At 28.1% G+C, this 139217-nt stretch overlaps 7 protein-coding genes, 1 long non-coding RNA gene and 1 pseudogene across 11 annotated transcripts; 5 read left to right on the top strand and 4 right to left on the bottom strand.

The window, feature by feature from the left end:
• Nucleotides 1–40987: 40987 nt before the first annotated feature.
• Nucleotides 40988–45442, bottom strand: LOC132924558 (CCR4-NOT transcription complex subunit 9). Its single transcript, XM_060988936.1, has 5 exons — nt 44823–45442; nt 43567–43882; nt 41946–42140; nt 41794–41885; nt 40988–41341 (listed from the first exon to the last, which is right to left on the bottom strand). The coding sequence occupies exons 1-5, from the start codon at nt 44951–44953 to the stop codon at nt 41164–41166; spliced, it is 912 nt and encodes a 303-aa protein (XP_060844919.1). The 5' UTR covers nt 44954–45442; the 3' UTR covers nt 40988–41163.
• A 940-nt stretch (nt 45443–46382) lies between these two features.
• LOC132924556 (transcription termination factor, mitochondrial) lies at nt 46383–50403 on the top strand. Its single transcript, XM_060988935.1, has 6 exons — nt 46383–47500; nt 47786–47964; nt 49026–49122; nt 49378–49528; nt 49594–49840; nt 49907–50403. Exons 1-6 carry the CDS (start codon nt 47272–47274, stop codon nt 50033–50035), a joined length of 1032 nt encoding a protein of 343 aa, XP_060844918.1. The 5' UTR covers nt 46383–47271; the 3' UTR covers nt 50036–50403.
• A 4358-nt stretch (nt 50404–54761) lies between these two features.
• LOC132924315 (chaoptin-like) lies at nt 54762–63460 on the top strand. Its single transcript, XM_060988545.1, has 14 exons — nt 54762–54940; nt 57119–57401; nt 57529–57698; nt 57784–58139; nt 58227–58473; nt 58583–58837; nt 59037–59651; nt 59751–59934; nt 60804–60904; nt 60978–61173; nt 61377–61634; nt 61734–61962; nt 62871–63036; nt 63117–63460. The coding sequence occupies exons 2-14, from the start codon at nt 57131–57133 to the stop codon at nt 63303–63305; spliced, it is 3237 nt and encodes a 1078-aa protein (XP_060844528.1). The 5' UTR covers nt 54762–54940; nt 57119–57130; the 3' UTR covers nt 63306–63460.
• Nucleotides 63461–68093: 4633 nt separating this feature from the next.
• Nucleotides 68094–71384, bottom strand: LOC132925011 (uncharacterized; annotated as a pseudogene).
• Nucleotides 71385–74731: 3347 nt separating this feature from the next.
• On the top strand, nt 74732–107245 carry LOC132924299 (RB1-inducible coiled-coil protein 1). 2 transcript variants are annotated; one of them, XM_060988526.1, is made up of 21 exons: nt 74732–75175; nt 76551–76797; nt 76869–77077; nt 82499–82660; nt 82754–82880; nt 84967–85174; nt 85249–85419; nt 85509–85693; nt 86665–86851; nt 86963–87142; nt 87221–87528; nt 96406–96472; nt 96542–96736; nt 96845–97144; nt 97473–97637; nt 98391–98530; nt 98838–98883; nt 98946–98995; nt 99090–99226; nt 105385–105452; nt 105606–107245. In XM_060988526.1, the coding sequence occupies exons 2-21, from the start codon at nt 76724–76726 to the stop codon at nt 105738–105740; spliced, it is 3114 nt and encodes a 1037-aa protein (XP_060844509.1). In that variant the 5' UTR covers nt 74732–75175; nt 76551–76723; the 3' UTR covers nt 105741–107245. The 2 variants fall into 2 exon arrangements, with proteins under 2 accessions (XP_060844509.1, XP_060844508.1); XM_060988525.1 differs by having other exon boundaries at nt 97473–97643.
• LOC132924300 (uncharacterized) lies at nt 80279–93480 on the bottom strand. The gene is made up of 3 exons (XR_009661308.1): nt 93291–93480; nt 93127–93200; nt 80279–80513 (listed from the first exon to the last, which is right to left on the bottom strand). It is a non-coding gene; the product is annotated as an uncharacterized LOC132924300 (long non-coding RNA).
• A 2161-nt stretch (nt 107246–109406) lies between the features above and the next one.
• LOC132924540 (DNA excision repair protein ERCC-8-like) lies at nt 109407–114515 on the top strand. The gene is made up of 6 exons (XM_060988912.1): nt 109407–109878; nt 109943–110120; nt 110714–110943; nt 111349–111644; nt 111745–112063; nt 112898–114515. Exons 2-6 carry the CDS (start codon nt 110091–110093, stop codon nt 113211–113213), a joined length of 1191 nt encoding a protein of 396 aa, XP_060844895.1. The 5' UTR covers nt 109407–109878; nt 109943–110090; the 3' UTR covers nt 113214–114515.
• Nucleotides 114516–114829: 314 nt separating this feature from the next.
• LOC132924539 (peroxisomal ATPase PEX6) lies at nt 114830–120256 on the bottom strand. 2 transcript variants are annotated; one of them, XM_060988911.1, is made up of 11 exons: nt 119054–120254; nt 118378–118601; nt 117986–118308; nt 117841–117914; nt 117595–117738; nt 117060–117206; nt 116839–116947; nt 116665–116784; nt 116527–116604; nt 115250–115398; nt 114830–115140 (listed from the first exon to the last, which is right to left on the bottom strand). In XM_060988911.1, the coding sequence occupies exons 1-11, from the start codon at nt 120030–120032 to the stop codon at nt 115055–115057; spliced, it is 2433 nt and encodes an 810-aa protein (XP_060844894.1). In that variant the 5' UTR covers nt 120033–120254; the 3' UTR covers nt 114830–115054. The 2 variants fall into 2 exon arrangements, 1 of the variants encoding a protein (XP_060844894.1); XR_009661337.1 differs by having other exon boundaries at nt 115097–115140; nt 115250–115366; nt 119054–120256.
• Nucleotides 120257–120381: 125 nt separating this feature from the next.
• LOC132923706 (calcineurin-binding protein cabin-1-like) lies at nt 120382–138368 on the top strand. Of its 2 annotated transcripts, XM_060987645.1 has the most exons (34): nt 120382–120912; nt 123513–123626; nt 123702–123836; nt 123908–124009; nt 124842–125050; nt 125133–125367; nt 126720–126843; nt 126904–127051; nt 127133–127294; nt 127362–127553; nt 127617–127790; nt 127882–128053; nt 128913–129025; nt 129089–129275; nt 129331–129496; nt 129555–129696; nt 130018–130113; nt 130187–130358; nt 130419–130596; nt 130668–130804; nt 130869–130982; nt 131209–131373; nt 131954–132052; nt 132116–132325; nt 132825–132958; nt 133119–133176; nt 133460–133582; nt 133648–133711; nt 133788–133987; nt 134044–134207; nt 134300–134537; nt 135216–135314; nt 137092–137560; nt 137633–138368. In XM_060987645.1, the coding sequence occupies exons 1-34, from the start codon at nt 120817–120819 to the stop codon at nt 138145–138147; spliced, it is 5706 nt and encodes a 1901-aa protein (XP_060843628.1). In that variant the 5' UTR covers nt 120382–120816; the 3' UTR covers nt 138148–138368. The 2 variants fall into 2 exon arrangements, with proteins under 2 accessions (XP_060843628.1, XP_060843627.1); XM_060987644.1 differs by having other exon boundaries at nt 120383–120912; nt 137092–138368.
• The last annotated feature ends 849 nt before the right edge of the window (nt 138369–139217 follow it).

Below are 139217 nucleotides of genomic sequence, written 5' to 3'. Positions count from 1 at the left end.
CGTTGGAAAAAAAACTTTCCTGAAAAACGGACCGTCGCCGCAACCGACAGCGGACTCGAATATTATTATTATTATTATTATTATTATTATCATCATCATCATCAGTAGTGGACGTGAACGTCAAGTGGTACACGGTAGTTCCGACGGCTCGTCGCCGTACACCGAACCGTGTACCACATAAAGCGGTCTCGTTGGAAAAAAAACTTTCCTGAAAAAACGGACCGTCGCCGGAGACCGGTGCGAAATATTATTACTTCCCTCTCCTCTCCTCTCCTCTATATATGTATATTATATACATGGACAGAGGACGCCGTCACCCCGACCCGGGAGAGACTCAGTTCTCGACCTAACTACTGGACAGAGTCTGTCGCGCGCGCGAGCCCGCACGAGTATTTATACCGATATCGGTATCCCCACCATTACTATTCGTGATTGTATGTGCGTGTACGCATATAATAAAAGATATCTCTTTTTTTTTGATTTTACGGTTGTTGATTTGAACAATTGAGCCTCGCGTGCGTCAGTTTCATAAACTTTGGTCACGAAACGCTGTTTTATAAAATATAATTATGCACTTTAAAAAAATATTCAGAAAACACAATCGTGTTGTATCCGTTTAATACAAATATATATGCGATGCAACATAACCTACGATCATGTATACGAAACACAAAATATACGATAAATGTATAACGAAAAAAACTACGCTGTGCGTGTTTATGTTTGTGTGTGTTTATGTGTGTGTGTGTGTTTAATGCAAACATAAGTGTAATACAAATAAACGTGATGCGCATGTGGTACACGGTCCGGTGTACGACGACGAACCGTCGGGACCACCATGTACCACTTGATTTTCACGGCTACAGTGGACGTGAACGTTATGTGGTACACGGTGCTTCCGACGGCTCGTCGTCGTATATCGGAACACGTGCCACATAACGCGGTCAGATCGGTCTCGCTGAAAACTTTTTCCTGAAAAACGAACCGTCGACACAGCCGACAGCGGACGCGGATATTATTATTATTATTACGTTTACGGGTACACTGTGTGATATACGACGACTAACCGTCGGAACCACCGTGTACCACATAACGTTCACGGCTACTGTGGACGTGAATATCAACCGGTACACGGTAGTTCCGACGGATCGTCGCCGTACACCGTACCGTGTACCACATAAAGCGGTCTCGTTGGAAAAAAAACTTTCCTGAAAAAACGGACCGTCGCCGCAACCGACAGCGGACTCGAATATTATTATTATTATTATTATTATTATTATTATTATTATTACGTTTACGGGTACACTGTGTGATATACGACGACTAACCGTCGGTACTATACCGTGTACCACATAACATTCACGTCCACTGTAGCCGTGAATATCAAGTGGTACACGGTGGTTCCGCCGTAACGACGACGGATTTCAGACCGTGTACCACATAACGCGGTCTCGCTGAAAACTTTCCTGAAAAAACGGACCGTCGCCGCAACCGACAGCGGACTCGAATATTATTATTATTATTATTATTATTAGTGGACGTGAACGTCAAGTGGTACACGGTAGTTCCGACAGCTCGTCGCCGTACACCGTACCGTGTACCACATAAAGCGGTCTCGTTGGAAAAAAAAACTTTCCTGAAAAAACGGACCGTCGCCGAAGACCGGTGCGAAATATTATTACTTCCCTCTCCTCTCCTCTCCTCTATATATGTATATTATATACATGGACAGAGGACGCCGTCACCCCGACCCGGGAGAGACTCAGTTCTCGACCTAACTACTGGACAGAGTCTGTCGCGCGCGCGAGCCCGCACGAGTATTTATACCGATATCGGCATCCCCACCACTTTTAAAAATCAATGAATTAAAATTTTAGGAATCACGTGTAATATATTAAAATCGATAAATCGATAACATTCCGTCGAAACCACCGTGTACTACATAACGTTCACGGCTACTGTGGACGTGAATATCAACCGGTACACCGGTTAATAACGTCGTAATTCGAATCACGTACGTGTGTGTGTGTCGAACCGTTTGTATATAAAGCAGTCGCGTTCGACGATCCCGCATCAGTGTTTGTTGCGAGTGTTTCTAGAGAACATGTACGCACACACATATATATATGATCCTCGTTCATCAGTCTGTCGAACGTTGTTTGTTACCATGATACGCACGCTCGTGTTTCATGATCACAGAATGTATATTCGTAAAAATTCGCGCACCTCGATACCGTCTTTTGACGGTATATCGAGTGTTGCGCGGATTACGTTCCGCAGAAGTGACTGGACGTGTGTACGTTTGACTTAGTGCGCAGATGGCATGGTTCCAGAGACCCAAGACTGCCTTCGGGCACGTGGGTCCCGTGTTACGGGTGTATCGCTATTAGCTGCCCGTCTCACGTGCCACAACGATGGTCTTACAATACACACGTTCAGATCCGAATCCGATCATGTTCGGTGGCTGCGATGTCGTTGAATGACATACGTTTCTGTTATGAAATCGTGTTACACATGGTGTACTATACAATTGTGCGACGACTGATGCTCACGCAAGGCGATAAAATTACACTAGATGTAAAACACGGATTCCTGTATTCTATATAGAAATTGGTCACAATCGCGAGTGTTTGGTGAAAAAAATTATATATTATACATAAGACATTGCGGCTGTATCTATTATGGCTGTAAAACTAGGTAATTCGATTAAACTCATCAAGAACATTTTATCGAAATTATAATACATTTGATCGTGTATTCGGTTTTCGAAACGCTTTATGAGTTTTTCGTATTCTGAATACGATATGGACTTGGTAAAATTACCATGTTGTTTTATTTGATCGCATAGGAACTGAGCTCGTTCCCGCGCCGTTTCGAACTTACACACCGTGACCAACATGTTGTTTTTGTTATAATTTGTAATTAAATCGGATATCAATTGTTTTGTACACGGGTTGTGTTTCCAATGACTCAATATACGGCTACGGACTATGCAATCTATCATAAAACTTATAATATTAGTATCCACGTACGATAGATAATTACCACGTACCGGTATGCCGTGACTTTCCAACACTAGATATAAAACGCATATATTGATCAATTTCGATGTATAGTTACATACGCGATTCGGTTTAAACAGTAAACTTTCTTTAAATTTTTGCAATATATAATACATCTGGTTGAGGTCGGTTTCGCCCGTCATTTGTTTTACGTACAACCGTTCGTCTTCGTTACGTATTTGTGAATAGAAATGATATCCGTTTACGGGTTGTTCGTACGTGTTTACCAGTAATCCGGTATTTGGATCGGTTTCGTAATGCCTGATCGTGTTGAACGAGATCGTTTCATGCGATATGTCTACAAATATATCGTCTACGTCCAATTGACTTTGGAAATTTCCGAATTCTTGTAACGTCGACTTAGAATTCTTCGTTGCACCACAACACTAACGCCAAAAACAGAATCGGATGGTAGCAGTACGTATACTGCCGAACGGCCGATTGGTCGGCGAATTCCAAATCTTGAATCGTGTACCGCACGCGATCGCCGTTTAAAGTGTTTAAACAACGGTTTCAACTCTTTGAAACACTTGTAGTCTTGAAAATTAAATTTGTTTTTAATTTTACATCGCACACATTGTGATCGCATTAAAAAGAACCGTCATCTATATATTATATACGGCTTTAGTATGTAAAAGAAGTTTTTTATAAAAAACATAATATTTTCTACCGATTTGGGTACGGCTGCAGCGATATAACACGTTTGTTTTTAAAATATTTGTACGTCGTCAACGTTGACGTCATACAATTACGAAACCATAATGTTAGTCATAACAATAACTATATACGCGTAGTACGACGTAAAAAACAGCATGTACACCGTACGGTTACCGGCGACAGTGGCTCGTACAATCAAGAGCGCAAAAAGTCAGACATTGGTGACCACCTAAAGGCTAAGTCCTAAAGTGTACAGTCGATTCTGAAAATTAAGAAACGTTAAATCGCTAAATCGCCCATTTTTAAACCGAACGCTATATGAGCGTAACGTTCATGCTCGACCGTCAACTATAAGCCACTGATTTCGCGATTTTTTCGTAAAACCGATTATTATATTGTAGAGTACAATGTATACTGTCTATTCTGAATTTCGAGTAATGAAATTCGCATGAATGCTCAATTTGAATCGTACTACGCTATATACACATAAGGGGCATGCGCAAACATCATCTATGAACACTTCTGCGATTTCGTGTTTTTACGTTTCACGATAACCGACTGTTCATGGTGTTTAGTGTATACTCAATACTGTCTACTCTGTTACTCGAGTAACGTAAAATCGCATAAATGCACTATTTGAACCATACCTACTACGTTATACACGCAACGGCGTAACGCGCATGCATGAACGTTAAACTATATTATGAACACAAATTATTTTGTGGCTTAACGTTTCACGGAAACTGACTGTTGACGGTGTAAAATTGTACCGTCAACTATGAAAATCGAGAAACGTAAAATCGCCCTTTTTAAAAATTGTACGTTATACGTGCATGCTCGACCGTCAACTATAAACACTACTGAATACTGATTTCGCGATTTTAACGTAAAAACGACCGGTGCAACGTAAAGTGGACCGTCAACTCTGAGAATCGAGAAACGTAAAATCCCGAAATCACCCGCCGTACTACGCTGCACGCGAAACTTGCATGCGCGAACGGCAACTATGAATACTGCTAATCTTGTGATTTTACGTTTTATGAAAACCTACTGCAGTTGACGGTGTAATGTACTAATGTGTAAATGTTTTCGGTATCGTTAGTCGTTACCATTCAACGACGACAATGATAATTTTATTTTGTGAGAAGAGGTTGAATTCACCAACCTTTAGAAAAAAGTTTATATTCAAAACTTTGGGAAAATGTCGACAATTGACTGTTAATACGTTTACACGGTTTATATGCTCTAGTCGTATATCCCGATATTCAAAAAAAAAAATGTTCATTTTTGATACAGTATCGGTGTAAATAGTAAGAGTTAAATAACTTTAAAACGACATATCCTTATTTAAAACGTATAGTCAGTATATGTTTTGCAATCAATCGGAGTAGAGTACATCATCGAAAATCGTTGAATATTAGACTATTGCAGCGGTTACGTTACGCCAGCACTTTAGATCACGAAAACATAATAACTGCTGCAGGTACAAGAGCGATGGATGTCCTTAACGTATACGACGAGAGCAGCGTAGAATCGTTACAGGTTCAATTTAACATGCTCAACTTAAATAATACAGATTCACAAATACAGTTGGCCCCGTCCGGACAGTTAAGGATAACACATGATTGGGTAAGTGACACTACCGAAACACCTATGGAGATTGATGAACCTAATGAAACTACCGAAACACCTATGGACGTTGATGAAGATCAAATACAGCGGTATAGTTTAAAGATCATGATACGTGTTACTTATATACCTACACGCCGACGCGCTGCTCGAATAATTCGTCGTACAAAACGTCACTTTCAACGTTAATGCTAATCTACTGTACATACAACTATTAATATCAAACAAAACGAATAAAACTTATACTTTATTTTTTTGAATTTTTTGTATTCTAGTTTTATAAATATATATTATTCTTATTATTTTTTTTTTATTCAAACTGATTTCTATATTGTGCCATTTTTATTAAAATACAAAAGTTTATACACCTATAATAATTTTTTTTTTGTGTTTTCCAATTCCGTCATACGTCGTTTACATCGATAGTATCAATGATTATGTGGTATAACGTACTTTGCCAAGGAATCAATCTCAGAATATTCCACTGTAACCTGAAGTATTGTGTTTACGCTTTTGCGTATCGCTGGCCTAATGGTAGCCAAATGTACGACGATGTCTCGTAGAATATAATCATTAGACGGTACGCGTGTTTGTAGTCACGGCGTCCGCGCGTTACGGCGCTGATCAAGGTAGAACGTGGTTATGAACTATGGGATTGTATAATACATTTTTACTTTACCGTGTCTCTTCTACACACACCGCGTACTGTCGCAAAATACTCCTATAACAATAATAATATTGTCATCACACTTCTTGTCGTTTGAGATGTATCGACATATTATTAATACATCATCATGTAGTTTATATTATTTATGTACATATAATCGTCGACGGTTACACATTGAATTGCGATATCATTATTTTGTACAAAAATTTAGATACAAAATCATATTAGGTTTTTGATGTTTACACATATACCCATAAAGTCATAATTAAATTAAAAGTAAAATAAATAACCTACACAAAACATTCGACCATAATCACCTGCACTACATATCCTACCCACTGTGTTGGTGATGTGATATTAGTATAGGTAATAGCTTTAGTGTTTGTTTACATATGTTTGTAGTTTGTATTTAATTTACAAATCGCCGCTTCTGTGTGAAGGAGTTTCAATTTTTTCGATAAGTAGTCATTAAAACAATTTGAACTACATATATGATAAAATAATATTATTCCAACAAAGTCTTGTTTTGTAACGAAAAAATCATTCGTTGGTCGCACTTTTATAGATTTTTCTAAATTTACATACTACTCAATCGGCTGAATATGAATGTGGCATAATATACTTTGACTCGATGTCAGATATGTGTCTATATTGTAATATTACGGTAGGCAAACACGAAACTTCGGTTTGGGTGTACTGTGTTTCGTGCTGCCGGTGGTCGACTTTTATGTGTATACCTGATAAAGACCTTGTTTCAAACAATAGTGCTAACAAATATTTACGTGTATGGTTTGTGTCAATTAAAAGAGAGTTGTGAAAAAAAATCTTGACTTTTTAGCAGTGCATAAATGTATGTGTATAATATGACTATATGAGTATATTTTTTTTGTTTACAACAAATCAGTTACAGTTTGTATGTCATTCAACGACGTCACAGCCACCGAACGTAATCGGATACGGGCCGGAGACGCACGCGTTGTAAGACCATCATAGTGGCACGCGAGACGGGCAGCTAATAGCGATACACCCGTAACGCGGGACCCTTGACCGGGGCGCGGTCCGTCGAGTGACAGACGCACGCCGACCGATCGTCGGGTCTCCGGAACCATGCCATCTGCGCACTAAGTCAAACGTACGCGCGTCCCGCCACTTCTGTGGAACGCAACCCGCGCACTTTACACATATTCGGCGTCGTAGACGTCACAAGCAAGACTTGGATGTCGTGGAACGCCGAGGTGCGCGAGTTCTTACGAATATACAACTGTAATGATTGCTGAAGAAAAATACACAACTAAATCAAACAAATACAGAATTTGCATAAACTAAAAAAATCACGATTAATGTTAACTTGTATAAAATAAGAACGTGATGTGCACGCATGAAAAGTTCCGGGTATAATGAATCTGTCCTTGCGTGTGGCATCCTTTTATAGACAATAAGACGATATGCGGAACACCGGTAGTTATTGTTATGACTAACATTATAGTTACGTCGTACTACGAGTATAACGAAAAGCGCTCTTGATTGTACGAGCCACTGTCGCCGGTAACCGTACGGTGTACATGCTGTTTTTTACGTCGTACTACGCGTAAATGTAAAATACTGTAATCGCTTGTGTTTGAACCGTACTACGCTGCACGCATATCACGCATGCGCGAACATACACTGCGAACACTTCTGATTTCGTTATTTTACGTTTCACGAACACCGACTGCTGCGGTGTATGTGTACCGTCAACAGTGAACCGCCAGTCATCGTCGACCATACACGTAAATATTTGTTAGCACTATTGTTTGAAACAAGGACTTTATCAGGTTATCATCGGGTAACATGCTCTATGTTGCCGCGCGACGCGCTCTTTATACCGCGTAACCCAGAGCGCACACCGATCGGTCGGTGGAAAAAACTTTTTCTAAAATTTACTATTACTATTATTTATCACACATTATTATTAATCACACAAGCGATTACAGTATTTTACATTTCTCGATTTTCTGAGTTGACTGTACACCGAACGTCGAGCACTGTTCGATCGCGCGTTCGCGTTGAATCCGACTAGAGTAGAGCCTCATTGACGCGGTGTTTAAACAACTATGAATACACATTTAAGTCTGACACTGGTGACCTCTTAAAGTGTACAGTCAACTCAGAAAATCGAGGAATGTAAAATACTGTAATCGCTTGTGTTTGAACCGTACTACGCTGCACGCATATCACGCATGTTCGAATGTACACTGCGAACACTTCTGATTTCGTTATTTTACGTTTCACGGACACCGACTGCTGCGGTGTATGTGTACCGTCAACAGTGAACCGCCAGTCATCGTCGACGTTTACAAATGATTTTTTTAGTGCGCTCTCCGAATATCCCACTTGTAAGAAAAAAATTTAGTGACCGCGTCGACATCATCGACGAGGTGTGTAAACTTCGACGAATACACATTGAAATTATATATCATTATTCTATTCAATAATATGGATACAATAATAATATGCAACGTACTGGGTGTGGACAACGCACCGGCGCCGGCGACGATGACAGTAACGACGACGATGGCTGCGGTGGCGTCCACATTATAAACGAATTTTCAACACTCGCGGTTTTTACACTCGCCATCAGACAAATTATTATAATTATTTTATACATTATTAAAAAAATATAACACGCCTCCTGTGTATAGGTTCACGGAAAAAAACGACTCGACGCTTCGCTCGATACGACTGTTGTGTTTGTTTGTTTATGATTTTTTTCGACTTTAATACTGATTTTTAAATTTGATATTTTATAAAAAAGCACGTACATTTAAGATAAACATCTTTTATCAATATTTCAATCCATTATTGACAAGAGTAATCTTTATGATACTAGTATGAAAAGTATGTTCTGGATCACCTCCCCCTTAAATTTACATGTAAATTCATACGACTTTTGTATAGGCAACACGCAGTACACAGCACCTCCTAAGCACCATATTATATAACTTGATGCATTCATATTTTGTGTATTTGTGAAAATATATTGCATGCATTTACTTATATAATTATATTACTTTCGTTCATATTTACTGTATATCACATATTAACATATTTACACGACGAGTGTCGATTCTATTTAATTTCTGTTCTGTGAATAAGAGCGCCAACTGATTTGTGTAAAGCGGGCTACGCACGGAGTGGTTTGATCGCGGTGGTTTGTTAGCGGCAGTCTTGTAAAAAACATTTAAAAACCGATTTTAAAACCACTTATGTATGCAAGCAAGCCGCGGAAGCGGTTTCTAATCACCGCGGATCATAATCCGAAAACGCGCGTTGTCAAACCGTTCCGTGTGCAGCCAGCTTAAAAATTGGTTGATGAGTTGCATAGGTCTGTTGGAGACTTTGACTTGTGAATACGTAGAATTAGATGAGAAACAGACTAATTTCAACGATGGTATAATAGTATGTAGTAATATAGTATATAAGTGTGTATAGATCAAGTGGCCTGCGCTTGTCTAAATCGATGCTCGGTACTTCAGATCTTATAAGAGCATCTCATAAATACTAAGATGAACGACCATAAAACAATAGTTGTATTAAATTGGAACGTTAACGGATTAAGAAATAAAACAGATGAATTAAACAAAATTCTAAGAGAGCACAACGTAGATGTTGCATCAATAACTGAAACTCATTTAAAGAATACCCACAATATTGATATACCCGATTACAAAATATATCGCGTAAATCGAGAGACAACATATTCCGTAGACGGTTTTGTCGACGAAATACATCGTGGTGTGGGTGGCGTAGCCTTACTAGTTCGCGAGAATATTATTTCGCAGACGCAAATACCTTTAGACGATCTTTGTTTAGAGTGTCTGGATGTCGTAGCGGTTTCGATTATCATTAATAATAAACCAACATTGATGGTAAGCGCTTATCGACCGCCCAAAAAAATGAATATCGATGACTTCGTTAAACTAATGGGTCGAAACGAATCAGTTATCATTGCCGGAGACCTAAACTCTAAACACCATAATTGGGGCTGTCGTGTCGACAACCCAAGTGGACGCAAACTTAATACTTGGATTGCCGAAAACCGTTACACAATACTTGGACCAAAAGATCCTACTCATATTCCTACGGATAGAAATAGACGACCAGATATCTTAGACGTTGTAGTGACAAAATCGTTTCCGTTTAGTAGAACCAAGCAAGAAACACTTGCAGGGCACAGTTCTGACCACAAGCCAGTAAAAATAACATTTTATTGGTAATTACAATTTACAATCACATGGGCATTTTACCTCAACATATATTATGTTCCTTAATTCAAAACAAACACGATGCTAGACGCATTTGACAAAACCAAAGAAAATCGGAAAAAAAAAAAAATTAGTTAAATTCATTAAAGACGTAAAAACGACATAACAGAACTTCTGGAAATAAATTGAATGACAAGATCTTGAATATAAAATATTATGTCAATATCTTGAACATTATTATTATTTTTTTTTTTTTTTTTTGTGTATGTACTTGTGCATACACGATATATTAAGTAGTCAATAATATGGTTTTCAATTTTTTTTAGTTTTTTTTCTTTTTATAAATGTCGATAAAAATTATTTTTGTTAATAACTATAATTAAGAGTACGTTCTACCCGTACGTGTTGTCTCTGTCATCACATTTTTTGATGTTAGCTTTGATACTAGAGTACATTTGTCTATTAGAAAATTTAATGCTAAGAATATTCTTTAGGAGATGTCATATGATTTTATTGATATTATCATTTTAAAGTGATTTATGAACGTTTAAATGTTGTAATATTTTACATAGCTACAACTCACTTTAAAATGATAATTATTAACGCGTAGTACGACGTAAAAAACAGCATGTACACCGTACGGTTACCGGCGACAGTGGCTCTATGTTGCCGCGCGACGCGCTCTTTATACCGCGTAACCCAGAGCGCACACCGATCGGTCGGTGGAAAAAACTTTTTCTAAAATTTACGATTACTATTATTTATCACACATTATTATTAATCACACAAGCGATTACAGTATTTTACATTTCTCGATTTTCTGAGTTGACTGTACACCGAACGTCGAGCACTGTTCGATCGCGCGTTCGCGTTGAATCCGAGTAGAGTAGAGCCTCATTGACGCGGTGTTTAAACGACTATGAATACACATTTAAGTCTGACACTGGTGACCTCTTAAAGTGTACAGTCAACTCAGAAAATCGAGAAATGTAAAATACTGTAATCGCTTGTGTTTGAACCGTACTACGCTGCACGCATATCACGCATGCGCGAACGTACACTGCGAACACTTATGATTTCGTTATTTTACGTTTCACGGACACCGACTGCTGCGGTGTATGTGTACCGTCAACAGTGAACCGCCAGTCATCGTCGACGTTTACAAATGATTTTTTTAGTGCGCTTTCCGAATATCCCACTTACACACATATTCAGAGTGACGCCGTCACCCTAACCCGGGAGAGACTCAGTTCTCGACCAAACTACTGGACAGAGTCTGTCGCGCGCGCGAGCCCGTACGTGTATTTATACCGTGTATCCCCACTCTTATCGCGGTCGTATCGGAGTGTGGTTATTACGATTGCACATACACGTACACGGGTACATGCTAAAACGACGAACGAAACACGGTAAACCGACCATGTACCACTTGATTTCAACGTCCACTGTAGCCGTGAAACGCATGTGGTACATGGTCGTTTTACGGCAACCTGTATCGTTTTTTAGTATGCATTACTTGTTCCAATGTCCTAAAAGTCCCATATCATCCTTAGTAATTCAGTAGAAATTTAAATAGATATTTAAATCCATTTTTTTACATTTATAAGTATGGACATATTAATTGAATGGCATAACATTCAACTTTTTTTTACAAAAATTTTAAAATTATAAAAAAAAATGTATGTAATTAAGTTTTTTAAATTTTTTACGTAACTATTTTGTTATTTATAAATTATAAATTTATAAATAGAGCATATAACCAGTAACGCGATAATAATAGTAATTAATAATAATAGTAATAGTAAATTTTAGAAAAAGTTTTTTCCGCCGACCGGATCGGATCGCCGTGTTACGCGGTATAAAGAGCGCGTCGCGCGGCGACATAGAGCATGTAACCCGTTTTCGTACCGGGTACACGATATAAAACGCGCGTTACGTCGTAATATAGAACACGTAACCCGTAACGCGATAATAATAATAGTAAATTTTAGAACCGATCGACATGAATATGGGCCCGTATCATAAACCGCACGATGCCGGCAATATAAGCACGTAACTATAAAGTGATAGTAATAGTAATAATAAATAATAATATTAATAATTACGAACTACGGCGGCCGATAAAAGTATGGGTTACACGCTCAATATTGTCGCGTACCCCGCGTTTTATATCGTGTACCCGGTATAATGTTACGGGGTACTGTACCCGGTACGAAAACGGGTTACATGCTCTATGTTGCCGCGCGACGCGCTCTTTATACCGCGTAACCCAGAGCGCACACCGATCGGTCGGTGGAAAAAACTTTTTCTAAAATTTACTATTTCTATTATTTATCACACATTATTATTAATCACACAAGCGATTACAGTATTTTACATTTCTCGATTTTCTGAGTTGACTGTACACCGAACGTCGAGCACTGTTCGATCGCGCGTTCGCGTTAAATCCGAGTAGAGTAGAGCCTCATTGACGCGGTGTTTAAACGACTATGTTTAAACATTTAAGTCTGACACTGGTGATCTCTTAAAGTGTACAGTCAACTCAGAAAATCGAGAAATGTAAAATACTGTAATCGCTTGTGTTTGAACCGTACTACGCTGCACGCATATCACGCATGCGCGAACGTACACTGCGAACACTTCTGATTTCGTTATTTTACGTTTCATGAACACCGACTGCTGCGGTGTATGTGTACGTTAACAGTGAACCGCCAGTCATCGTCGACGTTTACAAATGATTTTTTTAGTGCGCTCTAATAAAACACAATCGTGTTGTATCCGTTTAATACAAATATATATGCGATGCAACATAACCTACGATCATGTATACGAAACACAAAATATACGATAAATGTATAATGAAAAAAACTACGCTGTGCGTGTTTATGTGTGTGTGTGTGTGTTTAATGCAAACATAAGTGTAATACAAATAAACGTGATGCGCATGTGGTACACGGTCCGGTGTACGACGACGAACCGTCGGGACCACCATGTACCACTTGATTTTCACGGCTACAGTGGACGTGAACGTTATGTGGTACACGGTAGTTCCGACGGATCGTCGCCGTACACCGTACCGTGTACCACATAAAGCGGTCTCGTTGGAAAAAAAACTTTCCTGAAAAAACGGACCGTCGCCGCAACCGACAGCGGACTCGAATATTATTATTATTATTATTATTAGTGGACGTGAACGTCAAGTGGTACACGGTAGTTCCGACGGATCGTCGCCGTACACCGTACCGTGTACCACATAAAGCGGTCTCGTTGGAAAAAAAAACTTTCCTGAAAAAACGGACCGTCGCCGGAGACCGGTGCGAAATATTATTACTTCCCTCTCCTCTCCTCTCCTCTATATATGTATATTATATACATGGACAGAGGACGCCGTCACCCCGACCCGGGAGAGACTCAGTTCTCGACCTAACTACTGGACAGAGTCTGTCGCGCGCGCGAGCCCGCACGAGTATTTATACCGATATCGGCATCCCCACCACTTTTAAAAATCAATGAATTAAAATTTTAGGAATCACGTGTAATATATTAAAATCGATAAATCGATAACATTCCGTCGAAACCACCGTGTACTACATAACGTTCACGGCTACTGTGGACGTGAATATCAACCGGTACACCGGTTAATAACGTCGTAATTCGAATCACGTACGTGTGTGTGTGTCGAACCGTTTGTATATAAAGCAGTCGCGTTCGACGATCCCGCATCAGTGTTTGTTGCGAGTGTTTCTAGAGAACATGTACGCACACACATATATATATGATCCTCGTTCATCAGTCTGTCGAACGTTGTTTGTTACCATGATACGCACGCTCGTGTTTCATGATCACAGAATGTATATTCGTAAAAATTCGCGCACCTCGATACCGTCTTTTGACGGTATATCGAGTGTTGCGCGGATTACGTTCCGCAGAAGTGACTGGACGTGTGTACGTTTGACTTAGTGCGCAGATGGCATGGTTCCAGAGACCCAAGACTGCCTTCGGGCACGTGGGTCCCGTGTTACGGGTGTATCGCTATTAGCTGCCCGTCTCACGTGCCACAACGATGGTCTTACAATACACACGTTCAGATCCGAATCCGATCATGTTCGGTGGCTGCGATGTCGTTGAATGACATACGTTTCTGTTATGAAATCGTGTTACACATGGTGTACTATACAATTGTGCGACGACTGATGCTCACGCAAGGCGATAAAATTACACTAGATGTAAAACACGGATTCCTGTATTCTATATAGAAATTGGTCACAATCGCGAGTGTTTGGTGAAAAAAATTATATATTATACATAAGACATTGCGGCTGTATCTATTATGGCTGTAAAACTAGGTAATTCGATTAAACTCATCAAGAACATTTTATCGAAATTATAATACATTTGATCGTGTATTCGGTTTTCGAAACGCTTTATGAGTTTTTCGTATTCTGAATACGATATGGACTTGGTAAAATTACCATGTTGTTTTATTTGATCGCATAGGAACTGAGCTCGTTCCCGCGCCGTTTCGAACTTACACACCGTGACCAACATGTTGTTTTTGTTATAATTTGTAATTAAATCGGATATCAATTGTTTTGTACACGGGTTGTGTTTCCAATGACTCAATATACGGCTACGGACTATGCAATCTATCATAAAACTTATAATATTAGTATCCACGTACGATAGATAATTACCACGTACCGGTATGCCGTGACTTTCCAACACTAGATATAAAACGCATATATTGATCAATTTCGATGTATAGTTACATACGCGATTCGGTTTAAACAGTAAACTTTCTTTAAATTTTTGCAATATATAATACATCTGGTTGAGGTCGGTTTCGCCCGTCATTTGTTTTACGTACAACCGTTCGTCTTCGTTACGTATTTGTGAATAGAAATGATATCCGTTTACGGGTTGTTCGTACGTGTTTACCAGTAATCCGGTATTTGGATCGGTTTCGTAATGCCTGATCGTGTTGAACGAGATCGTTTCATGCGATATGTCTACAAATATATCGTCTACGTCCAATTGACTTTGGAAATTTCCGAATTCTTGTAACGTCGACTTAGAATTCTTCGTTGCACCACAACACTAACGCCAAAAACAGAATCGGATGGTAGCAGTACGTATACTGCCGAACGGCCGATTGGTCGGCGAATTCCAAATCTTGAATCGTGTACCGCACGCGATCGCCGTTTAAAGTGTTTAAACAACGGTTTCAACTCTTTGAAACACTTGTAGTCTTGAAAATTAAATTTGTTTTTAATTTTACATCGCACACATTGTGATCGCATTAAAAAGAACCGTCATCTATATATTATATACGGCTTTAGTATGTAAAAGAAGTTTTTTATAAAAAACATAATATTTTCTACCGATTTGGGTACGGCTGCAGCGATATAACACGTTTGTTTTTAAAATATTTGTACGTCGTCAACGTTGACGTCATACAATTACGTAACCATAATGTTAGTCATAACAATAACTATATACGCGTAGTACGATGTAAAAAACAGCATGTACACCGTACGGTTACCGGCGACAGTGGCTCGTACAATCAAGAGCGCTTTTCGTTATACTCGTAGTACGACGTAACCATAATGTATGATAAGAGTGGGGATACACGGTATAAATACACGTACGGGCTCGCGCGCGCGACAGACTCTGTCCAGTAGTTTGGTCGAGAACTGAGTCTCTCCCGGGTTAGGGTGACGGCGTCACTCTGAATATGTGTGTAAGTGGGATATTCGGAAAGCGCACTAAAAAAATCATTTGTAAACGTCGACGATGACTGGCGGTTCACTGTTGACGGTACACATACACCGCAGCAGTCGGTGTCCGTGAAACGTAAAATAACGAAATCATAAGTGTTCGCAGTGTACGTTCGCGCATGCGTGATATGCGTGCAGCGTAGTACGGTTCAAACACAAGCGATTACAGTATTTTACATTTCTCGATTTTCTGAGTTGACTGTACACTTTAAGAGGTCACCAGTGTCAGACTTAAATGTGTATTCATAGTCGTTTAAACACCGCGTCAATGAGGCTCTACTCTACTCGGATTCAACGCGAACGCGCGATCGAACAGTGCTCGACGTTCGGTGTACAGTCAACTCAGAAAATCGAGAAATGTAAAATACTGTAATCGCTTGTGTGATTAATAATAATGTGTGATAAATAATAGTAATCGTAAATTTTAGAAAAAGTTTTTTCCACCGACCGATCGGTGTGCGCTCTGGGTTACGCGGTATAAAGAGCGCGTCGCGCGGCAACATAGAGCCACTGTCGCCGGTAACCGTACGGTGTACATGCTGTTTTTTACGTCGTACTACGCGTTAATAATTATCATTTAAAAGTGAGTTGTAGCTATGTAAAATATTACAACATTTAAACGTTCATAAATCACTTTAAAATGATAATATCAATAAAATCATATGACATCTCCTAAAGAATATTCTTAGCATTAAATTTTCTAATAGACAAATGTACTCTAGTATCAAAGCTAACATCAAAATACGGCTGCAGCGATATAACACGTTTGTTTTTAAAATATTTGTACGTCGTCAACGTTGACGTCATACAATTACGTAACCATAATGTTAGTCATAACAATAACTATATACGCGTAGTACGATGTAAAAAACAGCATGTACACCGTACGGTTACCGGCGACAGTGGCTCGTACAATCAAGAGCGCTTTTCGTTATACTCGTAGTACGACGTAACCATAATGTATGATAAGAGTGGGGATACACGGTATAAATACACGTACGGGCTCGCGCGCGCGACAGACTCTGTCCAGTAGTTTGGTCGAGAACTGAGTCTCTCCCGGGTTAGGGTGACGGCGTCACTCTGAATATGTATATATATAATATATATACATATAAGAGATGATAATAATAGTAATAGTAATTTTTTAAAAAAGTTTTCATCCGACTGGTCCGCCACCGAGCGTCGTTTACGGGTACACGCTCAAATTCCGTAGGAGCACCGCAAAAACGACCAAGTACCAGTTAAACGAAATAATAATAGTAATAGTAATTTTTTTAAAAAGTTATTTCCGACGGCCGACCGATCAAACTCCGTGTATTACCTTGTGTATTTGTGAAAATATATTGCATGCATTTACTTATATAATTATATTACTTTCGTTCATATTTACTGTATATCACATATTAACATATTTACACGACGAGTGTCGATTCTATTTAATTTCTGTTCTGTGAATAAGAGCGCCAACTGATTTGTGTAAAGCGGGCTACGCACGGAGTGGTTTGATCGCGGTGGTTTGTTAGCGGCAGTCTTGTAAAAAACATTTAAAAACCGATTTTAAAACCACTTATGTATGCAAGCAAGCCGCGGAAGCGGTTTCTAATCACCGCGGATCATAATCCGAAAACGCGCGTTGTCAAACCGTTCCGTGTGCAGCCAGCTTAAAAATTGGTTGATGAGTTGCATAGGTCTGTTGGAGACTTTGACTTGTGAATACGTAGAATTAGATGAGAAACAGACTAATTTCAACGATGGTATAATAGTATGTAGTAATATAGTATATAAGTGTGTATAGATCAAGTGGCCTGCGCTTGTCTAAATCGATGCTCGGTACTTCAGATCTTATAAGAGCATCTCATAAATACTAAGATGAACGACCATAAAACAATAGTTGTATTAAATTGGAACGTTAACGGATTAAGAAATAAAACAGATGAATTAAACAAAATTCTAAGAGAGCACAACGTAGATGTTGCATCAATAACTGAAACTCATTTAAAGAATACCCACAATATTGATATACCCGATTACAAAATATATCGCGTAAATCGAGAGACAACATATTCCGTAGACGGTTTTGTCGACGAAATACATCGTGGTGTGGGTGGCGTAGCCTTACTAGTTCGCGAGAATATTATTTCGCAGACGCAAATACCTTTAGACGATCTTTGTTTAGAGTGTCTGGATGTCGTAGCGGTTTCGATTATCATTAATAATAAACCAACATTGATGGTAAGCGCTTATCGACCGCCCAAAAAAAATGAATATCGATGACTTCGTTAAACTAATGGGTCGAAACGAATCAGTTATCATTGCCGGAGACCTAAACTCTAAACACCATAATTGGGGCTGTCGTGTCGACAACCCAAGTGGACGCAAACTTAATACTTGGATTGCCGAAAACCGTTACACAATACTTGGACCAAAAGATCCTACTCATATTCCTACGGATAGAAATAGACGACCAGATATCTTAGACGTTGTAGTGACAAAATCGTTTCCGTTTAGTAGAACCAAGCAAGAAACACTTGCAGGGCACAGTTCTGACCACAAGCCAGTAAAAATAACATTTTATTGGTAATTACAATTTACAATCACATGGGCATTTTACCTCAACATATATTATGTTCCTTAATTCAAAACAAACACGATGCTAGACGCATTTGACAAAACCAAAGAAAATCGGAAAAAAAAAAAAATTAGTTAAATTCATTAAAGACGTAAAAACGACATAACAGAACTTCTGGAAATAAATTGAATGACAAGATCTTGAATATAAAATATTATGTCAATATCTTGAACATTATTATTATTTTTTTTTTTTTTTTTTGTGTATGTACTTGTGCATACACGATATATTAAGTAGTCAATAATATGGTTTTCAATTTTTTTTAGTTTTTTTTCTTTTTATAAATGTCGATAAAAATTATTTTTGTTAATAACTATAATTAAGAGTACGTTCTACCCGTACGTGTTGTCTCTGTCATCACATTTTTTGATGTTAGCTTTGATACTAGAGTACATTTGTCTATTAGAAAATTTAATGCTAAGAATATTCTTTAGGAGATGTCATATGATTTTATTGATATTATCATTTTAAAGTGATTTATGAACGTTTAAATGTTGTAATATTTTACATAGCTACAACTCACTTTTAAATGATAATTATTAACGCGTAGTACGACGTAAAAAACAGCATGTACACCGTACGGTTACCGGCGACAGTGGCTCTATGTTGCCGCGCGACGCGCTCTTTATACCGCGTAACCCAGAGCGCACACCGATCGGTCGGTGGAAAAAACTTTTTCTAAAATTTACGATTACTATTATTTATCACACATTATTATTAATCACACAAGCGATTACAGTATTTTACATTTCTCGATTTTCTGAGTTGACTGTACACCGAACGTCGAGCACTGTTCGATCGCGCGTTCGCGTTGAATCCGAGTAGAGTAGAGCCTCATTGACGCGGTGTTTAAACGACTATGAATACACATTTAAGTCTGACACTGGTGACCTCTTAAAGTGTACAGTCAACTCAGAAAATCGAGAAATGTAAAATACTGTAATCGCTTGTGTTTGAACCGTACTACGCTGCACGCATATCACGCATGCGCGAACGTACACTGCGAACACTTATGATTTCGTTATTTTACGTATCACGAACACGATTCATTTTATTCATTTTATTGATATTATCATTTTAAAGTGATTTATGAACGTTTAAAAGTTGTAATATTTTACATAGCTACAACTCACTTTAAAATGATAATTATATTTTAAAAATTTAATATTATTTTTATAATGTCTGACTCCGTTGCAATTATCAATTTTTTTCTAAATATTTTATCGATGTATATTGTTTCAAGTTTAATATTTATTTAAATATAACATACATTTTTTAATATTTCAATGTACAATAATTTTGATATAGTGACTACTTCAATGAAAATAATATAAAAATATCGAATTTTGTACGAATATCATTTTTTCGTTTTTTACAGATAATTATTTCTTTACTGATATTTAAGATATTGTACATTCGAAAAATAAGTTGAATCCATTATTGACAAGAGCATTATCTTTATGATACTATTTAATAATAATATAGATGGACACATATATACATTAATACAATATACAAAAAAAAAAAAAAAAGGCCCGCTGCGCTACCAAAACTGTCCACGCAGCGGAATGTCATAATTTAAATATAACAGTATTGACTATATTGTTCAATGGGTTAGAGTCGAGGTGGGAAGGAGGTACAATGATACGTTTATAGCCTCCCGGTTCAATTCTAACGCAGAATATTATATTTTTTTAAATATTTATAAGAAACACTTAATCCGGCACTGAATGTAAGGCGTTAATAGGCGTAACGTGTATGCGCGACTGTCCACAATAAACACCACTGATTTCGCGACTTTACGTAAAACCGACTGTTGACGGTGTAATGTGTACTGTCCACTCTGAATTTCAAGTACCTAATGTAAAATCGTATAAATACCCTATTTGAACCGTACTATAATATGCCATATATGTACACATAACGCGCATGCGCAAACGTAAACTATGAACACTTCTGATTTCGTAATTTTACGTTTCACGAACACCGACTGCTGCGGTGTATGTGTACCGTCAATAGTGAACGGCGCGTCATCGTCGACATTTAAAAATGATTTTTGAGGTGATGCACTCTCCCCGAATATCACGTTTGTAAGAAAAATATTTAGTGACAACGTTGACTTCATCGACGAGGTGTTTAAACGTCGACGAATACACATTTAAGTCAGACATTGGTGACCACCTAAAGGCTAAGTCCTAAAGTGTACAGTCGATTCTGAAAATTAAGAAACGTTAAATCGCTAAATCGCCCATTTTTAAACCGAACGCTATGAGCGTAACGTTCATGCTCGACCGTCAACTATAAGCCACTGATTTCGCGATTTTTTCGTAAAACCGATTATTATATTGTAGAGTACAATGTATACTGTCCATTCTGAATTTCGAGTAATGAAATTCGCATGAATGCTCAATTTGAATCGTACTACGCTATATACACATAAGGGGCATGCGCAAACATCATCTATGAACACTTCTGCGATTTCGTGTTTTTACGTTTCACGATAACCGACTGTTCATGGTGTTTAGTGTATACTCAATACTGTCTACTCTGTTACTCGAGTAACGTAAAATCGCATAAATGCACTATTTGAACCATACCTACTACGTTATACACGTAACGGCGTAACGCGCATGCATGAACGTTAAACTATATTATGAACACAAATTATTTTGTGGCTTAACGTTTCACGGAAACTGACTGTTGACGGTGTAAAATTGTACCGTCAACTATGAAAATCGAGAAACGTAAAATCGCCCTTTTTAAAAATTGTACGTTATACGTGCATGCTCGACCGTCAACTATAAACACTACTGAATACTGATTTCGCGATTTTAACGTAAAAACGATCGGTGCAACGTAAAGTGGACCGTCAACTCTGAGAATCGAGAAACGTAAAATCCCGAAATCACCCGCCGTACTACGCTGCACGCGAAACTTGCATGCGCGAACGGCAACTATGAATACTGCTAATCTTGTGATTTTACGTTTTATGAAAACCTATTGCAGTTGACGGTGTAATATACTAATGTGTAAATGTTTTCGGTATCGTTAGTCGTTACCATTCGACGACGACAATGATAATTTTATTTTGTGAGAAGAGGTTGAATTCACCAACCTTTAGAAAAAAGTTTATATTCAAAACTTTGGGAAAATGTCGACTATTAGACTGTTAATACGTTTACACGGTTTATATGCTCTAGTCGTATATCCCTATATTCAAAAAAAAAAATGTTCATTTTTGATACAGTATCGGTGTAAATAGTAAGAGTTAAATAACTTTAAAACGACATATCCTTATTTAAGACGTATAGTCAGTATATGTTTTGCAATCAATCGGAGTAGAGTACATCATCGAAAATCGTTGAATATTAGACTATTGCAGCGGTTACGTTACGCCAGCACTTTAGATCACGAAAACATAATAACTGCTGCAGGTACAAGAGCGATGGATGTCCTTAACGTATACGACGAGAGCAGCGTAGAATCGTTACAGGTTCAATTTAACATGCTCAACTTAAATAATACAGATTCACAAATACAGTTGGCCCCGTCCGGACAGTTAAGGATAACACATGATTGGGTAAGTGACACTACCGAAACACCTATGGAGATTGATGAACCTAATGAAACTACCGAAACACCTATGGACGTTGATGAAGATCAAATACAGCGGTATAGTTTAAAGATCATGATACGTGTTACTTATATACCTACACGCCGACGCGCTGCTCGAATAATTCGTCGTACAAAACGTCACTTTCAACGTTAATGCTAATCTACTGTACATACAACTATTAATATCAAACAAAACGAATAAAACTTATACTTTATTTTTTTGAATTTTTTGTATTCTAGTTTTATAAATATATATTATTCTTATTATTTTTTTTTTATTCAAACTGATTTCTATATTGTGCCATTTTTATTAAAATACAAAAGTTTATACACCTATAATAATTTTTTTTTTGTGTTTTCCAATTCCGTCATACGTCGTTTACATCGATAGTATCAATGATTATGTGGTATAACGTATTTTGCCAAGGAATCAATCTCAGAATATTCCACTGTAACCTGAAGTATTGTGTTTACGCTTTTGCGTATCGCTGGCCTAATGGTAGCCAAATGTACGACGATGTCTCGTAGAATATAATCATTAGACGGTACGCGTGTTTGTAGTCACGGCGTCCGCGCGTTACGGCGCTGATCAAGGTAGAACGTGGTTAAGAACTATGGGATTGTATAATACATTTTTACTTTACCGTGTCTCTTCTACACACACCGCGTACTGTCGCAAAATACTCCTATAACAATAATAATATTGTCATCACACTTCTTGTAGTTTGAGATGTATCGCCATATTATTAATACATCATCATGTAGTTTATATTATTTATGTACATATAATCGTCGACGGTTACACATTGAAATGCGATATCATTATTTTGTACAAAAATTTAGATACAAAATCATATTAGGTTTTTGATGTTTACACATATACCCATAAAGTCATAATTAAATTAAAAGTAAAATAAATAACCTACACAAAACATTCGACCATAATCACCTGCACTACATATCCTACCCACTGTGTTGGTGATGTGATATTAGTATAGGTAATAGCTTTAGTGTTTGTTTACATATGTTTGTAGTTTGTATTTAATTTACAAATCGCCGCTTCTGTGTGAAGGAGTTTCAATTTTTTCGATAAGTAGTCATTAAAACAATTTGAACTACATATATGATAAAATAATATTATTCCAACAAAGTCTTGTTTTGTAACGAAAAAATCATTCGTTGGTCGCACTTTTATAGATTTTTCTAAATTTACATACTACTCAATCGGCTGAATATGAATGTGGCATAATATACTTTGACTCGATGTCAGATATGTGTCTATATTGTAATATTACGGTAGGCAAACACGAAACTTCGGTTTGGGTGTACTGTGTTTCGTGCTGCCGGTGGTCGACTTTTATGTGTATACCTGATAAAGACCTTGTTTCAAACAATAGTGCTAACAAATATTTACGTGTATGGTTTGTGTCAATTAAAAGAGAGTTGTGAAAAAAAATCTTGACTTTTTAGCAGTGCATAAATGTATGTGTATAATATGACTATATGAGTATATTTTTTTTGTTTACAACAAATCAGTTACAGTTTGTATGTCATTCAACGACGTCACAGCCACCGAACGTAATCGGATACGGGCCGGAGACGCACGCGTTGTAAGACCATCATAGTGGCACGCGAGACGGGCAGCTTTTAGCGATACACCCGTAACGCGGGACCCTTGACCGGGGCGCGGTCCGTCGAGTGACAGACGCACGCCGACCGATCGTCGGGACTCCGGAACCATGCCATCTGCGCACTAAGTCAAACGTACGCGCGTCCCGCCACTTCTGTGGAACGCAACCCGCGCACTTTACACATATTCGGCGTCGTAGACGTCACAAGCAAGACTTGGATGTCGTGGAACGCCGAGGTGCGCGAGTTCTTACGAATATACAACTGTAATGATTGCTGAAGAAAAATACACAACTAAATCAAACAAATACAGAATTTGCATGAATTAAAAAAATCACGATTAATGTTAACTTGTATAAAATAAGAACGTGATGTGCACGCATGAAAAGTTCCGGGTATAATGAATCTGTCCTTGCGTGTGGCATCCTTTTATAGACAATAAGACGATATGCGGAACACCGGTAGTTATTGTTATGACTAACATTATGGTTACGCCGTACTACGAGTATAACGAAAAGCGCTCTTGATTGTACGAGCCACTGTCGCCGGTAACCGTACGGTGTACGTGCTGTTTTTTACGTCGTACTACGCGTAAATGTAAAATACTGTAATCGCTTGTGTTTGAACCGTACTACGCTGCACGCATATCACGCATGCGCGAACGTACACTGCGAACACTTCTGATTTCGTTATTTTACGTTTCACGAACACCGACTGCTGCGGTGTATGTGTACCGTCAACAGTGAACCGCCAGTCATCGTCGACGTTTACAAATGATTTTTTTAGTGCGCTCTCCCAATATCCCACTTGTAAAAAAAAAATTTAGTGACCGCGTCGACATCATCGACGAGGTGTGTAAACTTCGACGAATACACATTGAAATTATATATCATTATTCTATTCAATAATATGGATACAATAATAATATGCAACGTACTGGGTGTGGACAACGCACCGGCGCTGTTGTTGCAGTCGTTGATAGGAGGCTCTACTCTACTCGGATTAAACGCGAACGCGCGGTCGAACAGTGCTCGACGTTCGGTGCGGCGGTGGTCGAAGAACGCGTAGAATTCTTCGTTGCACCACAACACTAACGCCAAAAACTGAATCGGATGGTAGCAGTACGTATACTGCCGAACGGCCGATTGGTCGGCGAATTCCAAATCTTGAATCGTGTACCGCACGCGATCGCCGTTTAAAGTGTTTAAACAACGGTTTCAACTCTTTGAAACACTTGTAGTCTTGAAAATTAAATTTGTTTTTAATTTTACATCGCACACATTGTGATCGCATTAAAAAGAACCGTCATCTATATATTATATACGGCTTTAGTATGTAAAAAAAGTTTTTTATAAAAAACGACGTCATACAATTACGTAACCATAATGTTAGTCATAACAATAACTATATACGCGTAGTACGACGTAAAAAACAGCATGTACACCGTACGGTTACCGGCGACAGTGGCTCTATGCATATATATTTGTATTAAACGGATACAACACGATTGTGTTTTATTAGAGCGCACTAAAAAAATCATTTGTAAACGTCGACGATGACTGGCGGTTCACTGTTAACGTACATACACCGCAGCAGTCGGTGTTCGTGAAACGTAAAATAACGAAATCAGAAGTGTTCGCAGTGTACGTTCGCGCATGCGTGATATGCGTGCAGCGTAGTACGGTTCAAACACAAGCGATTACAGTATTTTACATTTCTCGATTTTCTGAGTTGACTGTACACTTTAAGAGATCACCAGTGTCAGACTTAAATGTTTAAACATAGTCGTTTAAACACCGCGTCAATGAGGCTCTACTCTACTCGGATTTAACGCGAACGCGCGATCGAACAGTGCTCGACGTTCGGTGTACAGTCAACTCAGAAAATCGAGAAATGTAAAATACTGTAATCGCTTGTGTGATTAATAATAATGTGTGATAAATAATAGAAATAGTAAATTTTAGAAAAAGTTTTTTCCACCGACCGATCGGTGTGCGCTCTGGGTTACGCGGTATAAAGAGCGCGTCGCGCGGCAACATAGAGCATGTAACCCGTTTTCGTACCGGGTACAGTACCCCGTAACATTATACCGGGTACACGATATAAAACGCGGGGTACGCGACAATATTGAGCGTGTAACCCATACTTTTATCGGCCGCCGTAGTTCGTAATTATTAATATTATTATTTATTATTACTATTACTATCACGTTATAGTTACGTGCTTATATTGCCGGCATCGTGCGGTTTATGATACGGGCCCATATTCATGTCGATCGGTTCTAAAATTTACTATTATTATTATCGCGTTACGGGTTACGTGTTCTATATTACGACGTAACGCGCGTTTTATATCGTGTACCCGGTACGAAAACGGGTTACATGCTCTATGTCGCCGCGCGACGCGCTCTTTATACCGCGTAACACGGCGATCCGATCCGGTCGGCGGAAAAAACTTTTTCTAAAATTTACTATTACTATTATTATTAATTACTATTATTATCGCGTTACTGGTTATATGCTCTATTTATAAATTTATAATTTATAAATAACAAAATAGTTACGTAAAAAATTTAAAAAACTTAATTACATACATTTTTTTTTATAATTTTAAAATTTTTGTAAAAAAAAGTTGAATGTTATGCCATTCAATTAATATGTCCATACTTATAAATGTAAAAAAATGGATTTAAATATCTATTTAAATTTCTACTGAATTACTAAGGATGATATGGGACTTTTGGGACATTGGAACAAGTAATGCATACTAAAAAACGATACAGGTTGCCGTAAAACGACCATGTACCACATGCGTTTCACGGCTACAGTGGACGTTGAAATCAAGTGGTACATGGTCGGTTTACCGTGTTTCGTTCGTCGTTTTAGCATGTACCCGTGTACGTGTATGTGCAATCGTAATAACCACACTCCGATACGACCGCGATAAGAGTGGGGATACACGGTATAAATACACGTACGGGCTCGCGCGCGCGACAGACTCTGTCCAGTAGTTTGGTCGAGAACTGAGTCTCTCCCGGGTTAGGGTGACGGCGTCACTCTGAATATGTGTGTAAGTGGGATATTCGGAAAGCGCACTAAAAAAATCATTTGTAAACGTCGACGATGACTGGCGGTTCACTGTTGACGGTACACATACACCGCAGCAGTCGGTGTCCGTGAAACGTAAAATAACGAAATCATAAGTGTTCGCAGTGTACGTTCGCGCATGCGTGATATGCGTGCAGCGTAGTACGGTTCAAACACAAGCGATTACAGTATTTTACATTTCTCGATTTTCTGAGTTGACTGTACACTTTAAGAGGTCACCAGTGTCAGACTTAAATGTGTATTCATAGTCGTTTAAACACCGCGTCAATGAGGCTCTACTCTACTCGGATTCAACGCGAACGCGCGATCGAACAGTGCTCGACGTTCGGTGTACAGTCAACTCAGAAAATCGAGAAATGTAAAATACTGTAATCGCTTGTGTGATTAATAATAATGTGTGATAAATAATAGTAATCGTAAATTTTAGAAAAAGTTTTTTCCACCGACCGATCGGTGTGCGCTCTGGGTTACGCGGTATAAAGAGCGCGTCGCGCGGCAACATAGAGCCACTGTCGCCGGTAACCGTACGGTGTACATGCTGTTTTTTACGTCGTACTACGCGTTAATAATTATCATTTTAAAGTGAGTTGTAGCTATGTAAAATATTACAACATTTAAACGTTCATAAATCACTTTAAAATGATAATATCAATAAAATCATATGACATCTCCTAAAGAATATTCTTAGCATTAAATTTTCTAATAGACAAATGTACTCTAGTATCAAAGCTAACATCAAAAAATGTGATGACAGAGACAACACGTACGGGTAGAACGTACTCTTAATTATAGTTATTAACAAAAATAATTTTTATCGACATTTATAAAAAGAAAAAAAACTAAAAAAAATTGAAAACCATATTATTGACTACTTAATATATCGTGTATGCACAAGTACATACACAAAAAAAAAAAAAAAAAAATAATAATAATGTTCAAGATATTGACATAATATTTTATATTCAAGATCTTGTCATTCAATTTATTTCCAGAAGTTCTGTTATGTCGTTTTTACGTCTTTAATGAATTTAACTAATTTTTTTTTTTTTCCGATTTTCTTTGGTTTTGTCAAATGCGTCTAGCATCGTGTTTGTTTTGAATTAAGGAACATAATATATGTTGAGGTAAAATGCCCATGTGATTGTAAATTGTAATTACCAATAAAATGTTATTTTTACTGGCTTGTGGTCAGAACTGTGCCCTGCAAGTGTTTCTTGCTTGGTTCTACTAAACGGAAACGATTTTGTCACTACAACGTCTAAGATATCTGGTCGTCTATTTCTATCCGTAGGAATATGAGTAGGATCTTTTGGTCCAAGTATTGTGTAACGGTTTTCGGCAATCCAAGTATTAAGTTTGCGTCCACTTGGGTTGTCGACACGACAGCCCCAATTATGGTGTTTAGAGTTTAGGTCTCCGGCAATGATAACTGATTCGTTTCGACCCATTAGTTTAACGAAGTCATCGATATTCATTTTTTTGGGCGGTCGATAAGCGCTTACCATCAATGTTGGTTTATTATTAATGATAATCGAAACCGCTACGACATCCAGACACTCTAAACAAAGATCGTCTAAAGGTATTTGCGTCTGCGAAATAATATTCTCGCGAACTAGTAAGGCTACGCCACCCACACCACGATGTATTTCGTCGACAAAACCGTCTACGGAATATGTTGTCTCTCGATTTACGCGATATATTTTGTAATCGGGTATATCAATATTGTGGGTATTCTTTAAATGAGTTTCAGTTATTGATGCAACATCTACGTTGTGCTCTCTTAGAATTTTGTTTAATTCATCTGTTTTATTTCTTAATCCGTTAACGTTCCAATTTAATACAACTATTGTTTTATGGTCGTTCATCTTAGTATTTATGAGATGCTCTTATAAGATCTGAAGTACCGAGCATCGATTTAGACAAGCGCAGGCCACTTGATCTATACACACTTATATACTATATTACTACATACTATTATACCATCGTTGAAATTAGTCTGTTTCTCATCTAATTCTACGTATTCACAAGTCAAAGTCTCCAACAGACCTATGCAACTCATCAACCAATTTTTAAGCTGGCTGCACACGGAACGGTTTGACAACGCGCGTTTTCGGATTATGATCCGCGGTGATTAGAAACCGCTTCCGCGGCTTGCTTGCATACATAAGTGGTTTTAAAATCGGTTTTTAAATGTTTTTTACAAGACTGCCGCTAACAAACCACCGCGATCAAACCACTCCGTGCGTAGCCCGCTTTACACAAATCAGTTGGCGCTCTTATTCACAGAACAGAAATTAAATAGAATCGACACTCGTCGTGTAAATATGTTAATATGTGATATACAGTAAATATGAACGAAAGTAATATAATTATATAAGTAAATGCATGCAATATATTTTCACAAATACACAAAATATGAATGCATCAAGTTATATAATATGGTGCTTAGGAGGTGCTGTGTACTGCGTGTTGCCTATACAAAAGTCGTATGAATTTATATGTAAATTTAAGGGGGAGGTGATCCAGAACATACTTTTCATACTAGTATCATAAAGATTACTCTTGTCAATAATGGATTGAAATATTGATAAAAGATGTTTATCTTAAATGTACGTGCTTTTTTATAAAATATCAAATTTAAAAATCAGTATTAAAGTCGAAAAAAATCATAAACAAACAAACACAACAGTCGTATCGAGCGAAGCGTCGAGTCGTTTTTTTCCGTGAACCTATACACAGGAGGCGTGTTATATTTTTTTAATAATGTATAAAATAATTATAATAATTTGTCTGATGGCGAGTGTAAAAACCGCGAGTGTTGAAAATTCGTTTATAATGTGGACGCCACCGCAGCCATCGTCGTCGTTACTGTCATCGTCGCCGGCGCCGGTGCGTTGTCCACACCCAGTACGTTGCATATTATTATTGTATCCATATTATTGAATAGAATAATGATATATAATTTCAATGTGTATTCGTCGAAGTTTACACACCTCGTCGATGATGTCGACGCGGTCACTAAATTTTTTTCTTACAAGTGGGATATTCGGAGAGCGCACTAAAAAAATCATTTGTAAACGTCGACGATGACTGGCGGTTCACTGTTGACGGTACACATACACCGCAGCAGTCGGTGTCCGTGAAACGTAAAATAACGAAATCAGAAGTGTTCGCAGTGTACATTCGAACATGCGTGATATGCGTGCAGCGTAGTACGGTTCAAACACAAGCGATTACAGTATTTTACATTTCTCGATTTTCTGAGTTGACTGTACACTTTAAGAGGTCACCAGTGTCAGACTTAAATGTGTATTCATAGTTGTTTAAACACCGCGTCAATGAGGCTCTACTCTAGTCGGATTCAACGCGAACGCGCGATCGAACAGTGCTCGACGTTCGGTGTACAGTCAACTCAGAAAATCGAGAAATGTAAAATACTGTAATCGCTTGTGTGATTAATAATAATGTGTGATAAATAATAGTAATAGTAAATTTTAGAAAAAGTTTTTTCCACCGACCGATCGGTGTGCGCTCTGGGTTACGCGGTATAAAGAGCGCGTCGCGCGGCAACATAGAGCATGTTACCCGATGATAACCTGATAAAGTCCTTGTTTCAAACAATAGTGCTAACAAATATTTACGTGTATGGTCGACGATGACTGGCGGTTCACTGTTGACGGTACACATACACCGCAGCAGTCGGTGTTCGTGAAACGTAAAATAACGAAATCAGAAGTGTTCGCAGTGTATGTTCGCGCATGCGTGATATGCGTGCAGCGTAGTACGGTTCAAACACAAGCGATTACAGTATTTTACATTTACGCGTAGTACGACGTAAAAAACAGCACGTACACCGTACGGTTACCGGCGACAGTGGCTCGTACAATCAAGAGCGCTTTTCGTTATACTCGTAGTACGGCGTAACCATAATGTTAGTCATAACAATAACTACCGGTGTTCCGCATATCGTCTTATTGTCTATAAAAGGATGCCACACGCAAGGACAGATTCATTATACCCGGAACTTTTCATGCGTGCACATCACGTTCTTATTTTATACAAGTTAACATTAATCGTGATTTTTTTAATTCATGCAAATTCTGTATTTGTTTGATTTAGTTGTGTATTTTTCTTCAGCAATCATTACAGTTGTATATTCGTAAGAACTCGCGCACCTCGGCGTTCCACGACATCCAAGTCTTGCTTGTGACGTCTACGACGCCGAATATGTGTAAAGTGCGCGGGTTGCGTTCCACAGAAGTGGCGGGACGCGCGTACGTTTGACTTAGTGCGCAGATGGCATGGTTCCGGAGTCCCGACGATCGGTCGGCGTGCGTCTGTCACTCGACGGACCGCGCCCCGGTCAAGGGTCCCGCGTTACGGGTGTATCGCTAAAAGCTGCCCGTCTCGCGTGCCACTATGATGGTCTTACAACGCGTGCGTCTCCGGCCCGTATCCGATTACGTTCGGTGGCTGTGACGTCGTTGAATGACATACAAACTGTAACTGATTTGTTGTAAACAAAAAAAATATACTCATATAGTCATATTATACACATACATTTATGCACTGCTAAAAAGTCAAGATTTTTTTTCACAACTCTCTTTTAATTGACACAAACCATACACGTAAATATTTGTTAGCACTATTGTTTGAAACAAGGTCTTTATCAGGTATACACATAAAAGTCGACCACCGGCAGCACGAAACACAGTACACCCAAACCGAAGTTTCGTGTTTGCCTACCGTAATATTACAATATAGACACATATCTGACATCGAGTCAAAGTATATTATGCCACATTCATATTCAGCCGATTGAGTAGTATGTAAATTTAGAAAAATCTATAAAAGTGCGACCAACGAATGATTTTTTCGTTACAAAACAAGACTTTGTTGGAATAATATTATTTTATCATATATGTAGTTCAAATTGTTTTAATGACTACTTATCGAAAAAATTGAAACTCCTTCACACAGAAGCGGCGATTTGTAAATTAAATACAAACTACAAACATATGTAAACAAACACTAAAGCTATTACCTATACTAATATCACATCACCAACACAGTGGGTAGGATATGTAGTGCAGGTGATTATGGTCGAATGTTTTGTGTAGGTTATTTATTTTACTTTTAATTTAATTATGACTTTATGGGTATATGTGTAAACATCAAAAACCTAATATGATTTTGTATCTAAATTTTTGTACAAAATAATGATATCGCATTTCAATGTGTAACCGTCGACGATTATATGTACATAAATAATATAAACTACATGATGATGTATTAATAATATGGCGATACATCTCAAACTACAAGAAGTGTGATGACAATATTATTATTGTTATAGGAGTATTTTGCGACAGTACGCGGTGTGTGTAGAAGAGACACGGTAAAGTAAAAATGTATTATACAATCCCATAGTTCTTAACCACGTTCTACCTTGATCAGCGCCGTAACGCGCGGACGCCGTGACTACAAACACGCGTACCGTCTAATGATTATATTCTACGAGACATCGTCGTACATTTGGCTACCATTAGGCCAGCGATACGCAAAAGCGTAAACACAATACTTCAGGTTACAGTGGAATATTCTGAGATTGATTCCTTGGCAAAATACGTTATACCACATAATCATTGATACTATCGATGTAAACGACGTATGACGGAATTGGAAAACACAAAAAAAAAATTATTATAGGTGTATAAACTTTTGTATTTTAATAAAAATGGCACAATATAGAAATCAGTTTGAATAAAAAAAAAATAATAAGAATAATATATATTTATAAAACTAGAATACAAAAAATTCAAAAAAATAAAGTATAAGTTTTATTCGTTTTGTTTGATATTAATAGTTGTATGTACAGTAGATTAGCATTAACGTTGAAAGTGACGTTTTGTACGACGAATTATTCGAGCAGCGCGTCGGCGTGTAGGTATATAAGTAACACGTATCATGATCTTTAAACTATACCGCTGTATTTGATCTTCATCAACGTCCATAGGTGTTTCGGTAGTTTCATTAGGTTCATCAATCTCCATAGGTGTTTCGGTAGTGTCACTTACCCAATCATGTGTTATCCTTAACTGTCCGGACGGGGCCAACTGTATTTGTGAATCTGTATTATTTAAGTTGAGCATGTTAAATTGAACCTGTAACGATTCTACGCTGCTCTCGTCGTATACGTTAAGGACATCCATCGCTCTTGTACCTGCAGCAGTTATTATGTTTTCGTGATCTAAAGTGCTGGCGTAACGTAACCGCTGCAATAGTCTAATATTCAACGATTTTCGATGATGTACTCTACTCCGATTGATTGCAAAACATATACTGACTATACGTCTTAAATAAGGATATGTCGTTTTAAAGTTATTTAACTCTTACTATTTACACCGATACTGTATCAAAAATGAACATTTTTTTTTTTGAATATAGGGATATACGACTAGAGCATATAAACCGTGTAAACGTATTAACAGTCTAATAGTCGACATTTTCCCAAAGTTTTGAATATAAACTTTTTTCTAAAGGTTGGTGAATTCAACCTCTTCTCACAAAATAAAATTATCATTGTCGTCGTCGAATGGTAACGACTAACGATACCGAAAACATTTACACATTAGTATATTACACCGTCAACTGCAATAGGTTTTCATAAAACGTAAAATCACAAGATTAGCAGTATTCATAGTTGCCGTTCGCGCATGCAAGTTTCGCGTGCAGCGTAGTACGGCGGGTGATTTCGGGATTTTACGTTTCTCGATTCTCAGAGTTGACGGTCCACTTTACGTTGCACCGATCGTTTTTACGTTAAAATCGCGAAATCAGTATTCAGTAGTGTTTATAGTTGACGGTCGAGCATGCACGTATAACGTACAATTTTTAAAAAGGGCGATTTTACGTTTCTCGATTTTCATAGTTGACGGTACAATTTTACACCGTCAACAGTCAGTTTCCGTGAAACGTTAAGCCACAAAATAATTTGTGTTCATAATATAGTTTAACGTTCATGCATGCGCGTTACGCCGTTACGTGTATAACGTAGTAGGTATGGTTCAAATAGTGCATTTATGCGATTTTACGTTACTCGAGTAACAGAGTAGACAGTATTGAGTATACACTAAACACCATGAACAGTCGGTTATCGTGAAACGTAAAAACACGAAATCGCAGAAGTGTTCATAGATGATGTTTGCGCATGCCCCTTATGTGTATATAGCGTAGTACGATTCAAATTGAGCATTCATGCGAATTTCATTACTCGAAATTCAGAATGGACAGTATACATTGTACTCTACAATATAATAATCGGTTTTACGAAAAAATCGCGAAATCAGTGGCTTATAGTTGACGGTCGAGCATGAACGTTACGCTCATAGCGTTCGGTTTAAAAATGGGCGATTTAGCGATTTAACGTTTCTTAATTTTCAGAATCGACTGTACACTTTAGGACTTAGCCTTTAGGTGGTCACCAATGTCTGACTTAAATGTGTATTCGTCGACGTTTAAACACCTCGTCGATGAAGTCAACGTTGTCACTAAATATTTTTCTTACAAACGTGATATTCGGGGAGAGTGCATCACCTCAAAAATCATTTTTAAATGTCGACGATGACGCGCCGTTCACTATTGACGGTACACATACACCGCAGCAGTCGGTGTTCGTGAAACGTAAAATTACGAAATCAGAAGTGTTCATAGTTTACGTTTGCGCATGCGCGTTATGTGTACATATATGGCATATTATAGTACGGTTCAAATAGGGTATTTATACGATTTTACATTAGGTACTTGAAATTCAGAGTGGACAGTACACATTACACCGTCAACAGTCGGTTTTACGTAAAGTCGCGAAATCAGTGGTGTTTATTGTGGACAGTCGCGCATACACGTTACGCCTATTAACGCCTTACATTCAGTGCCGGATTAAGTGTTTCACGGGCCTTAAGCAAATAAATAAACAGGCCTACTTGGCTATAAGGAGAAAAATAATGGTGCTAACTACAAATTAAAAAAAAATTCATTTTTTAAAATTGTATTTATGAATATAAATAACAATTGTGTCAAACACATTTTTAAACTATAGTTGAATACTAAAATAAATATATATATATATATATATATATATGTATGTATGTATGTATAAAAAAGCGAGAGATACTTACGAATAGTTAAATATTAAGCGAAAAGGTTTTCACAAATTATTTATTTATTTTTTTTATTTGAAATAAACAATCTATACAGAAAATACACAATAAGCATAGTACATACTAACATACATACTAAGGGTGGACGTTGACATGAAGGGTTTGATTAAGCTGCAGTCACTCATTATAGCGACACTTAGCTTGATTAATTTTTTTTCTTTTTTAAATGTGTATATTTTTTATATTTTTGTCTATTTGTTAGGGATATGGGTTTATTTGTAATAGGTCACGACATCATTTTCTTTTTAACCTACGATTAGGATTTCCTGGTAGTGTTTGGATAGATCGTTTATGAGAGAATTTTGATGGTTATGGAGCCGCTTATGGTAGCGCGTATAGAAGAAGCCCATTTAGTAGGAGATATATCTATGGCGGGGCATTATAGAGACGTCGAAGTGCTATATATTCTCATAAATTATAAAAAAAGTAATTTTATTATTACGCGCCAGAGCCGTAGCTAGAAATTTTCTATGTGGAGGGTCCGGTTCCATAGATAGGAATTTTATAACTTACTAGGTGCTTTATTTGCTCATCAGTCAAACTATCATTAACATTGACAAACAACTCAATATCATTATTTACAAGGATCAATAACCTTTTAAAAAGCTTGGATTTTAGGCAATATGCATTGGCAGGCAGGCCCGTGCGCAAGGGGGGGGTTTTGGGGGTTCAAACCCCCCACCCCATGGCCGAAAAAATCGTGTTTTTCATTTTTGATCTATTACGTATATGTCATATTTTCTAATCTTATTTGTAATAAATAATAATGTATAACATAATAGTACAATACTATATAATAATATAATATAATGTTGTCTTCACGTTTGCTGTTTATCGACATTCGTAATCGTTGCCGTTATCGATAAAATATAATGTCAATAAATGTATGAATATAAGTATAGAGCATTAGAGCATACACGTCGCACAATAATATTTTAATAATAATCATAGTTCATACACAACGATTGTAAGCTCACAGTAAGACGTTAGTTATAGTGTTATACAAACACGCCGTTAGAAATAACATCAAAATGGATATTCGAAAGTTTTTCAAAAAGCCACGGCTAGAAAATGATGAGATAGTAAGTACCTTAAAATTAATTATAATTACTATTAATTCGATACTAATAATTCAAATCATTTTTAAAAATTAAATTGGACTACTATTATAGTATAGAGCCATAGAGGTATGTTTATTTTTCGCGTGTGCCTTAGAACATAATATAGTCAATAGTCATCCCGTTCGTGATTTGAAATCTATTGTTAATTTATTAAAAAAATGATTTGTATTTTATAGTAGGTATTGTTAAAAAACACATTTAACATAGCCCATCATAGGTACTTATAAAATTAATAATAAATATAAATATGTTATAATACTATTTGCTGATTATTGATGTATCTATGTTTTACATTTTTTTTAAAAACACCCCCCATTCTAAAATCCTGCGCACGGGCCTGTTGGCAGGCTAAGAAAGTAAACTAATAAGCTTTTAGCTATTATTTAAGAAAATAGAAATGCAATAAAAATGTTGTTTCAGATTTAGATAGATTATACTAAGCTGAATAGTCACTAGAAATAAATATGCAATATATATGCAGTATGCCTAAAAAAAATGTATAAATAAAATAAAGAGATTTTTTTCCACTTAATTTTGAATTGTCACTAATTTATTAGCAAATGCATGATATCAACTTATCATTTTAAAATACTGTTAAATGAATAATAAATGAATAACTAATATTTATACTGTCAAACGGGCCATAACTTGGGTCAGTTTTGAAATTTTATTGTAAATAACTTTAAGATTAATTTATCTAAAGGTATTTTCAATGTAACATTTTTTTTTAGTTAAGGTTTGATTTATTAATTTCTGTTGCATTTATAAACCATACAAATTATTCCTTCTATGTTTTTTTTGTATTTTTCTGCATGTCCCATGTTGTACTGAATTTCGACAACATGAGGCATTCATGTTTTTCTTATGTAAAACCTATTTTATCATTTACTTAAACCAACTTGAGGCACTATTTAAAGTTTTTAAAAAATACTAGATAATTTTCTGAATTTAACAAATATATTTTGTACCTAGTGAGTGTATATTAACATATAAAAAAAATAAAAACATTCTTGATTCAAATGTTTGTATGTTCGACCACCAGTTTTTCTCCGACATTTACCCATCTGTACCTACACAATTAAAAATATAATTATAGGTAGTGTTTAGACCAAATTTTATTAAGATTAGTCTCATTTAAATGTAATCTACTTATTTAAATTTATCCTAGATATAACTTGGTCAAAGGTTGAATAACAGTGACCCAAGTTGGACTAAATAAGTTAAACGTAATTTACAGAAATTTATGCAGGATTATAATAATTTATTATATAGATTATAGACTATAGAGTAGTAAATTTCACATCCGAACATATATTTTGTTATCAATTTGTATGTAAAACGTGTCATTCAATGAGTATTAGTGTAAGTTTTCGGACCTTTTAACCAATTTAAAAAAAAAAATACATCCTATTCTGATAAGGAATTACGTTTTACATTTTATAATTTTCTCTAATAAATAACCTTAAATTTCTTGAAAAACTTTAAAATATGTAGGGGGACTAAGCTCCCCGAAGTCCCCCCCAATTTACTCCTATGTGTATATGTATTCGTATATTTATAGGTATACGATTTATACAATTAACACGTTAATAATACACGTTTAATTTTAGTAGATAACTCAGATTTTTTTTAATTTAGACAAATGCTATTGCGATAGAAACCTCCCCCGTGACTCTTTCGTTTAAAAAAAAAAATCAAGAAGATTCATAATATAATTAATATATTATTAGTTGGATTGAGTAATTTTAGTTTATAATTATTTATAATTTCGGAGTTCATCCCGAGTAAACATTGTGACATATGATTTCTATATATAAGAATATATTATGGATATAGAAGATAGTTTATAGATAGATTGTCGAGTTTTACTTTTCGGAACAATTCATACCTACACGCTGCTGATGAAAACACACAGAAAAGAAAAAAGGTCAGGTTATAGGTATAACTGGAAACCTACTATCGCGGTCGGTCACGGGAATATCCGAAATACACCATGCAAATAAGCATGTAAATTTAAATTTATTATTAAAAAATTAATTCCAAACATTTTCATATTCACTCACTTTTTAAACTTTCTCTGGACTTCCACAAATAATTTAAGACCAAAATTAGTTAAATCGGTCCAGCCGTTCTCGAGTTTTAGCGAGACTAACAAACAGCAATAGTTTTATATATATATATAGATTTATTCAATTTTAAAAAAAATGGTTTAAAAAGTAAATATTTTAAATTTTGGAATATCCAACAATTTTTACATTTTCTACTTTGTCAAAGGCGGGTTGAGCTCCCTTTTCTCCAATAGCTACAGCCCGTAATACGTGCGTAATTCAAATAGGCAAATCAAAAGTGCGGATTTAATACCTGGGTTAATTTCAAGTAGGGCACGGTACAGAACAAACGCAGTATGGTCGCCATCGACCTCTAAACAGTCTAAACACTCTAAACCACAACGTATCAATGTATCTTGCCCAAGAGAGTTCTAGCCTTAACGAATGCTCTACTTAATGCTATAAATATTTTAACGAAAAAAATACATAAATTATAAAGATTTTTTAAGTTAATGATTCGGAGATGAAATTAATTTTTTAGACATTTACACTCATAAAATCAGGGTCAGTAACATAACCAGTAACCAGTTGCCTCATAAGTTAATCTTACACAAACTCAAAAATCTAACAAATACATTTGTACTATTTGTAGAAATGTTCTTATTATTTATATATGTATATAAATAATTTATATTATATATACAGGGTGTCCGATGAAGATTTACCCATTGCGATATTTCTTGAAATAATGGAGATATCATATTTTTCTTTATATGAGACTCGTGGGGACAAGGACTACAAGTATTTTATATTTTAATTTAATTTAATGTTTGGTAATAAGTTAAAAAAATTAATTATTTAAAAATAAATAGAAGATATCCATGTTGTAAAGTTTATTTTTTCTAATTTCGATAAAAATTGTGAATTATTTAATACCATCAGTACTGTATGTGTTATCAAACATGTAGCCTGAAAAAAATATAAAAAAATAGGATTCTAATGAAAATAATTGATTAAAAAATTTTTTTTAACTTTTTTACCAAAACATTAAATTAAATTAAAGTAAGAAATACTTGTAGTCCTTGTCCCCGTGAGTCTTTAAAAAAAAATACAATTATAATATCTCCATTATTTCAGGAAATATCGCAATGGATACTTAAATCCTCACGAATCATGTAACAACGTGTAGGTATACATTAATGTTATTATTAAATATACATGATACAATTTTTAAATATTAAGATTAATTTTAACCAGACATTTTTAGGTTGTTTATTACATAAATTAATTTACAATGTTCTACTATCTACTTTAGAACTATGAAATAATATTAATTGAGACCTACTATATTACAGAAACTTCTCCAGATTTATCTTTTATTTTGACCCATACAATATCATAAAAAAATATATATACTTAAATACCAAAATATAATATATTATAATATTAAATTTTACTTAAGGTATTAGTTTCACATTGTTACAGACTCACAGAATTCATCCTGTACAACTTATTGCTAATATTTTTAGTATAATTTATTTTAAATTATTAAATATAAACTTGCATAACTAAGAACAATTGACTCAATTTATAAATGTTTTTGATCATCTAAAATTAATCTTATTTTATGTATGTTCAAATAATATTAATAAAATTTAGTAGTCACTGTTAAAATATAAGTAAGAACCTCTTAAACAAATACCTTACTCTGTATATGATAATTTAAAATAATATAAAAATTGTATTCAATAAGTTTCTCTGTTTTATAAACTAGGAATCTTTCATATGTAAAATTATAAGTTTAAATTAATCAGTTTAATTCTATTGGAGTGAAATATAGGAATATCTTAAGTCTCACACAGATATATTTTTTTTTTTTGATAATTAAAATTTAAAGCAATTTGATATTTTAAATAACTGAGTAAAATTAATTATTGTTTAGTCTATAGTAATTTTCATTTATAGACCTAAAAGTTTTTAATGAAAAGTTAGTAGTTAATAATATAATGCACTGAAATTTACTCAGATAGGTGAGATTGAGATAGATGAAACAAAAGAATAGACAATTCCAGGTTCCTCAATAAAAATATACTATTATGTTGCATACTTTTAAGTCTTACTCTAGTCTATACTTAAAAAAACTTATAGATAAAAAAAAAAAAATAATAATTTAAGATCTATATCTATATCTATTGAGATCAACATTTTTGAAATAATTCTTAAGCCTTCAGATAAACACAAAATGTTTTCCTAAGAATTTATGCAATATTGTTAAATTATATTAAATTATTGTACTCAAACAATCAAAATTTAATTTCAATTTTAATTTAATTTTATGAATTGAAAACTGACCTATAGGTTTTAACATTTACTTATTTTTATAAATAAAAGTTAACAAACCAGAAAATAATTATACTGATATCTCTTAAAATCCATAAGCAGATCATTAAGACAATTGAGATAGTAATATTTAATAGTATAATAGTATAATTATATAATACTAAATAATAAACATTATTATTATTGTTAGAAAGGTAATTGCTTTAAATGGTTTAACTTAAATAAAAATAAAAAAATAAATAATAAGTCAGACTCAAGTTACTTTATTATTATTATTTAAACCCCTCCCCACCCAAGTAACACATAAAAGTCGAGAGATAAGTACATTGTCATTCGCTACTAATTAATATCAAATTGATATGATATATCAAAAGACATGTGAGTTTTGTTTGAAAATAAACATTTTAAAAGCTATTATATTATGGTTTGACAAGTGATGGAACACCAGGAGATACGTCAATAGGCATAACAGACTCCAAATTATTTTTTAACAATAACAACCAAGCAGCAATCGTCTGGTCTCTGGCAAGACAATCAGAAAATGTCGACATATCTTTTAATTGATCAGGTAAACATTGCCGGAGTGCTTCACGAGCTCTGAAAAAAATATTGATTTTTTTTTTATTAATCAGTTTATTTAATATTTATGTAGTTCATAGTAAGTTTAGTTACAAACACAAACCATTTTACAGACTAAAGAATGAAAATAATTACTCATTTCATCTTTTTTACTGTACAGAACTTTATTATGTATTATAAAATTTAAGTAAATTTTTAATTTAATAGGATATTATTTTTAAGACATGTTTATTATTGGGTAGTAATTTAGTTACTATTTAATGCACACCTACAGAAAAATATTTTTGTGATAAAATAAAGCTAACCTTTTAAGATGAATATATACTAGATGTATAAATTGATTCTTCAAAATAATATGAAAATATAAACTCAAAGAATTTGTGATGTATGTTACTATGTACTCAAGTGATTATTTTTAAAAATTAATCCACATATTTATTATTAAAAAAAATATATAATTATTTTTATACCTTGAGTTTTCCGACAAACGAACATAACATCCCACAACATGTCTCAGTAGTCTAGTAGACGGTTCTCTTTCAAGTGCCAAGACCATTTTCCCCTGAAAATCCAATGAAAAAATAATAAGAATTTTTGTTGATATTATAGAAAAAATACTCACAAGTATGAGAGCAACATGAGAAAACCGATCATATGTTTGACAAATGTAACTTAGACCATTGTCATCCATAAGTATTTTTTGCAGTATAAAAGTTGATAATGTTTTAGTTAACTCAAAACCAGTTTCCATAATACGTAGACACAATGGAATAATTTCAGTTGTTAAAAGGAAAGTAATAACTTCTTGTTCTTCTGTCTGAAAAATGTAAAAGAATATATAAATTAAATTAAACGCTAAAATTAAAAAAAAAAATGTTAACATCTGATTGTAAGTATATTAGCTGGCTAATGTGATCCATACCCATTTGTTAACATATCTGTTGTGTAATATTAACTGTCTAATTTGAGTAATAATTTGTAATTACCTATTATGTAAATTTTATCGAATTATTTATATTATTTATTATAAATATAATGAACAAAATGTCCTTTACCAAATAGTAATTATAACAGAAAATACATAACAGACCAGGGAGAGCCAGATTAAGGTTTTTGCTGCCGATAGACTGAAATAAATTAACCACCTAAAAAAAAGAAGCTATTTTGTTTTGACCGTTAAAATTTGCCACCCTAGGTTTGAGCCTAAACAGCCTAAGCGGTAATACGGCCCTGTAACAGACTATAAAAAAAATAATAATATGACATTAAATAGATTAAGTTAATGATTAAAACATAATGGTAAGTATAATGGCAATCATAATTAGTAAAAATAACTAGAACAGGGGTCGGGGCAAGTAATTTCTATTGGAATTTAGAAGATTAAAATAATAAATAAATAAAGCCTAAACAAAAACAATTTTTTTCAAATCTTTATAATAAATTAATTACAGAAACTAATTAAGATATTTTATAACCCAATTTTTTGCCTTATGCTGTTGAAATGCGACTGTTCAACAGTTTTCAAGCAGGTAATATTTCTAAAATCATTTGTATTTTTATTAATAAAAACAAGGATCTTACATGAGTTTATTAACAATTCTATTCTAGTATAATATAACAGTTCTAAAAAAAGTACTGTTTCATTTTTATAAATTCTGTTTTAGTTTTAATTTTTAAATGGAAAATTTAAGTGATACTGACTACAAGTAATCTAATTTTTATAGGATATAACTAAGTAAAATTTTATTGTACTATAAATTAATTACAAAGTTCATAGGAAAAAAAACTATCTTTGTGACACAAACACAATTCTAATCTGTCTGTTAAACATATTAGCAATACTTAAAATTAGTTAAAATATATTTATAATCAGTAGAAATAAAAATAAAAACATGTAACATACTACTTTCAGTATTTACAATCTTATTAGAAAATCATTGCTTGATCATTTTAAATGTATAAGTAAGACTTGGTTTGTAATTTATAGTGAATTAAAGTAAAATATTTAAGAAAATTAGACCTAACTTAAAAGGAATTACAAATAATCCACCATCTTGTTATAGTAAAATGAAAAAAAAATTTAAAATTTAAAAATGAATATTACACTCAAATAAAGTAGCATCTCGAGTAGCACTTATTATATATAATTTTATATAAATAAAGTAGATTTTTTTTCAAAGTATCTACTATACATTTTTTTAAGAACCTAAATAAACACAGTTATTATGTAATTTATTATTTACCTTCACTAAAGCACCAATCACACCCAAACTTGTAAGTCTTAGATGTTCAAAATTACGACATTTGTTGGCATTATGTAGAAATGGATACATGTAAAGAGGTATCTGGGCCTTAAGGAACTGAGAACGAGTATCAGGGTGAGCACCTACACACTGTAAGAGTGCCAGAGCATTGCAAAGACGTGTCACTTGTTGAAGTGACATTGTTGGAGGGTTAACAAACTGATAAGTAGACACAATTTCAAACAATAATGCTGCTATAGTGCCTGTTGTATGCCAAATCATTGGACCAAGATCATGGATAATATCACGTCTTGAGCTGAAAAATAAATGAAGTAAGTATTATATTTTTGTTTTTGATAAGTAGTTACAATTTTTTTAATTTATACTTTAGGAACAAATGCATTTTACCACCCCATGCAAATTTATTGATTTTTTTTTTTTAACTTACTTATATTAACTATTTAAGTATAATGGTTCAATCAGAATTTGTCAGTCAGACTTAGTTTCAAAGTTATGGCATTTGGAAGTTAGCAATTTTGCGTTATTTAAGCGCTCACTTTAGTTTACAGCGCCTATTACGAATATTGATGTTTTTTTTTGGAAACTTATGAACTTCAACAAGTTAAGAATGGTCGTGCAATCAGAATTTATTGGTCAGGAGAATAAACTTAACTTAACTAAGTTATACACTTAAATTTCACTATGAAATATGAATAATATAAGTATTTATTTTAGTAACTTCTTTCGCTTGCCGGCTCCGGTCGCCAAATTCAAGGGACCTCTTTTTGCCTACCGGCTACGGACACCACTCGGTGGTCAGTTAAAAAGTAACATAAGTATATAGTGGCTTCGGTCAAACAAGACAAAACTCGAGGTCCTCTGGACCTCTCACATTTATCTATTATATTATATTTCAATTTCAAATGAACAATATTAAATTATATTATCAATATAATTTAGTTTTTTCATAGTATTATAAGTAGATATAAATTTAATTTTACAAAATGCTTTTACTGAATTAAAAAATATACTTCATAGTATGAGTAAACTCAATTTTAATGTTGCCCTAGCATACCTATACCTAGCGTTATCAACATAATTTTAAACAACTGAAATTTACCTAACATTTTGCAAACATAATGTTGTTTAAGAAATTTTCAGGCTCAATTACGGGTCTACAATATTGTATAACAGTACAGCAGTGTGTAAGAATTTTATAATGCATACTTATCTTTAATGACAAAAGACTTTGTTACCTGAGCTCGGAAAGTGCATTTTCTCTGGTTTCAGTATTGCCCAATTCAACAATCCATTGAAATACTTTTTCACGATCGTGAGCGGCCTGACTGAGTTGTTGAGGCATCTGAACTGAATCCAATTTGAACATTTCGAACGATTTTGTTTTACAACAAGACAATAAAGAACATAAATCGAAAATACGGAACACGAACACAAATATTTAGTGTTATGATAGGTATTAAAAATGAGAACGAAAAACTTGTAAATTAAAAAAGAAAATTGTGCTAATAACGGTAATACCTTTTACCAAATAATTGTATTGAAATTAATAATGAACAATAATGACAAAAATAATAAGTACGAAGTAGAGAACAGTTGTAAATTAAGTATGTCGACGCAATAATAATATGTTATATCACTTATACCTAATAAAAAAAAAAAATTCTGTTATGCGAGTATTGCGAGCTATACGATTTTTATAATGTAGAAATGTAAAATAAAATTTCCTTTTAAACTCGACCAGCGAACAACAATTTATAGACACAAAAAATGTATTGTAAACAAAGTACGCACACGGATGGCAGATGCTGCTGCTGCTGCTGCTGCTCCCGACGCTTCCCGTCACGCATCACCATGGAGATATTATATAAGGTGGTAGGTGATGAGGCCAAGGGAACATATAAAAAAGTGATAACCGATAGCATACCAAACGGTAGAGGTTTGTTATCGTTTGCACGGTTGAGTCAGTTGACGATATGAACGCAGTATGTGTTAGTATAATAGTGGTATTTGGATACAATAATATTATTATATAGATAATAATACGCCGATGTTCGTAAAGTCTTTTCGTCCCACTAAAATTGTTACAATATTCTGTATGGCTGTTCTAACCATAGACATATGTAGTGATATGTCTATGGTTCTAAACTTCTAACTAAAAAATATATAGCAAAACCCGGGCAGGTGGGTACCGGTCTACGGTACAGTAGTACAGTAGGTCACTGTAGAGGATTTATTAAATTCGATTTCAATGTCATTGTAAAAGTGTATGCCAAAAACGATTCTAAGCGAAAACACTGTCGATATCATAGGTACCTATATTATTACTAGGAAACGGATTTAATTGTAGTAAAAAATTAAATGTATGTACATTGTACATATTATATAACTATATAAGTACCAATTTTTCTCAAAAAATGGAATAAAAATTTCAAAATATGTAAATATTGAATTCAAATTTAACACATCTATTATAGTGATCACTGACCAACTTAATGAAGAAGAACACAGTCACAGTGAATAGTGACACAATAATTGTATCTTATATTTTCAATTATTTCATAGTACCGCGTAGATTCAAAACAATTTGTTATTATTATATTATTATTATATACAATGCATAATACCTACTTCAAGACATAATAAACAAATTAGTTTATGTACATACACAAAGAGAAAGTAGATATACAACAATAATATTATAAACGAGGAAGGAGGCGAAGGAGCTATCCAGCGATATAACCAAATGTTAATTACTAATTACTAATTAGTATAGTCTTACAACCGTCTCATGGCTACTTAGTATATTTTCATTTCTTATAAATAAAAAAATAGTGTAAATGTAAAATGTTTGTTTAATTCTAGACCTTTCAACACTGTTGAAAGATTAACCAATATTATTTATAATAGTTTTTATATAATATATTATAATATGTCACAACACAGAAGACGGCATTTTGTATAGGCAATTTGCCAATTAAGTAACTTCACTTGTTTTATTTTATAATTTCATTTTCATTTTTTTTCGACATAAAATCACAATGAGTAGACAACACACCTAGAGCTTGTATTAATACTTAAATATTACGTGCTTATACGTATTTTTATCTTATATATAATATTTATGTATCTACGTATAAATTATATAATATGTAGAATTAGTCGATAGGATATTCAATTCGTTATTATCTATACCTACCGCAGTGGCGCAGTGTAATCTACAACCGCCGTTTGTTTTTTTTATTAAATAAACTATAAACTCATTAACTCATATGTAAATTATATTTATCTTAGAATCTTAGATCATAATGATCATATATTATGGATGAGGCCCGATAATTTGAAGCACATAATGAGCGCCGAGTCTGACATTGATGTTTAATATGCGCATGAGTGAGGCGTACCGTCGCAAATTTAACTGTTGGTTGTTGTATATAATAATATGATGCTTATATTGTTATCATAATTTTTATGATACGATTACGATAACGAGAGTACAAGCTACAAGCCACTAACTGGGCACTAAGCTGAATTTAATTCATTTGGTTTTGAACTTGGATTTCAATTTTCATGTATCTTTATGTTGTTGTTATATTTTGCACAATTATTTAAGTTTACTTTGTTTCTATTTTTACAATGCTCGAGTTATATTACTTTTAATTTTAGTTATCAATACAGTACAACAAGATGTTTATCTCAAATATGTTTAAACCATTAAAATGTTTAAATGCTAATAAATTAAGAAAATATTTAAGTTCAATGATTGATAAAAAGCAAAAATTTTCTATTCAAGATGAAGTTAAATTTAAAATTAATTGTAATTTAAATGATAAAGAGAAATTCAACGAATGTATTAAACATGGACTTACTTCTAATGCAGTTCTTAGTAATGAATGGATTTTCAAAATTAATTTTAGTAAGTAAAATGATGAAATATTAGCCACCTGAAAAATAATGAATTGTTAGTTTTTTTTCTATCCAAAATTGGAATTATACAATTCAGTTTAATGTTTTTTTTTTTTAAATTATGATTAAGTGGATTTAGAGCAGTGATTTTAATTGTCTTTGTCTAATATACACACAACATAGGATTTTAGATGTGTTTTATTTCCAATACAATTATTCAATATTATTATAATTATTTTAGTTCAATAATATTAAAAAAAAATGCTTATGATGATTTTGATTGTTTTTTTTCTAGATCATTTAAGTGCTGGACTGAAATTGCTTAAAAAATGGAATCCTAATAAAATGGATGATTTGTTTGTACTCCTCCAAATGCCTATGACAAAACTTGTATATCTTACTAAAAAAACTCACTTAGAATCAAAAATTGTGCCATATGGAAACAGAGTCTATTATTTTGCATCTACTTTTGAGGTTTGAATGTATACATTTTATATTGATTGTAAATGATTTTATGCATTATCAATTGGTAAACTGCTAAAATGTTAATTTAATATTATCAATAAGTTAGATGACTCTGTCAGGAATACTTTATAATAAAAAAAAATAAAAATATTGATTGATACATGAATTAATTTATATTACACTACCTATTTTATCAATTTATAAAATAATTTAGTTTTACTTTAAAATACTGAGCTATAAATGTATTCATTTTACAATGATACATATACATTTTTATTTATAGCTGACGATACTTCAAACTTCAAAATGTCAAAAAACATGCTTTAAATTTCAGCTTTTGAAGTGGTTACTGGTAGCAAATTAAAATTAGTTGATACTTTAGGGTTTTAAAAGTATTTCAGTATTTAAAAAAAATAAAAATTAAGAAAAAATAGGGAATTTTACACGGTACCAGTTTTTGTCAAAATAAGTATTGTTATTTTTGGTGTAACTCAAAAATAAATCAATAATTAGTGTAGAAATTTTGAAAAATGTTTATATCATAATTTTATTGACACGATTAAATTTTAATAATACTTTAACTTTTTAAGTAGTATATTATAGACATTTGATACATTTGATTTTTTTTATAATTTTTTGCTCAGTTTGACATTGAAAATTTAATTTAAAGTTTTTCTTAAGTTGTTGATAACTCAATTAAAAATTAGAATTTTTCTAAAATTTGTTGTCAAAATTGAAAATTGAACTTTTTTTTTAAAACTATTTTGTTGTTTAAAATATACAGTTCAAATAGCTTACAATACAGATTCAATGTTTACAGCTAAGGCTTTTAAGGCCCTATAGCCTGATGATTAGGCGATATAATACTACATATTTAATTTGGTAAAATTTAGAAAAATAATGATTTTATTTTTTATTATTTAGTATAAGTTAAAATTTAATTAATAATTTTAAAATTGTACTCAAAAGAATACCTAACCTCTGTTCTGATAACTATATGTGAAAAATAAATAAAATAAGAATTACAACAATAGAAATATCAGTAATGAATAATTAATTTGTATTTTTAGAAAAATCCTCAAGAAGTATGTTACCATTTGATGCATTACAAATTTTTATTTACACGGGACTTTATAACTCTCAACCACATATATCATATTTTAATCGGTAATTAATTAATTTTATTTTATACAAAAATAAAAAATAAATCATGATTTTTAATTTATCAAGTTTTCGTATCATAATTTATTATGTAAAGCTTTATACATTTTGTATTAATATTTTCAATCAAAAATACAAGTACTTAAATATTATAACTCAAAATACATTTTAAAATAATAATTTTCAGGAAGTTATGTATTGAAAGCAATTTTTTTATAATTTGGAATTTAATTTGTGGCTTATATATATTTTTTTTTTAAGAAAATAGTGTCAATAAGAATGATATTTGGAAAGATACTTGGATATTTATGTACAGCATTGATCAAATAAATCACAGAATTTCTCTTACTAAAAGAGCAAATTTACCAATTAAGCCTTGGATGTTACGATGTAAACCTGAAGTATTTGAAAGGTATCAATGAATATTAATTAATATAGAATTTAGTTAATCCAATATATATATATATATATATTTAGGACTATAGAGATAAAACAAGAAAATAGAGTAGTTCTCAATAAAGATTCTACTGCACAATATTTAGCTAAAAGACTTAAAGTACCAGAGAAAACTATACGTTATATTTGTTCAAAATATCCTACAACATTGAGAGTTAGTCCTACTAAATTGAAAGAAATATTAGATTTTCTTCTCAAAGAAGGATTCAGATCTACACATATATTGAGTACTCCGCGTGTATTTACTCACAGTATTTCTACTTTGCAGGTTAGTTTTTAAAACTTATCAAACTGACTTAAGAATAAATAAATTTAATTTATATTTAATTTCCAGGAACGATTAACTGAGTTGAGAGACCTTGGTGCTGAACCTACTTTGACTGCTTTATGTAAAAATAAAACAACTTATCAAGAATTAGTAAATAAACTAATTTTGAAAAACACTAAAGGATATAATATATAAAATGTTTATACTAAGTACTAAGTAATAATGTATGTATACCTTCATGCCTATAATTATTCATGCAATTTACATTGTAACAACAAATAATATTTTAATTAAACACTTTGTTATTACTAACATAATGTTGAATTAATTAACTTTATTCTCTCACATTCAAAACAATTTATACATTAATAAAAGTAATTTGTATAATTGGATTCATTTATTATAACAACAATAAATTATGTTATCAAAAAATATTTAAAAACTGTATGAACTTATGTAAGTAATTCAAAAATAGATCTTATAAAAAAAAAAAATTAAAAATTAAATTTAGGTTAACAAATAAAATTATGGAATATTGTTATTAAATAAGGTATACAAAAATATTTTTTAGAATTTTTTTTTTTTTATCCATTTTTAATACCTATAAATTATATTATTATTATTATATAATATAGAATCAGTGAACCGTTTAAATTTTTTTTTTAAATACTATTTATGGTATTCATAACATAACCATATTTTTTGTGTAAAATGACAACACTAAAATATATTGTAAACAGTGTATTTTATTAAAAAAACATTAATTTTTTTATACAAAAATGACAAGCAAAAACACAGACAAATGTCGTAATAGATTACATTATCCCACTACTTTTTTATATCCTACTACCAAAAGACAATGACCAATACATAATGTGTATTAAATAAATTATAATTATTGCCCTTGCAAAGTCCATGAAACTTTGAAAATAATATGATCTTTCTTATAATTAATAGATAATATCATTGATTATAAATACTAGTATATTATATAGTATTTATAATCAATGACAGTGGCGTATACAAGGGGTGATGTGGGGATCAGATCCACTATTGGCTTTTTATTTTTTTGTTTTTGCTTATGTTATGCAGTATGCACTAAATTATAATTTAATATTTTATGATATTATGATCTATCGAGCTATTGAATTTTGAAAATTTTGTCAATACTAAATACCATTATAATTTTATTTTATTTGAAGAAAAGTAGTGTTTATTTAGTCGAAATGGTCAATGATGTGTTTATGTTTATACTTTATTATAGCTTATCTTATTATTTATAGACATTAGACACAATACTTTATATATAATATTATGTATGTAGGCTCAATTAAAAGGGTTATTTTTCCACTGTGAGCCTGTGATTAAAATGTTATCAGATATTTCTGTTGTTATTAAATTATGAGAAATTACTAATGAGATCATTATTGCTACAAGCTTAATTCACCGCGTATACGTAGTACACTAGCACATAGTACGTACCTACCATTTATTTATCTGAAATCTAAAAAAGACACTCACGGGATTGTTGAAAATGTGTAAAAATGTATTTGTTACAGGAACGGCTAAATGGCCTAACACTTATGCCAGTTTATAGAAATATGTAATTATAGCAGAAATTTTAGACTAACTTTTTTATTTTTATTTTTTTATTAAAATATATATTTACAATCTGTATCATTTATACAATAAGCAAATGTGATAATAGTAGCAAAGACTAACATATTAAATATGACATGACTTACATGAGGAGGGAGACTATCCATTGACAGAACCCTTCAGATTTGATTACTCAATTAATTCAGGAGATCTCTACACCATTGTCTTTTGAGACAGCGTGGAGGGTTGTCGGGTAGCGTGTGTGACGATAGGTGTGAGATGAGTGGATTTGGATGGTGTCGTAGTTGCGCATGAAATTTGGTATAGTAATTTTTGGCTAGTTGGTCAACTGTGTCAATTTTTAGGTCTTTATGTAGTGCTTTATTTGTTATATACCATGGAGCTGAGGCTATAAGTCGGAGAGAGATTGATTGGAAGGCTTGAGTTGATCGAATTTGGGAAGGTTTGGCGCAGCCCCAGATTTGCATGCCGTAAGCCCAGATTGGCCTTAAAAGGGACTTATATAAAATTGATTTTGTGTGAATTGACATTTTTGACTTGAGTATAGGTCGAATTAAGTGAGACGATTATTTAGTGTTTGACGTTTAGATTTTAAGTGAGGGCCCCAGGTTAGGCGTTTGTCGAGTATGAGTCCTAGATATTTTACTTGAGAAGTTTTGGGAATATCAACTCCCTGCAGTTTCAGTGGAGGGGAGTCGTTTCTACGGAGAGTGAATATTACATTGAATGATTTTCATTGAATTGACTAACTAGCAAAAAAAAAAGAGAAAACTAGATTTGTTAATTTATTTATTATTTATTTTATTTATACATTTAATGATGTAGCTTTTTATAATACAGAAGTTTGGACTTTATGGAGTATTGGAGTGAATATTCTTCCATATTGTGTTTAATGTGAATTTTGAATCAATTCAAATTATATTCATTGTTCGTCATTTGTTCCTATATTTTACTACCATAGTAAAAAGTTTTGGGAGGGTGGGGGATTTTTCAATTTTCCCCTCCCATTTAGCTTCTTCTTTTTTTTGATTCCCCCCTTTCAGAAACCATGTCTATGTCACTAATCAATAATAATATGTTTATATTTTCTATCGAATCTATCGTTATTTCAGTCATCATTGGTTATACATATAGGTCAGTCAATAATGGATGTGCTAAATTTTATTTTAATTGAATGATAAATTATTGCACATTAAAAACAATTCTTATTGAAGACGGTGTCAGCTTTTATTTTTAAGGATATTTTATTAGGAATCTACCTAATAGATATTAGAATTTTTTTAATATATGTTGATATTATTGTAATTGTTGGATTAATATTTTACAAAAACATTGCATAGGTATGTTGTTATTTTATTAATCGAGTATTACCTATATTATTATTGTAATATTGTTATTATTAGTAACTTACAAATTAACTTACTACTTGGGCACTATATAAAATAACGTAAAAATGGCTGTGGCTTAATTTTTCTAAAAATGATTATGTAGTACACAGTACGTTTTAGTATAGAACTATAGAAAATAATAATATAAAAGAAGAAAAATCCAAATTGTCCATTTCATGATAAGTTATCCAGTTCATGAAATGGAAACCGTTTTTCCACTCAGTGAAGTAATTAAAAATTTTTTTGAAATTAGTATCCATTTATCAATTTCATATTATGTAATTGTTTTCATCAAATGGTTATTCTCTTGGTAGTTGGTGAAACAAAATATAATTATACTGGTTTTATGAATACCTACACCAGGTGTGGAAACTTGCATAACAATATGGAACACTTGTAACTGTAAAATAACCAATAGGTGCTACTTTTAAGTTGGTGGTTCAACATCAACCTATTGTAACAAAAGATTTTAATGAAAGAGACCAAGTTGATTTGATTAATTTTCAGTCAGTTCCTGATGGAAAATTTAAATTATCAGAAATTAATACTTAATTTGTTTATTTTTGTCAATGTAAACGCATTACTGAAGTAGCGTATCATTTAGGTACTCTCAATTTTTCTAACATTTGGAGCCCTTCAATTTCACCTACAGCAATACAATAATTAATGCATGGTCGTAAAGCAGAAATTAAAATAAATTGATAAAATTACAATGAATAATGGTTGTAATTTATATTTTGTTATACCAAATCAAACAAAATTTTAAATGAATTCGTTTATTTAATATAATATACCTACTTAAAAGTTAAAATATAATATTGATAATAATAATATAATAATATAAATATTGTGAAATATAGTATAATATATATTATTACAACCAATGGCTGAATGGCAGTATAATATTATATTTTGTTTCACTAATAAGTGGATGGCCATTTGATAAAAAAAAATTACACTAAAAATTTTAGTGAAAAGATATCCACTTCATGAAATGTATAAATATTACACCAAGTTGAAAAAACTGTCTCTTTTTATTTCTAAATATAGCTGTAGAAAAACATCTTAGCTTTTTGATAAAAGTTTCTTCATTTGTTATTTTTAGTTAAATGCGTGTTTCAAATTCTAATTTTTGTAAAAGCGAAATCTGCAAATTAACCATTGTGAAGTTAAAAATTCGTAAACATTTTTAATTTAACATTCAAGGTTTTTTTTTTACTGAAAATTAAAAAAAATGTTAACGTAAATAAGCCACAAACATTTTTTGTAAGCAATTTAAATTCATATTTTGACGACATTATTAACACTTACAACGTAAAATAAAGATTTATTCACTATCAGTCTACCTCTTTTGTTATTTCGTTATTATTAAAAAATATATATTATAATTATAAACGTTAGTTCAGTATTGACCTATAAGATACTTACAGGCAACAGCAGCTATAACTATACCGTCTATACCTATTTATCAAAATAATTCAATCTACTGTGTTATTAATATAAAAATATATTACTATATAAGCAATAAATATATATATAATAAAATAAAATATCCTTAAAAACATAGGTAAACCGTCTACACTCAGAATAATTTTTCTTTGTATACAACGATTTATAAGAATTTAATACATCTATTATAAGTACAGTGACGAGTGAGCTCAGAAATTTTTTTTTATTACCCATTAGATATTTATAAAAACTTGTAAATTATTGCAGACATTTTTTGATCTTAATCATGTCAATGATTTTTTTCTTTTATCAGTTAATTCTTATTATTACTATGGTCGGTGTAGTATTTATTATGATTCATAGCACACAGTGAAAGGGAATTGAACGCACTAAATTCTATAGTAGTTTTTTCTCCTTCCGAGGACATTACCCCTACTATGCATATGAGCATCGTGTGAACCACAGTTGAGTAGTAGATACTGCAGTAGTCTATTGCGTTCAAGAAACGAATACATGTAGTGTTTATAATAACTTTCATAGGTGACAATACAAAGCCTCTCTACGGAAAACATGTTATATTGATAATTCTGCACGAACGAAAAAATGACGAATAACGTAGTCGTTGTAAAGTGAAATATTACAGGTAAGTGTTATGAAACATGAATAATTATTATTAAAATGACTATAAGTTATGTCCTATAGTTTTATTATACTATATTTGTATTTATAAATTATACAGAGTTAAGATACTAGTTACGATAAACATGACATAACAACGCCTAGACAAAAGGCGTAAATGGACTCATTATATAGTGTAATATAATATACCTACCTAAATTACATAGGTTCGAGTATACGACATTACGATCTAAATTTGATTATAAATTAAGCAATTTATGTGTTCACTAAGCATCAGATAGGATGGAACAGCTTACTAAATATTCTAAACAATAATAAGTCTATAAGGAAAGTAATGTTAGGTATTCAGTTACCAAATACAAAAATATTAGTTTGGTATATTTTTTCCAAATTATGCTTATTCACTTAAATATCAACTACCTATAATATATTATTACTTTATTAGATTAGGTACGTATTTAAATAATTGTATAATCATACAATAATTATTAACCGTAAATGTCCGTATATGTCCGTATTGGAAGTTGAAGACTTAAAGACTACTTGAAAATATATCCATGGTTATGTATATTGTATAGGCACCTATTATAAATTTTTAATGATTAATAATTAATAACACTAAAAAATAACAATAATATTAGCTTTTAGTAATAACTAATATGTTTTATTTTTATAGTAATAACACTAATAACCTACCTAGCTATTACATAACGGCGGTATAATATATAAATATTAGTCAGCATTTTCATAGTCATATTATGTTCATGTTGTATAAATATTAAATGCAGTCAAACAGATATTTAGGAAATTTTTATTATATTTATAAGTTTCACTTGGTAGCCAAATAAACTTAATAAACGAGGATAAAAAACTATCGCCAGTTTTAACACAAGCGCAAATGTATACTCTAATCAAATTATAGATCATTTGAATTAAATTTTTTAACTTATTTGAGTACCTACAGCCAGTACAGGTACCCCTTTTACTTTAGAATAGCGATAGGTCATTTGAGCATGGGACGTTGAGTTTATATATTTATTGATTTTACAATGTGTCTGTGTATATGTGTTATTTTTTTGTACACACGAATACATAATATAATGCAAAAAAAATGTTCGATCTTCAACTTTGAGGGTGTTTTCTGATAGAAAATTGGATTTTGTAAGTATTTTTGAGAAGTCAATTTTATCAAATCAATATTTTTCAAAACAACCTGGAAAAACGAATAAAAATACGGAAAAAACGAGAATTTTTAGGCATATAATAGATATTATATTTTATTGTGATACATAATGGCATTTTAAAAATATATATAGATTAATTTTAAGCTTATATTTTTGTAGCATATTTTACTATAGTAATATAAACTACTTTATAATATAGGTACTTAGGCTAACAGACAGTACCTATTAGCTCAAATTAATTTTTAATATGTATAATGAGTTATTATTAAAATAATTTTTATTTTACCATGTGTAATGTGTATACATTATACATTTATACATTACTGGAGTGATTTACTTAATGACGAAATATACTGGACACCTACTGCAGGCTACTGTATGTCAGTATAGCAGAGTAAATAGTTATATACTTTTACCCTTTTTTTATTTTTCAATAAAAGTATTAACAAAAGGTTTTATTCACTTATTTAATTTATCGAAGAATTTTACCTGTTACTAAATATTATTTGTTTCACTTCCAATACGAATTTAATAATTATCTAGTAGGTATCTACCGAAGTAATAAACCCAAAGTTATAAAAGTTGTAGGTGGAAACTAAAATTATTCGTTTTGTACTTGATATATCGCTTTTAAGAAGAAAAAAACTTTTGTTGTAATCTTATTATTTTGTAAATTGTAGGTATTTATACATGCCATGTGTATAATATATATCAAATAGATACATGATACATATTATATCTATATAATATATAATATCATATGCTTGAACTCTAAAGACTATAGTCTATAGTAAATATTTATAAATATATTTGTAGTGCAGTAGAATAAAATACCTACATGAAATACCTACCTATTGAAAATTGTACAAAGACTCAGAGTAAATACTCTTACATTTTTGCAACGAATTAAATTTAAAAATATATTATATAGGCACCTACTAATTCACTAGTTTATTCTAAAATCTAAATTAATAATAGTAAAAATTATTGTTTTCTAGTCATTTAAAAATATGGCGAATCGCATATTTCTCGTTTTGATTCTCTACGTTTACTGCATCGATGGCGAATACACTGAACCAGGACCCAAGTATAGGTGTCCGAAAATAGGCAGTTTGCCTGAGCTGGCGTTGCACCCCTGTCGTTGCGTAGCAGAGTCCGACAACGGATTAGCGTTAGACTGTGAGAACAGCAACTTGGCCTCACTATCCGTTGGTTTTTCCAACGTTGCATCACTTGGCGACGTAATCGTAGACAACTTGACTATCTCATCGTGCAATATTGGTAATGCCAATTATTATAGTATACCTATTATATTAAAATTATATATGAATGATTTATTATAATAGATAATATTAGCATATACTATTCTATTGTGTATATTTATGATGTGTATAATATCTTTGTAAAGGTCGTTTATTTGGAGATATATTTTACTCGATTCCTGTAAACAGATTGATCATACAAGATACGCCAATAAGATTACTGGACGATGACTTATTTTTTGGAATTAATCACACGCTTTCTGAATTACACATCGTAAACTCCAAACTGGCTGAATTTCCTTCTGGTCCATTGAAAGTAAGTAAATTATTTTTATTAATACTATAGCCATATATTTTTTCAATGAAACATCATACACATTTCAATTAAACTTGTATTACAGATATTGGGCAATTTAAAAGTACTGAGATTGGACAAACATGCAATATTTAATATACCAACAAACTCGTTTGCTTCTAGTCAATTGCCAACCCGTTTGGAAAAATTATATATAACAAATGGAAAATTAACGGCTCTGTCTCCTGACTCATTAGGTCCCTGTAAAAAGTTAAAATACCTCGATCTTCAAGGCAATGAATTGGGAACGCTTCAAAAAAATCAGTTTAAAGGGTTGAGAGACTTAGAAACATTGGACATTTCTAACAATAATATTTCTAAAATAGAATCGTCCCATTTTGGTGATTTAACGAAGCTTGTGTCAATTAACTTGGCTAATAATTCATTACCATCTGTTACAAGGTTTAATTATAATTTATTTTAGCAATAATTCATATAATTAATTGTATGGTACCTATTTGATTAATAACTGTATATTTATTTTTAAAGGGGATCATTTGCAAGAAATACACTACTACGGGTTTTAAACTTGAGTCACAACAAACTGACAAGATTAGATTCTGAGTTATTTCGTGGTATGCGTTTTCTTCGAAGATTATATCTCAGTGACAATGAAATTGCTCAAGTCGATCGAGGGACATTTGCGTCAATGACAAGAATAGGTACTATAGATTTGGCTAGAAATCGTATGCAGATTATCGACTATCAAATGTTTTCTGGTCAAAATTACGTTGAAGTATGTTTATGAAATGTATATATTACCTATACATAAGTTTATTTTATTTTATTATAGCTGTGTAAATTGTATTTTGAATAAATGTGGGTAATATAATTTAATATTCTAGATCATCGATGTATCTGAAAACCAAATCACCAAAATTGAAAAGCTATCGTTCAAAAATCTTTATTTGGTTCGAATAAATTTGTCAAAAAACAATATATCGGAAATCGATAGCGGAGCATTTGAAAACTGTGCTAACATTACGATGTTAGACATGTCGTACAATTCAATATCAAATATACCAAGCACTGCGTTTGACAATAATACATATGCTACAGTGTGGCAATTGTCTTATAATAACCTTACGGATATGTCTCAGGTAATGTCGAGTCCGTTTAATTCGTTTTATTTGAATTATTAATATGCCAATGATAATTCATAATAAAAGTATTATCTATATAAAATTATATAAAAAATATATTATTTGTGTATTTGTAATCTTTAATATAACTAGACACCTAATACGCGAAATTCGCTTCAATATTAATTGACGATTTAAAAGTATATAATTATTACAGGTACCAGTTACCAACATGGCGGGCATTAAAATCTTGAACGTGACACACAACAACATTAAGGTGATACCTAAAGGTACATTTCCAAAGCTTTACGAACTACATACATTGGACTTCAGCTACAACCGTATAAAATCCATAAGCCCCTCCGTATTCCAGTCGCTTCTCAGTTTACGATCCATCAACCTCAGTCACAACGCACTGGAAGACTTAAAGTCTACGACATTTGGCACTCTACCAACTGTACTCGAACTGTATTTGAATAAGAATTCAATAAAAAAAATTAATGCTGCGACATTTGTTAAAATGTCATCGTTGAGTCACTTGGATTTAAGGCATAATAATATCACTCAAATACCAACCATACCGATATCACTGTCAAGTCTGGCGGTAAGTCATAATATTATTAAAGATATTGGACCTGACCGAGCCTGGCCATCGATGAACGCACTTCTCTCGCTGGATTTAAGTTACAATATGTTAGGCGATAGTTTGAACAGCGGATCGTTTTCAAAACTATTGTCTTTGCAAAGCTTAATTTTGGATTATAATTCTATCACAATACCACCAGCTGAAGCGCTAAGCCAACTGGTTTCAACAAGACATCTGTCATTAAGAGTAATATCATATTGAATGCTATTAGATACCTATTTTGTTTAAATACCTACCAACACTACATACTTATACATAAGTACTTATTTTACACAACCTTTTTAGGGTAACAGTATTACACATCTCAGTACCAAGGCTTTTGGAATATTACCTGTAGTGTTTTATCTGGACCTGTCACAAAATAATATCACTCAAGTCGAAACTCAGGCTTTTGATGGGCTATTGCAGTTACAATTATTAAATCTGACTGAAAACAGTTTAACTGAGATACCCAATGGTGCTTTTAAAGGTCAGTAGGTATTATAATTATGAATTAGTTGGTTATTTAATCCAAAAATAAAATATGATTTCTAGACATTAAATTTAAATTCAAAAAAAAAAATTAATTTAATAAAGGGGGTAAACCAGATAATCATTTTGTTGCAAAATAGGACTAATAGTAGTCACGTGTACCTTAATATCAAGTAAGTCACTGTAATATATGTGTTAAATTTGATTACAGTAAATTTATTATTGCATACAAAAAACGATTATATAAGCAAAAAACCGCCTGTCAGTATATTATATTAGTATATTACTACTTACCTAAGTATATTTTATGACAATTACATTCCTATTTTAAGTAATTTAATTTACGATTAGTAATATACGGTACCTTCCTAATTTAAATTAATTCCCCTTAAATAATAGTTTTGAGTTAAAGCAAGCATTATTGTTTTCTGATTAAATATTTAAATTCATACAAATTTGAACTTAAAATGTCTATAAAAAATTCAAGCATATGGATTTTAAATTTCTAAAAATACTTAAATCTCTAAATTTATGTAGTTAATAGTCATGTAGAATCTTTTTGGTATTACAATTACAAACCACCCTCAAAGTTAAAGGTGTAAACAGACACAAAAATAAAAAATTACACATTATTGTAATAATGTAAAAATGGTATTATGGTATGTATTATGTAAAATTTTTTTTTTAAATAGACCTTAGTCATTGGAATTATTGCATTAGAATATAAAAACATAAATAATTACGTTATAATTCAAATCTACTATTATTTCATAACTAAAAATAATGCTAGCAGATACTTGAATTAACTGATCATAATAAATCATTGTATTTAAAAATGTATATTTTATTTGTTTTTATAATATGTAGGTTTGGTATCATTGACAACTTTGGATGTGTCATACAATCTGTTACATTCTTTGGACAACAAAACGAATAGTTTATTAGATGACTGTCTTTCTCTTAAACATGTAAGTAATTAATACTATTCATTTGAACTACTTATTTAGTGCAGTAATCCTTGATAAATTTAAATATTTACAGTTGAATTTAAGTCATAATCAGTTTTCATTTTTCACCAAAAAATCATTTCCAAACCATATGTACACACCTAGTTACTTAGAATCAATTGACATCAGCTATAATGAAATACCAATTATAACCAATGATATAACAGTTGGAACGCACAAAGTTAAATATCTTAACTTAAGTCATAATTCTATTGATGAAATACGGCCAGGTAATATAATATTATACACATTATAAAATATAAACTTCTAAGCAATAAAATTAACATTTTTATACACATATATGTTAACAACTCATACAATTGAATAAGTACTTATTAATGTTAGTAAATAACTAACTAGTACTTACTTACACCCAGTATGGCAGTATTTATATATATTAATAATTAAAATACAATACATACTTATATTTTAGGCGTACTTGGAAACTTAACATCATTAAACGTATTGGACTTATCATTCAATAATTTGGAATCAATGAAAAAAGTAGGTAATATGCCTAAAAATATGTCTGTATTGATGATGTCCAATAATAAATTAACAAAACTTTCAAAAGAAATCATAAGTTTCGTTCCAAAATTAAAAGATTTCAATGTAGAAAATAACCTATTTAATAATTTTCCGCCTGAATTGGCCAAAATTGTAACTAAAGGAACTTCAATTTCATTTAAAGGTTAGTGATATACCTAGTTGTACATAATATTAATAAAAATCTTTATAATTAAACAAACTGAATACAATTTAATAACTAATAAATTAAATATGTATTTAGGTAACCCTATTGAATGCGATTGTTCATTGATTCCCATCAAAAGAATGCTTAATTCTAAACTAAATCCAGATCCACAATGGGATAATATAACATGTGTGCAGTTATTAACATCAGAAGTGTCTTATGTATCAGATTTAGGCGAGAATGAATTGATTTGTGATATACCTATAGAAGATGAGGATGATACATTTGTTGTAACACCAGATGTAAAATTTAGGCAGATAAAAAGGTAAATATTATTAGCAATGGAATTTTTAAATGGTTATTGCATTTAGTAAAAATCATATTCTTTTCATCTTTTTATTTTTATTAAAATAATATAGGTGCTCATAATAAATCAATAATTAAGGGATGGGTTGCTTCAAAAAATAAAGTCATGATTTTTGTGTTTTATCGATAGATAATTTTGTATTATACTTTAAAGTTTGAACCTTATTTAAAATTTAAATTTATAAAAATAGAAATAAATAAACAATTTAGCACAAATCTGTTATTATTTACTATAAAAATTAAATAAATAAATCTATGATAAACTAGGAATTAATAATTATAAGAAACTAAATTATAGTACATAATTTATTATAATTATTAATCAACAAAATGTTTTGTTTATTTAATATAATAATACTATATTAATCATTAAACATTACAATAACTAAGCAAAAAGAAGAATAAAATTTTAATACCCAGTGCTAATCAATCAATGTTTGAACCAAACTAAAACCAACTCTTACTTATGTATAAAAATATCCTTAATTAAATCTAATTTTTGAAATACCTAATAATTATTATATGACTTGCATTATATAAAGCAGTATTATCTATTTTAACTTATTAACTTAAAATCAAATAATTTGTTACTCTTTGTAGGTATTTAAAAATTGAAATAAGCAAGATAAACTAAATACACTTTAAAATGTTTGAAATGTTTTTATTCAAATAAAACTGTTCTTTTTCAATAATTTATCAACCTATATGGTAACATTTAAAATTATCAAAAATAATGTGGTTTTTTTTTTTAATTTTAATACTGATTTACAATGGTTAAAAAATATATTAGTTCAAGCAGAAATATTGAAATAATACTTATAATAATTTATTGTATTGACTATATATTTTATTTAAATACGATTTCAGGTCTGGAAGTAGTTACATAAAAATTGACTGGTTTGTACTTCAAAATAAAGAAGACATTGCTGATTTTGTTATATTTACTGGTGGTAATAAATTAGAAGAAAGGAGTTCTTCAAGATTAGTTCCTTATAATTTGCGATCTCAAACTATTAAAGCTGCTTTCATTAAAGTAAAGAACTATTTATACATAATGATTAACCATATAGTTTATTTTAACATATTAAAATTAAATTATTTGGATTGTTTTAGGATTCAACAAATTTGTGTATAATACCAAAAGATAGTTTTGGTAATGAGAGACAAATGAAAAAAGGACAGTGTATGGATATTGGGGAATTAGGTCCATTAGCACTAAACAACGCAAATCAGAATTCTAAAAATATATATTTGTTTTATTCAATGTTGATATTATCAATGGTTAAAGGTTTAAAACCATAGCATAATTTTTTTTCTATTGATAGAAAGCAGCACACTAGTCAGTAATCATGTTTGCTAAGTATCAATACTCATTGTTTTCATAATATGTATATCTGTATGGAATTGTTTCCAATACACTAATAAACATAACATCTTTTTATATATTATTATTGAATTTGTTTTACAAAAATAGAAAAATAAGCAACAACACCTACATATTATATGATTAAGCTATTGCGATAAATAACAAATGACAAACTGTAATGTTTGAAATAAAAATGTCAGTGTGGTAAAAATTGATTTAAGTTAAATATGTCTCAAAAAGTATATTGCATATAAAAATGTAAAATATGCCCTGAAAACAAAAATGACTCAAAATATGCATTTATATACAAAATAAAATTTCAAAACTAGCTGTGTGAAAGCATGAAGTGTATTTGTTTCGTACACTGCTATTTTTGTGACTGTGCAAAACAAACATGCAAATGCTACAAGTCCTCTGCCCAACCAATTACCTACTATGTATCATGTAACAACTTATTTAACCCAAATATTATGATTGTAAGCTCTCCTAAAAGGTAAAATAGTTAACTCCTAAAAATACTACTAAATTACAAGTATATGAACTTCCTTAAAATATTTCCTACACAAAATTATTTGTTTTATATTACAAGGATAATATAAAATAGTTTTATATTATTATAAAATGAAGTTTACTTAAATTATGTACTTAATCTATGATTTAGTATTGCAATATTTTTAGTTGAGTTTACAATAAATGATGGTACATTAAAATCAATAGGTTATATATAGAAAGATAGAAGATAGTAAAGTTATCAATTAAAATTCAAATAGACATACTTGTATATCGATAATTTTAATTGATTCTGACCAAAAAAAAAAAATTTCGCCTCATGGTTTTATTAAATTAAAATACCAAATTATATAATTTTGAAGTTTATTTATTGAATCTAACAGAAAAATACAAATTGAACATTGCGCTTAGTTTAAAAAAAAAAATGTTTCATAATAATTATGTGTAATTGAATGTTTTTTGGAATGTTGTTTTAACTAAAAAAAAAAAAAATAAATAATAATAATATTAATTTTATAGAATATAATAGAAAATATTTCATTACCATAAAAAAATTGATGACAATTATTTATCCACTCCTCTTCCTGACGTATCTGACCATTAAGAATGGAAGACCAAAACCGGAGCTAAAGAAAAGTGCTGTGTAAAGAGTAAACTTGTACTTGCTGAACACATCAAATGGCATATTCTAAAACACAAAAATATTTTAGATGTAATGTTATAATTTACAAATATTATAATACAGTATTATTATTTTACAGTAAATAAATAGATCTAAGGTAAATGTATCTTATGTGATTTTATTAATAACATTTTTAGTTCAGAAAAAAATATGTCATAAGTTAGAAAAATGGGCTTATTTCCTAATTTACATAATATAATAAAATATAGTTACTACTTTAAGAGAACATACTTATAAATTGTTTGTTTATATTTGATATTTGACTGTTTTATGTAGGCAATAATCATAGGGTCTATAGTAATTTTTATTATAGTTAAAAGCCTAAATTTATATAATAAAAAGAAAAACTCTTTGATTATATAAAAGCTTTTAATATATTTATCATTAATCATTTTCGAATTTTTCAAATTTAAATACATTTTTTCCAAAGCGCTGAAAAAATAGCATGCACTGTTAAAGTTATCTTATTTTTATGGTGACTATTTGATTCCTTATATATAATTTTGATATGACTTTTTAAAAAATTAAGTAGGTAATAATTTCAGAATTTGTTTTAAATGTTGAAGTTATAAGTAATTCTTAGTTAATATCTTAGGTATAATTTCCAAATTTAACAAAATTCTTGGGTTTTATATATCTAAATACATTTAAAATTTTTATTTTATTTTCATTAAATTTTCCTAGGTATATCAATCCTGGTGTACTAGCAGTAATTAAAAGAAATAATTATTATTATTGTGTCATGTCATTTATTTCAATTTATGGTGTCATACCAAATATTTATTAATACATACTATATCAACATTTTCAAGAAAAATGTTACCTATATGTGTTTACACAAAGTAGTTACGCACTAACTCATATCAAGGTCTGAGTTCAAAACATATCGCTAGTATACCTATCATATATTATGTAACTTCTTAAATGCTTGATCAAGAACTAATATATATTAATACGTACAAATTTTATCAATGCAAATAAGCGATAAAGTTAACAACAAATACATAAACTTATAAACTAACTCTTAGTAAAATATTTAGATTATAAAATTATAACTTCATTTATAGTATGGCTATTATATTTTATACTAATGTCCTTTAAATCTAGATAAGGATATCTCTTTTGAACCTTGCATGTCATTAGTGTTTTATATTATTAAAAATTAGATGTAGTTAAATTTATATATTTATACTATAAATCATTATATAGTGTTGTATAATGATAAATATTTTTCAATATTATATCTTTATTATTAAAATTAAAATACCTTATAGGTGAAATTTAAAGTAAATACTTTTAAGTTTATATTATGATTATTTATTTTCATTGTACTTTACAATTTGTTTGTAAATTGTATATAATTAAGCTAGAAAATCATCAATATCAAAAACATGTAAAAAAAAGGTGCAAAAATGAATATGCCAGCTAAATGACCAAAACTACACAAACAGCATAAGTAAATCACATTTTAGTAAATATATGAGAATAATTTGTCATTCACCTTAAAATAAATCAAACTCAGATAAAACAGTGATTATCTTTATCTTAATTACTTATTAAATATTTAATTTGATCATTGGCAAAATGTGAAAACATGAAATATATATTTTATGTAATTTAATACAATGGAGTTACATAGGTGCAACTATATAGGGGCTTAGGTGAACTTAACCCATCCAATTTTTTATGTTAGTATTAATAATCAATACTAGTGGTGTAGGGGCAAAGCCCCTACGGGTCGCTAATATCAATTTAGCCTACCCAGAAAGAGAAGCTCTAGTTGAGCCTATATGGAGTTGTAAAGTATTTGGCCGATTTAAGTTTTTTAACTTCAAGGGTCAAAACCATTTTAATAAACTAATAGTTACCTAAATGTTTACACTGAAAGCTGAAGTGTTCCAATTCTATTCATAGTGCCCGTTTAAAATATATTGGTTTTAAACAGAATATTTGCTATTTTGTTACAGAGCAAAGAGAAACAATAAAAATGTAATATTGTATGTAAATATATTTAAAAAAATCAAGACCGTCCAAAAAGCTAAAGATAACCCTAAAACTGTACAAGTCACGTTTTTTTTTTTACTTACATGTCCGGGACCTTCATAAGCGTGTCCTCTTCTAACTGCAGTAGTCGAGAATTGCCTAAGCGCTTGTACGGCTTTTGAACCAAGCATGGTGAGTTTTGATTTAATTAAAGTTGAAAAAAAGTTGACGCGTTTACGGGCGTTAACAAAAAAAAATCCTGTCTGAAACCACTCGCAGAAAATCAACCTTTAGGCTTTACGACGACAAGGTTATCTCAGAGACGATTAAAATTTAATAAAATACATTGATGATAACGATTTGTGGAACGCTCAACGACCATTGGCGAGGAGCCATGGAGGTAAACTAATACCTCCGTCCTCCATGGACTACGAAGTTAACAACACGGTTATAAGTTTACAACACAGTCAGGTATTATGAAGTCATTCTGAAAATAAATTATCCTACGGATAAAAACAATTTATTTATTTTACAGCACGGACGTACATACATATATGAATGTACGTAATATACGTATGTACGTCCGTGTTTTACAGGTACCTATCGTTAATAAATAATTTATGTTTTTTTGTTAGAATGGTATGAATTGTCTGTCAATATCATTATAGTATTTATTATTTTCATGTATTTTCTATAGTAGGCATAATTAAAAAACATCGAATACAGCCATAGATAGCCATATAGACAATTTTAATTGTCTTTGGACAAAAGAACAATTTTCTAAGGATAATGAAAATCATGACAAATTAGATCAAATTTGTCATGATGAAAATAATCTTCCAATTTCAGCCACAAGCATATACTAATCTAATAAAGTAAAACATAATTATATAACATATATTAGTAAATAGTAAAATAAAATTTCAAGTCTATGTTCTGAAATTAAAGTACACTGTCGAAAAATATACATACAAGCTTATTATAGATCACATGATAGTTAATTTATAAAAATAGTTTTCTAATAATGCTTTAAACATTTTATTTCACATATTACACAAGCTACTTAAGGAATATCATATATTAAAAGTTGATGTGCATAATTAATAAAATAAATAGAGACAATTCTTAATAAGTTTGTATTAAGTAATCGGAAAATGATTTAATTGTAAAAAAAAGTTTAGAATATAAAAATGTTTATTATAATTTAATATATTATTTAATACCTATTGAATTGTTTTTGGAATAATAAAATTAGGATATTAGAAGTATGGGAACAAAGTCCCCACAGTCCACTTTACCATAAAATAATTTTAGCACTTTAGTTGAACCCATGGGTGATGGACTGATATTACTGTATACAATTAATTTCAACCATTAACTATTCCCAAATTGTAAATTCAGCTTTCAATCGGATATACAATTTAAGTAGGTATATGTTTGTCTACTTAAACTACCTTTAAAATGCAAAATAATAAAATTTAATTCAAATTCATAGTTATATTTTAATATTTTATATATTATTATTGGTTAAAAAAAAAACAAGAATGAATATGCACTAAAATAGTAAAATGTATAATACCTACATTTTACAAAATATACTTAAATAATAAATTGATAGTACAGAATTTAAAACATGCGTAATAATGCTAAAATAACAGATATACTAGCAAATAACTTATCCATGTTGATTTTCATATTATTTAGATTTCTTATCTTATATCCAGCGTAATCCACTTGATTTATTCTTATTTCTTGGTCTAATATTTTAAATTTTAAATATTTTATCTTATATAATTCTAATTTTTTTCAAGTGATTAATGGCTTCTTGACCTTTTTGTTGATCCAACTATCCAAGCCATAACTATGAATTCCTAAGTATATTATTGAAGCATCTAATATAGGTATGTAATTGGCTTACTATTACCCTAATGCCTGGGCAAATCTTTCAGCATTCATATCACTTATTTTTAACATCTAAAGAATATTTAAACCAATTCTATAAATGAAAATATTTAAGCGCAGTAGCCAAAAGTTTATGAAATGGCGATAAAGTAATTCCTATATTAACAAATTGATCATTATTTCTAATAAGTAAATTTTTAAAAGTTATATAAAATTAGATGGTATGCATAGATAATAATGATTACCCATTGATAATGTGTACTTCTAAAAATGATTTAATATCTTTACTAAAACTATTTTCCATTTCAGCCATAACTACATTCCAGTATGGATGTTCTTCTCCTGAATAATAAACTTCGAGTTATACATTTTTATAATTTATTGATATCCAATAAATTTAAAATATCAACTATATTTTTATTTTCAGCTATTCTATATATTGCCTGACGTTATTTGTTAGTGGCTTCTTTGTCAGCTCCTTTAGATAATAGAAATTTAACAATATGAACATGGTTGAAACGTATTGCAAAAAATACAGCCGTCCTTCCAGACTGATTATCTTTCAACTCTATATCATTATATCTGTACCATGTTCAACGAGAAACTCTACTAATTTCAATCAACCATTGGAGCATTCATACATGGGTGCTGTCAATACTATTCTATCCTTGGGTTTGATGTCAATATTATTGAAATTTGTTAAAAGCTTTAGACAATTAATTAAGTCTAATTCATTATAAATTTTAGTAGAATTACATACACACATTATAACATTATGACAGTCATATTCTATTAATGGATCAACACCATTCTGTAAAAGATATATTACAGCATCTAAAGATCCATAAGATGCTGCATTCATCAAAGCGGTCCAATTATTATTCAAGTAACTGTAATATTAACAGTTAAAAGCATGGTTGATTTCTGATACATTATTTGTTATACAAGCATTTTCCAATGTTAATTGAAAATCTTCTACTTCTGGTCTTACATGATATTATGTGTGTTCAATAATATCATTAAATTCATCATACTCGTCGTCATCACTTTCCCAATCAGCTGGAAGAATGTTTTTCTCAAATTTCATATTGATGCTTATTGGAACTATAACAAATAATATTAAACATTAATAGTTTATATTTTATTCTGATAAATAATATGGCACATATTTAAATAAATACATTTGGTTAATGGCTATGGATATGTAATCATCACTCATATACATAATAGATACATATACTAGTATTGATACTTAATATTAGAGTACCTTGGTTTGTATTGATTATTGGTATTAGTTGTAGGACAAAATAATTATTATTTTAAAATTAATAATAATGCATTTTAATTTTCACTAAAGTATAATATATGTATATATAAATATAGATGTATGTAAGAAGCACCATTTGATAAAATATTTATAATTATCCAAATTGCTAACTAAAATATTAAATCAAAATTTTTGATCATCTATTAAAATTTGAATCAGGCGTGAACCATTTATAATTCCATTTAAAAATATATAGAAATTATAAAGTATTTGAAAGTTGAAATATTAGTGTCAGTTAAAGCAAATTTTACATTTGTATAATCCATTTTATTTTTAATATAATAGGGAATAATAAATTTAAAGGTAAAATATTATTTATACTCTGTGCAACTTAAGAAAAGTAATCAGCAGTATTTAGCAGCAACCAGATTTCATTGGACGGCTGTCAAATTATATCCATTTGTCACCCTTACCAAGTATACCATAAGATTACTATACATAATGCAAAAAATTTGGCCACTGAGTAAAATCTCTTAAGTTGAGTAGAATTTAGATTATGAGCATTTTCAAATTTATATAAAATATATTACAACTTTAAAATGCTAATATCTTGCTTCAAAAATAAAATATTAAAAAAAAACTTTTTAAGGTGCCTTAATTTTTATTTTAAATTTTAAATTTGATAATACTATAGGTAAATGCCATGTAAATATATAAAAAACACATGAGGGTATAACGTCTTCTTAACCAAATTGTTTTTGCACTTTTTCCATAATTATAAGTAATTAAAAATTTGAAAGAATAAATTATAACTTTTATAACATTTAAAGCTCCATTAATATTTTTCAATATTTAAAAAATGTATAATGAGGTTCTAGATAATATTTTTACCTTTAAATATGATTATATTGTATTATTTTTATAATTTGACATTATACATACAAAGGACGTATGCAGAAAAATGTTTTGGGAGGTGTTTTTGAAAATCAGTTATTAAAAAGTAGAACTTTTTTTAATAGATATACAAAAAAAAAATTATGAAAATTAGGTATACTTAAAATTATTTTTTAAATCCAAACATTGATATAAAAAAATTAACATTAAAATTGAATAAGTAAATAACCATGCAAAAACCCAAGTATTTCGGTGCGTGTTTGAACACTCAAAACACCCCCGCGTGTACGTCCCTGATACGTCATACGTACTATAATATTTTCTTAATATAATAATAATTAAAATAACTAAATAAAATTGGCTATAACACTATGTTATGTGTTAATTAGACCGAGACAACACATGCTTTATGTACTTTATGTCAACTTAATGGATTGGCTTAGACCAATATTAATAAAAAAAAAATAGTGATGAGGTTAAGTAATCAAATGTGTTTTTCTGGATGATTTTTTTTTTAAATAAATCATTCAGAAAAACACAATTAGATGATTGGACCAAATAATAAAATTATATTTTAAACTGTAGTTATTTATATGAAAAATAAAAAATTATTAACAATATATAATTTAACATAATATGACAATGACATAATAGTATATTTAACATAAAACAGTATGGATCATTCTTTCATGTTATAGTGCCTAATTAGTAATTTTCATTTAGACACCATATTAGTGTCTACCCTTCAATTTAAAAATCCTATTTACATAACTGCATTGTCAATTGTCATTTATTCTATAATTTTGTAAATAGATGTTTCTTAATACAATTTGGTATATAAAGATGAACAATGGAATTACTACTAAAAAATAGGGATTTTAGATGACAATAAAGCATTTAAATACTAAATTAAATACTTAATTCTATAGTTTATAATTTTATAACATTATTGACAAAATAATGAAAAAAAAATTGTATTATAATTTATATTATTTTTCTGAAAATATTGGCGTTTCAACATTTTAATTTCATTAATCTCAAGATTTTGTTTCTAGTTTCAAAAAAAACTGTCGGCCGTACGAGCATGCGAGCAACATGTTTGATACAATGATACAACTATCGTATTAAATAATTCGCAGTTTTTTTCGAAATTAGAAAAAATATTAAAAATCAGGAGATTAATGAAACTAAAATGTTGAAACGTCAATATTTTCATAAAATGTAACTCTACAAAATGGCTATCTTCAATTTTTTTTCAAATAATTAAATAAAAAATTACATTTTTTAAAAACTTTTTTAGCAAAACATTAACATAAATTAAAACATGAAATATAATATTAGTAGTTCTTTTCCTTGTAAATCTTATTAAAAAAAGAGATATCGCAATGGGTAAATACTCACAGTACACTCTGTATATAGCTAAAAAGTAAGAAATAGTTAAAAAATCATACCATGTATAGATATATAGGTACATAATATATTAAGATACCTAGTATAAACATTTATTTGAAAAATTCAAGTACTATGGTAATTTTTTTCGAGTTATGCCAAAAATACAAAATCGATTTTGTCAAAATTAAAGTTGGTAGGTAAATATTTCTGTTTTTACTCATTTCTTTTTTATCGATTATTTTAAAAATTACTGAATATTTTGATTTCTCTAAAATACAAACTAGCCACCTTCAAAATTAAAAATCTAAGCATTCTCTCAACTACTATTTGTGTATACATGATATACTGCTTATTTCAATATCTAAAAATAATATTATGTATAGGTAGGTATTATGAAATCTCTCAACATATCTGTTGATTGAAAAAAAATATCTTAAGTGGTACTTAAATTTTAAAGTATAGTAATTAATTGTAGCCTGTAGGTATTCGTATTATAGGTTTATTTCGCTTTGAATCTTTCTTTTACAAAAAATAAGCTTTAGCTTTTTTTTATACTTTATTTCGGCTCAAAATAATTGTATATAGTCTTTAAAAATATTAAAATATTTGAAATTGTATCATAAAATGTTGTTGATTCTTTATCAACAAAACCTAACTTGTAAAAATACTAGGCGACAGCTTTGAGACGTTACAAGTGAAGTAGCCAGTAGGTAGCTTATACGAATGTCACCTTTAAACAATTTAAAAATTTTTCGGCCACGAGCAAATATATCCTACTCATCCTATGCACTGCGTTAGGTAGTAAATATACCTTTGGCGTAGGCGGTAACCGGTACTCCGGTAGGTATGTTTAATAGTATATAATTTATAAAAATTAAAAACATTACATCTAACTATAATCAATAATTTAAAACTAGACACCTTAATTATTTAGTGTTTAAAAATCGTTTTTAGCTAGCCAAAAAGCTATACTAGCTAGTAGTACCTTAAATGTAAAAGTCATCATTTTTATAAATTAGTAATATGTTATATCAGATTATTTTACTATTTTAAAGGTGTAATTATACAGTATTATGATGATCGGTGGGGCTTATTGCAGGATACTTGGATTTATGGTATTGTGGTTTTAAGACTTATAGAGCAGATAGAAGTACGTCAATAGATAGTAGATATTTATGTGGCTACGTATTTTGTGGCATAATAGCTGTTGTTATGTACAATTATCAATAATGCATCTGTCTGTAGTACAATATTTTTACCTATATATGTATAAAAATATATGTTTGTGCGTGTGTGTGCATCAATATATAAATTATTTTTAATTGTAAACATTTTGAAGATTTTAATTATTATTTTAATTTAGTTATACTTATTATAATAATAAAAATAACATATTTTATTTTTACATCTAATATTGTGATCTTTAATAGTCATCATTAATATCTAATATAAGCCAATTGCTAAACATACAATTTTTTTTTAAATGTATAATTATGTAATTATATGCATAATGTTTATTTATATAAAGCCGGGAAGTCACTCCGCTATATAGTGTATAGTATGATTCAAATTTTCTAGCGTATATCGTCATTGTGTTTGTGTAATGATACTATATAGTATATAAAGTCACTATAATGGATGTGTTCAATTTAAATTCAATCAAAAATTATTGCATACGAAAAAAAAACAGCTATGAGCGGGAATGGCGTGTTATAATTTCTATTTCTAAGGATATCACTCAACTTTAACGTATGACGTATACGTATCATGTAGGTATATTAGAACAGTGTAAATAGAAGTGATATATAAATTATAAATAGCTAAAATAGCTTAAAATTATTCTTAATATTTAGTATTTAATAATAATAATAAAATAAAAAAAAAAAATAATAGAATAAAATTATTAATAAGTAATAACATACGTAAACAAAAAATAAAAGTTGAAATTACTTACAAAAAAATAAAATCGTTGGATAGAATTTTTATAACAGTACATTATATCGGTACTTTTAAGATGTCGAGAATTATTGTATTAATCTATTAATAATTGCACTTATACGCTTAAGTTGTTAAAAATAGATGGAATAATAATCTTTTTTCTTTTAATTAATAAATAAAATATTAAGTATCTGATATCTCACTTATATAATACTACATATATATATCATGTATATATACAATATGTTATAATTATAACCTAAGTACATAATACCTTCCTATTATACGACTATACCTATATATGTATTATGTTGGGACATTTTGTAACACAAATTGAACATTGAAAAATTAATATAATTTGCGTTTGAATAAAGTATTTATATATAGTATATGCTATCAGTATTTACATTATTATAATATACCTAATAAATAATAATTTGTATTTACGTTATTACCGATAATATAAACTCGTATAAAATCTAATTAAACTACTTAATACTAAATACTAATATTGTACTACTCGTTAGTCGTGCAATCATATTATAATAATAAATATAATAACAATAATAACAATATTCTGGGACACGACCTTGGACAAACATGTCGTGCAAAACACTATAATAATATATTAATATGTAATGCGGAGATTGTGATTCACGGTGTTGATAGCCGCGAAATAATATCGTGCAAAAGCCTTCGGTCCTACACAATCCGTCAGCTGATCCGACGGCCAGCCGAACATATGGACCAACCAGTGCATATGATAACGAGTCCGATTATTTCCTTTATTATTATTGTTGTTATTATTGCAGTGATTAAAAATGTGAAATAAATAAATTAAAGTATTAAATAGTTAGCATGTTTAAGAATATTGTTATGTATATATACTATGCGTCGAGTTGTTGCACTATTATTCGTTTTGTTTTTTAAACGCACTATTATTTTAGACTTAGCCCAGTTTCATTCCGTCGTTGTTCTATTGCGTGCTCTAACGTTTTGTCCAACATAAATTATAATCGTAACCATAACAGCTGAGGAGTGTCTTCTGTGCAATTTTGTTTCCTCATTGTGTTCCTTATCTTTGATTTTGCACTTTTGCGCATTGTTTTGCAAGTTTTTAATTTCTATTTCATTCGCGAACGCAGGCCATTCTCAATCAAAAACTAGACATGTAAATCCGTCACGATGGAATTCATACACGCTGGTGCGTTGCCATCCGGCGAGCGCCAATAAATGTGGTATGTAATTTTTTTATTTTACAAATTAACAATAGGGACCTACATGATGAAATTATTACATCATTATTGATGTAAACATTTCTTTAGTTTATTTCTTTGACATGTATTTATCTGCTTAATATAGATAAAAAAAGCTGTATTTTGTGTGTTTTGTACAAAATTTAGATTTATTTAACTACCTAGTAAATTTTGATTAAATTTTGAAATATCTTTTTTTGTATTATGCTGAGTCATCATTTATAAATTTGGTATCTACCTTTCTTTAAAATAAATGAATTAATTAAAAATTAATTTATTATAGTACTATTATACATTATTACATTATTATAAACATGTTAAGAGATGTATAATTTTTTTTTTTTTAAACTATCTATAATAAAATTAAGTATTTATATTGTGGCCCTGAAAGCCTATTTTTAGTAAAAATATATTAAACTACTCTCTAGTGCATAAATTATGTTTTGGTTTTAATATTTATTTTCTTTCGTTTGAATAATTTAATTATGTAGGTAATATTTAATTATTTTTGAAATATATATTATCATAAACCTAAAATTTTACTAAGGTTACTACTTTTTATTTATATAGATTTAAAAAGTACCTACTATACAAATTTAAATTTTTTGCTTGATATTTGTTAATAATTGTATTAAGTGTGTAATGTGTCTATAATACAAGTTGAAAATTAATCCCGACAAAATTAATTAATATTAATGAATATAGGTAGGTAATTGATATTATATATGTTTATATTTGTATATAATGCTTATCATACTTAATAATTTACATAGAAATACGAGAAACCTTTTTAATTCTTTAGTAATACACTAATACATAATATTTTTGTATTGCAACACTGATCAGAAGTGAATTAATTAATTAATTATATTTTTAAAGATTTCCAATTCATACATACTATAATTGATTGATTTTTATATTAACAAATATTAATGAGTTATCATTGCTAAATAAATTATAAACATCATTGTTTTATTCCTAAACATTAACTTAGAGCAGCGTTTCCCAAACTTTTACGACCACGGCACTCTTGAGAAATAATTTGTGTTTTGCGGAACCCCCTTCTTTAAATAATTTAAAATAATAATTTTTAATAATATAAATAATCCAAATATAATATAAAATAATTTTCTCAATAATCACATACATCTGGCGGAACCCTTGAGATTGTCCTACGGAAACCTAAGGTTCCGCGGAACACACTTTGGGAAACGCTGACTTAGAGCATTGTAATTATTATACGCATATTTTTAATGATAAAAATATAGTGGTTTAGTTTAATGTGATAACTTATAAGTAATATTTTTAGTTTATTTTGTTAAAAAAAATATAATTGAACTTGTTTTATTTGTTTCAGGTTTTAAACCAAATGTTTTTCATACTACAGAATTGGTGTGTCGTTGCAATGTGCAATATATATAATATAATAATGTATTTATGACAACATATTTGACTACAGAAGTTGTGGTATCAGGAAGACATTGCATGAATAGATCTGTTTTCTAACTAAATATATTAAAATCATTTATTATGGAAAACCTTTTAGTTTATCATGTTGACATCGGAAGATGGATTACATGTGACTTTAGCATGCTCAATAAAACGTAAAATTATTTTTTATGATGTATATTTTATTTATTTAATACAATAATCATTTTTTCCAATAATGTCTTAGAGTATCTGAATTAAAGTTACAAATTGAAAAAAAGACTGACATCCCAGTGAACAAGCAAGTTTTGCTAGTCAGTGGTGGAGGCCATCTAGACCCATTCAAGGCTGTTTCATGTTATTGTGCCGGCACTGATACAAGCCCATTTTTTTTGTTTAGTAAAAGATTAATTGATTATCCTGAACCACCTTCTGCTTATTTTGACACTCGACCAGGTAAGTTTATTTTATTGATTTTTGTCTTAAGCAAGCTTAGTAGAATATAGCATTAATACTTTAATAATTATATATTTGTATATATATTATTAGGGCCCGGATTTAAATGCACTTAAAACCATATAAATATGATCTAAAAAATAGCCAAAAATGCCCTTAAAAAATGTATTTTACCACAAAAATGAAAAAATGACCTTAAAATGCCGTATATTTTTTTATTCAATTTGTAATTTATAAATAAGCTATAGTTATTACTTATTATTTTATTAAAAAAAAAAAAAAAACTGAAAATTTGAAATGATGAATTGATGCTGACACGCATACGTTTTGGCCGTTTTGGGAAAATATTATTCATTCTAAACATACCAAAGTATAGATTAAAATGTATGTAAAATTAAAATTCTAAGTAAGCCTATTGTACTTACTAAATTTTGAGCATTGCATTGAACAATAATAGATATATTGTATAATATGTTCAAACTCCAAAGATTTTCTATTTATCGTATATTGAACAAATATGCATTAAAAACCAATAAAATGACCCAATAATGCTAAAAATGCAAAATATAATTTGTAGCTTTGAAACCCTCGTTACATGAAACAAATTATGTACTTAGAAAACCAAAAAAATATGCACTTTGCATTGAAATCTGGGCCCTATATATTATATACACATTGGTATAATTATGCTATTAGTATAATGATAGATTATAAATATTAATATTAGTAATACTATATAATATTTCTAATCAATGGTATATATACTTAATAAAAGTATTAATATAATATACAAAAAATGAACAAAGCATTTTTAATATTTATTTATTTTATTCGAAAGTTATAACATGAATGTATTCTAATTTGACTATTTGTATTAAATAAATAATACTTAATACTTAGTAGTGATTAGGATAGTGTTTCTCAACCGGTGTTCCGCGGCTCATTAGTGTTCCACGAGTCGCGATCGTGGTACATGGGTATAGTATTATTAGGTGTTAAAAATAGAAATTTGCTAGTACTTAATTACTATAGTGTTCCGTCAAAATGTATGTTTATAAGAAATGCGCCGTGAGCATAAAAAGGTTGAGAACCACTAGATTAGGACAATAAAAACAAAAATCTGTACTAATAATTTCTTAATTATTGCTGATTGTTTAACTACAAGTTTCTTTTATTATTGTTAATGTTCATCTAAGATAAATTGAATAAAAATACAATTAGGAAAAAGACAGTGGTTTACTTTTATAATTTATAAATAAGTAAATTGTTATTAATACTTATGTCCTTTAATTTACTGTGGTATATCTCATAAATAATAATAAATTAAAATTTTTATACTTATTCTTCAAATAACATAATATTATTTATACGTTTTTAATTAAAATTATAGTATGTTTTGATAAATAGACTTATTATTTTATATTATTTTATTATTACCCATACAATAACTGAATAAATAAAAATAAATTTTATTTCTTTATTTTACGAGTTATAAAACTTAAGGATAATAGAAAATAAGACTAATAAAAGTGTTTGAGTTATTGAGACTTGAATGTAGAATGTACATACATTTTTAGGAGAAAGAATCTTCTTGATTTGTTATACCAGTGGTTCTCAATTTTTTTTTACTTCACTTATCCTAAAAATAAAAAAATTAATTGAACCTTTCTTGAAATTTTTTCAAGTTATTGATATAATTTTTCAAATTATTGTTCATTAATATAAATACTAACTATATAATGTAGTTAAATGGTACATGTATAGATATTAAGATATATACTGACTATTTTATGATTATTAGTACACATATATAATTGACATGTGCTGTTTCCATTTTTATATTCTACAAACTTAGAATAAATATTTATATCCTTTTAAATAAAAATAAGTTTCTTATGATTGTCACATAAAAGACTATTTTTATTTTATAAATGTTTGATTTTTTTTTCTTATTAATTTTACTTTTAAACAATGTACGTGAAATGGATTAAATTCATTTTATCCTGTAATGTTTAATTTAAGGGGCTGCACCAGCATTTGTTTTTTCTGTTTATCTCCCACATAATATAGGAACAAAGATACTCCATATTTCCATGATTACGACTCTCTGGTTCAGTTTAGGGCAAAAGCACCTATTATATATTTTATAAAGAAGAGTATTTCCTGTGCATTGACCGGATAGATTTTTAATATTTACATTTTTGAATAAGTTGTTAAATAATCGAAATTATTTTAAATTAAAACACTCTTGTATTTATAAAAAATGTAAATATAAAAAATTTATCCTGTTAATGCATTGGAAATACTCTTCTTTATAAAATATATAATAAGTGCTTTTGCCCTAAACTGAATCAGAGTCATAATCGTGGAAAAACAGAGTATCTTTGTTCCTATATTATGTGGGAGATAAATAAAGAAAACAAATGCTGGTGTAACAGCGCCATAATAATTTAATATAGATAAGAAGTTATATGTTGTAAACCTGTAATTGGTACACGTTCAGTCTTAGGTCATTTTTCGTCAACTATTCTTTTGAATTATAAGTATATTTTTTTTTTTCATAAAATTAGAAATTATTGTTTATTTTATTTCTAAGAAAACCACCAAAAATTAAAATATCGTATTCCACATTGTTACATAATCTGGTTAAGAAATTTTGGGAATATATTTTTACTTGCAGTTATTTTTTTATATATTTTTATTATTTATAGATATGTAATTATAGTGCATTTATTAAAGGGTTTTTTTGTGCAATCTATTTGAACTTATGAGATTTTATTTTTGTGATATTACTAACAATAATTGGGCTTACAGTTTAAAAAAAATCACATGGTGTGCGTAGCCTCTTTGGTTACCACTTGGCGGGTGCTTTTTGAAAATAGTATTGTTTTCATAACAAAATAACACACAAATATTAAGATATAAATAAATGTATTATACTTAACACATTAATCAACTATAAACACTAATAAAATAAACATTTGTTAATTGCATTGCCGCAGGCATCTTTACTGTTGTCTGTAATATTATTCCCTTAATTTTATACTTTGTTATTTTATATTTTATTGATAACTACATAATGAAAACAAATATTCATTTTATGCTTTAATATTAGTTTTATTATTTTGTTATAATCAGGTACACATTACAATTTTCTGATCTTCATCTTACAGAAAGTTATCCATTTTAGCAGTATTAATTATAAAAAAATAACATTTAGTTTAAAATAATGCATAAAATCTGTGTCCATTACATAAACACAAAAACATTTAACATGTGATCAACGTTCTTGAAATAAATATGAATTTTATGAAAAGATTGATTACATTACGTGAGCATAACAACAATACATTAAAAAAAGAAGAAGACATTTTTTGAAACATATGACTTAAATCTTGACTTCATCAGGTTGTAATTGGAGATGTTTCTTAAAAATCTAAAAAAAATTGATTTATAATTTAAAGGATATTAAAAGTATGCCTCATATCTTTGGGTGATTGATCTTCATAAAATATTGATAGAAAGTACAATAATATAACAGAAATCAAGATTTTACAGATATCATGCATATTAGATTTATAAATATAGTTACCAAAACTTAAAAATATATAAATAAATATAATTTCCTTAAATATTTATTTATTGTTTCAAACAGCTAATTGAAATTGCTGATATATGTATATTGTAAATTTTAAAATTGACAAATGTTTCTTTGCAACATTTGTTTTATTACAGTTTTCATGTTATAAAATATGTAAAGCTTGTTTAAATTTTATGAATTTAATAGAAATCTTTATAACATTTTCAGTATCTTAGAATGAAAATTTCTATAGTTGTGAGTTCATTTTAAATTTTCAAAATTATTTTTTTAAGCATAAGAAAATACTAAAAATGTTGAGAATAAATTATTATTTAATTAGCTTTTTTAGTCAGGTATTCATTTTGCATTAAGTTTAATTAACTGAAAAAGTTCTGTTTTGTAAATTAATATTAAAAAATAATATTTGAATTAAAATAATTTTGTTGAGATATTATTTAAAACAATTTTTAATATTGATTTTCATTAACTGTGATACTATTCTTTTCTATATTAATTAATTAAACAAAATTGTAAAATTATAATAATCCTTACCTACTTCTTTCTCATTATAATAATTATGTTATTAATGATAACAGTTTCACAATATTTATCTAATTATTTTTAGTGAAATAATGTTTTTATTAACTAATCAATTATGGATATTTAATAACATTTTTATTTAATTTAGTATAAAGTATATTAAAATATATTACATGTAAAATATAATGTAGTATAATTAAATCAATCATAAAATTATGTAGGTAGCCATATCTATAATTATTATATAAATAAGACAATATTCACTTAGTTGTTTGTTGTTAAACATTTCTAACACACAGTATAAGTCTGGATTAAGACTTTGCGACTCAGAGGTCAACATTTGATTATGAGCTCCCATCAATGGGTAAAAAATATAGTCCTGCTCTTATTCCTCTTGAATATAATAATTTAATAGTTTGAACGTATTGTTATTAGTTTAGCACTTGCATAAAATATTACTTGAGTATAAAGGCAGAGAACTAATATTTATATAATCTATATATATTTTTTAGTACTAATATAAAAAAAAAAAATACAGTTTTAAAGATAAAATGTACAAAAATATAAATATTAACATTAAATAGGTAAATTTATTTTTATTATTTAAAAATCTGAATTAAATAATAATAAAATATTGTTTAATTTTAAAATTACTAGAAATAATGAAATATTTTGAAAGTACTGTAATTATTATACAAACTTTTAAACAAAATTATTCTTATGTCTTTCTTTTTTCCCTTCTCTGCTCCACTAAGGTGCTATTTTGTGTCTGATATTTCTGTGGGCATTCATTTATTATTTTTTAATATATTATTTAATTGTACACAAAATTATTATGTGTAACACTAGTTTAATTAATTTTTATCAGATAGCTAAAATAATTCAATGACAAAAACAAATAATAGTACAAAACACAGTCAAGTAATGACTGGTACATGTTTTCACAGAAATATGATGTATAATATATTTTATTTTTTACTTTGGCTTATAAGTTAAAATGTAATATGTTTTACCATGAAAAGTATAAATTACCACTTAATACAATTTTATGTGGACAATGCCCTTATGTATGTAAGGCTAGGGGACATATTCCCTTGTAATCTAGGATTGATATATATATATATATATATGTATGTACAATATAAAGTTACATATTAACATTTTATTTTTCATATATTTTCTATTCTTTATAATTTACTTACTAAATTAAAATCATATTTTACTTATTTATCTAGTTTTATTTGAATATTTTTATATTTTATATGTAGTCCTGACAATTTATTTATATAATTCTTTTTCAGATATAGACTTTACAAGAGAACACCATAGAACTCAAGGAATGCCACCTACAATAGAAGCATTAAATGTTAGAGTTTCTCTAGCACAACAATATAGTGAAAATGCTCAATATAATTTAAATTGCATAGATATCCTTATCAATGACCAACATATGATGCATCAAGGTTTTATTAAATAATATTTTAATATGTTTTTTTTGTGTAATATGTAATTTGAAAGATTGTCCTTATAATTTTTATATTTTAAAATATTTAAAGGTTGGTCCGCAGCTGTAGCAAATATGCTTGATACAGTAGAAAAATTTAAATATAAAGCTGATATATTTGAAAATGATTTTAGACGATATCTCAATGGACGAGAAGATAGTATTAATTTACTTAACAAGTACGTTGTGATGTACAATATTAAGTTTAGGAGAAGAATTTACCTAAAAATGTGATATTATTATTTTACATAATGGAATCTAAAAATTTTATTAATTTTTTATAGCTTTATAGTGGAACATTAAGCTTTCAAATATATTTAATTGATTTTCATCCATGATAATTTCATTTAATAAAAGATCTTAACTATACTTATCATGTATTTATCTTTATGAAATGTAGTTTTTTGGACTTGTACATATTTTCAATAGAAATATAAAAACTACTATTGAGCATAACAATAGTTTAATTATAATTAAATTACTATATTAAAGTTTTTGGAAAAATGTATAATTGTTAATATGTATTGGAAATGTATGCAAGATTAATTAATTTTTTATTTATTTAATTATTGGAATCAATCAATATAATGTTACTTATTGGTAAAATTTAAAAATGGATTTGCTCACCTTCTTAAGCAATGCTTGTTCATTGTGATGGAGGTGAGGAGTAATTAAGAAGAAATAAATAGATTACATGCAAATATATAAACAAAATTTACATTTTACAAGATTATAAGCTTTTAAAAATTAATTTAATTAATTTTACTAAAGCTTTCTTAAATTTGTAATGATTGTTAAATTGTTTAATACTAATACTTAGAGATTTAAATACCATATATGATATTTCAGTTTAAAGTAGTCTTACAATTATTTAATTTATATCATTAATAATTATTATAGTACGGATTTTAAAGCACTAAAAATTAGGCATTAAAGTTCTAAAAATCCTTTTTTTTAAATGTTATTAAAATGATAAAATCAATTCTTTTTAAATATTTTTATCATTAATATTATGTTTATGTTATTATTATTTTATTATTCTTGCAATGATTAATCTGTAAATTTAATAATCTATTTTAAATAATTTACTGATATTTTCCAAGCTGCATTATAGTTTTTCAAAGTTTTAAATTGGAAAATAAAAATATTATTTTTTATTATACAATCAGTAAACTAAAATTGATAAAAGCTTAAAAATAGCATTAAAAATAATGATTTATTATTGTATGTTATATGAATTACATTTATATCTTATAAAGCTTCGTTTTGAATTAGTAGAAAAAAAAACAAACTTTGTTAAAATCCCTACTCAGTAAGATCTTTTTTTCAGGACGGGCTAAAAAGAGCCCAACATATATTAGGGCAAGCACAGTTATACTATAATGACACAGGTAGGAGGGGGGTGCCACACTGGTGCTCACAGTCTGGACTCCTCAACCTTAGACCTCGACGATGTTGACATTGTTAGCTATTCTTTAGTCGCTAATCGTTATATGTTTACATGCCCATAGCCTATATTTTATGATCATTTTTCAGAATTGTATAAAATTAGGTTTATATTATGATAACCATATAACCATTTCTGCGAAAGGCACCAAATATAAACCTAGAGTTATATATTGTGTAACTGTACATATGATATCGAAAAATCTGACCCTGGAATTACACATATATTTTTAGAACTATTTACGTAATAATATTTGAAAATACAAATTCAAACTTGTGTGTTAAATTAAGATTTCAAGGTGGGCCAACACGCCGTAAGTTTTCAAGCAATGTTGAATCCAGACAATTTCTCTGGGAACTCATTTTTTTTCATTGGTAAAAATTATAATAAATAGGTACATTTTGTTGAAAGTTGTATTTGTCAGGGGGTGTGAAAGAAATTTCAGGGGGGCATTTGCTCCCCTCAGAAGTATACCTGGATTCAACACTGTTTTCTAGGCTCACTATCCGTATTTTAATAATTATTTATGAATTAAAGTTTAGATTTTTTAGAGTTATTGTTTATGTTATTACTTATTAGTTAACAGGAAAAGTATTAGAATAGTAATTATACTTAGAAAATATATTTATGTTCATATTTAAATGGAGCCATGGAGCCAATTTCATAAATAATTTAATACTGGGTAGTTTATCATAAAATTATTTTAAATTTAGTTACATTTTTTTTTTATAAATGTACTTCAACAAATAATGGGAGCTTTTCTTATCAATGCTTTTGGAAATATAAATTTATAATTATTTATTTTATATTTTTTTCAGTTTTAATGATATTTTGGTAGAAATTTCAAAAATTCCTATGCTACCAGCTCTTTTAGAAAATAATTCTGAAGAACGAGCACGAATGGATAGTTCAACAAATGATGTAAAAAATATAGTTCATCAATCATTACTTGAATGGGTAACAGCACGACAAGGATTAACAAATTTGGAACATATAGTTGAACATTGTGAAAATAGTTTAAAACAGGTATTTTGGATTAGGACTATTCTTAAATAATGAATTATTTATTTTATAACCATAAATATATGATGTGTTATTAGTTTGATGAAGATATATTAAATTCAGTTTTACTGGAAGTATCTGCCATGAATGAGTGCTCTAGTCGAAGTGATTGTTCTGAAATTAAAGGATTGGAACATAGATTATTTAAACTTGCCCAAATGATGGATGAAAGTAAACGATTGGCAACAGAACAATATAATCTTGCTGATGTATATATTAAGAGTATTTTTATAATCAAATTAAAATATAATTATTTTTCTGTATACCATTTTTATTATATTCTACGTTTGTTTTTTAGACTATAAAAATGAATCATGCAAAAGCTGCTAATGAAGGTGATGTATCAGTTATAAGTGTGTTGTTAGCATCTCACGATAAGCAATTAGAAATGATGAATAAAAACAATTTAAGGTTATGTGATATTCGAAATAGAAGTATTTTAGCAAAGCAAGAACTTTGCAATAATTTACACCCACGACTTAAGTAAGTCATTATTGTTTAAAAATAATTATTAATGCTTTATTCCAAATGTATTATTATGCTTAGAATTTGTGATTTATATGTATAATATGATTATTTAAATAAATAAAATTATTAGATTTGTACAAATAATTGTAAATTGTATAAAAGGAATTATTGAAAACAAATAAAATTTGTTGTTTTAGCAATTTTAAGTAAAAAATAGTCAAGCCACATATATAAATAAAATAATTTAAGTAATTTGATTCAAACGTATAGATTGTTTTTAAATAATTATTAATACAGAAAATTAATCACTTCAATAAATTATTTAATTAATATATAAATACATAATAATTAATTCAAATGCATTTTTCTTATCGGACACACTAAAGTATCATAGTTGTTTAATCTTTTAAAATAGTTTTCTCAAAACTGATTTAACTTCAATTTTGTTTATCTACAGATAGTAAAACTTAAATAATCATTCATTTAAATCAATAGTAAATTCCTAAGCTTTACATTTAAATTATATAATAATATACTTTAATCATTGAATAGAGAAATATTTTGGTCTTCTTTCAACTGACAGTTAAATTATCGGGTATATTACCCTATTACCCTATTACATTAAATGCTTATAGTAAAAATATAATAAAAAAATTAAGAAAAATATAATTATTTACAAATACAATTGATATGCATTTTTTTATTGTTATTTTAAAATTTAAATAAAAGCTGAATAACATTTAACTTTGACTTTATATCTATAACTATTCATTTTAAAATTAAAATATATAAAAACTGAAAAAATATTTTTACAGTTATTCTGACAATTAATTTATACAAAATGGATCACCATAATTTTTTATTTCAATATTAAATTTATGAAAAAGGAAAACAGTGACTTTTCTTCTATAATACATTTATATATTTGAAGAAAATAAATTTAATTGCATTATAAAGTATATTATATTAATATTTATTATTTTTAGGTGGTTAATTGTTGTAGAAAATAAAGTTAGTGATGTTGAAGCTATTATGCTGTTATATAGTGACAGCATAAAATTGACTCGTGAATATTTAGATGTTGTTGAACAGTTACATAATACACCAACACTTTATTTTAACGCAGTTGCTGAAGTTGTTAGAAGACGCATATTTTCTCAAGCATTACTAATTGTAAGTTAAGTTACTAAAGTTATGTCATTTATAAATTAATAATATAAATTATTGAGTTATCTATGAAAAATAGTTATTTGTATGAATTAAATAGTATATTTCCAATTTTAGTGGTCTAGTGATCTTGCCTGTCATATGATGGCACGTCATTCAGATGAAATCGCTAAACGTAAAAATTTTCAATCTCAATTTGAAGGTCACTTCTTAAGCCCATTATTCCCTGGACTGGAAGATATGCCACCGGCATTTGCGACACAAGCACCCCCAATATTTGATTATAACTTACCAAAAGTAATATCAATAATTTTTTTCAGTTGATTATTAGTTTTTTATAAATATATTAAAATTATTAATTTTTTTAACTTTCAGCTTTGTTTAGAAGATTTAGATATTTTAATTAAACAATTGCCACAAATAGCCCGTGTAACATCAGTACCTAATTTTAATGCAATTACTCAGTTCTTTTTATCAAAATCAATACAAGAAGATGGTACATTAGCTATTGAATCTAATAATGATCATAAGTCTGTAGCTATGGAAACAAGTAATCTAATGCTAGGAGATATGAACACAATAGAAGAAAAACTTAATGAAGTAATGACAGCAGTTGGTCTTGGCTCTTGCAAGATTGATATGCAGCTAGAATCAGATGTCATTAAAAGAACACATTCAGAAATGTATGTATAAACAATTAATTAATTAATTAATTAATTTTTTGTCTTAATGTTATTTTTCATAAATTGAAATTGTATCATTATTGCTTCGTATTTTTAATGTTTATAATAGTATAATATCTTACTGTTGGTATCATATAATATTTTAAGGTATCCTAAAAATCGAGAGTAAGCTATTTGTGTGTTGAATATAGTATGTTTATTTGAAAGTGTTGAATTATAGAAGTGGTAAGGAGCAAGTTTTTAATTGTGGCTCATTTAATTGTTTTTTGTTTTTATTTTTGTCAATAACAGTCTTAAAGAGTAAGTAAAATAACTGATAGGGAAAATTTGTTTTCACAAGTTTAATCAATAAAAAATACTTATTTTGAAAATAAGATAATATACTTATTTATTACTCAGAGATTACGGAATATTATTTTATAATAATTTTACTTTGGTTATTGGTAAGCACAGTTAATAACTACATTGTCTTAAATTGTGGTTGTTATTCTTTATTTTAAATGTATAACACTTATAAGTATAACTATGCATATCTCTACATAGCAGTGTTATCAGTTATCACTCATCATTAGAATATTAATTGTTTTCAAGTAAAATCTTAGTTCATAAATTAAACTATTGACATTAATTTTTTAATGTTTCCTACCTATTACTAATTTATAATAACTAATTTTTTTTGATTATAAACAGGTAATTCCTAATTACAAATAGTTATATAATTCTTATTATGTTATAATTAAGATATTTGATAATGTGAATAAAATTGCTTAAAAAATTATACTAGGTACAGTTGTAGATACATATATATTGTCAAAAGAACTAAATATATTTATGTCTGAGGATATATATGAAAAACTTGAATGATAAATTTAAAGTATCAAAGGAGGGGTGAAATTTTAAATAAAATTCTGAAAGTGTATATATAGGTATAGTTTAACATAATTTGTTAAATTACCAATTATCATTATAAAATATGTGTTTGTGTGTATATTCCTTTGGGTACATTAGTTAGTATTTACTGAATAAAAGTTAATATGGTGTGTAATATATAGATGCTGTTCTATCTATTCTAAAATATCCCAATTTCATCATGGAATTTTAAAACTTGTTTTCTGCAAAATATTTTGAATTATGGTCCATTTTATTTGAATCTTTTGATATAACATCTCATTCCTTAGTTCATAACATTTCATTTATTGTTAAATTTTTTGAACTAGTTGTTTTATTGAAAATATTTATGAGCTCGCTCAGTCAGTTGGTCAATATTCTATATAATTATATAGTACTCTTCTTCAGTCATTAACAGCCCCAATGCCTTCTGTAAATAGATCAACATACTCGTAGGATGTAAATGGTATTAATAGAAACAAAAAAGGTCTAATCTAAAATAACGTCTGGGTTATTTTTGTGTGTTTATCAAAGTTGTAGTCGGTTCATACCTATAATATTATTGTTATCATTTAATAATAAAAGTATTATCATAATATATTATATACTAGACTATCATATTTTATTATAATTGACTGATTAATAATGACAGTTACAAAATAACCAAATTCAAGATTTATATAAAAAAAAAAATCAAGTTCTTATTAGTACCATAAATATTATTTTATAAACAAGATAGTCAACAATTTAATGAAAAAAAAACAATATTTTTATCCCAATAATGATGCAACAGATAGTTGTAAAAATTGGAAGGAAAATAAAATTATATTTATATAAGATATAAAATTTATTTTTATATTTTTAATTAAAATGTATTAAAAAAAACCATAGGCCACAATTTTTGTATTTAATATATTATATGATAAAATAGCCTGGACCTCAAATTAATTCCTACCTATGTATTCTAAAAATGTTAGGCCTTTAACAAAATCTTTTCCGTGGGATGCATCTAATACCACCATTCTAAATTTAACATACAGACAATTTTAGCTACAAAATAATTTTCCATTTTCTGTGTTTAACGAAATGTATCAACAATTTTAACTCTAAACTATTTAAAAAAATTGTGCTTATCTATATATTTTTGGTTTTTTTATTACCGTATAAAAATCGTTTTATTTTTGAATAACAACAAAATAACTTATTTTTGTAAAAAAAAAATATTGAAATATAAAATGTCAACATTTGTTTTTAAAATTGTTTTATGAGTTTCTTGTTAATTTTATTTTACATGTAAAAACAATTTACAAAAAATCTTAAATAATAACATATTTGTTTATTAAATATTTCGTTATTTTCATATAAAAATAATGTACCGACTTTACTGTAATAGTCAATAAATTGATGATTGGACATGAACTAAATATTTTTTGTGCACATATTATTTTCTCATAAAACAATATTAAGGTGGGTAATTATTGTAAATACATATTTATATGTATATTGCACTTACAATAATATATCTATCTTAAGTTTTTCATTGATCATAATAACGTAGTGAGTATGGTTGTCGTTGTATACATTTTTAGATTTTAAATATGAAAAATACAAGTTACGAAACAATTTATTGGAAAAAAACTGTGCATACATTTTTAAATTTATAGTGGTTTTTTATATCATAAATATATATTATAGTCAATGATTTTTATCATTTTAATGATAAATGTATTATTTTCTTTTACAAGGAAAAAAATGATAGGTAAAAAACGACACGGCAAAAAACGTCAAATGCATTTAACTTTAAAACTCCAAATATTAGTTAAAGTATAAATGTATTATAGTCAATTGTTAAAGTAAATAAGTAAATACCTAATATTAATAATAATAAAAATAAATCATAGATATCATTTCAAATAGTCTATGACACGGCAAACTTTTATTATACTCAATAAGTAATAGGTTTTTACATAGGTACAAAAGGAGAGATCTGTTCTCTATTATTATTATTATCGCCGAGACTTTGCCCATCAAAACTACGTAGGCATAACTAGATATAAAATAAGATTACATTTTTAACGATAAAATTTGCTTTATTGCAGCCCACGCCCCACAGGTATCATTGTATATACAAATATAACTTACATATTATTACTTATTTAATATAGGTATTAACATCCTAAAATGCAAAAATTAATATAAACGTATAAAGTTTATTTCAACAATCCTGCTTTTGAATTGCTATATATATTTAAAATAATTTTATTTATGACAACAGTTATTTTAATAACTTTTAACCAAAATTAACGTTTTTAACCTTGTCGTTTAATACCGTATCATTTTTTACCTGTTGTTTTTTTCCGCGTCGTTTTTTATCGATTAACGTATTTCAAAGTTAACTATTTATTCCCCAAAATGTTTAACATTATTTTGATAATATCATATATTCATATCCATATACAACGAATTTTTTAATTTATTTTAGAATATCTACTATCTGTGTATCAAATATATATTACGTAGAAGAAATTTTATTGACAATGCATAGTCTTGTTTTATATGAATAACGTAAGTGGTTTGATGTTCAACAATAAAACTCTCAAAAAAAAAATAACAATGAAATTTGTATGCAGTCAATATTAAATAAATGTAAGCAAACCTGTTTGATTAGGATTACCTAATTGATACTGGTAGTAAATAAATACCATCTGCTTTTTCGTCCTTATATATTTAAGAATTATATAAAATATAGAATAAATGCCAAAAATTGCGAAAATGTTCTTAAAAGTCGTTGAAACATGTTGAAAATATATTAGTGTTAATGAGAATTATAAGAATAATTTATATATTTTAAATTTACAATTAAAAAGATACATTTTTAAATATTTCGAAAAACTCCGTGTAATTTAAATTGCAACAAAATTCCAGTATAATTAAGAATGATCTTCCGATTTATGTTAAGTAGATAAATAATAGTTTTAGACCGTAGAACATAGAATATTATTTTAATGTTAATAAATTAGATTATAGCCGATAGCAAAGGTCATTAGACTTCGTTAAAGTCATATTGATGATATAAAGTTTATATTATAAACGATTTCGATAAATGATAAGCCTTGTACGTTTTTTTAACATATTATATTCTTACCTAACTCAAATTTATTAAATACCAAAATAATATTTTTTGTTTTATAATTATTATTATCCATTTACATGTTATACTTTGAAACAAAACAAATAATTGATCTATTTATTCAATTATTTAATTGTGCATAATTGGATACTTCAAATATTAATATTAAAAGTAATAATAAAAATAAACATGAATATTACAGTAGATTTTTTTTAAACAGTTTGTTTAAATTTTTATGTATATTTTATTTCTGAATAAAAATGTTTAGGAAGGTACTATATAAATAAATATTTTCGTTATCAATATAGACATTTGAGCTGTACAGTTTATATAACTTTTGCCACAATGATAATTTTTAATCATTCAGTTATTACAAAATATAAATGTAAGAAAAAAAACATCCTAATCTCAAATCCGTACAAAATGTGACGTAAATATAAGCTAAATATTATTTTGTATATTGTATATATTTTAATCGACTCATTTGTAATTTTATAAGATTTCAATACTTCGATAAAAATATATATATTTGTTATGCTGTTTATTAGTAAATATAAGTACCTGTATACAAATTATGATAGAAAAGTTTATTTCTTCGTGGGTTCGAAAGACTACCTATTTTGGTAGGTTATATAGGTTACTGTGTTATCATATTAAACAGAACTCCGTTTCCTATTGTAATTTTATCGTTTTTTTTTTTATTAAAAGTGTTCATAAAAACAATTGTAACTTGTAAGAAATTAATTTATAAAAACATTTATAAATTATTGTTTTAGCTAAGTTAAGACATAATATTATGTGCTGTGACCTTGTGTTATAATTACTTATTTTAGCTTTTTAAATGAGTCATAAATTTGAATTCAATATTCGAAATTAAGTAATAGTTGTTTTTATTTCAAAATACTCTTTTACGCAAAACAAAAAAATATATATCGTAAATTCAATACATTTGAAATTCAAACTTCTTTTTTTCTTTATAGAAATTTCAATAATTAATAATACAATTTAATAAAATTATTTAGCACATGATAAATATTTAGGAATACTAAATTACTGGCTAAACATTTCTTATAACATTCTAACGATTCTATGGTAACAATATTCTTATGCCAGATTCGCTAAATTCGCTAATGGTTCTTTATCATGATTTAGTAGCTTATGATTTGTATTTGTTTATTAAATTTTAGTGAACCACTTAATTAATACATATTTTTATGGAACCCTACATTAAAATAAGTATTATTATTTAATAAAAAGCTCGTAATTCTAATATTCTATAATGTGTCAAGTTTATCATTTTTTTGTTCTTATCCCGCTAAAGTATTATTTGTTTATAAAAAAAATGTGTTCTTATCTCATAGATTTTATTTATACCTAATAAATAATAATAAAAAAAAATTATTAATAAGGGGAAAAAATTATTACATTATTTACTATGAATATTACGTGTATTAAACCGGGTTTTTATTGTATATATTGTAAGACATTATTTTAATTTATAGTATAGACTAAATGTATGTTTGGTTAAATTATTAGTAATTTTAAAAAGTTTAATTTATAAAGAAATTAATACTACTTACTTCAAAGACGAATTTTGGACGTTTGTCTAAACCATTCTCTTCGATTTTAATTGGTAACTTCGCCGATATATTGTCTGAAACATAAGTTATTTTTTAAACAATATAACTTGATTTAAAATTGTTTTTGTAATTAATTATATACAATTTAAAAATTTTAAATTTACCTTTAGCTTTTACACTTTACATTATACTTCTGAACTGTGTGGTATCGCACTGATTACTGAACCGCAGTTGAATACTAACGCAGGTTCGTTTTTACCATTGATAGAAACATCAGATTACTGTAATTACATAGCTACCTTTATAAATAAGTTTACAATAATAACTCTAAATAGCGTATTTAGTTAATTCTTATAGGAGTATAAGACACTCATCGTTAGTATTAGGCTCTATTAAATTTACGAAGAATGTTTTAAATCCCATTACTTCAGTAATATATGTGACATATAGCTATAACATACGAATTAACTATTCGACCATTAGGTATAATCAAAATTGTTTATGTCTTGTAATATTTAACTTATTTTACTATAGAAGTAATTATAATGAAAATATCATAGTATCGAACTTATACTAACTACACGATTCATATTTCATTATATAACTTAAAGTATATAAAATAAATATTTTCGCTGTTGTTAAAAATTATTAAAATACGTTAAATTTAGAGAGATTTTATTTTCCTATCTTTAACCTTGATTAATAAGCATTTGCATATTTTTGCTGGTAGATCATTTAGTATTAATGTATAATATATATACCAACTACCACGAGAGAACGTTATAATTACGTTTCATAACGTGATTAAAAATACGATTATTTTTTAGTATATATTTGACGATATTTTTTTGTTGAGATACTTTTTACTATTATTTAATGGCATATTTCATTTTGTAGCTCATAATTTAGTGTTTTATTACAGAAACATGCATTTTGATTAATATATATCGACAAAGTTCAGAGATTAATTATTAAATTATTATGCAATTTAGGAAAAATGTTCTATAATATATTTTGAAATACAACATTTTTTTTAAACTAATTTTTATGTGTAAGCGCGCTTGAGCGCTTCAACTTATAATATTAAAGTCATATGTGATGTTCCTCGTATCTATTACATAGCATAGTTGTACTAAAATCTTATTAGTTCATACATAGATTTTAACTTCCATGATTAATCGAGATTTATTGTTGAAATAAAACGGTTTAGACAAGATTTATAGGTAATAGATACAAACCGATCTTTTATTATATTACATAATTTTTTATAATTTATTCATAAGTATATTTAATGACAATTTCTTAATAACATATATAAGTACTTTTTATTTTATATTTAGCTAGTTTTTAAGTACATGCAAATTTGTATACATGTATGTCGTAGATATGTCGTATTTTAATAATTTTTATAATTAGGAACAATAATTATTAAGATTGGTTTTATGGACGCCATACCCGCATGTGTTGTCTCTGTCTTACTAACGTAAATCATAACAAATTTTCGTTCAGCAGAATACATTTTGTGATGTTAGCTTTAATATTAGAGTAAATTTACCTTTTATCAAATTTAAAGATAAGAATATTATCTAGACAATGACATATGCTTTTATTGATATTATTATTTTAAAGTGAGTTATAGCTATTTACAGTGGTGTATTTTCAAATTTTTCTGGGGAGGGGTCCTCAGTTTATACATAATTAATCTATGATAAACTATAATATATGGAGAATACTATAAACTATGATATCTTGTAATAGTTACATCCTTATGCAGTTTTTGGAGGAAGTTGAACAAAATATATGATTGTATTATAAATGTATAATTTCTATACTTATTACTTAAAACCATGCTGAAGGAACATATGTTGCGTAACGAATTTTAAACTATATTTTATATAATTTTTTGTTAACGGGAAAAAAATATGTCCGCGCGAGCCTACATAAACAAAGTTTTTTTTTTTTTTTTTTGGGGGGGGGGGGGGGGTCCAGTACCCATGGACCCCCCCCCCCCCCTCCCCGTAAATACGCCACTGGCTATGTAAAATATTATAACTTAAAAATGTTTTTAACTCACTTTAAAATGATAATATCAATACAAGCATATGTCATTGTTTAGATAATATTTTTACCTATAAATTTGATAAAAGGTAAATTTACTCTAATATTAAAGCTAACATCACAAACTGTATTCTGTTGAACAAAAATTTGTTATGATGTACGTTAGGAAGACAAAGACAACACATGCGGGTATGGCGTACATTTAAGTTTCTAAAGTATAATTGGATATAAATATATAATAAACTCCATCTTAGATATACTCATTTTTTTCAATCTCTGTAATCCAATTTTTTTTCTTTAATAATTCTATATTGTATATACATATTATATTATTATGTAAATTGCTGGTTTGGAATCAAAAGATCTAAAATTAATATTTTTTTCTATTTGCAGTTACTGTCTATTGGGTTAAAAATTTAGTTTGGTTGGTACTTATATGTATAGATAATGAATAATTAAAATTTAAAACATTGTTATATTTTATTAGATGCAAAGTGTTCTATTAAACATTTTAAAAGTTGTCTAGGATTTTTAATAAATCATGTGACTAGTTGCTTAAAATTTTGATTTTAATTGTTTATTTATTCATATGATTTAAACTCATTTATTTTATGAAAATTTTCAAAGTGCTTATAGTATTTATTAATATTACAATTAAATTTTAAACAAGCTTTTGATAGAATTTAAAAATCTATTATAGAACTTTTTGTTTCCAAACCAGCAATATTGTATAATTTATATTAAAATAAACTAAAAATATGTAAGTACATTATTAATTTATGACTATCTTTTAAATAATTATGACTTGCTGGCATAATTAATTTCTTATTATCACTATTTTATAACTTTTTTAATTAAAATAATATATATATTTCTAGTTAACTGAGTAAAAATATTATATATACTGTAAATATGTATAGTTAACTATAATTTTAGAATCAAATTCAAGTTAAGTACATTTAAAAAAATCTTATTTAGTGACAATATTGGTGTATTATATTATATTGTTATACATTGTATAAAATTATTATGGTTTTACTTACATATATAAGGTTTAACAAAACTATTTAACAAACTTCCATTACAAATGTTACTATATTTGTTATATAGTCCTGTAACACTCTGTATATTAGTATCAATTAATAAATTATATTTTATTATGAAGCATTATTTTAATATTACTTAATTTAATTTTAAAAATATCAAATATTCTGCTTTCAGGGAGAATGACAGTTATAATCCAGATAGTTTTATGTTACCACACAAGTATATTGGAACCCATCAAGAAGTAATACATTTATTTGTATAAATACTTAAAAATAATATTTTATTTATATTACTATTATGTTTTGTTAAGCATACAGTAAAGTTATTGAGGAAGAGTCTATATACATTGGAAAATGTAGCTAGTATCTCGATTAATAAATTGCGATCAGATTTAAATGTATTTAAACAATTCATACTTCAACAAAATTTAGAGATTAATATGTTTACTAATGATTTACAATCAAAATATAACATTCAAACTTCTCATTTACAACAGCTTATTCAAGTAAGATCAATTTTAATTTAAAATGTTGAAGAATACGTGTATTATCTATTGAATCATAAAGTTAATTTAGGTTTTATTTTTACTATTTTTTATGTTTATTTATTTTAGTATGTAGAAGAAAGTAAACGTGAGTTGAATCGTATGAGAATAAGAATAAATGAACTGGAATCTCTAGTAGAATTGCACATAAAAAACGAAGAACACGAACGTCAGTTACGTTTAAGAGTGGAGAATGAAAGAGATGAGTGGATGCAACAAGAATTAGAGGATGCACGGAAAGAAATAACAAATCAGTTAACAATGTCTCATAAAAAAGAATTAGAAATGATGCATGTGCGTTTTAAATTAGTCACTCAAGCAGCTAATATGGAACGTAGTTCAAGTGAACAAAGCTTAGAAAAAAACAAGGTAAAATTAATAAGAATAATTGAATATTAAATAGAATATAGATCATAAATTATTAAAATATATATTATTTCTGACCTATTTTTCTTTATATTACCTAAGTTACTTTAGCAATCGATGCATAATATAATTATACCATAATATCCTCTAAAAAAAACCTGTTTTATAAACAAATTCTCATTTAAAATTATCTAAAATTCATTTTTTTTATGCAGATGAAAAAGTATATATTTATTTCTTATTCTACTATATTAAATCCTCTAAAATATTAAACTTATATATTATTTTTCATAACTATAAACTTATTGTAATATTTATTGATTTTAAACAGAGATATGATGTTATTGAACTTGTTAATCATGAAGCAATGATGGCCCAGCTTAAGGAAGACTTGTTATTGGAAAAAGAGCAAGCTATACAGGAAGAACGAAAGCAATGTGAAAAAAAATTAGCTCAAGAACGACAAGTGAAATGTGATGAAAAAAAGGATGATCAAGTAATTGTCAGTAGTTTGAAACTAAATACTATTTATAATCATTATATTCAAATTAAATTATATTTTATAAAAATAATTACTTTTATTTTGTATTTTGTATTTTTAGATTATGAAACCACTACAACTGTATGCGATGTCTCCAATTACAAATGTATAAAATATCAAATTTCAATGTTAGAATGTTATCTAATGAATCTCATATGTTTTTATATTTTAATTTATAAGCGAGTTAGGACATTTTATAATACACAAACAATTTAGAATTTTAAAATGTTCATCATTTGCTTTAAAATTAAAATATAAAAAAACATGAATTTCACTAGTTATCACTTTAACATTTAAATTTTATAATAGATAAATTATTCACTATAATATTAAACATAAGTGAGTTTAATAGATTTTTCAGAACATTAAATTTGATGTTTTATGAGTTTGTAAGAAAAAGACTAGCATGCAAGTGTAGTGTCCTCTTAAAGTTATCTATTTCCTATTGGCTTATAACTTATAAGTTGTAACTTATTACTAATAAATATTATTATTTATGATACAATTATTTTGCTAATTTACTGACTTTTTTATCATACAATTTGTGTTTCTAAATGGAGAGCTAAGAGATCTTCAATTTTAATATTGTTATTAATTAGTTGTATGAATACATTTAAAATTAGTTAATAAAATTACATTATGCTTACAAAATAATTAATAAATAATAACATTTTAAGTTAATTAATTAATTTGAAATATTTATTTTAGTGCCTCTGGGGTGATAGCAAGAAAATTACAGATGATAAAAACAAATCATTCAAATATTTTAAAGAAAGAAGTTCAAATGATCTTAGGTTAAGTACTTATGTTTCAAAACCAAGATCAAATAGCATTGCTGTACCAGAATGGTAAGTTTGAAAAATATATTTAAATAGTTATTATGTATATGAATCCTTATATCCAATTAAGTCATTTTTTTTTACATTTGATTTTATAAATTAGTAATCATATTAATCAATTTTAGTTGTGATTTAAATGCGCATACTTTTAAATTTTTATATTGATTAGCCAAAAATATTCATGCAATTTTCAAATTTATTATTCCATATAATTTGTTAAGATTTAAAAATATGCATAAATACTAGTTCTATATTACCCTATAGTATTCCTGTCTGCATTTATATAAATTATACTATTTTTATGTATTTTAAATAGGGACATAGATTCTAGTTCAGCATCAAGCAGCGTTTTTGTGGAATTGGTAAATTAAAATTATAATTATTTTTAGTTACAAATTCTTAACATTGTTTTATTTATGTATAGAGTAAAAGTTCAAGTTCTGAATCTGATGAAGGAAAACTTTCTGTCAGTTCGTAAGTATATTATATAAAATGTATTAAGAAAATTAATGTTTTTAATATACTTATAACTTAAAATCATTTCATATTATATTTTTTCATTACTTAGTTGTAATGTTGGAGATTATGTTTTGGTTGTATGGGACTCTACTTACAGAAACTATAGAGTATATCAAGAAAATAAAAGAAATTTGGTATTTTTGCATCCCGACAGCATAGACAACTTATTTTTAAAAATCGGCTCTGGTAAGTATTTTAACATAACATTTAACTTATTATCGATTTATATTTATTACTTCAAAGTTTAAATAAAGTAATAGGTGTTGATGATCATTAGTAATTACCTATAGATTAATAATATTATTAAACCTTAAATTAGCAAATATATAACAAACTACGTGATCGTTATAATAAAGTTTGGTTTTTCCAATAATTACTGAATCACAAAATAAAATCATCAGATATTATGAACCCTAAGTTCAATGTTCCTAGCTGTATCTCAAAGAAACATTGTCAAGTACTTTATTAAAATAGCATAGTAAAAAATTTCTTTTATCTTGATTTAATTTATAAATATATTAAAATTGTTATTAAATTATATTATATATATATATATTTATATATATTGTTAAAATACTTAAATGCAGGAATTTAAAATCAATCTATTGAATTAATAATATTAGCTAATTATATTAAAATTTATTTAAGCATAACACAAAGAATAAAACATTGATACTATTTGTATGTATTCCAGTTATTTTAATATTTTATATTAGAAATACTTCCATGGGCTAAATAATTTCTATGAAATAAGTTTATTAGGAGTTACTTTAGTAACTCTTTCAGATTTATCTAAATCTTCAATATTTTTTAAAATTGAATCACTTTAAGAACTACTAATAACTTTTTTAAAGGAATCATATTATCTACTTTATCAAATTTTGTCAGTTCAGACTCATAGTCAGTGTATGCAGTTATTTTTATTAATAATTCCCATAATTAACTCTAAAATCTACACTTATAAATCTAAATAAATCAAGTTTGTCAATAATTTGAATAGGTTTCAGAAAAAATATTTAAAGAATTGTAAAAATCATAGGTATTAAAATACAGTGAGTTCCGCTTAATGTGATCACATTAGTTCAGATCATTTTGATTCCATTTTTTTTTTTATTAATGAGTATATTTATATGTATGTTTAAAATTAAATTAAAATAAAATAAATTAAAAAAACTATGTATTTTTGATTGTACTTGAGAATCTACTAATTTCATTTTAATATTAGCCTGAAATTAAAATCCATATTCAGTTAATATAATATAATATACATGATTTTTAATTATTTAAAATTAAATAAATAATTATGTATGTACATTGTACCTATAACTTTTGGATCAACTGAAAAGTATCGTTTTCGACATATTTTTGAATAGCTCCTCTTAACTTTTTTCTTTTTAGTAAAAGTTTGAAATACCATTAAAACGATAAGAATGTTCTTAAAAATGATTCAATTATCTGGTACTTGGTGATTCTAATAAAATGTTAATTTAACATTAGTAACATAAGATCTGATTTGGGACTTTCAATTTTGATTCCAATAAACGGTTGATTCTATAAACCAGTTATCAAATTAAGCAGAACTCACTGTAATATGGTTTGGTAAATACTTCTTAGTATAATATGTTGTAGATCATCAATTTCAAAATGTGTTACTTTTGGCTTTTGGGTTCTGCTAATTACAAAACACATGTTTAACTTAAAATTTTAGTTTTGGTACTGTGGTATATTATAACCCAATTAAAAGTATTTTATGGGAACATTTGTTATTACAAAATTTAAAAGTTTTCTTGATTAAGAACTTGTTCTTTGGTAAGTATTTCTTAATAATAGAGTTATTTGTTAAATTTGCATAAAAGACTGATTAGACATAGGCTGTACAGCTGATATCAGAATTTTTACATCAGGACATCAGGTATATCATTAAAAATTGAAATATTGGGAACAATACATTGAATGTGTACTACCATAAAAAGCTTCTAAAAGTATAAATCAATCAATATCTAGCGAAGAATCTGTTTTTTTCTGTTGGAATTTGGTTAAAAATTATTTTTCTCACTTTTTGATTCTCTATCTGGTTAGGCACTAGGTAGCCTTAATTGTTCTGTCCTTTTAAGATGTATCATTATTCTTAAATATCTAAAATATAATTCTGCTATATATAAATTAGAGATGTATAATAAATGAAAAATATATTGTGCATATTATTAAAGATATAATATGCGCATTTTTAATAGTGTTTTTGAGGATATATACATTTTAACAAATTTAAAATCATTGTTATTAAAAATGTTATTAAGTCTAATATTAATTAACTATTCTTAAGTATTACCTTCATTAAAATATGTAGCCATAATTCAGTTGACTGTTATTGAAAGATTATAAAATAAAAATGCCGAATTTACCGAACCTAATAAAACTTATCGGAATATAATATGTTATCAAACTTCAGTATATAGGTATTTGGTGTTGCAATTTACAATGATATTTCAATATTATAATATAATATTCACATACGTTATTATGAAGCACTGATACTATGGTTGCATGACAGCCTATATTGGATCACGGCGTTGAGCGGCGCAGAATGTTCTTATCAAATCTGACAAAAAGTCGCGTACTACTAGTGCCCTCTACAGTCATTATTATAGAAATCTTGTACCACAGACTACATTTAGTTTTATTTTGTGATGTTACCATAACTAATAACAATAATAGAGGCTATAGAGAGCGCTAGTATGACGCGACTTTCTATTCATTCTTGATAGGAACATTCTGAGCCGTCATATCCGTGCTCGTTGTGCAACCATAGTATCTACATCCGTGTTATGAAGTAATAATTTCCCGCTCTATGACTAAATGATTGATGTCAATTGAAAACAGTGTGACCAAAGTTAACAAAATATACTGGATAAAGATAATTATTGGGAAAATAATTTTAAAACTATGTACATAGTTAAAAATATATACTTTATTAATCATTGTTATTAAACATATATTATTTCATTAATTATTAAAATAAAATATCGATGATATTAACAAATTATAAATATTTATATTTATAATTAAAAATACCAAAAATAATAATGATAATAAAAATGGTATAAATGTATATGATCTAATAAGAATTTAATTTTGAATTTTATTATAATACGTTTTATTACTCTGAAGTATAAAGTATAAAACGACTATATTGCCGACTTCGTGTTAAAGTTTTATACTTCACGCCTGAGAGTTTTCGTATCAAAAGGGCAAAATACGGTTGATTAATCCATGAAATATTTCATTACGCCATGAATTAAATGATAACATCAGCTAAACAATGAATAATAATAAATTTAAAAAAACCCTAAATCAAATGTGTTTTTAATTGTGTTATGTATAGAATCTGTTAAAATTATCCGCGGACTAAGATAGAGAGAACTGGAAACGATCAAATTTTTAACGAACCCAAAATGCCTCGGTAGCACACAGCTGGTCTTAACGCTAGTTAGTGACTGGGTGGCATATTAAATTACGATATAAATAGCATGTACGTTAGAGGTACCGAGGCAATTGCGGTCCGGCTCCCCGTCACCCGCCCACCATATCGTTTCCAGTCCTCTCTATCTCTCCGTGATATTATCTTACAGTATTCAGTATCATAATTCCTAACCTAACCTAGGAACTAGGATCTAAGATCCAGGTTAGGTTGTATGTTTCATGACATAGTTTAAAATGCACAATTTAAGATACCAATACAGGTGACTCGGCACTTCGGCAGATCATTTTTTTAAAGCTCAATGTTCGATTACGGATAGTAAGAATCATACCTTGCGTCCATAAGATTATTAATGTTGTTAAATAGTTTACCTTATTACATCTGTGATCATGACAATAGATAATTTTATTTCAATATAAAAAAAGTAAAAACCAATGGTTTAAGACCATACACAAATTAGACTCCGAAAGTCCAAAATATGTATTTTAGATTACTCATTAGTTATAACTTATTAATTATTATATACATAGGGAATACTAGTTGTAATTATTTCTATGCTGAACAATTGATTTTTGGTGAAATAGATGCGCTTCACTCGGGAGATTATTTTTATACAGCATTAAGTAAAAAAATATGATCCACCAATCGTATTTTAACTTCTTGATAAATAACCTTCGGATTCCCAATGTAATTATTGAGTCGACTATCTATTTTTTATGGTTGTTTTATAGTATAATTTATGGTTTAATCAAATTTTTACTGATACCTTTTACCTTATACCTTTCACCACACCCAGTTTTGGCTTAATATTGGTTATATAGATTATTATTATGATATTACTCATATAATTGAATAATATAAAAATGATGGGTAAGTGGGTATTGCTCTGCTGTATAGTAGAGACGGAGAGTAGGTCACTATAATGGATGTGTTAAATTTGAATGCAATAAGGTATCATTGTATACGAAAAACGTTTTCTGAACGGAGATTATTTGTTAGTCTATGATAATTAGTAATATATATTATATTATTACCTATATTTAAATTGTAATAAATCGTTATTTTACGCGATTTTGTAAAAATTAAATTTCATACCCTCATAAATTTTATTCTATATTGATGCTGGAATTTTTTTTTACAGTTACTTGAAGGAAAACTTATGGATAACCTTGTATTGGGTTTTTAACCTTAGGTATAAATCACAAAAATTTTACAAATTTTCATCTTAAAAATACCTTGCAAATTATCGCGATTTTGATATATTTCGTAAACATTTGAACTTTAAATGCTTATAAACAAAAATTATAACTTACGTTTTTTTATTTTTTTTTTTACTACAATAAGTACAACTTATAATAAACCTTCTATTAAATTTTAAAGATTTTTTGGATAACCAATTTTTTTTTAGTCATTACAAAAAATAACTTAGAAAAATCGAAAATTTCAATTGTCTATAAATAGCTTTAAAAAGTCAAAATAATTTTAAAATTTAATCATAAATAGATAACGCTAATACAATAAAACCTGTGTAATATGGAAACGGTTGGGACCGGATAAGAATAAACCCGTCTCATCACCATTATAAATATTTTTAGGTTCATATCCTTCAATAATTAGTTTTAATTTCACCTTCCATTCATAACATTTTTAACATCGATACTATTTGACTCACCGCAAATTTGATGCCAAACAATATTATGCCGATTTTTAAAACTTTCTAACCAGCCATTTGATGCTTTAAATTTGGTGATTGACATTTGTTCAGCAATTTGGCGTGGTTTAGACTGTATAATTGGTCCAGAAATTGGTATATTTTTTGCTCTAGCACTTACAAACCACTCCCAAGTCAAATTATTAACTTCTTCATTAGCGTTGGATTTTGGTTTTCTTTTCATTCGCCCATTTCCTAAAATGAAAATTATACGTACATATATAGAATTTTGAATTTTATATTTTTATAGTTAAGCTTATTAGTCAGTTATTACATACCATTCATCCATTGTTCTTTTATTTCATTTTTTTGCTTTAATATATTATACACTTGACTTTTTCCACACTTGAAAAGTTCACAAATTTGTTTTACTGTTAATTTATCTTTTTCACTTGACTCAATTAGTTTAATTTTTTCATTTAATGTTAAACATTTATTTTTGGACGTCATATTGAATATACGTCTATACTCAGTCTGCGACATAACACTACTACGACACTTATCGATAAAATAAACTTATTGCAACGAAATAATCTATATAACTGATATAGATTATGTTCATTGACTAATAATTTTAAAATACATGACATATTATTTCCATGATATACAGGTGCATTACAAAAAAATCGTTTCCATTTCCACGTTAAACAGGTTCCATCTTATTCAGGGAACGATAAATTTAAAAATACATTAGGTTCGCCGGGATTTTTCCATAAAAGTCAGGTTTCCACGTTATTCGGGTTCCATATTACACAGGTTTTACTGTATAAACATTTGGTGAAAATTTCAAGTATTTACAATGATTTTTGTCAAAAACTGATTATGCGTAAAAATTCCCGTTTTTACGTTACTTTTTTATGGTTTTTCCTGACGCTTTTGAAAACTACTGGAAATTTTTTACTCTTGATCCCCCAAAGTACCAACTAAATGAATTTTCCTTTTCAAAGAGTGGCTGAAGTCAAAAAATTGACTTAATGAAATATTATCAAACTAAAAAAAACTTTTTAAACATAAATTGTATTCTATGTGAGATTACAACTGAAATAAGTTGTTATTTTTTAGCATATATTCTTAAAACACTAGAATTATTTGCAGCTAACGTAGACTAATATTTTAATATACTTTCTAAGTTAGAATATATTATTTTGTTTGTAGATGAAACACCTAAATTACAGCATTTTTCGGCAGAAGTTATACAAAAAGAATACTGTCAAGCAGTTAAGGTAATTAAATTAAAATATTTATTTGTATCATTGTTTTAAATTCTAAGCAAAGTTTAAAGGCTATTGGTTTTTATAACAACAGTTTTGGAGTAGTAGTTTTTTTTTTTTTTTTTAATAAAAATGCTATTTTTAACTCAAATATTTTTTTTACAGGAGGATAATAGATATAAAGTTAAAAAAGGATTGAAATTTTATCGAGTAAAAATACAACTGCATAAGGGACCAAATCATCGACGAGAAATATCAACTTCAGATAGTTCATCTGTCTCAGTAACTTATGTTCAATAATTGAATAACAACCGTGTGATAAATTTATATAGTTTATAATTACTTTAATACTCAAAATAATTAGAAAGTTTTATAGTCAATATTTTGCTATTCATAAAAAAAGAATTATAATTAGGTTCTTGAAGTCATAAATAAAAGTTAAGTTATGTAGTATTGGCCCATTTTAATATGCAACTGATTTATATTATAAAATGTTTCTTAAGTGGATTTGATATATTTACAAAAGTTATAGAAATATTTTTTAAAAATGTTTGAGTATAAATAATATTTTTTCATAAGAAATAAAATAACGATTATTTTCTTCAAAATTACTTTTATAGCATTTATGAATTCGACAATTAAAATTTTATATTTTAATCACTCAATGATTCTCATTTTGTTCATTATATTATAATTTTAGTTATTACGTATTTTTATTACTAGTTTTTTACTTCGATTTCTATTTTAAATTGAATCTTAAAAAACATTATTTTTTAAAAATTTGTTGTTACCCATATATATTTCATAATTATATATTATTTGTCACTGTATACTTTTTATATGCACTAAAAGCTTTATAGAGTTGTTTATATCAAACAATTAGTTATTTAAAGTTTGTGCAATTTTAATTTTTTTATAATTCCATACACATCTTAATATTCTAACATAAAAGGGTAAATATTAATTAGAAGCATTAAATTTATATATAGACATTTTAGAAATAAAGTTATATTATTACGTTTAGTGACAGTGTTTCAAATGAGGCTTTACTAATATTAAGTGGTAAAATAATTAATCATTTACCACATAAATTTAAACTAGTAATGTTTCATGGGCCACTGTTTATTTTGGTAGATATAATGCACAGTTATACGTTTGTAATTTTTTATTTTGTACTTATGACCTTAATAAATTTAAATATTTAGAACTTAACAATTAAAACATTATAAATTAAAAAATTATATAGATTTATATTTGAGTATTTTTATATTTACCTATTTTATGTATAATTGTACCTGCCATTATTCTTTATTATAAATTGTATCTCATAATTAGAATGTTACAAATAAATTCTTAAATGTTAAACTTTTAAATTTTAGTGGATATTCAATTACATAAATTTGTATTTTATTAAGTTCAACGAAATGATGTATATTTTATAATGTTGATTTATGTTTAAGATCTTTTGGTTTTTAATTTGTATACTATTTCTCATGGTCCAAGTGTTAAAATTGACAATCTTCGGTTTTACACTAATTTTGTTTTCACCAAAGATAATAAATAGTCACACTGTAATATTTTGATTTTAATAATTGTTTTTGTGCAATAGTTATTTTTGTGATTGCAATTTGTACATACCGCCTATGTATATAAAAATTAAATATATATAGGTATTATGATTAAAAGTCTATATTGTTAATTTTTATTGTTAAGAAAAAATAATATGTTTATGTAAAAATGTATATTTTATTGTATTGTATTATTGTCATTATAATTTATAATAAATTTGGCTGTGTGTATTTTTATTAGGTTGACTATTTGTTGTTCCATTATATTACCTAAATATATACCAACAAATTACAAGAACAATATTTAAATATCCATTTTTAAATAGTTTGATTGACAGTATATAAGCATAGGGAATTTAAAACTGACCTCTAATCAGTTCAATATATTATTAGACATTTTCTTAGTGTGCATAGTTAATGATCAATACTCATTACTCATTAGTGTGTAGTGTGTTGATCATTCAAAATAAATATTGATTCCTAGATCATATAGTCAATATGAATTAATGTATCTGTTAATGTAAATAATGTATCTCATCTTGCTTTTATATCCTTTTCTCTCATAATTAAACTTCCTATCCAGACATTTTCTTTAAAAACGTGCGAGGTCTTAAGCCTAAAAATGAATAACAAAAAATTATCTATAAATAACTCAAAAATAGTCAAAATATTTTGAAAATTATACCACAGAATATCATTCTGTGATTATACCATACATGGAAAATAATAATATAATAAATATAACATTTGGTAATCTACAATTGTTTGTTTTTGAATAACAACAAAAAATAAAACTGATTTCATTGAATACAAGTTTTGCGTAAGCAATAAGCATATCCTTTTATTCTTGGTAGGTATATTGCAGTGGTTCTTAACCGGTGTTCTGTGAACTTGGTATAAGTGTTTCGCCAAAATCTTAAAATATTAAAAAATGTATATATATATATATATTATATAATTACTGTTGTAGAAAAAAAATAAAGCTATTGATACTCAATAATTGATTGAGACAGTAACTTATTCATTTAATAAATTAAAAAATTTACTTACATAAAAATTAGGTTTTACTATTAAAGAATTCTTACTGTTTCAAAAATAATTAGTTGTAAAATTGCTTTTATACTTATCTAAGAACTTAAGGTAACTTATGATTATTAATTATTACGTATTTATACTAAATTATATTATGACAGTTGATTAATGATTATAATTATATAGTTAATATACATTTTTATTATGAAATATGATTAGGGCTCGGAAGTTGATGACCTTAAAAACATTTAAAAATGCAAAAAATGTCCTTAAAAATGACCTAAAAAAATTATAAAATATTTGTTTTAAATTAATAAAAATATATTTTTTTTAAATTGTACTCTATTTTACTATATAATTCTATATACATTTATCAAAGCTTACAAATTACTCAAAATATTACATAAAAATTACAAAAAGTGTCCTTTTAAATTAAATATAATATTACAAAAAAATAATAAAATTTAGGTATAATAATATTCACTACAACACAACAACGACGACTGTAATCGGTGAGATAAAATTGGATAGGTAGTAGGTACTAATCTTAGTCCGTGGTAATTTCAAAGTTCTAAGTAAGTTGTCGGTAATTCTGTATAATAATAAAAAGTGAACAAACATAAAATCAGTAAAAATGACTAAAAATGTGGGAAAATGACCTAAAAATATCAAAAACTGACTTAAAAACTAATAAACACCAAAAAATGCAAAAAAATGCAAAATAAAAATTAGTTGTTCAGATTCACATGCTAATGAAACACATTTGTAGGCATTTTGGCCAGGAGGCAGGAGAGGATCGTCTAAAAAGTTTTAAGTTCCAAAAAAAAAATGCAAAAAATGTAAATTATATTTATAGAAGTATCTTAATGTGTTGTTTCAATAAAATATCATATATTCATATACATTTTTTGGGGGCCCCTTAAAAAACTGACCCATGGGCCTTTGGTGTGCCACGCCGATACTAGCTTACATTATGTCTTCAGTTATATGAAATATTTCCACCTAAAATATTATTCCGATAAAATATATGTTTCGTATGATATATTTTATTGACTTAAATAGTTTATAAATTATAGTTAGTGTATATTTTTAGTTATGATATATTTTTCGTCTAAAAAACGTTTCTAACTAAGTGTCAAGTGACAATATAGTATATACTATATACCAAGGTGGATATATATATATATACCTATTTCCACTATTTTACGCGATCCTACTTTTGATCGCCCTGTGAAACCACGCCTCTTTATTATCTCATTGTCTGCACAAACCATTGAGTAAATAAATCATATAAACAATCAACAAATAAAAATCATAGATAATAAAGATTCTCTATGATAAAAATACACGGTTTAGGCATAGTAGTAACTACGAAATACGAATTCAAGATATTATTATTATTATTATATATATTATATACAATATACATGGTCGTAGTCGTAATCTGGCTCGGATCATACTACTATTACTACTACTCGTTGCCGCCATAATTTAAAATACTACAACTGTATCGTGTTTATTAATCGATCGTGTGGTCAATGGGCAATATTATCACAATATTTTGGATAGTGTGTCACATGATATTAATGTAATATTGAGTTCTCGTCTTGGCGCCCAGTCGACTTATAATCAACACGTCGGCCACCCCGCACCCCGCTGCCCATAAAATCGACTGACGACTACCCGTCGAAGCACCGGCGGGTCGGACTCGCGCTCGTGTCTGGCGGCGCAAACGACTCGTACCGAACCCCCTCGGTTCACCGGGCTAGGTCTCGTCCCTCCGAGCCCACCCCGCGGTCGCCATAGCAGCCGCGGCTCGAGCTCCTCATCTTCCACAGGTACGTGTCGCGCACAGTCTGATCTCTGATACACTGCTCACCACTATCTACGTCGTTGTTCTAGTGGATTCGTGTCGTCCGGCTGCTGACGGTCCGACCACTGTCGACGACCCGACGGCGTTTTGTGAGTGTCCACCGGCCAAGCGCACGCCGATTGCTGCCCCGTCCGGCTCTGCTGTGTTATATAACGCGCTCAAACGTCTCCCGTCGACATGCAACGAGCACTGTCCGCCGGTCCCAAGGTAAAGATTATGTGCCTATCCTGGCCATCTACGTAATGTGTGTACACTGCCTTCGCCATCTAAACGACGGTTGTTAATTTTAAAATGGGACGGCCCAATGGTTTCTCTTCTATCAGGTCACAGAAGTGACAGCAATATTCAGTGCATTGCAGTAGCGTTACTGATTTATATTATACATATGCGATACAGAATAAACATTTATCGAGGCCTACCATGATGTTAGAGCCCATCACTTCTTTCTCTTTTCAACGTTGTCGAGACTCTACTTTATTGCATTCGTCTAAGCAATGTTCATACCGTTATATTTCTTTACTGGTCTAGATACTGACGTAGAAATTAGAATAATCATAATTAAAGCTTACAGCTTTGTCTTGTACAATGATTTATAATTATTTAACTTGTTAGATACCTATGCTACTTTCTAAATTTGAACTTTTTTTAAATATTTTTACATTATTTGCCTACTTATTCATTAGTTCATTAGTTTTTGGTGAATTTACTTATACGAACAATAAATTAAAATGCATTATTATTTGTAAACTTAATTTTGCTATGAATTATATGTTTATATTTGTTTTTGGTATTTTTAACAGAAGAGAAAACAAAATCGTATTATCGATTTGGATATCAAACGCTCCATAGGAGCTATATCTTCCATGGAATATAAACGACGTACAATTATTAATGAGATCAATTATGTCGCCTATTCACTTAATAAAACATCTTTGCCTGCAATTTATATTAATCCAATTAGTACAGGCGCTCCAAATTATGTACAAGATGATATTCTAGGTATGGAAGTTGATCCAAGAGAAAGTAAATGGTATGTATATTTTATAATGTAGAAATTAATATTCTGGGTTGTAATATGAAATTAAAAAAGTTGTTATTATTTTTATATGCATTCCGAATGTATTGTCTTATGATAGAATACATATTTATTGAAGACGAGCAGTTAGGCTTTATTATAATTATTAAATTTTATACCATTTTTTTGAGTCTTAATAAATAATTTTATTCTAAGAAAAAAAAGTTTTTTTTATAGTTTAAAATATTATGAGTCCTGATTTTACCTTTAAATGGTTTGTAAAAATGTTAAGAGAGGCATGAAATATTGAAGTATAACTATTATTATTTTTTCTTTAATATTATTACTTTTTTAACAAAAGTAATGAACTTATTTTAAAACATTTTAGCAATAGATTTAATATATGATCTTATTTTTTAGTTTACTAGTTATATCAAGATACAACAGTGTAGCTATTTATAATGTATCCCAAAATGTTAAGATTTTTGATCAAATGAAGCGAATGACAATTCCACATGATCCAATTGATAATAACGGATCACCAAATTCAGCACATTGGCTTTGGGACGGTACAGTATTTACTGTTTGCACTATGGATTCTGTGCATTTTTGGGATTCATTTACTTGTAAAATAATTGAAACTGTGAAAATGCGTACAAAAGTTTTGAACCATGTAATGGCTGCAAAAAAATATAGTGTTAACAAATATGTTGCAGGTACTAAATAATTTAGATATATTGATTGGATTACAATTAAATATATTATTGATTAGGTATAAGATAATTAATTAATAAATAAAATAAATTGTTTTTCTAGTGACAGGAATAGAAGGACATGTATTTATGATTGATATGCTGCATGGTATTGTTGTAATGACCATGAAAAATATTGAAAATAAACCAATAAGAGCTATCAATTGGCATCCAACAAACGAATTACAATATATTACTGGCAATGACAATGGGAATATTTACCTATGGGATATTCGTTATCAGTTGAATTTTGTTTTAAAATTCCAAAGGGATGATTCTGGTGCACCAATATCAAGTCTTACTAATCCAGTTATTGGGTTACGTTTTTATAATGACGGAAATGGTGTTATATCTGTTGATAAAAAAGGAGGCATTAAAACTTGGTAATAATTATTATTTATTATTTTATTAACTATTAAAATTATATTTGGATTTTTTTTAAATATATGCATATTTATTATTGTTCAATAGTTAACCCTAAATTACACGCATTTAAAATATTTACAAGAATTCTCGAACACGTTTTTTTTACTGTGTATTGAAATATTTCAATTAAAGCTTAATAAACTGAAATGATAAGTATTATTTTATTGCTTTTAAATAAATAAAACATTGTCAAATACTTTTATTAATAATAAAACATTAATATGCATGTTATTATTAGCTTCATTATCGGCCAGCAATTATTAGGAAACACAATTTACAACTCGTAATTGAGTTTTTATAAAATTAAATTATTTGGAAATGTCACAGTATAGCACACATACGGTCTTTTAGAACGTATTAGGTAATGAACTTTGAACACTTTTTTGACATCAGATCATATAGTTGGGGGTCATATTTAACTTTAGTTAAATTAGCTAATTAGAAGGTACTTAGGTTAGAATCCTTGAAACAATGAATAAATTTCTTAAAGCCTAGCCTTTTAGACTGTGAAATATGTGCTCTAGTGTTAATTAATCAAGTAGATATTTACAAAATAAGTGCAGTATTTATTATTTAATTAATAAATTTGTATGTAATATTGACCTTCAAATATTTGATTCAATGTATTTTATTAAATACTAATAACCTTTTTTATTATGAGGTTGAAAACAAAAATAAAAACTCATATCTCAATTAAAACTAGTGGCTTTCAATATTTAGAAATACTATTTTTAAATATTAAAAATAATAATAATAATTAAGGTCAGCTAATAATAATTTATTCATTACAGGGAAGTTAGTACTGGTCTACTGCGTCCTAACCACTATGAATCTGTACAGTTATGTGACCTAAACAAGAATCATATTTTTAAAGATTATCAGTTTGCTGTTACTGAAAATTTGAAAGAAGACATTGCATTTTTGCCGTCAAAAAGAGGAATGAGAATATTTGATATTGAAAGTGGTGAACATTTACCTTTTTCCAATGATATACCTCTACCTATGAACTGTGCTACTTATGATACCAAACGATATTGTGTTTATGGAGGCTCTAACGACTTAATAAAATTATGGACACCTGAAAAAAAAAATGACTGGCTAAGTTGAATATTTGCAATGACAAATAATATTAATTTTCCTTGCATCAATTTTCTAACTTTTTACCTTTATAGTTATCTTTGTATTTACTTAATTTATATTAGAAAATCATTGTTATTATTTATTCATATTTGATATTTTATTTGTTTTATAAGATTATTGTGAAATTTTACCTAGTCTGGAGGTAAATAATGGTTGATTTAGCCTCAAACATATTTTGTCAAAACCAATGCCGGTACATGTACTCAAAGTTATGCATGCCGGACATATGACCATCATGCTTTTTAAAATACACTATGAATTAATTTTTTTTAATTGAAAAATATCTAAAATTGTAGGTTGCATTTAACTAATAATTAAAAAGTATAAAAAGTGTAATGTTTTCAAAGAGCACAACATTTCTTGGCCAGATTACATTGAATAATTTAGAGGATGTGACTTCTACATTAATAAATATAAAGAAAAAAAGCATTCATGATATTGACTTTGAAATAGCTTGCATTTAGTCAGTTTTGATTTTAAAGTCCTAGTTAAGTTAAAACTACTGACTAGTACATATTAAAGTATTAAAGTATATAAAAAATAAAAACCTTATTATACATATATATGTTCTTTTATGAGTTAAAAATATAAGGATTAAAGATGATTCTTATATACATTATGTGACTAAGTACCCATGATAGTTTGTTAAAATATTTCCAACTCTATCCAACGCAAGCAGGCTAAGAAATTAAATGCTTTCTCAAAAAAAAAAAAAAAAAAATGATAAGATTGTATACTGTAATTTATATTTAAAAATTACTATTTTTATTATTTATTACCTTTTTTTGTTTTTACTCTGTACCGATAAAAATAATTTAAAATTACAGTTGGTTAAAATTTGTTGCATACATTTTCATATTAAAAAAAAATAAATATGTATCTATTATGTATGTGTTATTTCATTTTCTGAGTTGATTTTAATCATTAATGTAACAAAAATATTAAACATTAATGTTAATACAATAATATAATAATTACCTACATTTTATTACTTAATAAACAACCGGCATTGGGGCCCTCCAAATCTAAATTGTACATTACTGGACCTTATTATTTAATTATTATAATTGTAATAGTTGATTGACTTGAAGATCTCTAAATTTATTTTAATTATCCATTGGTTTTCATCATATAAAACCATTTTACTTTAATGTATTAACTATTAGTTATAATATATTGTATTTTATTGTTTAATATGTTATGGATACAATTATAATTATAATAAAAAAATACAATTTTGCCAATAAATGTTGAGCAATTTAAAAGGCAGATGATTTAACAATTTTTGTAATATTTAAGAATTCATTATTAAGTTAATACTATTATTCAATAAAAAATTATGCATCAGGCATTAAAATGTAACTAAGAATAAATAGTCATATATGTATTACCACAATAGTTACCTACTATTTCATCAAAAAAATACACTACCTATGTTGAATTAAAGTTGATGAATAACAAAAAATATTAGTCAGATGGCTTATGTAACTCGATTAACGTTTAAAGCAAGTTGATATATAAATATAAGTACAAAAAAATATACATTTATTCCAAATACAATTTCAATAACAAATATCTAAAAACTAAATCAATATATTTTTTACTGGTTATAAACAATTTCAAGTGATAATGCCATCTAGTAAAAAAATAATAAAATTTTTAAATTAATATAACATATATTACTACAACCAAGAAAACACCTTAAATTAATATTAAATGTAATATAATAATTAATAAATAATAAAAATAATATCAGTCTTATTTATATTATTATTTTAGATATTTAGTTTTAGTAGTTATGTAAACAATTATTTTATAATAAAACTTTCACTCATTGCGTTCATAAAATCTTCTTTAGTTACCATTAAATTGTCATCAGTTGCACATTGTTTGTCTGAAATATGTTTAGAATATTTATTATAACTATTCATGTAACTTCTAATAGTAATAAATGTATAATTTCAACAGCACAAGTGTTTTTGTATCCATTTTAAAAGATTTACCATTAATATGTATTATTCGTTTTTGAATAACTCTTCTAGCACTGTTTAGCCATGCATTGTGACACATTCCATACAATTCAGCCCCTGTTACTTGATCTGGTAAATGCTCTATTAAATCTTCGAGATGAAAATTTGAATATAAATTAAATCTAAGAAAATTTAACTTTTTAGAACATTAAAAAAATAATAATAACGAGTTGATAAAATGTATAATTTGTCTAAAATGAAATGAAATAATATAATATATATATTACAGGTAATGTTAAAATTTGAATAATGTTGATATTAGCCATGCTTTTGGACAATGTGTAAATTTTTGTTTATCAACATGAAGTATCAACATTATCCAGATAATATTAACATAAACTAGTCAATATTAGATAATGTTAAAAATTATATACTAATAAAATATAGAGTTTTTATTAGCATTCTGTATACCATACTGTCACAATAATAGTGTCAAACTTCCAGAGTATAATAATTTATCTTAACAATATAGGCGGTATAGTATCTTAGTTGGACAATATTTTTGTTATAAATTCCTTACATTATAAATGCTATATAATACACCACACTGATCTATAGTTAGTTTGTATTTACATGTGATATTTACGAGTGCAATTGCCAAAAGATATAAAAGGTGTTCATGTTAGGAGAAATGCGACACCAATTGATAAATGTAAATCAACTAGCATTATGTGCAATTTAAAATTGCATGGTAGCATGCCATGTAGATGTATAAAGGATAGCACTTTAATTCTATATTTAAAATAATATTTCGAGTAATAATTTGAAATATAAAATAAAATATTCAATTTAATGTTGTATTATAAAAAAATCTCATATTGTTCAATAATATTAATAATAATTATTATGTCTTTTATGATAATTACTGTTAGGTCTTAATTTATAATTAATATTGTGTTAATATCATTGATTATAAATAGTAATTACTAATAATACATAGTAAAATAGTAATACTATTTATAATCAATGGTTACTATGTAAATAATTTAAAATTATTTCATTTCATGCATAATACATTTCTATAGTTCTTAAGCCATCATTCAAAAGTTCTTGGCTAATTTCATATTACCTGGTTAATGTTAACATAGCCAATAATTTAAAAAAATTCATGGCAATTAATAATATATGTAATATACGGATAATGTTATATTATCAAAAAATCATAATGTTGATATTATCCAAATGTTAACATTACCTGTACCATATACATAAGATACAAATTACTATTTTTTGAATAAAATTGTACATACTTTTTTGTTAATGCTCTTAATACATGAAGCTTTGATTCTTTATCATTACAACCACCAACATAAATACTTTTATCAAGTCTAAAATAAATAATTATTTTCGATTAGGCGTGGTAAAATTATTAATATTTAATAGAATACCTTCCTGGACGTAAAAGTGCAGAATCAATAAGATCTGGTCTATTTGTAGCACCTAATACAAATATTTGTTGATTTTCAGATGTCATTCCATCCATTTCAGTTAGTAATTGTGAAACAACTCTATAAATATATAAAATATGAAAAAAGAAACATTATTAAATAAAAAATTTTTACCTATCTCCAACACCTCCAGAATCTCCATTTTGACCTCTTTTAGGAGCTAATGAATCAAGTTCATCAAAAAACAAAATACACGGTACAGCTGAACGAGCCTTGTTAAACACTAATAAATATTTTTAAATATTAGTTTGAATACTTTAATTTCTTATAATACACACTTATTATTTTCCTAGCACAACTTAAAATAATATACAAGTGTATTGTTAAATATTTACCTTCTCGTACATTAGCTTCACTTTGTCCAATATACATATTAAGTAATTCAGGACCTTTAATTGATAAAAAGTTGTATTTACATTCAGTTGCGACAGCTTTTGCTAATAATGTTTTTCCAGTTCCAGGAGGACCATACAATAATATTCCTAGGTGCAAAATGATATCCGTTAAATTATTTTTAAAAAATTGTTTAAAATCTTAAAGACAATAATTATTAGTTATTACTTTTAAATTAAAAATGTATTAATTTAATTTTAATGATTCACTTGAATGAAATGGATAAATTATGGGCCACTGATCATGTTTAAAGGATGATTAGCTTACTATTTATTAATTGAATTTTTAGCAACAAAGCACACTATAAATACACGCTTGCACCAAACACAATTAACATACTGTAGCAGAATATAGAATAGAAATCTCCAATCAAAAAAGTATTTCCTAATACAGTGAATTCAATTAAGTACAACCAAGTAGTCAAACTTTAATACAGTAGTCAAAGTATACCAATCTATATTTAATGAAATTTATTACCTGATCTCCTCATATTAAAAGTTGAAGGTTTCAACGCAGACATAATTTCTTCTTTCACATTTATTAAACCACCAACATCGTCCCATTTTACAACTTGTACTGATGGTGCTCCAATTGATTTTGTGAACATTAAATTGATTTTGTCTATAAAGATGAAATCAAATAACCATTGTATATTTTAGCATAATTATTTAACATAGTTCAATCAATACAATAATACAAACTTTTAAATAATTATTTACAAACCTATTGAAAGCATTATATCAGATTCTTCTAATATTACATCAGTAGTTTTAATATTATGTACAGCCATATGATTCCTTTAAAAAAAAATGTTATAATAATTAATAAAAGCATTTTAAACATAAAACAGTTTCATTTCTAAATTTACTTTACAGCTAATAGCAACAGTGTCATATAATTTATATAATTGAAACCAGAAGTATGATCTACAATTTGGTTAATCATCTTGTTATCTAATTCAATAGAATCTCTTTTTAAAATCCATTTCAACAATTGTTCTCGGTTTGTTTTACTCAAACTTCCAACTTGTTGACATTGTAAAAATAATCTTAAGAAAACAGGGCTTAGTTCTTCTTTTGAGTTTGCAGTAGCAATAATTATAATAGGATTCTTGGTTTCTACATTTATTTGTCTGATAAATATATCCAAAATTTCTTGTTCTAAATCTTTAGTGGAAGATAAACATAAAGCCTGTAATAATTGGGTAATATAATTCATTATTTCAAAAACGATATATCTTAAAAATATCTATATATTTACTTCAATATTTTCTAAGTGTAATAAACAGGGTGTTAGTTTTTGAATATCATCAAAAAAATATTCTATTCGTTTTTTAAATTGAACAATATTGTTTGTAGGCCAGTTGAAACAACATTGAGATATGTATTGTATTCCAAGATATTTTGATACTGACTCAATTAATAATTCTTTGCCACAACCATTAACTCCATAAACTAAGAAAATTGGTTTCAAAGATTGAAAATCTAAAAAAAAAAAATAGTAAATGTTTTAAAATATAGTAGAATTTTGATTATTTAAACTGTAATTGACATGTCTGAAAATAAATACATGCTGTAGTACTCGTAGACTTAATCATGTATATATATAATGTATTGTGTAGCTTTTTCTTCTTAAAAAAAAAAAAAAAGATAATGCACATAATAATATAATCATTCTACATTATTTATAACAAGTATAAATATTAAATGTTTTTTGTGATAAGTATGTACATATACAAGGTATATCACAATAATCTGACACATTTAACTGTAATTTTAATGTAAAATTGACAAATCTCCATTGCACAGTATAATATTAAAAAAATATCCAGTAATTGAATTTTTACTTTCTCAAGTCAGATTCCCAATTAGTTTTGATTAAAAAGGTTTTACTGTATTCCATTATAATTAAGTTGATAAAATATTGAATTCATTACCTGTACGTCTCTGTTGAATAAACGGTTTGATCATCGACACAATTAATTCTCCTTCTTCATTCATTCCACCCGGAAATATGTTCAAAATAAAATCATTGAAATTATTTACGTTTAATTTTTTCAGGTTATTTATTGCAAATTCTTTTTCCATAGGTAAATATGTGTTAGTTGAATATTGAACTTCATTTACTTTAGTATGTAAATTAGATATATAAAATTTATTTTTGCAGTTATATAAATTTATTTGTACACTTCTTTCTTCTAGGTCAACAATTTTAATATAAACAATTGAAATACTAGTAGGTTCTAATAAATATTCTACTTCTGGATAAGATTTTTTTAAATCCAATTTTAATATATCTCCTATTGACACACATTTTGGCAGAGAAAAATAATTGTAAAGTATTTTATCCTGTAGTATTTGTGTTTGAGCATTAAATACTAAAGGTTTCATCACAGATATTGATACTTTTTGTGTAATTTTTGGCTCAAAGTCTTTTAATGGTTTGATAACTCTCAACATACAAGCTTGACATGTATGATTGCAATTACATAGATTAAATAAATTTGTTGAAGTTAGAATGCATTCAGATTCTTTATAAGAGGTCAACACTACTATTCTGTTATAGTGTGACATAGGTAGTTTATGGGAATCCATAGTTTTAACGTTAACTAAAACCCACTGCATGTTGTTCAATTTTAATTTGTCTAATGTCTCTTGGCTGACAAATATACAATTGTTAATTTCTAGATTGTATTTTAGAATTGTTATATTGTCATAATGATGTGTTACTAGCTTTTCCAATATATTTTCAGGAACACATTTAAAATTTATTTCAGATCCAAAAAGAATGTTGACTCTGAGATTATGAAACATTTTTGACCGCAAGACTTGAGATTTGGATCTGTTATAACATGACTTAAGTACATAATTTATGAATGAAATGTACTTGAGAAGATATTTCCTTTGAATCGCCATATTTTTGTAGTTACTGTTTTAAGTGTTATCTGAAAACGTAATCTCTGGATGGCATTAGACGAAAATTGTAAAAGACTGACTCTCACCAGTTAATTATAAACGATGACGATCTTCCCAACGGACTAAAGAAAATTGGAATTGGAAAATTAAATAAAAATATAATTTACTGATAAGAACAAAAACCGAAAATGTATTATCAAACACAGTAACACGAATAATTGCCGGTAAGCAACAACACACGCCCGTTAATATTATGATATAATTTATGTCGCCATTTTTTTTTTTTTTTATACATTTTCCACCTTGTGAAACGTTTTGATAACGTTTACGTACCCCACCCCAACCAGCCGTGTTTAATGTTTATTTACTAATTCCAAACTTCCAAAGTCTATGCTACTCATTATTCAAACGAACACAACCCATTTACCGTGGAAACAATTCGTTGTGTAATTGTTATCAGACTATCAGGTCTGCTTATTGAGAGCGTTATTAATTACAATTGTTTACAGACATTCTGTTTTTTGTCTTAATTATACACATTACACGATTAAGTTATATTTTAATTAAAACCACGGACTAAGATATCTTAGTCCCTGATTAAAACCCAATTATATTTCCGTATTTATATGCGATGCGATTGAAACACAGTTCCTTTTTTGTGTACCTCAACTGATCAAAACCGGCTGTCAGTGGGAATCGTTTCGCGTATTTCGCGTGACCAGCATTAACGAATCTACTCGAATACGTAGTTGTGCCTTGGAAATTTTGACTCTTAGACAATATTATGTTACCAACAAAGCTCAGGGCATTAAATGATTGTTCCACCGACGAGAGCAGCAATAACGATGATGTGCCAGTTAAAATTACCAAAGAAGCGTTGGTAGGTGATTTTCAATTACTCATTTAAAAAAATATCAAAAAGTTTTATGTTCTAACAATTTTTTTTTTACTACATATGTGTTGAACAAAAAAAATCATGTTTTTTTAATTAAGATTAGATAATTGGATATTTAAATTAATAATATTCATTATCAATTTTGTAAACGTGTTGTGTTTGATTTATAATTAATCGTTTATTTATATTTAGGATTGCATTACTCTATTATACCTTCCAAATAATAGAATCTTTTTTATTTCATCATAACCAAAGATAGAAGCTAAGATAAATTTTTAAATATTGTCATCCATATATTTTACCTTAATTATACAAACTATAATTCAAAATTATTCATAGCATTTATACTTTAACCATATTTATACATTTAAGTTATAATACTAATAACTAGGGCTTGTAAGTTCATGCACTAGAAATTTCAGAAATATGCATATTATAAAATAAATCAAGCAAATTTTGAAATAATAAGTTATATTTTTTAATTTTAAAAATATTTAATTAATTTTAATTTTTTACATTTTATAATACACTATGGAATTCAAAGTTTTGTCATCTTTATAATCTTAATTAATGTAATTCTTTGTCTGATTTTTTTTCATCTTTATCTAGCACCTAAAATGAAAATATTTATATAGAAGCACAGAAAAACTGTACTTTATAGTATACCAGCAGTTAGTAAATAGCAATAATAATGGTGTGGGTATTAACAGAGCCTTGCACAGAGTGCAAGCTATTTTGCCGCCCTATTAAAACTAAATAATCATATTATATAAATTATGCAATAATATTGGTTTATCTAAAAACATTTATTTTCATAGTCATAATATTTTTGTCATAAACATAAAATTGAAGTATAAAATAGTCTTTAGATAACACATAGATATAAATATACTAATAATATTAATACAAATATAAAACTGCAAAAGTTTTACAAACATTGTCAATAAATAATCATAATAAATTTAGTTATACAAATATTTTCCTGGCCTTAGCGTTTGCAGTCTTTTATAATTTCTTCAACGTCTAGTTCGCGACTTAATTGATGTTCGATTGCCATTATTGCCAATCCACTAAAGCGATCATTTGTCATTGTTGAACAAAGGTATGTTTTTATTAATTTCAATTTTGAGAAACTTCTTTCTCCACTGGCCACCATCACAGGTATAAAGTTAAAAGTATACGTAAAGCAATAGATACATTCAGTGCATGTTCTTTTATATCAACAATAAATTTTAAAAGATCTAATGGAGATAATTTTGAATTAATCATTGATGTTAAACATTTTAGTTCATCTGCCATATAAATTCCATTTATATCAGTTGAATCTCCATCTGTTAATAACAATTGTAAGTCCTTACAGCGTTTCATTAATTCTTTGTTTTTCATATCTTTTAATTTTTCAATATTGTATAAAAATAGAAAATTATCACTGTGTTCTTTAATTGTTGAAATCTCTCATTGATGCTATTTACTGCAACATCAAGGATATAATTAAAAAATATAACTTTATAATGAATTTGGGGATATCCACGTTCTTAAGTGTAAAATTTTGTTTCACATGTTGTGCTACAATACGACCAATTGAAAAATCAAAAATTGAATCTTCATCGATTTCCTTTCCTAGTTTTGTGGCACAGAAAATGAACTTGTTAAATGCTTCATCACTATTAGATCTTAACTCTTTTAAAAAAGTAATAAATTTTCTAAAATTTGCATAGCTGTACTAATGTCAAAATTTATTTTTTGCAAAAGTTTACTAACAGGGTTATAGCGATTGATTATATTGTGCCAAATAACTACAGAACATACAAACTTAAACTGTTTAATATGCTTGCAAAGGCATTTTGCTCCATGTCTGGCCATAGAATCCAAATTAGTGTCTTGTGTTATTTCAAACAATGCATCATTAATATCTCCTATGTGGTAACGAAAAGGTTTTAGTGCTTCGACTCTGCTTTCCCATCGTGTTTGACTCAATGGTTCAATATAGTAAGATTTTTAATGTATTTTAATAAAACTTATTAACATGCTTGACAATATACTTTTTGTACATCTCTTAAAAATTTAAAAAAAAATTGTATCTTTCCTGTTAATAGATCGGTACCATGCCTCAATTAAATTATATGGCAACATTTCAGCTGATGTTCCATGCATTTTTTGTAGGATTTTAGTTTTTATACTCCCCATGAACGTGTGATACATCGTATAGTGCTGATTTCTAGAATTTTACCCGTAGCTAATCTTTTTTTCCTCGTGTACCTACATATTTGTTTCACCATGATATTTATGGCATAAATTAGCAGTGGTGTATTATATACATTAATTTCAGGGGGGATTAAAAAAAAATTTCTATTCTTAAATTCCAATTAATCATACTATCAAAATCAATGCCCGTGCCAAGTATACATTTCAGGGGGGGGGGGGGTTGAACCATATGTTGGCCACTGTAAATTAGTTTTGTTATTTTGTGTTTATAGTTTTGGTAGGTCACATACTAAACTCGATTTTCGATCGGTAGGTCACAGACTAAATGAATACCAAAAATTAATTTTTTTATTAAGTATTAATAAAATATTTAATTTCAGGAAACAAAAGCAGAATTACAATATAGCCAAGCATTACAGTGTTTAGCTAGAGATCAATTAGATGAGGCAGAGGAACAATTATCAAATTTGTTAAAAAAAGAAATTATTAGTTCTGTATGTTTTAAAAAAAATGTCTATCTTCAATTTTTAATTCATTTCTAACTATGTTTAATTGTTATTATTTTTTAGCTGAATACTACATTGAACCAAAAAGATAAATCTCAATCATTATTAGCTCATTTAAAATATTGTTGCCTTACTAATTTAGGAAATCTTTTGTTTAAAAAATCCAACTACCATGAAGCCTTAATTCATTATCAAGAGGTGAATTTCATTGAATTATTTATTTAAAATGTAATAATATTGATTACTTAAATGTATTATTTATTTTTTAGGCTTTAAAAATGGATAATACTGATTTAAATCTATGGTATCGAATAGGCCTTACTCATAGCAAGTTATATCAAACTGATCAAGCAATATCAGCATTTTTGGAGGTAACTAATAATTAACAAAACTACTTTATTACTATCGCCCTACTCGTTGATGACCCAAAATATAAGCTCTTAAGCATGATTATGTATGTTTTACATTTTTGAATGGTAATTGCATAACGACGAGTTTCAAGCGTCAATAAATTTTCCTCATTTTAGTCGGTGAAGACTAGTGTTTATTGTAAATGGTAAGTAAGAAAAACAAAAAAAAACCTGAAGATTTTATTTTATTACATCACTACAATGACCAGGGGTGTATTAGAGCGTATACGGTTAAAAAATATTCATTTTATAGGTATACGGTTGATAAATGTTGAGTATGAATGGTGACAAATGGAAAAGGGTATATTATTTTATTAATTGTTTTTGAAAATTTAAAATTGGTATATATTTTATTGTATAAAATAAAAAATAATATAGGTTGAATATTATTTATCAGGTCGTATACGGTATACTCGCATAATCTAGGACGATGGTATAATAGAGTATGTATATTATAATATATACGGCTGTTATTGATAGTACTATTTATATTCTACAACGGTATTGACTGTGTCGAACGAAGTAAGAAAAATTTTTTTGAGATACCTACACTTTAAAAAATATGGCGTATACTCAAGACATTATTTACCAATACATCCCTGACATAACGACACATTCCTTGAAACATTACTGTCGTTACTCGTGATTATTTAGGCTCCTTCAAAATAAAAGTTATATTAATATAATATTGTAACAAGTTGGTTTGAATAATTTGTATTTTAGTACAGTATTTTTACTAGCATATGTTTTGCTTAAAATAACAAATTAAATAATAAAAAATATTTTTTTTCAGGGTATTAAATGTAATCCTAATCATTGGCCTACTTTGGATAAATTGATAACTTTATTATATGCAAGCAATGAATTTGTTTGTTGTTTATATCATATAAGCATATCACTTAATTTAGATTCTGGATATTTAAAAGGACATTTTATTAAAGAAATTATATTCAAAAAATTTCCATCATTAATATCCTATTTTAAAAGTTATTGCTCAGATGGGTAAGTAAAAAATAAGGTTAAAATATTTAAATTTAAAAAATGTATAGAATAAAATAACTTCTGTTTTTATATATACTTTCAGTGGTTTAGATATAACATGTGCTGAAATAATAGATACAAATATACAGCAAAGAGTATTAGATGAAATTGAAGATATTAAGAAAAATGATCCTACTTTATGTTTTGGAAAGTCGTCTAAAAATATGGAGTGCAAACCAAAATTGTATGCAAAGCCTTTAGTGTTTAAAAGTTGGGAACAACTTGGAAAATGGTTATTAACAATTTATGATCATATGTTTGAAAATTATGAACATTCGGTAATTATAGCTTATTTAAAATGCAAAAGATACATATTATTTTTTTAATTTGAATAGATATTGAGTTTTAAAAAAATGATTATATTTAATGTTTAACATTTAAACATTTTCTAAACCCAGACTCCGTTAAAAACTAGTTTCCGATTCCTGCATTAGTGGAACCAGAATTTTTCTAAAGTTTTATTTTCGATTATATACGACTTTGTAATTACAATAGTTGCTTATTGTAATACTACTTTGTATAAACAAAAATATCTCAATATATTTATAATCTTTTAAATAACAAAACTTCTGAAATTCCTGATAGCACTTAAAAGTCACATATTTATCAATATGATGCTATGATATAAATCAAGCATCGAAAATAAAATTTTTAGGTTGGTAAATCATTATGTAAAATAAACAAATTTTTCTCAATAGTTCTTACTTCAATAATTTATCATTAATAATAATTTGAAGAAAACATTTTTTATATTGTGTACTTCTTAAATTTAAAATTTCCTGTTTCAATTGTGTTTCTAATACTATCACAAAAATAATTAATTAGTTTTATTAGCTTTGGACACGGATAATTATGAATTAATGTTAACAATGTATGATTAATAACTCTAATTTATAGTTATAGTCTATAACTATAGGACTATGGTGACTATACTTTATAACCCACATTTTTATCTTTTTTAATTTAATTTCTGTAAGTGGAATTGTATTTAAAAAATTAATGGTTATTTGAATTTTTCACAATTTTATTTTGTTGGTTATTTTTAATTTTTTTTAGCTATTACTATTATTTAAAATAATAAAAATACTTAAGCAATAAAAATTTTTTATTAAAATATTAATGGTAGTGTAATGAAATGTAGTAAATCATTGATTAATGACATGGTATATTATAACATAAATATTTGTAGATTAATTGTTTTTAAATATAAATTTATTATCTAATACATCATAATGTCTTATTTTAAAAACAGATAGGTGTATAAATAGAATAGTTTCTTTCATTTTTAAATAGTTTATGGTTGTTTTTTACATAAAATTTAAAATAATATGTTAATTAATTTTTTTAGTACATTAATTAAAATGTTAAAGGAATTTTTAGTAAGTTTTCAGTTCAGCTGTTTTTTTTTATCAATCTGAAAATCATTTTAATTACTTATGTATATCTTATACAGGAATAAATAATGCTTTGATTCTTATGTATAAAAGTGAATACAAAATTAGTCATACTAGGTCCTTAAAATACTTCATTTTAATAACTTGGCTGTTATAATATATCAGTAAACTTTAGTTATATAAAATAAATTATTTAATTAAATATATATTTCAAATTTTTAACTATTATTTTTCAGCTTCTTTATGAACCTATACAATTCAACCATGAAACCTTAACTCCCAACACAACGAAAACCCATATCAAAGTAGATGAAAAATTTATTGAAGACGATTATGAAAAGCTTTCATTCAAACTTGATGGTAGATATTATAAAACAAAGTTTATTTCATATAATTATATTAATTTGTTAACTTTAATAGTTCCTGTAACAAAACGAAGAAAAAGTTCACCATCATTTGCAGATCAATTGAAATTAAGTCGGCGATCAGCTCGAAATAAAACAAATTCAAAAGCTAACGAGTCAACACTAGTCAAATCAATATGGAATACCATGCCCCAACATTTATTGTAAAATTAATTACTAAATTAAATAAATTATTATTGATTAGTAATTGTATGATTATATTTATATTACTACATTGGTTTAAGGCTTAGCAATGATGGAAGTACTAAATGTAATCCAATTAAATGGTCTGACGATTCTATGGATACAATGGACTTGTATAGGTTATATGAATTCTCAGATGCAATGAGTGATGGACTTACTGAAAATTTACTGAAAAATAATATTTCTGAAGAAGAACGCCTTAAGTATACAATAAATAAAATACTTAATACAATTTGAAATAATTTAATTTTCTTTTTACATTATTATTAGACAAATAAATGATGAAAATTATTTTGGGTCCAATCATGAAGCAAAAGATTTAAATAACTTTGTTGAACTTAATAACAAAAAGTCAATTTCCGATTTACTAGAAATTTTTTTAGTTATTATTGCAAACAAATGGACCAATATTTGGCCAACCAACATGGTTCAAGTATACATAGATGTTTTCAAAAGAGTATGGTAAGTAAACTAAATCTATTACATGATTGTTCAATATTTATTTTTGATGTTTTATTTAATTAGGATTCATACAGAAAAACAACATATAACTTATATTTCTGACTCAAATTTTGATTCTTTAGACGATGAACAAATTATACAAGTGAAAGATGAAATTACATCTATTCTAACTTATGGAGAACTATTATGTGATCTTTATTTTCAATTAAAAACTAGTCATAAACCATTAGAAGGAAGGTATTAATATAATAATAATATGATTTAAATATTAATTTTTATTTATATTGATAATTATTATTAAATCCTCTTATGTAAATTCATTTTTTAGTATTATTGGAGGAGACTTTTGTTCTTTGTGGATCGGGAGTATAAATGATGCACTCTCAATATTAGATTTAAAAGATTGTCATATGATAATTAATGTTCGTTTTCTTTGGCTAAGAGCATTATTTCACTTGCAAGATAAAGAAACCAGGCTTACATGTGATGTGCTTGAAATGGTAATCTTAAGCTTTTAATATTACTTATTTGAATTTATTTGTAATTATATTGTTTTTACAATTATAAATCCCTATCAAGAATGAAAATTACAATTTTTGGGGTTGTAAATATTATCATAAATTAAAAGATCACCCAATACAATTTTTTTTCTACAAATTTTCCTTTAAAGTTAAATTATTGTCTTAAACATATAAAATGTATCAGCTTCTCGTAATTAATGATCTATTTTAAGATAACAAACTTAATTTTTGTATTTGATATATTTTTTGCATGTGTTGTTTCCATCTTGAAACAACAAAATAATAAAAAGGCAAGAACTATTTTGGCTGTAGAATAAGTCAAGCAACCAAATTTTAATATCACCAATATGAAAAATCCATTATTTTTGTGTTTTTCAAACTTGATTTACTTTTTTTGTAGTTTTGATATCAATAAAATAAGATTAATGTAAAATCAGTTAAAGTTCACCTTTTTTTAGTGTGAAAATTTGGTTGCTCAACTATAGCCCGAGTGGTTCTTACTATATTGTATATTTTGGAGATAAAGCATTTGAACATGAAGCATTTCATTAATAAGTAATTTTTGTTTAACAAGCTTCTTCACACCGACAACTTTACAACTTTATTTTTATTTAAACACTAAATTAGATAAATAAAATATATTTCTATAGTTAATATCACAATTTTTATAACTTTTTAAACAAAATATTTAATTATATGAAATAATTATTATTTATTTCATAATTTTATAAATATTTTTTCCACTTAAAATTTCTACATTTAAAATATTGAATACATAAATTAATTAATATTTTAAATTCTAGCTTAAACTATTAAAATAATTAAATTATGATTTTAGTTATTGAATTTCATCTGTGATCTGGATGATTATGAAATTGTTTTACCAAATTTAGAATATTTTTACCGAATAAATAAAAGGATAGCAGATAAACTTATTATCACTTTGAAAAGGTTTGTTCATTAATGTATTATTGTTTGTATATGTATTTTTAAAATTTAAATGTTTATATCTAGGAATAATTCATTAAGCACTGTAAAAAATCTGTACGAGTCAAAAGAATACCTAAGCGTTGTTAATATTTTAAAAGATACCTTAAAACCTCAATGTGCTTTTATGGAGATACCCAGCTATCAAACTATGACACGAATGAATCAATACATATTTATGTTAAATTCATTTTTAGAGTTAAAAAATTATTATGTAAGAATACATAAATTAATTTTTATGTTTTATTTTATAATTTTTATTTTTAAAGGAATTGTTTAAATGGTGTGAGCCATGCTTGTATGAAGCTATTCTACAACATCGTAAAAGTCTCATAGAAGATTGTGATCCAAACCAAAAAATTAATCAGGCTGAATTTATAAATAATATATTTTACGCTATGTTAGAATCAATAAAAATAGAGGGTTTAGATGTTTGTAAGTAGCAAAATTGCAGGATGTAAAGGATTCTATTATTAACATTATGTTTTAATAGTCGATAATATATCACAAGGATCTAAATCAAAACTTATACAATCGATCATAAATCTTTTATCATATCTGATAGAAACTTCTGAAGGAAATCCAGAAATCGATGCTGTTTCTCCGTGGTTGTTAATTTATAATTTGTTAAAATAGTAAGTTGTTTCATGCCTAATTAATTGAAATTATTAAAAAATAAATTTTGTTTAAAATATATTAAAGCAAATTAAAATATAATGTTTCTTTTGTAATTATTATATTTTAAATTCTGATATGTTTATGAGTTTATCACTTTTTTATGTAGTTTATTATTTATTGTAATAAATAATAAAATATATTGACTAAAATTGTTGATATTTTAAATTATGCATGGTTTAATTAACTTTAAAATGAATATCTGTTTATTACATTTTATTAGTAAGTATTGTAACCAATACATGTATGACTAATTTTTTAATAATCATTTATATTTCCAGTGAGGAATCTAAAACTGAAAATTCATTTTCTTCTCAAACCACTAACATTCCTCAGTCTTTATCATTGCTCTTCCTAGGTCATAAATATTTAGGAAAGTAAGTATCAGATTGATATGTCTATCCATATAATTCTTTTTAAATTTTTAAATTTATATTACAACTTGTGTAGGAGGTCATGGTGTTGTTTTGAAGATGGTGTTCTTCTATTCCTAACATTATCAGAAATAGAGCCATTTATTCATACGGATTTGTATAGCACATCACTAGTGCAACAAGTTGATCAAATTTTTTATTGTTTATATACACATTTAATCAAACGTAATAAACCACGTCATGTACAGGTATTAGAAAATAACTTTTTTTTGTTTTAATAATAATAATAATAATTGTTATTTATATAGGATCACCAGTCTATGGGATTAGCTCTAACATGGCCAAGAGCTAGACAATTAATGCGTTTTTATCAACCGCAAGAATTGCCAAGTTATGATGGTATATCAAAAGTGTTTACTATAAATTCTGATACAGAAGCTATGCTTAAAAAAGTCATAGCTCTTATACCAGAAGAAATCAAACCAAGTAAATTTAATTTAAATGTGTATAAAGAATACATTTTTATAAATCATTATTAATTTATGTTAATATTTTAGACCGATTAATGGATAATTTAATGATGTATATCAGAGGAGAAACAGACCAGTTGCCTATAAATGATAATCCTTTACCTTATGATGTAAAAGATATTTTCTATTTAATGGCAGATTTTAATTTCAAAAACAAAACTTGGGTAAATTATTAGATTTTAAAAATATTAATAAAATTATTGTGAATAATATATTATTATATTTCAGGGTAAAGCTATTCGATTTTACATACTTGATCTTTGCAATAACTTAGATCGTTTTGATTCTTGGGCTGCCATGGCTTTAGCTAGGGGTAGTCAAATAGAAACAAAATTAAATTCAGTAAGTCAACATTTATTTATAATTGTTTGGACTATATGTTTTATTGTAGAACTATTTTCAAATTTGTTTAATAATTAGTTAAAATATTGATTACGTATAGAATATGATAAAAGTAAGAAATATTTATAAATTATTATTATAGATTAAAATAAATATTTTAGTTCATTAAAAATCTTCTTTTGTGTGAATAAATTTAAAAAGTATTAATTAAAATATATTTTTTTAGTGTGAATCAATAAAAAATGAAGGTGACATAATAAGAAAAGCTCATATGACTGGTCGATGTTATAAGCATTCTCTAAAAATTAGTCCTGAAAATACAACTCTTCTCATTGAATATGGAACATTCACCTATAGCATTCATTCTTTTTGTTCACGTTTATTGAAACAGGTGTGTATTTAAATTATTAATCGTTTTTAGTACTTTTGACTGAATAAATCCTATTACTTTATTTATTTTATTGCTATGTATACGAGTTTTTGTTAGTTTGTGTTGGTCATTGTCAAATTTTTGTCAGTAGTGAATTAAGCATTATTAATCACCGACCTTTAATTTTAGTTTTTGATTTTTAAATACATAATTTTTTGTCATAAAACAAAATAAATGGTGTCAAATATATATTATTTAATACTAATATATTACTGATAAATTAAAAACAGTGATACCTAATTACTTAGTACATTAGCGTTAATCACGTATTTTGTTTAAATAAAATGTAAAAAAAAAATTAATCTCTATAGTTCTAAAATATTTTAATACAAAATTAAAATACAATGTAAGGTAAAATAATTTAAAACTAAAATGTTTTCTATAATTTCTATAGTTATAGTTATTTGTAAATAAAAAGTTTCTATAAAATTGTATTCATTAAAAGAAATTATATAAATTGTATTTAAAAAACCAAAATAAATTGCAATTTGAAGTATAAAAATTGTATTTATTATTACTTTTTTTTGCATATTTTTTATAGGAAACCTCAAATATGAGTTTACAAATGTTTGGAGAGCTTGAAGATGAAAAAGAAAAAATGATCAAAATTGCTAGAAAATGTTTTGAAACTGCTAATAATGTACATTTTTACTAAGATAAAGTTATTTATATTTTTTAATGTAAATTATGTTATCAACATTAGGTTTGGAAATACACTGATTGCGATTCTCAGGATGAACGCTGGATGCATCATTACGTACTTGGGAAAATATCTGAGAAAAATGATGACAACTCATCAGTATTTATGGATCATTACTTAAAAGCGGCTCAGTATTTAGATTCCTATGGGGCTATGTTTCCAGAACATATTATTTATACTTCTCCTCAATATTATTCAATTGAAGTGCTTGAGGTAAAAATTCTATTTAAACATATAAGAAACTGTAATAGTTAAATATCCAATAAAGATATGTTATAGACTGTTCAATTAAATCATTTTTTTAAAGGCTTTTGACTTAGTGTAATTATTTATAATTTAATTTAAATGTAATATTATTAAATTAAATTTTTCTATGTGGTATCAAGAAGGGTATGAGTTTTTGTATAAATAATGTTAATAACCCATGCATTAGAGGTTCCCAACCTTTTTTGACTCACAGCCCCCTTAGTCATTTTCTAAAAACCCTAGAGGCACCCTATACTCTATTGCCTATAAACTAAAAATATAATTCAAATAATTTTGCAACCTGGATGTGAAACACTGTCATACACTATGTTAAGCTCCACACTATGACACTTGTTAAATGTTAACTCATAGTTAATGGAATAAATTATAAAATGTTTCAATTACCTATATGTATCAATATATTTGTAATATTTTTTATAACATTGAAAAATAATTTTTATTCCAGATTTATTACAGAATCCATGCTGGAGCATTAAAATTATTAGAGAAGCATGACAACCAATCATCAAATGAAGAATTATTTACTAAAATTAAAATAGCATTAGATCAAATATCTGATATGTCTCCTATTGTTGATAAGTAAGCAATATATTTTTGACAATAAATACTATAGTGCGTTTCACGAAATAAGAGACTCGATTCTAGCCCTAAGGGTTTTTGTCCACCAGTCGCGCTAGAATCGAGTCTCTTATTTCGTGAAACGCACTATAACTGAAATTTATCTGTTCAATATTTATAGGAAACCCAGTAATAGATCCACCTCAGAATCAATAAATTGTAAAGATATAATAAAAAAGGTATGTTATGGTAACTTATCAAATAAATAAAGTTGACAAATTATTTATAGGAATGTGTGAATTTGTCTTAATATATAAATAGATCATATCATTTTTTTTTAAATGTTTGATGACCTAACCTATGTATGCATGTTTTATAGTCATTTTTTAGAGAATTCAATTGATATATCAAAAAATTGAGTCAATTTACTATATAATAACTATTAATACATTTATTCACAAATATTTTTATTTTTATTTATTTAATGCCTAAGTATAAAATGTTTAATTATTTCTTTTTTAGGATATAAACTTGACAGTAAAACAAACATTAAACAACATCATTAATCATGTCATGACATCTGAAAAAGAAGCTGATAATTCCAAAGTTAGTGTTCAAAGTGAATGTATTACAAAAAATTCTAACGTAAGTAATAAGTGTATTTCTGATAAAATATTCAATGTATATTAATTTTAAATTGTTTGCTCAAGGATAATTCAAACATGCCCATAAAAAAAATGAAATTGGATTCATCTATTCAAGATTCAATCCAATGTATGTGGTTACACAATTCTATATTTATTTATTTTACAAAATTGATGGACTTCTTGTATTTATTGTATTTTCTTAGTTCGGTGGACATTAATTCAAAGATGCCTTTTCGCTTTAGAAGATTGTATCAAAAGATTTCCTCAACATTACAAGTCATATTATCGGTTGGCTCATTTCTATTTCCGTTCACCATCTCATAAAGATTTTGATAAATTCAAAGATTTAATGTTTGGTGAACGAGGGTTATTTGTTGGTCAAAGACCTCATAACTTTTTCCATGTAACTTAATGATTTTTTTAGATCTAGACAATTATACTTATGTGGTTCTAATTTAGGGTGTTTGGAGAATACCAGTTAGTGAAATAGACCGCCCTGGTTCGTTTGCATACCATATGAGTCGCTGTATACATCTATTATTAGATTTTCTTAAAGAAACTGGTGACCACAAGATGCTACTTGATTTGGCTATACAGCTAAAATACATACCCGATCTTGATAAGTAAGTTATGAAATATGATTATTAATACAAACATTTTTGTTAATTTTAAATAATTAGAATATTGTAAGTAATAATTAAATTATGGATTTTAGGAAATATTTACGTGATAACGAACGAGAAGGTATTTCAAAAGAAGCCTTGTTTCTTAGTGTTCAGATATTAAGGAGAATGAAATCAGAATATGCTAAAACTAATAACCGCTGCAAAAATGAACTTCTTCTAATTCAAGTTTTTAAAAGTTATAAGCGTGTATTCAAGTGTTGGCAACAAAAAGATAACACATTATCTAAGCTATTATTAAATGTTTACCAAAACATTGTTGGAACAAAAGTAAGATAATTTTTATTCTCAAAAATCAAATAAAAAATACATTTAAAAGTACACTATTCCTTGAAAAATAGCTACAATTTGAGGCTATAGAATAAGAGTAGTTGTGGTACAAGCTTCAGTGTTGAGCCTTTTCCCATTGTCTTTAGAAACGGTTTTGCACCATGATCCACCATGCTTTCATATGAGGTTTTTTTAGTAGTTGAAAGCCTAGAGAAAATCAACAAGTTACTGGGAGAGTGTAAAACAGCAATTAAAGGGAAATAAATTAAGATAAATAGAAGTAAAACAGAAGCAATTGTGTATGATTTTGGAGGAAGTAAGTCATAACCCATTTAATGTGGTAAGGTACAAATTGAAAATGGGAAATGATGTAGTGTATTAGATAAATAGTTTAAGTTCTTAGTATTAGTAGTAAAAAAAAAAAATAGTATTTTTAAGGACAATTTCACAAATACAATATGCGGATAGATAAAATGGAGAGATAAGTATGTCGAGTAATGAGAATTTAAAAGGTAGATTTTATAAAATAGTTATGAAGCAAGTAATATTTATCAAATGGAATATTGGGTAGTATACAATATAACAACAGAGTGGAAAATTGAAGAATATGGTATTTTTATTGATAATAAGAATTAATTTATATTAGGTAAATTTAATGTTTTTGTCTTTATATTATAGGATGATGTATCAAATGACATTATCATTAAGTATTGTCAAAAACTTCAAACAAAAGAAAAAGAAATTGAGTACAAAAGCAATATTGCAAATAATAAAAATGTAAGTATATAGATAATAATCGATAAAAAAGATTCATCAAACCAAAAACAAATGTTTAATATTTTTGACAGAAACAGTTAATATATAATATATAGTGTTATAGTAATTTAATTTTATGGCAATGTGTATTATATGGGTTTAAAATTCTAATATGAGGTTATTCTTGTATTTTTTTTTACTCTTTATTGAATTGTGAACAGTGGAATATTTGAGGTTTGAGTACCATGAACAACCCCAAGCATGGACCATGAATTAATTCATATAGTGAGGGAGGTTATTTGGTTTCATGGGCGTAACTTCTATTACCCAAAAATGAACCTTCCTTGTTTGCCCAAATATGATAAAGTAGTTTCCTCATTTCACCTAAACATTTGAATTTGTGTTACCTACGGTTTGAGAAGTACTGTTTCATAATTAGTTTAATTAAGCCATTTATTATTACCTAGAGAAAATTATTATGTATGTATAAAAATATTAAAAAACATAAATTTTTTTAAATTTTTTTTATAACGTTAAAAAATATTTATATAACATATTTTATGTGATTATTAATTAATCAAATCAAGTAATTGTAAAGTTGAATGCCAAGATTTTATTCATAAATTCTTATCGACTTAACTCTCTCCTATATATTGTTGGATTTTATATTTGTCTTTTAATTAATGTTCTTGACTTTTACTTTCTTATCTCAAGAAGTGTTATAAATAGATACTATTTAATTTAATATATTCATCAATTATACAATAATTATTTTAATATATCCACACAAACATGATGCTCTCTAGGTTCTGCTAAATTGCTATATAATTAATTATTTTTAATTAATTTTAAAACAGTGCTACCCAATATGTTAAACATGATACCATGGGCAAAAAGAATGTAATTATTTATTAAGGGAAAAAAGGAAATTATTTTTTAAAAATTGTTAAAAAGAGAATCGCTCATTTTTTATTACTACCCTGTTTACCAAAAAAAAGTAATAATAATTAATTTATAAAAAATTCTCAATTTACCAACAACTTTGTTCTGTTGTATGCGTAGTAATAACGATATAAGATTAAATATGTAACTAAGTAGTAATAGACAATAGTATTTCAGTATTTGGTATAACTATGTATGAAGGAATTAAGTATAACTTTTAAACTTAATTTCAACATTATAACATGAAATTACATAAACATATTTTTGATATTTAAAAATTTTTATTTTTATTCTTTTTATACTAATCAATTTATGATATAATAATTTAGTAAGAAATAACTAGACATTGAAACTCAATGTACATTTTTTTTACGTACATTTAAAAACATGGGAAACATAACCAAATCATTGGTACTAACATTAAAAACCGAAAAATTCCTTTTACGAATAACTAATAACCACAACTCCCCCTAGTCCTCCTTGGCTAATGCACCTCCAGTCAAGACTACCTATAATTATATAATGAGGGAGGGGGACAGAAAATATTAAATTGTAAATCTGTGATTTAAATATTTAAGTTTTCGTGTAACATTTATCATCTTTATTGGGTGGGGTACGGCCCTTACAGTGGGCTCATTATAATATGTCCATATTATAATATTTATAATCATTAAATCATTTTAAAAATCTCTTCTCAAATCACTATTATCAAAGCCTTCAATTTTAAAAAATATTGCGTAAGGCGTAAACTCTTAAAAAAATCCCGTATGACAACACTTTTTTTAATAAACCTGAATTTTTTTTTGTTTATCATTTCTCAAGTTGGTTTTTAACTATTACATTATGTCTTTTTTAGGATCTCACAACATCAATTGCCGATTCTAAATCTACTAGTATATTGAATTCTTCGCAAGCTCTATCGACACAGATGTCACTTGAAAACCAAAAACGACTTTATTCGCCACAAGTCTCACATGCGCTTCCATTAAATACACAGTTATCCAATCAAATAATGTCTATGTTCGCTCCTTATACACAATCTCCATTGATGTTCCCAATGACCCAAGAGACGAGTTATAACTATACATTGCAACAAAAATTGCAAGCAACAAAACAGAAACTAAAAAGAAACATTAGTAAGCCAAAAACGGAAACAAAACGGTCAGCCAGTTCTAAAACTGACAAATCAGATGCTCATCGACTGCCAAATGGTAAACAAAAAAAAAGTACTGGTATCAAAATCAGTACTGATGCAAAAGTTGTACGAAATCCTAAGTTATCCATCAATAAACCCAAGCGACCAAAAGCTAATCGTTTGGAACTAAGTAAATCCTTAAATACTGCACATAATATACCAAATGAATTAAAGTCATCACACAATTTGAATTCAATTTTAGAAATCAACAAACTACCTAATACCATAGTTCAATCACAAAAGCAAAAACCCAACATTTCGTCTTCAGACAAACCAAATGCTATCAAACATTCAATGGCTGCAACACTTGTAGCTATGGGCAAGGCAAAACCGACTATGATGACTAAGACAACAACCTCACGTAATCCAAAGTCAGTTTACATAGACCTGGATTCTGCAGCTGAACAGGCTCGTTTAAAGTCTACAATCCTCCATAACAAAGGCCCTGAAATGAAGAAGACCGCTAGTGTCCCATTGAGTCCAGCCTTGTTACTATCATCTTGCCCGGGTTTAAGCATAACGCCAGTTGTGAATACAAATGATCACCGGAAAGCAAATGAAATACCACTGGTATCACGTCATGTTCAAAACATCCCAACAACTACAAAGAATTTTAATTTTGAACAGCTTCAGCACCTCGGTAATAGTCTGACAATTACAAAATCTGAAAAACATGTCAATAAAAAATCCAAACCCGAATTGATTCTAATTGATTAATTATAAACGATGTTAGAATTAATGTATGTTTTTTTGTAAGTAATATGGATACTAATCTATGAGTATTAACTGTATAGAATTATTTATCTTGTATTATAAGTTATTTGAAATATTTTATGTCTTATAATTTAGTGTATTTTTGTTGATTGATTTCTTTCATTATAATATGATTCATTTTTAAGCTACATTGAAAACCAATAAATTAAATATTTTTTTAATAACCAGTTTTAAAAAAAATGTACCTATATCTACTTTGATTAAGAACAAACATTTGTATATATGTTTAATGTGCATGATATACATACAACATGGCAAATTTATTTTCAGCCCTTAACTTTCTACTGTAAACAGGCGCGGATCTAGAAACTAAATAAGGGGGGTGTTAAATAAAAAAATTTATTTCAAGCACATAAAATCATAGGCATTAAGTTTGTTTTGAAATATTTTAAGTAAGTACCTTAGGTCTAAGGGAGGGGCTTCAGCCCCATATCCCCTACCTTGTATCTGTGACTGACTGTAAACAATTGATGAAACTATAATTTTAATAAAGGTACTAACAGCAAATTTCACAATTTTTTAGTGGTAATAATATTAGCACTCGTTATTTTAGACTAGTTTTATTCTATAAAGCTTCTGAGAAAATTTTATTTAAATTAACTCTAACAATAGAATAGTTATGTTAAATCAGGGTTTTATTAACCTTGATTGCAATCAATTTCTCATTTACTCTGTAACAAATCAAAAAAAAGCAAATTTTACTATTACACAATGAAATATATTAAAACATCATATTCAATTATGCATTATAAAGCAAAATGTTAAACAAAAAATTTTTGAAAAAAAATTAGAACATTACAATTCAACATAAATGGTTATAAAATAAGAATAAAAAATTAAAATAATAATACAAAACATTAATACAAAAATGTACTTATACAAAAATCACTAGATATAATTCAATATTGAAAATAAATATATAGTCCTGTTCCAAATAAATTTTATTTATTGCCACGTAATTATGCGCTCGTAGAACTCAATGACCATCTGAGGATATATTTTTTTCATGATAT

The sequence above is a fragment of the Rhopalosiphum padi genome, chromosome 3, assembly GCF_020882245.1.
Source record: "Rhopalosiphum padi isolate XX-2018 chromosome 3, ASM2088224v1, whole genome shotgun sequence".
Taxonomy (NCBI): Eukaryota; Metazoa; Arthropoda; class Insecta; order Hemiptera; family Aphididae; genus Rhopalosiphum; species Rhopalosiphum padi.
The sequence above is the reverse complement of the archived record's forward strand: the minus strand, read 5'-3'. Positions and strand labels throughout refer to the sequence as shown.

What these genes read in the sequence shown, in the direction of transcription:
- LOC132924315 (XM_060988545.1), top strand. Translation starts at nt 57,131, where the DNA reads ATGGCGAATCGCATATTTCTCGTTTTGATTCTCTACGTTTACTGCATC. An exon ending in ACCTTACGGATATGTCTCAG is followed by an intron (nt 58,838 to 59,036) that starts GTAATGTCGAGT and finishes TAATTATTACAG; the next exon opens with GTACCAGTTACCAACATGGC. An exon ending in ACCCAATGGTGCTTTTAAAG is followed by an intron (nt 59,935 to 60,803) that starts GTCAGTAGGTAT and finishes TATAATATGTAG; the next exon opens with GTTTGGTATCATTGACAACT.
- LOC132924558 (XM_060988936.1), bottom strand. Translation starts at nt 44,953, where the DNA reads ATGTTCAAATTGGATTCAGTTCAGATGCCTCAACAACTCAGTCAGGCC. An exon ending in AATGCACTTTCCGAGCTCAG is followed by an intron (nt 43,883 to 44,822) that starts GTAACAAAGTCT and finishes TTTATTTTTCAG; the next exon opens with CTCAAGACGTGATATTATCC. An exon ending in CTCATGTTGCTCTCATACTT is followed by an intron (nt 41,886 to 41,945) that starts GTGAGTATTTTT and finishes TTGGATTTTCAG; the next exon opens with GGGAAAATGGTCTTGGCACT.
- LOC132924556 (XM_060988935.1), top strand. Translation starts at nt 47,272, where the DNA reads ATGTTTATCTCAAATATGTTTAAACCATTAAAATGTTTAAATGCTAAT. An exon ending in ATTTTGCATCTACTTTTGAG is followed by an intron (nt 47,965 to 49,025) that starts GTTTGAATGTAT and finishes TTGTATTTTTAG; the next exon opens with AAAAATCCTCAAGAAGTATG. An exon ending in AAACCTGAAGTATTTGAAAG is followed by an intron (nt 49,529 to 49,593) that starts GTATCAATGAAT and finishes ATATATATTTAG; the next exon opens with GACTATAGAGATAAAACAAG.
- LOC132923706 (XM_060987644.1), top strand. Translation starts at nt 120,817, where the DNA reads ATGTTACCAACAAAGCTCAGGGCATTAAATGATTGTTCCACCGACGAG. An exon ending in ATGTCTCCTATTGTTGATAA is followed by an intron (nt 132,959 to 133,118) that starts GTAAGCAATATA and finishes CAATATTTATAG; the next exon opens with GAAACCCAGTAATAGATCCA. An exon ending in GTATTACAAAAAATTCTAAC is followed by an intron (nt 133,583 to 133,647) that starts GTAAGTAATAAG and finishes TGTTTGCTCAAG; the next exon opens with GATAATTCAAACATGCCCAT.
- LOC132924299 (XM_060988525.1), top strand. Translation starts at nt 76,724, where the DNA reads ATGGAAAACCTTTTAGTTTATCATGTTGACATCGGAAGATGGATTACA. An exon ending in AAAGCTTAGAAAAAAACAAG is followed by an intron (nt 97,145 to 97,472) that starts GTAAAATTAATA and finishes GATTTTAAACAG; the next exon opens with AGATATGATGTTATTGAACT. An exon ending in AATACTGTCAAGCAGTTAAG is followed by an intron (nt 105,453 to 105,605) that starts GTAATTAAATTA and finishes TTTTTTTTACAG; the next exon opens with GAGGATAATAGATATAAAGT.
- LOC132924539 (XM_060988911.1), bottom strand. Translation starts at nt 120,032, where the DNA reads ATGGCGATTCAAAGGAAATATCTTCTCAAGTACATTTCATTCATAAAT. An exon ending in TTAAGAGCATTAACAAAAAA is followed by an intron (nt 115,399 to 116,526) that starts GTATGTACAATT and finishes AAATTTTCTTAG; the next exon opens with ATTTAATTTATATTCAAATT. An exon ending in ACGAATAATACATATTAATG is followed by an intron (nt 115,141 to 115,249) that starts GTAAATCTTTTA and finishes AACATATTTCAG; the next exon opens with ACAAACAATGTGCAACTGAT.
- LOC132924540 (XM_060988912.1), top strand. Translation starts at nt 110,091, where the DNA reads ATGCAACGAGCACTGTCCGCCGGTCCCAAG. An exon ending in TGTTAACAAATATGTTGCAG is followed by an intron (nt 111,645 to 111,744) that starts GTACTAAATAAT and finishes TTGTTTTTCTAG; the next exon opens with TGACAGGAATAGAAGGACAT. An exon ending in AAAGGAGGCATTAAAACTTG is followed by an intron (nt 112,064 to 112,897) that starts GTAATAATTATT and finishes TATTCATTACAG; the next exon opens with GGAAGTTAGTACTGGTCTAC.